At 43.2% G+C, this 121,896-nt stretch overlaps 6 protein-coding genes and 3 long non-coding RNA genes across 18 annotated transcripts; 5 read left to right on the forward strand and 4 right to left on the reverse strand.

The window, feature by feature from the left end:
- The first annotated feature begins 27,967 nt into the window (after nt 1-27,967).
- On the forward strand, nt 27,968-28,685 carry LOC117757453 (leptin-B-like). Its single transcript, XM_034578635.1, is given in 3 exon segments — nt 27,968-28,123; nt 28,366-28,576; nt 28,579-28,685. Coding segments are annotated over 3 exon segments (474 nt in total).
- A 2,080-nt stretch (nt 28,686-30,765) lies between these two features.
- LOC117757458 lies at nt 30,766-33,939 on the reverse strand. Its single transcript, XM_034578646.1, is given in 4 exon segments — nt 30,766-31,112; nt 31,114-31,277; nt 32,011-32,645; nt 33,655-33,939. Coding segments are annotated over 4 exon segments (1,032 nt in total). The 5' UTR covers nt 33,678-33,939; the 3' UTR covers nt 30,766-30,902.
- Nucleotides 33,940-41,794: 7,855 nt separating this feature from the next.
- Nucleotides 41,795-63,678, forward strand: LOC117757454 (proline rich transmembrane protein 4). 2 transcript variants are annotated; one of them, XM_034578636.1, is made up of 4 exons: nt 41,795-41,936; nt 49,323-50,452; nt 55,310-55,453; nt 60,311-63,678. In XM_034578636.1, exons 2-4 carry the CDS (start codon nt 49,417-49,419, stop codon nt 62,380-62,382), a joined length of 3,252 nt encoding a protein of 1,083 aa, XP_034434527.1. In that variant the 5' UTR covers nt 41,795-41,936; nt 49,323-49,416; the 3' UTR covers nt 62,383-63,678. The 2 variants fall into 2 exon arrangements, with proteins under 2 accessions (XP_034434527.1, XP_034434528.1); XM_034578637.1 differs by having other exon boundaries at nt 49,334-50,452.
- A 1,501-nt stretch (nt 63,679-65,179) lies between these two features.
- impdh1b (IMP (inosine 5'-monophosphate) dehydrogenase 1b) lies at nt 65,180-81,749 on the reverse strand. Of its 6 annotated transcripts, none has more exons than XM_034578640.1 (16): nt 81,239-81,749; nt 75,290-75,388; nt 75,037-75,114; nt 71,061-71,109; nt 68,865-68,966; nt 68,685-68,759; nt 68,175-68,381; nt 67,984-68,071; nt 67,689-67,888; nt 67,448-67,538; nt 67,056-67,151; nt 66,459-66,602; nt 66,189-66,333; nt 65,933-66,076; nt 65,760-65,843; nt 65,180-65,277 (listed from the first exon to the last, which is right to left on the reverse strand). In XM_034578640.1, the coding sequence occupies exons 1-16, from the start codon at nt 81,460-81,462 to the stop codon at nt 65,256-65,258; spliced, it is 1,848 nt and encodes a 615-aa protein (XP_034434531.1). In that variant the 5' UTR covers nt 81,463-81,749; the 3' UTR covers nt 65,180-65,255. The 6 variants fall into 6 exon arrangements, with proteins under 6 accessions (XP_034434531.1, XP_034434530.1, XP_034434535.1 ...); XM_034578639.1 differs by having other exon boundaries at nt 75,037-75,117; XM_034578644.1 differs by lacking the exon at nt 81,239-81,749 and adding an exon at nt 77,850-78,002.
- A 6,419-nt stretch (nt 81,750-88,168) lies between these two features.
- On the forward strand, nt 88,169-90,650 carry LOC117757464. The gene is made up of 2 exons (XR_004613123.1): nt 88,169-88,356; nt 89,812-90,650. It is a non-coding gene; the product is annotated as an uncharacterized LOC117757464 (long non-coding RNA).
- A 1,280-nt stretch (nt 90,651-91,930) lies between these two features.
- Nucleotides 91,931-102,625, forward strand: si:dkey-159a18.1 (sortilin). The gene is made up of 21 exons (XM_034578638.1): nt 91,931-92,451; nt 92,837-92,899; nt 93,192-93,268; nt 93,362-93,458; nt 94,004-94,171; nt 94,444-94,517; nt 94,815-94,861; nt 95,204-95,340; nt 95,806-95,889; nt 97,063-97,123; nt 98,357-98,509; nt 98,768-98,865; nt 98,964-99,063; nt 99,510-99,684; nt 99,768-99,961; nt 100,687-100,879; nt 101,147-101,263; nt 101,339-101,483; nt 101,575-101,681; nt 101,771-101,888; nt 101,990-102,625. Exons 1-21 carry the CDS (start codon nt 92,203-92,205, stop codon nt 102,002-102,004), a joined length of 2,472 nt encoding a protein of 823 aa, XP_034434529.1. The 5' UTR covers nt 91,931-92,202; the 3' UTR covers nt 102,005-102,625.
- Nucleotides 95,581-121,130, reverse strand: LOC117757465. Its single transcript, XR_004613124.1, has 4 exons — nt 121,011-121,130; nt 111,986-111,990; nt 95,749-95,756; nt 95,581-95,592 (listed from the first exon to the last, which is right to left on the reverse strand). It is a non-coding gene; the product is annotated as an uncharacterized LOC117757465 (long non-coding RNA).
- fam3c (FAM3 metabolism regulating signaling molecule C) lies at nt 103,024-110,857 on the forward strand. Of its 4 annotated transcripts, none has more exons than XR_004613119.1 (11): nt 103,024-103,191; nt 103,504-103,553; nt 104,732-104,836; nt 105,950-105,976; nt 106,319-106,448; nt 107,384-107,442; nt 107,921-107,971; nt 108,051-108,135; nt 108,238-108,364; nt 110,110-110,268; nt 110,327-110,857. XR_004613119.1 is itself a non-coding variant. In XM_034578648.1 (10 exons), the coding sequence occupies exons 2-10, from the start codon at nt 103,538-103,540 to the stop codon at nt 110,197-110,199; spliced, it is 690 nt and encodes a 229-aa protein (XP_034434539.1). In that variant the 5' UTR covers nt 103,040-103,191; nt 103,499-103,537; the 3' UTR covers nt 110,200-110,857. The 4 variants fall into 4 exon arrangements, 2 of the variants coding, with proteins under 2 accessions (XP_034434539.1, XP_034434540.1); XR_004613120.1 differs by having other exon boundaries at nt 103,039-103,191; nt 103,499-103,553; nt 106,322-106,448; XM_034578648.1 differs by having other exon boundaries at nt 103,040-103,191; nt 103,499-103,553; nt 110,110-110,857.
- On the reverse strand, nt 108,246-110,098 carry LOC117757466. Its single transcript, XR_004613125.1, has 2 exons — nt 108,465-110,098; nt 108,246-108,398 (listed from the first exon to the last, which is right to left on the reverse strand). It is a non-coding gene; the product is annotated as an uncharacterized LOC117757466 (long non-coding RNA).
- Nucleotides 121,131-121,896: the final 766 nt, after the last annotated feature.

Here is a 121,896-nt window from a genome sequence, read left to right on the forward strand (position 1 = left end):
GCTTGACTGCAAGCAAAATCCATACGGGGATCTATGAAAACCGTATTAAATCATGCAATAAAAGCTCCAAATGAACCACTTAGCCTCTTCATTTGTGTTGATTATTCAAGAAATCAAAAAGCTTCGGCTAATGCCGTTTTTGGGGTCGGCCAATCAAGCAAGTAATTGTTCGCTGTACACTGGCCAATGTTATCATCCAAATGTGCAGTAATAACATAATCATTGCACACTGTAACCAAGACTAACTAGAATTAACGCCCTGTGGTTGTTGCGCCTCTGCCAACCGGAGCAGTTTCAGTCTGCATGAGTTTCTATTCCAGGTCGCTGTGACCTTTGAAAGGCAAATAGTCTGTATTTGTACAGAGCTTTATTAGTCTTGACCACGCAAAGTGCTTCACGGTACAGTTTTGGCCGCTCTACCCCCTGAGCCACAGAACCCCTTAGACCACAGAAATCGAATCTGTTCATTTTGGTGTTCAAGTGACATCTGATCCACATTTGAAGGACGTGGGTATCGTGGTCAAGAGGCCACAATGATCTTAACCTTCGACCTTTGACCACCCGAATCCAATCAGTTTAACCGTGAGTCAAAAGTGAACATTTGTGCCAAATTTGAAGGGATTCTCTTGAGGCGTTCTTTGTGAGGTCACAGTGACCTTGACCTTTGACCTTGGACCACCAAACTCTCATCACTTCTTCTTTGAGTCCAAGTGAATGTTTGCACCAAATCTGAAGAAATTCCCTCTGGGCATTCTTGAGATATCGTGCTGACAGGAATGTTACGGACATTCGGACGGACGAAAAGGACAAACCAAAAACACAGTCCTTCTGCCCACTGGCTTTTGTCGACACAAACAATGTTGGAAAGTCAAAAAAAAATACTTCAAATACTCGTCCAAAGCTGCATAAAGTGAAGTCCAACTTCCTTTGTAAAACTGAACTCAGCCATGTTTACCTAAGGTTGTGTTTAAATGAGATCAAGCAGAAGTTGCGCAGTAAACAATCCTGGCACCTAATCTCTCCTCACGCTGAGATGCTACAACTTAAATCCCTCACAGGCTCAGACGTACAATTTATCTTTCTGTTTACTTATGTTTCGGTAATTAAGCCGCACATTACATACTGCATTTTTTATATAGGAACTTATGCATAAATAAAGTAGTACAGTAGATAAACAACTCAAGGGGCTGTGCTCTCCACACACGTGCCCTGACTGCACAGTTTTCCTTTTTTCTTTCTGTCGCACATAGAATATAGTCGATGCTGGAACAGAGAAGTTGTATAAGCAGACATTTTTTTGGGGCTGGTTTTTTTTTCCTCCACTTTCGTTATCTGTCTTTCATTACAGCAGTTAACCGCCGTCTTATGAGCCGAGGTTGACTGACTCTCTCTCTCTCTCTCGCCGCAGTGATTGCAGCAATGCTCGGGTGCCGGGGAAGAGGAGAGGATGTTTCTGGGTCACCAGCTGCCAACGTTTTTCTGCAAACACAGCACTGCCAGAATCTCACCAGCTGTTTTCCCCTCGCCATCTCTATACCCTCCTTTCGAAACTTCCGCTCGTTCGCTCTCCCCGTCTCGTTTTCTTCTTCCCTCTCTCTCGCTCCATGATTCTCCACGCCGCTTCCACATGTTTCGCCTGCAGCTAGAGTGACAATTAAGTGTCTCCTCTCTTACTACGGCCCAACTCCTGCGCTTAATTTTGTTTGCACGATAACAGAGATCTGCTCAAGTCGGAGACATTAGGACGTATGATCATTAACAAAGACAGAGAGAGAGAGGAAGATACAAATGGACTTTTACAAACTCTTTTCTCTCATTTTTGGATATGGTGGAAGTGAGGAAATGTTGATCATACGGCTCAGAGAAAGATGTGATTATTCTCTATCCCCCCGGTTCATTTAATTACCACTCTAACCTTGCAACTGAGGGGGGAGACGGGAGGAAGGCAATGAGAAAAAAAAAGAGGATGGAGAGACCGAGGGAGGGAGAGCAAGAATGCAAATGGAGCCGGGAAAAGAGTAATTGGACAAGAGTGACAATTCTAATCCTACTGCAGTTAAATATGCATAAATGGAATTTAATCCATGGGGCGGCAAATGTGTGGAGCCACGGCGGTAGTAATTGTAAGTGTGTTTTAATGTATGTCTCTGATTATGTATGAGCCATTTAGGCTGCATGCTGCTGTTTGAAATGGTAATGCATAGAGTCAGTGTGTTAGTGTGTATGTGGGGCTGTGGTGTGACAGCATTTTTTATTTTCAGCCTGTGCTCACAGGCCTGACGTTGCAGGGATATGGAGAAACCAGCCAGTGGGACAGAGAGCAGTCGGCTCGTCCAGGGGGCACGTGAAAGAATATACATACTTGTTGTTACGTGTTTCACTGCAGGAAGTTCCACGAGGGGAAAACATGATTTATTTAGGTGTCTGGATTCAAAAGTTTTTTCTTGATTGCTTCGCTGAGCCCTGGGTCAAAATGGCTGCAGAGACTTGCCAATGAGACCTCTGGTGTTTACAGAGAATAAATCCTCACCTTTAATGACGCCGCTTGGTGCAGTTTAACGATCTGCTAATGGCAAATTTTTGATATCCTGCAGTTTATTGATGGCTTCGAGTTCTGACCCGACACGAGCCTCAGAATAAAAGCACCAGTGGTTCTGCTTTGATTCAATTCATTATAAGATAACTTGATTATAAGAGTCTTTTATTTATTTAGCTTATTATACCAGTAGTGTAATAACATTCATTATACCAGCACTTTATTTGATTTGTAAATATTGTATTTAACTTGACTATAAAAGTGCTGTATAGGCTACGGACACACACCTTTCATTGTGGCTTGTCCCGATCATCTCAACAAGCGCACTGTGGTTGTGTAAAACAACAATCGCAGCCATAGCAAGTTGTAATTTCACTTTTCTATGTTTTAATCTGCGATTCGAGCAATAATAGGAGATAGATGACGAGTGATAACAACTAAAATGCCTCCCTGGAAAGTGATGAACCTGCTTAACCAGTTTGCACAGGCCTGCACTTTCTATATAATCATCATCGATATGTTCAGCTAATCTCGGTACCGTTAATTCTTTGTGTTCTGTAGATAAAAGATCAAACACAGTCAAGTAGGGGGGATTTACACATGGAGGTCACATGCTCCCTCGCTCGTGTGCAGACTGACACAAGTCAAGCACACCAATAGATTAATGGCTTACAAACAGTCTACACACACATGAGCAGGATAAAACCGTACAAATGCAAGTAAAGCATCTGCTGCTTTTTTCGCACTGGCACACGTGTGGAGATGAGACAGTGGCGCTGAAAGGCAACGCTGGGGGCAATTTGAATTTTAAAAACAAGAGATCAATCACTTCGGGGCGAAGATTATCATTTCACACGCGAGCTTTGAGGCGAGGACGGGAGAAAATGTTAAGAACTCCGACGGCAGCCGATACGCCCTTGAACACACTTCACACTATGTCACGGTTCAGCAAATCCACTGGGGGAACGGTTACGGCAAGATACTGCTACAGCGCCATCGCATGCCTCGCCTCCTCAATAAAGACGTGAAGAACTTTAACAAGTCAATATCTCTCCCGAGTCCCGACGGTGTCAGAACATGTGTGACCCTGAATGTTTTCTTTTGAAACTCACTCTTTTATTCAGGTGTTTCCACCAAGAAGCCAGAAAACTGCTACTCCCTTTAGTACAGATGGTTTATATACTGTACTGCACTGAGCACAAGGCAGCGCAGCTCCTCTGAATATCATTGAGAGACAGGCAATGACAACCACTACTTTACAAAAGGACTAAACGAGGACCCTGGGTAAAAAGCTGTTGTAGAGTTAAAGCAAAGAAGGACAGAACAAATGAATATGTACATGCGATGACAGCGCGAGGACAGGAAGAGATGACACCAGCTCGGAGATGCAGAAAGGGATGGAACATGAAAGGGGTCGGGGCGTTAACAGCGAGGATGAGGAAAGGTTGGAATTAGAAGAAATACACGGGGGATGAACTGTCAAAAACCACATAAGCCCCGTCACCGTGAAAAAAAACCACACTTTCACTTGCTCACTTTACCGCTTAATCAAAGTCTAGCCTGAGTGATTACATGGCCTCTTTTTTTCCCATAAAAGTGTCACTGTTTAAAAAAAGAAGAAGAAGAAGAAGAAGCTCCTAATACTGCGCTCTAGGAATCATTTCTAATTTATTCTCACCAGTCCTGATCTGCCAACCAAAGCTATTATAGGAAAGTCAGGATGACGTGCTGTCAGACGCCAGAGAAAAAGATGTCATCCGCTGCAATAAGCCAGTAATAACTACCGTCAAATTATTTTCTGCGCCTAAATAACTTTTCCCCTCATCTTCCCCGTTTGGCCTCTGGCGCCTCTTTTGCAGCTTGTAAAATGCTCATTATCATAATTGCATAACTACGCATGTAGCGTTTGAGCTGTCGAACTGAGGCAATATATGCCTCTTCTCGTCATTAACATACAAGGAGATTACTGGGCTCCACTCGTGCACAAGAATCAGCCTCTTAAGTGGACATATTTTCAGTAACAGGAGCGGTTGTGACTAATGCATATGCATACATGTGTTGCTGTGGCATTCACACATGCTCGCACAGACACACAAGTCGGGCCGTTAATTACAATAGAAGAGAGCGAGCTCGGCATTTGTTTGCCCCTTTTCCTCGACAGGATTCAGGTGCGTAAGAGAGGGTGAGAGGACAAGGGAATGAGGAGGAGGAGGAGGAGGAGGGTGCGAAAGAGAAAGAGAAAGAGCACTCGCTTGTGTTTAGGGGGGGGCACACTGTAGTCAAAGTGACAATTTGTGCACTTTCCAAAAGCCCTGTGGGGGTGCAGGGGGCATGCCCAGCCATGCCAGCCCGTTCTACAATCACACTGTACCCAGACACTGAGCACACCAGGCAGGCAGGGCCACGTGCCCAAACACATTATTCTCTCCCCCGATCCAACACTCAAACAAAAACACATTCATGTTATCGTACCTGACATAGACACAATGGCCCCTGATAATCCAAGGTGATGATGTGCCCACATTTACACACACACACACATACACACACACCTTTATCTGCGGCTGCTGCACTGTGAGATCACACAGACGTGTCCCTTTATGCCCTGCAGCCGTCCATCTGGGTACTCAGGAGTTTTTAACTCAATTTGCTCCACGTAGGCTCCACATAATGAAGGCTTGATGCCACGAGCACAGCCAGTACCCCTGTGTTCTGCATTTAGCCCAACGAGGTCCTGGACCCTGATGCGGCTGGTGAATTTAGGCAGGGGCGAGGCGACAGGGAATATGAGCGGCCGAAAAGTGATGTGATTGAGCAGGACAGTGGTTTTTGATGGAGGGGCTGAGCGAGAACATTGTATGTTTTGAACTTTGACACCGCGTTATAGAATCATCACGGGTGGATTTAGAGAGGTTTAAAGGCTTCGAGGTGCTTTCTTTTCCAATGATACACCAGCAGGTTGCTGTATTGACTGAAAAAATAACATCACGGGCTACAAATAAGACAGCCTGAAATCCTGGGACACTGAGGTGGGAGGGGGGGCGTTGACCAGTACGGGGGTCGCTATTACACACTGACCCAAGCACTAATGCAAAAAATGTCAGCACACTGTTGGGGGGGCGGGGGGAAGCTGGCGAGAGAGAGAGAGAAAGAGATGCTGGGTTAACGTGCTAACCGCAAGCCAAAAGTCATAACTCGAGCACACGCTGGGGTTAATGTTACAGCCGCGCTTCAGCGAACTGCCAACAGTGGAAGGGAAACAAACTGTGCACAGCCTCTGACCTAAAAATGTCAGAAATTAATAGTGAGAGAAAAAACGTCTGCTGCTTTGTAGCTGGTACATAAAAGTATTTTTGCTCTATGAGTCAACAAGAGAATACCCAACTTCACAAAGGACTGGGCTATAAGATCGATAGCGACGTAACAAAAGTTCAATATATATCGTTTTATTGCTTAAACGCATTGTGCAAGCATGCTAAGGAGGCATTACACATAATTGCTCCTGGAGTTAGTGCTGCTAACTACATTGCAGGTTATTTTTAAATGCCGAAATCAAACAGCATTGGAAAGACGGCGCTCTTTGCCTCTCCCTCTCTTTCCCACACCGACCATCAGCAACACCGGAAGACATCCCACCCACATTGGTGGTCATTAAAACAACCGTAAAGATTTCGTCTTCTTCGGCGGGAAGGCTGGACTCAGCAGAAACTCGTCAGAAACCGCTTTACAATCCTGTACTGGAAGGTTGACGTCCCCCACACTCCACGCCATATCCCCCAGCCCTAGATCTACCTCAGTTTATAACATGTCGTGGTCATTAAATGTCTAAAAGTATAAAACATGTTCATTGGCAGTCACAGGACTTTAGCCTTTCTGCCGCTCGTGCTGCACTTTAAATGGCTGCGCTGAGCTCGATCATACGACGAAGGCATCAGGTGAACTGTGAAACACGACAAGAAGCCCAGAGGCGGGTTTATCTACAACTACAGGGTGATTTTTCTTTCTAGATAACAGAAGCCACAGGACCTGGTCTGGAGCCCGATGGTGTGTGTGTGTGTGTGTGTGTGTGTGTGTGTGTGTGTGTGTGTGTGTGTGTGTGTGTGTGTGTGTGTGTGTGATCTGTGCTGTCAACAAGAGCTTTTTACCCACAAACTGATGGAATGCACGGACTAGCTCATCAGAAGGCAGATAATGTGCGCGGGTGATTTGTTCTTAAAATGTGATAAATGGGTGATGGTGCCAGTACAAGCGTTTTTTCACATTGGCTTTGCACAAACACAGGATGTAGGAAGGCAACTAATCTAGGGTGAGTCCATTCATCCTTATGAGGCTTTAGGGAGCTAGGGGGGGCTTCTTCCATTCAGCCGGTGGGATCCAAGTTACATTTTGCAGAATGAGAGGTGGGTCAACAGGTGCTAGGGTTTGGGGAGTACAGCTTAACTTGGATTTTCTTTGTAAACCCAAATAGACAGCTGCTTTTAAAGGTGGTTCAACGGCAAGATACTGTAGATTAGAGCCTGATTTCTGGGGGCCGATACCTCTACTGAGGGAGTGGGAGTGGGAGTAATAAAATGTCTGATAAAAATATATATTTGTCAGTATATACATTAAAATAAAGAAAAGAATTGTCAATGAAAAGCAATTGCAAAAACTTTGCCTGACTTCCATCTTCCCACTTCCCAGCTGGCAGGACTGATGTGCCAATGACAGCCCTGTGCTAGGAAGAAAATGATGAATGTGTTTGTCGCACAGCCCAAGAAAACATCCTCGATATCGGTGACCACTGTCTGGCAAGTGGAGCTGTAGGCACCGTGCCCAGTCTGGTCCTGCCTCTCGGAGTTTGGCTCCTCACAAGGATGGAGTGATGGGCTGGGGGGGGGGGATTATCGGTGAATGTGGTGCAGATTATCAAAAAAAGGCACGAGCACAATCTCCGTAAATGGTCCGGGAGAGAATCTGTTCCATCTGATCCTTTCATCCTCATTAGCAGGGTTACTTTTAGTCTTATTATTATTAGAGTCGTGTTAATATTCTGCAGAGACGTGTGTCAGCAATCTGGTTTTCATCATGTGGTGTGGAAACCGTAGCCTGAGGTTGGAGGAGTGTTTTATGGAGGAAGCCCTGCTGCTCGCTTTGATCTTGGCAAACAGTGTGTGATCCGAGCGCCATTTCAGACAACAGCTCTCTGCTCATGACGGGAGAAACAAATCCGTCAAAATCGGCCGTCATGTGTCCGCTCTGGCTCCATGGAGCTGCCAAACTGACACTTCACGATGGTGGTTGGTTTATTTGAGTACATAGTTCTCGTTGCCGTTTGTTTGACCATCAGAAGGATTGCTCAAAAACTAATGAACTGATTTACATGAAAGTGTGTGGAGGGATGCCTCATGACACAGGGAAGACGTTGTTATATTTTGGATAAACGGTCAATTGCAGGATGTTTTGAATGGTGAGTTGGTGTTAGCCTTGGCGAAAGTATTTCTCAGATTTAGGAGCCTTAAGCAAATGAGAAGTCCATCAGCAGCTTTTTTGAATTAGTCTTATCGCAAAAAAGTTACCTTTAAGTAGGATTTTTACCCATCACTGTAATGGATTAAAAAGCTAAAGAAAGCAATAAATCTCTGTCAATAACAATAATAATAATAATTGATATACTACCGACATAAATGGAAGAAATGGCTGTCTAAGAAAAATAAAATTATAATCCTTAGACAATGGGCCGGGTCTGAAATGCAGATTAATGGTAAATTTACCAATAAATACATATTTAACTCTGTATCTGATAAACAGAACATTATTGGGATTACTTGGACTGTAACTAATGTCGTAGAACCTCTATATATTCATATAGTGGACAAATCTTAACACCGGGGCAGAGTTTCCCACAGAACTGGATTCTATTTGTGACGGGTGGAGGTGTAAGGAGTGGGAGACACGAGGAGAGCTCTGTGAATAATGCTCTGCACACAACTCCACAATGAAATAAGATTTTGTAATGAATAAAATAGAAAAAGAAAGAACAGCAATATGTGGCCAGGTCAGCGCCGTGGCAGCTCGCCACAAATAAATCAATGTATGGGGGAAACACTGAAAGTCTAAAAAACGAAATATACATTTTCACTTCATTAGGAAACCGTGGCAGCACAAATTGGACTGTGGCCGACGACCAGGGTCCAGGTAATTAATGGGCAACACTTTTGAAGTACGTAAGAACAGGGCATGAAAAAAAAAAAAAAACTCACACTCAATCACCTCTAGTGTTAACCATTGTAAAAGGACGTTGCTGGGCTATGACCATCTTCTTAATTTAATGGAAATAGTTCTATGGTTCAACAAGCACAATCAACTACGGGGAACTAACAACCTTGCTGACCATGAATGTTCAATTTGTGTCGTCTGCCACTTTGCTCTATACGAGGGGCAGAAGTGTACGTCGGCATACTGCACACACACACACACACACACACACACACACACACACACACACACACACACACACACACACACACACACACACACACACACACACACACACACACACACACACACACACACACGCCCGGGCCTGAGACTCCAGAGACCCACAGCACCCTTTCTCTCCCTCGTTTTCTAATCCTGGCAATTAGCGAGAAATAATTAATGATAAAAAAATGAAAAAGTTGAGGGCAGAAAGCCTTGAAGATAGAGTTCTGCACCGTAAGCATTCAATTCCCCCTCTCAAGGTCCTCAAGGTCCGCTGCTCTCTGGCTCTGATCCTCACGCAGCTACTGAGGGGAGGCTGGAACAAAGGTTGCTTTGATATCTGCCTCCCCTTCCTCATGCGGATCTCGACTCTCTCCCCTCGTCCTACACACTTGTTTTTCTTTTCCTGTTTTCTTTTTGCCGCCAACTTACTTACTCACCTCTAATTTCCCTCCCCCTCCCCATCCCTTTTGATTTCATTCTCCCCACACCAAGGTTGTGGTCTGTCCTGGTAAGGGCCCCGTTTGAAAATATATCGAAGGTTACACTAGACATCTGCTGCACAACGACCCCCCGACAGAGTAAGGCTTTGTTTGATTGCCTCCCTGTGAAATTAATAAGAGTAGCCATTAACAATCTGGTATAAATAGGACGTGGGTAGACGTGGAGCTGTGAAGGGACGCGTGATGCAGCTGGAACCTCCGTAGAGCAGGAGCCGTGAGCGGCGGCGGCGAGGTCGTGACCTTGTGACGTCACTCCGGGGGCCAAACGTAAACATCCCAGAGAAACTGCAATGTCATGCCAGGTTCGGGAGCAACTCAATGGGATGTCTGTGCAGGGATTTATTTAAAATACGTACAACTGTGTGTGTGTGTGTGTGTGTGTGTGTGTGTGTGTGTGTGTGTGTGTGTGTGTGTGTGTGTGTGTGTGTAAGCATCTCCGATCCAACCTCCCCCCACACAGGAAATCAATATTTATATTCATGTGTAATTCAGCGTATGTGTGTGTTTGTATGTCAGCGCGCTTATCAGCACTTCCTATGAGCAGACAGACAAACAGCTAGAGAGACAAAGCCATGAGGGGGGAAGGGGGGGGGTGAAAAAGAAGAAGACAAACACTCCTGAGTACTCCTGCCCCCTGGTGGTGGTTTGCAGCAGCACCTCTGACTGAGGTTTTGTACAGTGGAAGAGGGACTGGTGTGTGTGTGTGTGTGTGTGTGTGTGTGTGTGTGTGTGTGTGTGTGTGTGTGTGTGTGTGTGTGTGTGTGCGTGCGTGCGTGTGTGTGTATAGTCTGGGGGTTTCTGCATATTGCACCACCTCTGCCTCCTGGAGGAAAGCTTTCATCTTTGCATACATTTAAATTCCAAAGAGGCAACACACACACACACACACACACACACACACACACACACACACACACACACACACACACACACACACACACACGCACACAAAAGGAGCTCATTCATTCATAATTGCAGCAAGTTGGATATTTCGATCGTGAATCACAGAGAGAGCAGACATCATTTCTTAATACTCTTGGAGCAAACTGTGGTTAATTTGCTGGATATTTCTCCTGCTTGATGTCAGAGGGATTTATTTGCCTCTAGCTGTGATGATTTTGTACAAATTTGAAGCAAATGTGAAGCATTGCAGACACGCCAGTCCTCGTGCATGTGATTTATCTTGTGCAAAACCACTGGCCTATTTGAAATGTGAGCGCGGAAACTGGGTGCGGGGAGAGTAGAGGAGGAAGAGAAAGGATTATGAGAGGAGAAGAAGAAGTGCTTTGAAAACCTTGAAGAAAGATGTTTGATTTGGGGATGTGGGTGAACACTGGGGCTGCAGTTTGCACCTTTCGCCAGCAGATGGCATCAGCAGTTAGTGCACTGTGTGCTGCAGCTATAATGCAACCCCCCCCAATGTTGTGGTGCCTGTGGTGAAGGTGGAGGGACTGCAGTTTGGTTGTGTGCATGAGGCAAACACCAAGTTTAAGTTCCAGATTTCAGGAAAACAAGTACATGACGATAAAGAATTCATCTCTCAGCATCCATCAGTCTCAGTGTGATACTTCAATCCACTCAGCAGCTAACCCTCCCACACATTTACACTCTCTCTCTCTCACACACACACACACACACACACACACACACACACACACACACACACACACACACACACACACACACACACACACACACACACACACACACACACACACATGCATCTCTGTCAAAGTGTGTCCGACCTAGCAACGCCACTCGCCCGTGTGTGTGCGTGTGCGAGAAAGAGAGGAAGCGAGAGATCATTAATACACATGCTAAGGAGCATGGCAAAACTTGTCTGAAGAATCGATAGAAACATCAGAAGGAGGAAGAGCAAGATTAGATATTGACTGAGGTAATGGGGTGAGGTGAGAGAAAAGATGGCATTTAGCAAACTGCTGTTTTCACCCAGTCGTGGTAATGTGGCTTTTCTAAATGGACGAAGAAGAAGAGGGAGGATTTATGCTCTGAGCTGTAAAGTGCACAGTGGAATAGAAATGGTGAAATAGAGAAAGAAATGTACAGACGTTTTCTGTTAAGGTTTTGTATTGTATTAGTAAGTATTGGGTACTCCTAAACAAAGAGCCATCATCATCCAGTCATCTTCTTCACACTCGTTGCCATCATCATCATCATCATCACTGTCACAAACACTATGCTCCAACTTTGCCATCAGCCACGATTCAGCAATTGAGATTTTAAAAAACAAGGCGGCAGCAGTAAAAAGAAGTAAATAGTGAGGAAAATGCAATTCAGGACATTTTTACACACACACACACACACACACACACACACACACACACACACACACACACACACACTCAAGTTCCAAGGCAGAAAGTTTCCATATTTTCATCATTATTTAGGTTCCTCAATGCAATAAATGCATCGAATGTAACAAACTACAGCATCAGTCATGCATGTTGGAAATTGACAACCGCAGCTTGCACTGCTGCAGCGCTGTTACAATATTTACTTTGCACACGTAAAACTTCAGCCATGATGACCACACACATTAGTTTACACCTTTTACCTCATACTAGGAAAAACTTACTTTAAACACAGTTAATAAAACATATTTATAATGGCTGCAATAAGTGATTATGTTCCCTGATTTCTGTTTTGCTACTGCTAAAAAAACAACCTGTAACGTAATAAACATGTCAACATCATCTACTCACATGAGATGTCCCATGTCTTGGCAGAGCAGGACCTCCATGAACACCCTGCAGGGGGGGGGGGGGGGGGGGGGGGGGGGGGGGGGGGGGGGGGGGGGGGGGGGGGGGGGGGGGGGGGGTTGCGGTGCCTCTTCTGCGGCTGCACATTCTGGACAGAGCCCATCCAGGCAAAATGTGACACAAGCCATCACCTACAATTAACATGCAAATAAAAACATGGTCATAGCCCTGCACTGCTTAAACGTGACGCTTTCATAAATATGTCCACATTTAATTTTATTATTTATTTAATTTTCTTTCTTTTCCTTTTCTTTTAAATGTCATCTTAACACGTTCTTATGTTACTTAAAATCTGTTCTCTTATATGAATTACATTTTAACATGTTTATAAACATGTTTTTAGTTTTATTAACATGTTCTTATTTTTATTTATATTGTATGTAAAGCACTTTGAGCTGCATTTCTTTTATGAAAGGGCTATACAAATAAAGTTTTACCATTATTAATACTATATTATTATTATCCACAAAAAGTTCATTTACATTTACATTTAACAATTAACTGAATTCTAACCTGTGACTGTTATTTGCATTAATCCTAGTGATGTCATGGTTGTTGTTGAGTGTAGTTTTACTCACCTGGACCTCATGGAGTAAGATTCAGGTGAAAGGGATCTACTGGCAGAAATAAAATATCAAATAATCCTTTTCCTAGTGTTCACTAGTGTGTAATTATCTAAATTGTACAAGTTGTTGTTTTCTTTACCCTAAAATGGACCCGTTATATTTAAATACTTTATATTAACATCAGGAGCAGGTCCTCTCTATGGAGGCCGCCATGTTTTTTTACAGTAGCCCAGAGGGGATAAACTAAACACCCTTTGAGTTTTTATGACAACTGAAGCTGCACAGGTTCCTCCTTCCTGTTTGGGAGGGGAGGGTGAGGGGAGGGGTGTTCGGCTGCAACATGCAACTTCACCACTAGATGTCACTAAACTCTACACACTGAACCCTTAATGCCACGAAGCTTTTAATGATCACTTTCATGCTTCGGTCTTTCTCTTTCTTACTACATTGTAATACAATTTTGCGCACGAAGGAACACTTGTATAATGTTAGTGGTTAATATTTGTGTTGTTACTTCTAGGCAATATCCACGAAACTTTATTGAAGGATACGCAAAGAAGCCATTGAATTTAGGCCGATCCAATGACAGACCTCTTGTCTCTGTATCTTTGCCACGTGATACGCTGGCTACCTGTCCAGGTTGAACCCCGCCTCTTGCCCAAAGTAAACTAGGATTGGTCCCTGCCACAGGATAAGCAGTATAGATAATGGTTGGAGTGACGGACAAACCTAAATGCTTGATGATCTTGTTTGATAGAAAGTCTCAGCCTCTATCTTGGCTCCTTGATATGTGTGAGAAAGTCCTTGGTCCTTGTCTCAAGCTGAACCATGTACTAAAATGTCTGGATTAAGTTAAACCCCGTGTACATCCTGATGTCGGTTACCACAATCGGTGTCTGCTCACATCAACACATCCTTACGGCACAGAAGTGGCTTCTGATGTTGAAGCACATGCATCACTGCGTTGATCTCCGTCACGTTGGTGTCACTCAACTCTCACTGGGTCTATTTGCAGCTGTCACCCGTTTTAGTCTTACTGGTTCCTCCTCACCATCAGGGATGAGTTCATGAAAAAACCACCACACGGAAGGAAACCACCCTGGATCAGGATATAAGCCCTTTGGCTGCTGACTGGCCTGGGGTCAGTTCTAGTTCATGGTCAGATGGAGATGACGATAAGGTCATCTTGGTGGCAGAGGGCTCTGCAGGGATTTGAAATGCCACAACAACACATCTGAGGAAAGTGTGAATGGCAACGAAGAAGTCAAGAGAAGCCAACACAGGAAATAAGCTACTATCTGGGACCAGTTAAACAAAGAACAATATAGAGGACGATTTTTGTAGTATTGACTGGTTTTGTAATAAGTTTAGTTTGGAAGTGAGTGTTCTACGGATTTGGTTCACAATAAAAGTGTATACGATTATTTATGTAGGCAAATAATTTCAAAATTACAATTGGCCTGTTGAGTGAAATCACCTCGGCTACATCTGCCATCATCCACCATCATCTCGTGATACTGATGCCTCCACAGTGTTTCCCTTCCCTCTTGATTTCCCTTCTTTTCTTTGAGGCCCCGGTGTTAGTGCAGCAGTATCACCGCTCATGTGCCAGTGCGCGCGCCTCCAGCGTGCACGTGAAGCGCAAGCCCCTGTGTGTGAGTGGAGGTGCACGGTGGCGGGAGGAGGGGAGGGGGGCGCATGTCACTGGATCTCGAGCATCAGAGCATCAGAGCATCAGAGATGAAGCTAAAGTGATTAAGCGGGAGGAGGACTCTGCGTCACGGGAGAAGGTGGCTGCCCTGGATATGTGGAGGGATTAAGAGGAGAAGTACATGAATCAAAGAACAATGAATGAATGCTACAGAAGATGTTGTTGAATTGGCGTATCCCTCTTAAGGTCCCGTCCAAATCTGCATGTGGAGGAAGTTATAGAACTATTGATTTTCTTAGCTACATTCTGCTTTTGTCTGAGTTTGATTGTTTTATTGTGACCATCACCCTGAGGGCAAAGGTCACAGTTTAACCAAATTGCCAAAGGGACAAACATTTCCATCATAGCATCACACGATCACAAAGAAAGAAGAAAAACAAGCTTTTCTACCGGTGTAATGCTGCTTTGTGTTGGGTTATATTTCCATCCATCCACCCATGACAAGTTAGGATCCTATAAGAACCATCAGGGGTTTAGGGAGGTTACCAACTCTCTCCCATCCTGCTAAATTAACTTAAGAGTGTAAACTGACATAGTCGTCACTCTCTCCCTCTCTCGTTCTGAGTCTCTTCTGGTGCTATTACAGAAATGAAAGCATAATATTAAGAACACTACATTATCTTTGTAGGACAGTTTTCACAATCCAATCTTTAAAATTTGAACTTCAATATTTTATAGTTTGGGGAATGACAAACTGGTAAATTAGAGACACAGTTTGTGTTTTGCTTGGTTCTTATAGAAACTATGTAACAGGGGTGCGATGACGCATGTTTTACTGGGAAATTTACAGATTTGAACTTGTTTATTGGTCACATAATGTCTTTTTTATCACAGTACCATTTTTTTATAGTTGCCAGAAAAAAGGGTAATACATGATAAAGGGAACCAGCCATACTCAAAACTAGGTAAACCGGGTTCCATAGATTTAGTTCTGTCAATAGCGTGGGCAATGTTGGCGAGTACCTGAGACTCCAACCTTATTTTATGTCGGTTGGTTTGTGTTAACTTTATCGTAATATTGTTTTTTTATTATCACAAGTCAGGTTCTGCTTTGTTTTCTAATCCGAAGACCTTTCTCTGGAGCAGGGCTATGTGTCAAATTCTAGTTTCACAACTGTTATTATGTCACATGGAGCTGTAGTGTTAAAACATTGCACAGAGGGAGGAAGGGACTTTAATGGGGCCCCCCAAAAAGAGCTTTTTACCATGGAGCCCCTACACAGGTTAATCCTGACAGGACAAACCCAAAAGGTTTCACCTGGAGATCAAGTTTAAACAACAATATTTAAATTTACTACACACGCCTCTATGTACTAGCAAATGTTTGTGAATATAGTAAAATGCTTCCATGAAAACCCAATAATGTCATTTGAAGATCACAAATAGGTGGAAATGACACGATGACGACGATATAACAATCAAATGCAATTCAAAAAAATAAATAAAAAGTCTAATAGTCGACTTTCAAGACAATTCATATTTCTATCTACACTAGAAAGATACATTCAGATATGTCTGTAAAAATAAAGATATAAAATATAAATATAATTACAGCTGGAGATAGATGCATTTCTGTATTTCTGTGAGAGTATCTTCATGACAAAAGATCCAAGAGACGATACAAAGACATATAAGTTAAAAATTAATAAATACAATTATAAATGCCCTATCAAAGAGTTTATATGGAAATATACTTTAATATGTGTGTGTGTGTGTGTGTGTGTGTGTGTGTGTGTGTGTGTGTGTGTGTGTGTGTGTGTGTGTTTGGGAGGGATGGGGGGGCAGTATTGCAGAACATTATGAATTGATTAAAAAAACATATATATAAAATATATTTAAAATATATTTAAATAAACCCCAACTACCCCACTGCCCCTGCCCCAGCCCCCCTCCCCTCTCCCCCTCCCCCCCAGCCCGGGGTTTGAATTAATGTGTTTCTATTTTTGGCCCTCTCGTGTTTCCAGGGGAAACCTAATGACGCAATGACGTCAATGCAGGTCACCAGCAAGAAGCAGACTGGAGGAATTGAGTGGCTTCCATTAGAGGTTTTGCAGCATTTTCCGGAGAGGAGGAGGAGGAGGAGGAGGAGGAGGGAGGAAGAGGAGGAAGAGGAGGAGGACAGAGGGAAATGGATTAAGATTAAAGAGGAAGAAGAAGGAAAAAGAGGCAGAAGAAGAAATAAAATAAATACGGGAGCAAACGAAGGGGGGGAGGCAATGCGACTGACGTCTGGGAAGAGAGAGGATGGAGGGTGGGAGGAGGTGGGGGGGTGAGGAGGGTGGGGGGGGGGCTACTGCTGCATATCAATGGGCGCCGTTCAAATTCCCAGGGATTATTGGAGGGAAAAATGAAGGGGGGGTGGGGGGGGGGTGGAAGAAAAGATGCACGCTTCCTCGGATCCGGGATGACTGGGTGAGCCCATTCTCTTTTTATTGTTTCCTTTATTTTCTAATAGCGAGAGAGAGAGAGAGAGAGAGAGAGAGAGAGAGAGAGAGAGAGAGAGAGTTTAAAAACAACAACAACAAGCTGCCTTTCTTCTGCTCTTCTGCTTTTAGTCAGTGTTGCCATTGAGAAATCTGTCCGCGACTTTTGACGGTGCAGCGTGAGTGCATGGCCGGTGTTGGTCTCCGGAGAGACGTGTCGGTGTGAGCGGAGAAATAACACAAAAAAAAGATAGGCGAACATTACTAAATTCAAAGTGTTGCATCTCTCGCATCGTGCACCGCAGCGGTGGACGTGCTCCGTCTCCAGCTTTGTTATTATTACACCCGATGCAAGACACAAATTCTGCATCCATCGATATTCACTGGCGTTGACAGTGTGTGTGTGTGTGTGTGTGTGTGTGTGTGTGTGTGTGTGTGTGTGTGTGTGTGTGTGTGTGTATGTGTGTGTGTGTGTGTGTGTGTGTGTGTGTGCACGGAGGGGAAATACATTTTAGAATGTGACGACCAGACGTGTATGAGAAACAACATGAGAGGATGAAGCGGTGTCGTCTAATTATCACTCAGTGTCTCTGACAGGATTCTGGATGTAAGATGCAACAATAATTCACATCGAGACATAAATGAAGCCGCTCATCATTTGCCAGGAGGCTACTTTTCAAATGTGTGTGTGTGTGTGTGTGTGTGTGGTTGGGGGGGGGGGGGGGGGGGGGGGGGGGGGGGGGGGCAGTCGTGCGCGTGGTACCTTGAAGAAGAAGAAGAAGAAGTAGCGTTACTTCTCTGAGTGTGTAATATATAGATCAGACCGTTCCAGGCGGGTTGGTGCACGAGCTCGTGCACGTGCGCGCGCGGACGCAGCAGCCACACATGTGTGTACGGGCGCATGCACTCGGCGGCGGGCTCTCAATGCGTTATGGCAACAAGTGCCAATTCATGCACGATCAATGGCATCTCCGCAGCCTGCACGGCGACGGTGGCGCCATGAAACTGAGGCTTTGCGCTCTTTTATTCTTTATACTCAGTCTCTTCAGATTTGTTTGTCACGCTCACGTCCACTGGATCGTTTTCTCTCCTTCGACCAACCAACTCCACCCCACCCCCCCCACCCCCTTTCCCAGCATCGGGGCTCCAGTGCAGGGCGTTCACCATGAGCTGGATTCAGCACCACGGACAGCTCCCTCTGTGTGTGCGTGTGTGTGTGTGTGTACAACTCCAGTGTGTGTGTGTGTTTTAGGACAATGGACAGCTCTCTCTCTCTCTCTGTGTGTTTCAGCATCACACACAGTTTTTAGTGTGTGTGTGTGTGTGTGTGTGTGTGTGTGTGTGTGTGTGTGTTTCAGGACCAGTTAGCTCACGGTGTGTTTCAGCACCAAGGAGAGCGAGACGTTTCTTTCCAACATGTCTCAGATGATCAGGTCCAACAGAAGCGTCTCTGGACTCTGTGCTGATCGTCCTCTCTGCGGTGAACGTGCATGAACCCACCTCAGGAACGTCTCTCAGGACCCGAGACCTTAAAGCGTCCGGGCGCCTGACTCGGAACTGACGTTTGCGGAAAAAAAATTAGATCATTGGAGCTTGTTTTTGTTGTTTCTCTCGACACACCACGTTATTCTTTCAGTTAAATGAATAATAAAACACCATCTCCACCAGTGTATGAATAAGTCAGACGGAATATGGGACAATGTAGAGCACACTTTAGAGGAAGGGCAGTGGAGAATCGGACACTTCCCCCACCCCCCCCCCACCCCCCCCCCCCCCTTTACATATGTACGCATGTGGTGAGGTTAACTGTGGCAGATGGCCTACGTGTGCAGATGGTCCAGTCTGTGAGTCCCCTATCCGCCTTGGGCTTGACGTAACACCCATATACAGGCATAACCCCCCCCCCCCCCCCCCCTCTCTCTCCGTCCACCAGATGTGGTCGTGTGATGTGCACGCCTCCTCAATAGACCCACAAAAGCCCCTGTTTAAAAAAAAGGCTTTTTATGAACTTGTTCTTTACTGGAGCATGAAATCTCCTGATGTAGGCCTGCACATTGAGGTGGATGTACGCTCAGCAGATTATCCGCCGCTCAATCCGATGATGCAGGGTTTTTCAAGATTTGAGTAGAAAGCTCGGCTGGATCTCAGAAATACAGATGTAATTCTTTTTTTTTTTGGTAGTTGTTGTAAGAAGACTGAAAAACACCAAGTCAAGGTTACGTGTGTAATGTGATCCTCTCAGTTGGCGTTAGGGATCAAACTCATGCCTGTTTAGAGTCAATGAATAAATAAAACGGAGCGTATTCTACATTTACGTTTCAGAAATCTGAAAATTTGATTCGTATGGCGATGCCTCGTCCGTGATGTGAACTGAAGATCAATTCGCCCCATAAATGTAGTTTCTGTTTTATTAAATGACAATAAAATAGCACAGATTCATTTGTTTGTATTGTTCGATACAATGGCTGGAATTTATCGTAACGAAATACTTTACAATAAAAGAAAGTCAATTGTAATTCCAGTTATATTGGGCACGCAAAACCTTTAGAAAAGCTGAATAAAAGCAGCAATGGTGAGAAATTCAAATACGTAAACGTGAAACAAGTCAACATATACGGTTAGAAAACATTGTGGAGGATTTAATTGTTTTGTGTAGAGAATGATCCAAACACAAGATGTTAGATGTGAATCACACAGGTTTACATCACGTTACCTGTGGCTTTCGAAGGGGGGGGGGGCGGCTCTACAGGCAATAGGTTCATTATGATGAGGGTGGGGCAACTGGGACGTTTAGAGCAGCTATACGAGATTCATTATATCTGGTGTCTTCTGTGTTCTCTATGGGACACCGGTGGATTCGGGGGCTTTCGTGATGAAGTGATTTGTGTTTCCTGGTTTCTGAACTAAACTGATTGGATGTGGTGTGTTGTTGTAGGCCGAGACTTTTATTTTGATACTTTTACCATGGATTTAGAACTGTTTGAATGATCTTATACTGAAATGTCAGAGATATATTGTTGCTGCTGATGGTGGTGGTGGTGGGTTTGGAAACATATAAAGCTTGTTTTTCCAGGAATCCTGGAATTAGAAATAAAAACAGTTTCCACCCTCTTATTGCACATCACACAGGTAAAGACCAGTGATATCACAACTTCACTAAACTAGAGGTGGGTGAAAAAAGCGTTTCAGACAAGTAGAGGAATTCATTTACACACCATCGCGACAGATAGATAATTTGAGGAAACTGGGATGTTGTATTTAAAAATGAGACAGTTCGTGCTGCAGTGAAATCGTCGGCAAAGGTTGAAGCTCGGGAAACGGTGATGACGAGGGACAATCTGTAAATCGTGCCTTGTGGGATTTACTGCCCAAAGAACAGAGAGCAGCTCCCGGGTTGGGTCCTGGTGGCCTGAGGACGGTGGGGACATCTGTGAGAATGGCATTGTATATTTCAGCCAGCAGGGGACTCCATTGTTGCTCAGACTGTTTTGAAGTGAAGGAGGAAACTACGGAAGGACTCTCTCAAAATATAAAATGGACTAGAACAAGCTCCTTAACTTGTTCTACGTAAGAACCTGACATGGTTTTGACTGGCTGCATATGTAACATCAATATTCTTAACTTTAGATGCTTTATTTGCTCCCACTGGGAAACTGGTTTGAGGCTAATGAGCACTATCACTGGAATACTCAGAAATCATCATTCTCGTACAGAGCAGCGACAGATGTACTCTGACTCGTGCCACCACACCATCTCACGCCAGAGGAGCGCAGCTGAACATCTGTACTAAGATTCACCAGAACGCTGCATTTAAGTCGACAAATTCACTGCAGTTTTCATCCCTTTCATGAGGAAAAGGGCAAATGCCTCAGGTGGGAGTGTGTGTTCTTGAGTGGTGATTCTAAAAGTCGCGCTGTGGCTTCACAGCGATGAAAAACATGTTATTTTGGCAATGCCTATATTTTTAGGGCAAAACTTGATAAATGTTTTCACTGGTTTCAAATTAAACATTAAAGTCTCAGTTTCCCGTCAGACGATATATATGGCTTTCAAATCTCAAACAGCTGAAGTAATAGTGCAAGTGACTCTGCACTTCTTCTGTATTGAAGATCTTCACGACGTCAGCGTGTTGTGTTTCAGTTGTGTTGTTCTGATGTAGCAGCACTGAAGGCGTCTACATGTTTTGCCATTCAGACAAAATTCACCATATTCGATTAGAAGATGTGCAAAACAATACTTCATGAATCTTGCTTTGGGTTGTCACAGGAACAGGTGTAAGAAACAGAAAGATAAATGTTGTGAGTGAGGTCTGTTGGGCACTCCCAGAGGATGACAAGTGGGTGAAATGAGTCAAGAAAACAGGGTTATACTGAGGTGTTGACTCTTTTTGAAGATTATTGTTCTTTTACTGTAGAATTAGGGGTGGACACAAGATTTGTCTATTCCAATGTTGATATTGCCCGTGTTGAGTGGACGGTGTGGTGGTGTGGATCAGTGGCTATTTTCTGGAAATCAATAAAAATTGGTATAAAAGGTGTAACTAAAAAATGTGTGTTCCAATGACAGTAATTGTACTTTTCCCGACTGCGACGAAAACAACGTGGTTTCATGAACTCTTTCCCATGGATCTGATGCACTGACGCCTCTTTCTCTGTCTGCAGGTTCTGAGGGACGTCAGCACTCGGTTGGGACCGTGAACACTTTTGTCCTTTGTGTGGGTCTTTTTGCGGTCTGGGCTTGCTGTTCCTAAAGGCAGTAGCCCAGGAAGCCCTTACCCCCAAAAAGTATCTGCACTGGATTCTGGCATCTGAGGCGAGAAGTCGTTCCTTCTGTCTTCCCTGATGCAGCAGTGAGTCCGTCTCCTCTGGGGGAGTTTCAGAGTGAGGGCCAACCTCACAGTCGTACTTTGAGGTGCGTTAAGATCTAACAGGATGTGAGATTGTACAAGGCGTGGCCAAAGAGATCTTTATTGTCACTGTACAGGTACAATTGTGTGGAGCAAACCTGTCGATGCCTGATTTGAGACTATTTAATAAAAGATGAAGGGTGAAATAGAAGCTATAAATAGGTTTAAATAGGATAAAAACACATACTGTTCATACAGTATAATTTAACACTACATAGGCAGGGAGTGTCATTAAAGAGCAGAATAATATACATGATCTTTATGGTCAAACTGTGATAAGGAGGTGGAGGCAAAGAAATGTAGATTAGTTCCTGGAGCTTTGAGACGGTTCAGAAGTAGATTCTGGAAAAACTAAATCAAAACGACAGTGAGCTCCTCCTTAAATGTGGAACATTTACAGCACATGTCAAATCCTGCTTTCATCACGTCAGGGGAAACCATGTATTTCTTTCTATTTCTGGCTAAAAACCCTCTTTTGCATTCATAATTAATACATAGATTTGTATCATGTTATTTTTTTAATGAAATCAGCCACTTATATGCTGTATTTGTGTGTTTGTGTGGACATTTTCTGTGATTTTACATTATCCCTAATGAGACAGTAAATAAAGTGTGTTGTTGCTTCAATCTATACACTCAAAGTATTTTAGATTACATGCTCCTGTATATAGTATTATATTTATTGACGGTATATTTGTTTAAATTCATGTTTTGTAATGTTATAGGAGTGTCAGTCTCAACAATGGAATCTCATCACCAGGCAAAAAGATGCACACACAGTGACCAAATGAGCCGAGGGACAGGAAACGTGCGTCTTTGAGCCCTTGACGTTCTCTGTGTTACATAAATCAGATTATTTATCCGAACCCCCGAGAGCCTTCACAATGTGGCTTTTGTGCATCAAGACCTGAGGCTTTGCTTCCCGTGCGCTGACGAGGCGTCACTCACACGGAACGCGTGACCAAAATCGCTCAGTGACTGTTTGCACGCGCGTGTGTGCGTACTGTACATATAGTGGGTAAACACAGCGAGGAAGATTAAGCACGTGTGTCGTGTCCCGCCCTCTTCTCTGATGTTGTAATGTCATGCTGCGTAGTTCCACATGTTCAGTTCTGTCTTGTTTTTCCTCTCTTACATGTTTGTTATTGTAATGTTGATGAATAAAGATTAAATTCAATTAAGACCGAGCTGTTTTGTCGTCCATCCAAAACATTACAACCATCATCTGGGATCGGCCGCAATTGTTCCGGCACTTTGTGTATCTACACAACTAAGTGTGTGTTATTATTTACTGTTACTGAATCATAAATGACACTGATACAGACATTGCAATTATAATTTATCACAGATAATTTTTTAATTGTCTCACAATTCAAGTAAAAGTCCATAAACACAGCGACCAAAGCAGCTAATCATAAAATAACCCATTTATTTAGATTTACTTGTTTACATACTGTATATAAAACTAACACAGTACAAACAACAGTGACAACTAATGCCACCTCTGCCTGCCTGGTGAGCGTCTACAGACCAACACGAGCTCCATGTTTTCCAGTAGACCAGGCCCCCCCCTGCATCCGCTAATTGACCAAACAAATCGCCGACTGACCTTCAGCTCCGGAGCTGGAGATTCTCGGCTAAATCACGACCGTGGCCCACAAATTTGTGTCGCACATCGCCCTGGGAAATAGGCCAGCGCCTCATCCGTGTCATCAGATACGGACGTGGGTTGGTGGATGCACTTTTGCTCCTCTGCCACTTACTATGGAGTGAATCAAATTGGTGACCACAGGCAAGAGACACAGAAAGGATATTTTATTTCACTGTAAAATATCTATTTTGAATATCTGTGGCTTCATGTAATTTGGTACAAAATGAAAGGTTTGGACAGAAGAAGTAAATTTATGTTTATTTTTGCTTGGAACATTGTACTTTTTATTCTTTAAAAGAATTTATGTGATACATAATTGGATTCCAGATTTGCCACGAAGATGTAAAACAACACAACATGATTGAACATTTCTTCTATTGTTTCAAAGAATAGAAGAAATGTTCAGTAAAAGGGAATAAAACTATTCTGGAAAAACCACTGACGTAAACAACATGATAAAATCAAAGCCTTTAATATTTTACGAGATTATTCATTTCATATAAAATTCTATATGGTTTGTTTTCCAGTCGGAGAAAATGAATAAAAAGGGGAAGACTGTCAAACGTTGATGAGACGAATTCAAACACAAACTGACAAACTGGGGCTCTGTTGTATCTCTGGGTGGCTGTAGCCCTCCAGAGGATGTTTTGAGAACTGCAACCTAGGACTCACTACAGCTCCATCACAACGCCTGTTCAAAATAAAAGATCCAAGTTGGAGACAGAATGTTTTTTTTATCTGATTAATTTCATAAATTACCAGTTTCATACTGGTAGTCTCCTCCCCATGACGTGTTTACACCAAAGTTACGGTAAAAAGAGTTAAACTTGGACGACGTAATGTCTCATTTGGTTTAACACAAAACAGCGGCTGAGGAGAAGTTTGCTTTTCTTGGCTTTCGGGTTTTTCCAAAGCTCTTGTCTGTGCCTTGATGTTATTGCTGCTTTCATTCACAGTGATTACATGATTCAACTTTATTGACACAAGCCTGCGTCTAAACCTGACTCAACCCGGGATAAAATCCTGTTCCAGTTATTCACGCTGCTGATGGTAGAACTGACAATGCTACTGTTTTCATTCTGGCCACTGGCAATGACACAAAAACAAGAAACAATACAGAAGTTGTGAAAGATTGGTCGTAACTTTCAATAGATGGACAAGCTGCTTCTATTAAAGGCATGGTTAGTGTTGTATAGTCATGAGTATTGTTGTTGTACATGAAAAATGAGGACATTTTATACGATTTTGATTACGTCAGGTAAACAGTGAAAAGAAAACAAAAACCTGTAGAAACATTTATACTGTACGACAGACTGTTGGGGCCATATTAAGAAGAATTTCATAACATTCCATATATTAGGTTTATGAGAAAAAAGTCATAGTTCTAAAAGAATAAAGTTGCAAATTAAAGAAGAAAAGAGTTGTGATTTAATGGAAAATTAAATGTCATTATATTATGCAAATACTGTCATAATTTTACAAGAATGAAGTTGTAATTAACAAGAATAAAGTCGCAATTTTACAAGAATAAAATTGTAATTTAACAAGGAAAAAAATTCATAATCTTATAAGAATAAAGTTGTGATTTTACAAGAATAGAGAAGAAATTTAATGAGAAGAAAGTAATTTTTTTAAGAATAAAGAAAAGATCATTTTTGTGGAGAGTCAGTGCTCGCCTGAGTTTCCCTCCCTCTTGATCCAAAGTCTTAATCATCATGCTTCTCGAGAAACTATGAAACCTCTTATATTATTCAGATAAGCCAATGACAACCTGACAGACCATCACAAAAGAATTTCCTCCAAGTCCGTGGGGTTCTTTCTTCAGATTAGACAGAATTGCACAATCTTTTCAAACTTCTGATACTTATCATCCTATATTAAACAATACAGTCATGTATTCATATACATAATAATTTGCACATACGGTCCCTCTGGATAATTTCAGGACATTTCAGTCATTCATTCATTCATGGAGCCACAGAAGTGTGAGTTTTATCTGACTAAAACCATCTTAGTTTAAAGGAAGAAACTAATTCATGGAGGAGTTTTCTCAAGTAAAGCCTCAAGTCATCCACCAGACGAGACACCATTGCTACAAAATGTGTTATTTAAGAGATTGTGGTTTATTAATGAACTTCAGATGAATCTGTCTGACGTCCGAACCTCCTGGAAGATCCAGGTCTACTGTGCAGTTATTTCATTAGTCATTAAACCGCAGCTGTTTCCTAAGACCAGACTTTGCCTAGACTACTAGTTTCGGGTGATAAATGTTCTTAACAGACGGGGGTTCAGTTGGTGATGAAAGAACATGAGGGAGCGGGGGTGTGAACTGAGGTGAACATATTCCACATGCAGCTTACTGGAATCGAACAAAGCAGATATTCCAATAAATGACTCCGCCCATGTTTGCTTAGATTCTCTAGATTTACGTCAAAGGAAAAGTATTTTCCCTCTGCGCACGGTTCTTCCTGTGGGAAGGTCAAGAAGGGCGATGTGTTCAGCAGCCGATCTGGATGGACAAAACTGTTTTGGTAAGTTGCATTCATTCTTTGATTGAAGTTTCTGGAAGTTTCTGCCACTGGTTGACAGAACCAGGGTCTCAAGAGTTCAAACGGGAGATAGATGCACAACAGAATCAGTTTGTGGGAACAGTTCACCAATCAGCGACTGGTCAATATCATTCATCCACTACCCCGTCAGCAGAGGAATGTTATTAATTTGCCTTAGTATTTTTCATAGGTTACCAGGATGAGTCGTAGGATGAATCATTCAATGAGTCCGATTTCCTCAGAAACAATGTAAAAAGATATTTTTACTGTCTTGAGTTGAACTTAGCCACATGTGTTGCCGTGATCCAGGCTGAGAGTTGCATAACCACAAGGAATATGTCTAAGGAGTCATTTCATCACTTCCTGTCGGATCAGCAACTGAAGAGACAATTGTGCAATATACAATATAATTATTTCTCCTTAAACATTAGAGGGAGATCATTAAAATATCACTTAGTGTTTTGAGGTGTTGGCTCCAACATAATTCAGTCAGTTTCATTCTCTATTCTTTGAACATGAATAGATATCTACACTTTTGAATAGATTTGTCTGAATAGAAAGAAAAATGTATTAATTTTTAAGTGACAACCTGTGATTATTATGATTATTACTACAACTACTAACACATTTATGAACTTCTATCAGTTCTATGACAGTTACAACAGTCTTAACATATTTCGAAAATATTCCAATTATAATATATTTATTGTAGCAAAAGTGTCTTTGTAATAATATTTACATTTATTGATATTTTTGTATATTTTTAATTAGTTATTCTATTTAAGTAAAATAATTAAACAGAATAAATGTAAAGCAAGAAATAAAATAAAAATCAATGAATCAATAATACTAGATTGTTTAAAAGCGCATATTATTTTAGTAATGCCTTTTAAATTGGCTTTTTCTATCTTATCCATGGAGATATGTGGATCTATGTATAATTCAGACTTGATCGAGCCTGATCTGAAGGGTTTGACAGTTTGACTTTGTGTCACCGGTGTTAAAACAGGTTCTGTTGTCGGCCAACGTGTGAACTGCTACAGGGGAAACACTGATTTAAGAAAACAAAATTGCAGCTAAATAGAAGATTTGTAATTTTTCCGTACATACAGTCATCACACACACACACACACACACACACACACACACCACACACACACACACACACACACACACACACACACACACACACCACACACACACACACACACACACACACACACTCAGAAGCTTGGTGGTTGGTTAATCAGGCCTTCTGACAAAACACCTCCGGAAACTACCACCCCAGTTTTTACGAACCTGTGCGCATACCATCATTATGTTTGTCGTCTCTAACAGCGATAATAAAAACAGGCGAGAAACGTATTAGTGGCTTTGCACTGCATGTTTTTGCCAACTCAAGCTACAGCCTACCTACACACGTGCCAGTACTTAAAGGTCACGATTTACATCAGCAGACACACCAGTGATGTAATCTGAGGGGGAAACAAAAGTGGGAAAACAGGATGTGTGCGAGTTCCAGACGGCGGAGTCAGAAAGATGGGAAGTCTTCTATTTTTTTTATTTTTTTTTACGTGTCAATATGCTTCATAATAAATGTAAGTGTGTTGACCAGCGGGAGGAGGAGACGGGAGGGGGGACTTGAGTCACAGAGGAGTATTTAAATGGGGGGAAACCTGCAAACAGCCATGTGTCATCTGTCAGGAGCAACTACAAGGTGAGAATATTCCACCGTATTTTCAATTATAGAGGGTTTTAATATAGAGAGACAAAAATTGTTTTAAAAAAAATGATCAAAAACAAAAACTGTAAATGCAATGTTAAAGTTTTTATATAACTTTGTTTTTTTGTTGTAACCGATTTTCTTTGTGTTTTTTAGGATGCACATCCCTCTGACCCTTCTCTGCGCCGCTCTGATGGCGGCTGCTGGTTCCACAAGTCGCCGCTCGAGGAGAGGCTCCATCAGAAACACCATCTACGACATCAAGAATATGGTTCAAACAACTCAGGTCCACATCAAGTTAGTGAGGAGACAGGTATGCAGTCGGTCCCAGTGCTGTGGAATCTGTGTGTCTTCAGGAAAAGTCTTAGATGTGTATATTTGATGGCCTTTTATTTCCATAAAGGGATAAAAGATTATTGTTTTTGAATTATTGCTAAAAGAAAACTTTATCTTGAAAATATCACGGTGCTTTAATAGTTTAAATAAATATATAAAAAGTAAGGAGGATGTATTAATTAAGGTTTAAAGGTTTAAAGCTCTTCTTCTGTTCCTTAGCTGTCGGTGTTTCCACTGATAGAAGTCAGCACTCCCTCTATCGATGGACTCTCCAGCATCAGCCACGAGCTTGGACTCTTGGACATAGAGCTGCAGAATCCCTTCACCAGGCTCGCCAGCCAGGTCCAGGCTGACGTCTCCAGCTTGGAGGGACGGGTGCGCGCCCTGGCCCAGATCTTGGACTGCCCCGTCCAGTCCAGGCCCAGCGGGGAGCCGCAGACAATCAGTTCCCAGAAAGTCAACTGTACCTGACGCTGACGAAGGTGCAGCTCTACATGGAGATGCTGCTTCTCAAGGAGGATAAGCTCAAGGTCTGCTGAGGATTCACACTCAACATGCAGAGTCTGGCCGTCATGCAGATATACAGAGGCCTGTTTGCACAGATAGCTCAATGTACTCAATATCGCAATTTGTCTTTGCACATAATTCTTTTTAGAATTTTGTAAATACTGTTTTCAGAATAATTCTCAATGTGACGCTGTTCCTCTAGTTGCAAAGGAGCGAGTTCTATGTATAAAATATATATAAATGTAAACATATATAAAATGTTGATGTGTTTATTAGACTTATTTATATAATTCAATGTTTAATTTGAGCATATTTTACTGGCTGCAAAATCTAATAAGTATGGAAATGAACATTGATTTAATTGTTATTTGATCTGAAGTGTTGTTTGTTTTAATATTTTTTCATTAATCTCCTTTTTAGCAGAAATACATTAAACTCTGAAATAAAGATTTTAGTCATTATTTGTTGCTTTTTATTTTACTCCACCAAGGAGGTTATGATTTCACTTTGTCTGTTTGTTATCAAGCAGGATTATGCACACACACACACACACACACACACACACACACAAGCTTTGTTAAATTTACTCACCCGTTAGTCAGCAGAGCTGGTGTCAGTCTGCAGGAAGCTGTCAGCTAAACTACTTCCTGTATTGTCTCACACACACACACACACACACGCACACACCACACCACACACACACATTAGCATTAGCCAATGCTACGCTCACTCGCACTCAGACACCAGAAACGTAAACATCGTAGTTTCAGGGAATGAACCAACTACCTGTCAGGTCCTGGGGTGGAAACAGAAGAGACCAATGAGATTTCAGGGGGGAGTTGACGTTTGTTTTTTTAAATAAATAATGTTGGAGGAGTTGTTGCTTTAAAACGAAATCATATATCATATATATGTAGAACGAAACAAATACATTTAATATTTAAAATATTTATATAATATTGGAAATATGATACTTATCTCATTTTAAACATTTTTCTAAAACGTTTGATAAAAAACTACATATATAGACATTTTATATCATATTTATATATTTCATATTTGATCATGTAATTTCATTTGAAAGAAATTTTAAATAAATATATTTTAATATTATCGGATTATATATTAATACCTATTAAATATATTATTGTATTAAGGGGCTAAATGATGTTCAATATATATAAATATATCAATATATATATAATTTTTTAGTCTGGTAATGATTGGAAAACTATGTCACTTCATTATCTTTTATTAGAAAAAATAGTGCGAACACTGCAAATATATTTCCATGATTACAAAAGCCCAAACAATCACATTAATTTTGTCTGTGCATCACATATCATATTCATTTCTTCATTCATGCTTCTGATATGCATGCAGCAATAAGGGGGGGCGTGTGCCAATAAGTGAGATCAGTGAGTTATCCAGGTTTCTTTGGTCTGACCTCAGATTATCAAGATAGATCAAGAAAAATGTTGTCATAACTCTCATAGAATCCGTACATAGACAGATATTTTACCATAAGACAAATAACAAAGAGTAATAGATATTAAGATACATAAGCCAGTAGAGTAATATTGCTGCCGTCAGGTATTCAGTACTTCTCTCCTTCTCTTTGACTGTAGAAACAGTTTGACATCACTGGATTACATGTAACTTTTTAAATGAATTTTCATAACATTTCCATCATCAGAAAAAAAAAAAAACATATTCAAAGGACCCTTAAAACAATTCCTGCACTTAACTCCAGTTTATATCTTTAGCCTTACTTTAATAATTGTAAAGTATTCCTGGCGTTTCTTGTTCTATTCCAAAGAGTATTCCTATTTGATCATATTGTTAAAAAATAAACAGTTTTGTGATTCCATCAGTCATCCTTGTGTCTACAATGGTGCAAAATGCTCCCGCCAGACTTCTGACTGGTTCAAGGAAGAGGAACCATATTCTAGTCTTCATCTTCATCTTCCCCCAGTTCACCTCAGACTTCAATGAATGCATGGATTACTCCTAATAACACAGATATATTATTATTGTAAAGATTAGCGATTAGCATTCTGATGTTTCATGGTACAGGCTCCAGATTTCTGGTGTCAGCGCTTACACCAACACCTGTTGTGCAAAACAGGCATCACATGACAAAAGCTCCGCAGAAATATATTAAATACTAGACTCAAAAACAACAAAGTCAAACAGCTAAAAAAACTATCTTTGTTCAAGGTGCAAGATACAAATTCATCTATTGGAAATCACAAAGCATCTTCCATTTTTGATTTGAGGGAGAGCGTCGGCAGTGACTTCAAGAATCTCTCCAGCGTCGACAGATAGTCTTGCGGGTGGCATCGCATGTGCGCCGCGTGTGTCGACTCCTTCCACTTCCTGCTCTCCACGGCCATGCCTCTCTTCCTCCAGAGGTCAATAATGTTTTCCATGGCAACCCAGTCGCAAAGGGCGTCGTTTCTCGCTGAAGAAGAACAGGGCTGGCGTGGTTATCGGGCTGTTGCAGAAAACTTGGATACTGTTGTTGTAAAAGTCTGCTGTGTGGGACTTGAAGAGCCAGAAGTAAAACATGGCTGCGTTTTTGACGAAGCCCTCGAAACGTGGCACCAGAGTCTTACCGAGGCCTGAACAGCAACGAGAGAGCATATGATTAAGAGGATGACATTAAAAAGAGACATATTGTGCTCATATTCAGGTTCATACATTTAATTTAGGGTATTACTTGAAAAATGTTTAGGCCAAAAACATGTTTTGTGAGGTCACAGTGACCTTTGACCTTCAAAATTTAATCAGTTCATCTTTGAGTTCAAGTGAATGCCTGGACCAAGTTATAAAACATTCCCTCAAGGCGTATTAGAGATATCGTGTTCACAAGGCAAAAAAGTATATACTTTATGTGCAGATTAGAATTTCAAACATCTTTTATCCTTCTCTCACCTGGTGGACGTTTGTTTACTATTTATAATAAAATAAGAACACAATAGAGATATAGAAAGATACTACACAAAAAAATCTTGAGTTAAAGCCTTAAAAAAGCTAAATGAATATATAAACCTGCATCTTGTTTGGAGCCTGCATTAAGACAGTGGCTGCAAAAAGGATTTTCATTTTATTATTGGTTGATGTTTCTTATCTATTCTATATAATCTATCTCTAAAAATATATTGAGTTACAGCCTGATATAAATGTGAATTGACGTTTGCAGCCACTATCCTGCGGCAGGTTACGTTCCTGCAGCCTGGAGAAACTGGGCCAGTTGGTCGGCTGCCTGATAAATTATTTAAAGATGTGACACTCAACTTCGACAGGACTGTAACCCGAGCCCTGGTGGACATGCGGTGGATCACTCTCACTCACCTATCGCCATGTGCTCCAGGGTGCCGACCACCAAGCTGTCGTAGACGTGCCCTATCACCCTCTGGGTCAGGCCTGCGTGCTGTTTCGGCCCCTGAGTGATTTGGGCGAGTACCTGGGTGAAAGTGTAGCCCCCGATGGAGGCCGAATGGACCAGCACCTCCCTCCCCGAGAACTGAGGCTCCTCCAAAACCTGCAACACCTCCAATCCGTAGTCGAGGCCCCAACGAGGCCACAGGAAGTGCATGACACTGCTCTGCACCACAAGGACGTCAATGCCGCGGGTCAGGTAAAGGTCCCTGTACTTGGCAACCGCCACCGGCCGGGCACCGAGCCACGGGAAGAAAAGAAGAAGCGGACGGGCATGTGATTGGCCGTGGGTGGAGGCGGTCATGTGCGAGGGTGAATCAGAGAGCAACGGAGAGGAGGGAGAGTCTGCAGAGGGGGAGTCGCTGAGGGGCAGAGCTGAGGCTGACAGACCGGGGGGTGTCTGAGAGTCTTCGGTTGGACACAGCGTTACCTGGTTACCTGCCTCTGGAAATGCAGCGTGATAATAAGTGATGTTGTTCCGGATCCTCCGGGTCATGAACTTCCCTCCACTGTTTTGTTCAGGCATCGTGTGATCAGTCCAGAGAAAACTGGAGCAAAAGTCAAAACGACAAAAAGTCAGATTTAGCATGACAGAGAAAACTGAAATGTTTATATGAGATAAGCATGGAAATTGTAACGTAAAAACAAGCCAGTGTGTCTTGGTTGCAAAGACGTATTTAAAGTGTTTAAAAACGACAAACGTCAAGCGTCTTTACAGCTGGAAACCGGATCAGTTGCAGCTACAAACGCACATGGATAAAGTGAACGCTTTCAAGTGGTGTTAACGTGTCCAACAAGCAGCTTTCACAAGACCACATTCTGACCAAACGTTTAGCCGTGAGCAGTTATCAGATAAGAAGATAAAACCTTGTTGCTGCCGTAGAGCTGCTAAAAACCCGACAAAGCTAAGTATGCAAACACAGCATTTTCCGATACTCTGCCAGAACGAAGCCTGACGTGATGCCTGAGCATGTAGGCGTGTTTGGTAAGCTTGCTTCAGGTATTTGGTTTCAGAACATGAAACCTAAATAAAAGGAGCCGAAGAACCACCTGAACCTGTCGAGCCTGACCTACCGGCAGATAGACATTGTTCTAGTTCCTCTGATTGAGTTATATTTAGAAATAGTTGGTTTACGTCCTCAGGATTTTTCTCCGTTATGAAGAGACTCGGCAAGTTGACATTTTGTAAAGACTATTTTTGACTCATCATCATCATCATCATCACTACCATCTGACACCAGATGCTTCGCCAGAGAGAAGCAGTTCCAGCCATTGGTGTGATATATACCCATCCCTCCATTGATCATCTATACTGCTTGTCCTTTGAGGGTATAATACTATGTAGATTAATATTATTATAGTTATAACTGACCAGCAAAGCTCATTCAGGCCTAAACCACAATCACTCCATCATGTGCTCGTGCATGTACGTGCATGTTCGCCCCCACCCCAGACAGCATCTGCCCTCAGCCTGCGTCTTCTCATGTTACGCAGGTTCCGCATTCAGGGCTAAAAGGTGAGCAAATGTCAATAAGAGCAACCGTGTCCTTCACTTACGCTGTCGGCGCTAGATTCCCCATGACGCCGACCAGGCCCCGGCTCGTCCCGGTGCTCCTACCCGCCCGGACACTGCAGACTGTCGGACACTGGGTCGGCTCTGTCCCCGGTGTGTTCTCCTCTCCGCGCCGGAGAAGGACCGTGTGTGTCAGTGCTGTTATTAACAATAAAAGCAGCAGAGGAACCGACGCCTGTGTCTGTGTTTCTGTTCCGACTCTTTACTCACGGTACCGGTTCCTGCAGCAGGACCGTGAACGCGCACTGAGCCGCTGCTGCCGGGCCGCGCTCGCTCCCGTCAGATGAACAGCTGATTTACGGCAGGAAGAAATGTAAACTGATAAATTGTTAAATAAATCATCGTCATCATCATTATACGTATTATAAAACGTGTTTCACATTGTAACAACAACAATAATAATAACATATTTTATAAGTATATAAACAGTATAATAATAGTATCGATGACGATGATGATGATTATTATTATTATCAATTGTTTTTATTAACATTGTCAATATTGCTGAAAACAATTTTGTATGTATCATTTTTCAAAACATTGTTATTACTTTGTTATAATTAATAATAGTTATACTGTTGATAATTCTATTACTACTTATAATATACATCATAATTATAATAATACATACTTTATTTTACATATTTCTTTTCTCAAAAACATTATTATGACTATAAATGTTGATATTAGTATTGTTGTTGTTTAATCTATTAAACATTTTATTCATGATTTTTTAATTGTTGTGTTGCAAGCACAAGGAAACAAAGAGGTAAACAGACCTTATATAACCATAATATGATATATAAATATACATATATTGATGATGCAGATTAAACAGAGGTATTTATAGTATAAATGCCCTTGTGGCTGTCGCTGTCTGTATAAAGTGATGAAATCATAGTTACCCAAGTGTGTTGCCTCTGACTTAGTGAACTGCTGCAAACATAGTTGGAAGGAAGAGTATCGATGAGGAGGATTAAAGATCTAAAGTGCCACGTGAGATGAAGATGATTAAACGACTGAGGGGTCGAACCCATCACCTGTAGCTCTCTCTGCTCCTGTTGGTCAACAAGCTGCTCTATCTAACCACAATGTAATAATCAATCCTTCTGCAGCCAGACAAATACACTGTGTTCTCCACCGCCCATGACTGCAAGACATGCCCGTGCCACAGATGGAGCTAGAGACCCACACAGCTGGTTGTTCTGCAGAAAGAAGAGAACTTAGTTTGTGTGGAGCACTGGGATGAATTCCTGCCTCAACACTGGTAGAACTGGAAGTAGTTGATTGATAGAAGTGGTAGATATTGGCCATGTGAGTGTAAAGTCTGTGCCACTGGTCAACCATTGGTGTTTAACACTGATTATAATGATTAATCTGAATTCTCAAAGGAAGCTCATGTAAAAACCATGAAGGTGTCTCTTCTGACGTCACCAGTCGGTTCATCTCAGTGAAGTTTGCTGTAGGTGTGAGTCGCTGTCGTCATGACGGCGTTGAGTTGTGTGTAGGTGACTCTAAATATGGCCGTCACAGGGGCGATCACATCTTTCCATTCTTTCACATGCACATGCAGCAGAGGCAGTTTTTAGGTCAACAACACACACACACACACACACACACACACACACACACACACACACACACACACACACACACACACACACACACACACACACACGCCCTTCGCTCTGGATCTATTTTCTGCAGTGATTTGCACCTTCCCCCACCACGCACACAGACACACACACACACATGACCTTACACTTTCCTATACTGCTGTTTTTACGTGTGACCTTCTGAGAGCTTTATGTGTCGAATACACTATTATAATATTGCAAACTAGTAGAATATTGGATAAATATTATTTTTGGGGGGTTCGATAGAGTTCCCTGCGTCCATGTTATTGTCACCGTTGACCTGATATTTGAGAACCAAGTCGTGCTGCAATTCTGCAGATATATCATTTTAGTACCACACCACTGCCTGGGTGTAAACATGTTGGGTTTGGTTTGAGAAATCTGAAGCTCTCAACAGGGGGATGTGTTTAAAAAGGTCAAAGACAGGGTACGGGGATTTCATTACCTCGGAGGTTTGTGTTTTCATCTGTGTTTGTTTGTTAGTTGGCAGGATTTACACAAAAACTACCGGACGGATCAGCAGGAAACTTGGTTAAAGGCTGTGGGTCCGGAACAAAGTCATTAAGTTCTGATGCGGATCCGGATCATTGTCTTTCACCATTGCGAGAGGATGTTTTCTAAAAATGTTTGTTGATTTGTCAGGGAATTATTCAGGGGTCTTGATGAGAAAAACATTTTTACTGACAGTCAACTGAGACTGACTCCTTTCATGTTCCAATTTCTCCTTTTTCCCACAAAAATATTGATTAGAGCGGCTTTATTTCCACTGGTTTTCACTTTGATGACAGTTTTTTTTTGTGTGTTCAAACTTTGTGAGTGACAGAGGAAGCCTGAGCTTTTCTCTGCTGGGCTCAGCGTGGTCACTTTCAGGCTCAGTCAGCTAGAAAAATGATTGAGTCCCACAAAAACATGACCCCCCCCAGGCCCCCTACAGGCCATGTTCCTGTGTTACCCTCGATGCCATAGCTACCCCTCTCCTCCCCTTCTCCTCAATCTTATGTCATCCCCTTTAACGTCGCCCCTCATCCCCGCTTCTCTTCTATACATTCCTTCCCCTGCGAAGCTGCAGGACCCTCTCACCCATTTCCCCCCTCTCTGCACCTCAGACCACCCCCTTTATCGCTGCCTCACAAACCCCCGGCCTTTTCCTTTTCACATTGTTTCTCCGCGGACCCTATTGTCCCAGCGAAGAGGGAGAAAGTTGGTTGGGGGGGGGCCGAGAAGAAAAAGAGGAGAAGGAGGCAGAGAATGTGAATTCTCTGTTCTCAGGGCAGGACGGGTCCACCCACATCAGGGTCTGGAAATTCCACTGCAGCTTCCTGCTTCTTCTCCCAGTCTTTCCCCTTTTCACTCATCTCTGTCATATTTGCTCTTGACGTCATGTGCCTCCATAACTTTTCATGCATACGATGATGTTACACCAAACTCTGCAGGGTTTATTTTTGTGTCTGAAGTGCGATGAGGCAAAAATGTAATTTCTGGTTAATGATCAAAACGGATTAAAACACAGATATTGGTGCTTTTTTAAAAAGAAGCAAACTGCAGTGTTAAGTACGTGAGAACTTAACCAGAAACAATTTCAGGAAACATGCGGAAATTTTCAGTTTTACGGTTACTCGTGCTCGGAGAATAGAGTCAATCATGAGCTATTTACGGACATGAACTCCAGAAAATGTCCAGACCTAATTTGAGAGTTGGCCTCTCGCATATAAAGAACTCAGCAGGAGGTTTCTTTGCCTTCATCACACATTGACACAGTGCATCTGTATGGGCAGCACTTTCTCTATGAGAGCTTAGAGCCACATGTCCCCGGCAGATTTATGCCCAATATTGAACATGAAACATTATACAATATTAATTTTAATACTAGGAAGAAGCGTTAAGTGGGACACAACACTGCACACGTTCATTATCTCTCTGCTTCCTCTCCTCATCCATCTTCTTCCGCCCTCCTGCCTTCTTGACGTGATTTACATTCATAACATGCTCAAAGCTCACGTGTGACACCTTGTTGTCTGAGCTTCTCTTCATTCCATCATCCGTGTTAGATTCCCAGCAGGTGCGTCGGAGCTTATGTATTAAACATATGAAGGTTGATTACAGACGACAGACGCACGTCCCGCCCGGACCCAAACATCTGCCCCATAATCCCATCTGAAACCTCCATGTGTCATTTTGTGTTTTAATCAATCTGCTATCTGTTGTAATTTGGCTGTCAGTTACACCAGGGCCACAGAGAATACTGACACTCTCTTGACAGGTATCGGATAAAATATTATAACAGGGGAAATTAAACAGCAGGGAATCGTGTTCATTAATACGTCTGTTCATTTCACAAAGAAACCTTAAAGATATAATATGTAACAATTCTTTGTGTGTTTCTTCCTTCCACCCCTAGAGGCAGAAGTTTCATACTGTACATTTAATGTACATTAGATTTATTTCTACTATGATAAAAAATAGCAGGTTTAACAAATAAATGATGAATAAAGGAGGATAGTGGAAGAGATTTCTTCCTCAGCAGTGTTTTAGCATCTTTGAGATCATTGCTTTGTTTTTACAGGTTTTAAACGTTTGTGGTTTCGGTTCAGTCTCATGATTCTCATCGGGGTTGTTTCCAGAAGCAGCCGGCTGCGGCTTTCTGTGAAAAAAGGCCCTGACTTAATAAAAATAATAAAAACGTATTTATTGTACATAGCTCTAGAATCAGAGGGTGAATGGTGATGAACATACTCAAGCACTTAGCAGCTAAAGAGCCTGATATTTCCATCATGAGCTGATGGCCCAAAAAATAATAAATGTATAATTCGTGTGTTGATGCTGAAAATTAAGTAAGTACACACACACACACACACACACACACACACACACACACACACACACACACACACACACACACACACACACACACACCACACGTTTGATTTGTCCGCCAAGGTCATATCTGATTTATCGGGCCTCATCTGCCGCATCAAATCTGAAGGGAAATCTGTCTGAGAAAACATTTACACACACACACACGGCAACTTACACACACACACTTACAGGACACCAAACACACACACGCTCTTCATTGTACACAAACAAACAGCACTTGACTCTTTCCTGAGACTCCACACACGCACAGGGACGATGTGTTGCGTGTTAAGAGTCTCGTCAGGTGTGTATTTATGTCTTTATGTATTTTTATCTCAAAGGTCATATTTAGACCCTGAACGCTGACGTTCCACGTGTTAAAACGTTGATTAATGACACATCTCACTCTGCTTTTACTTTCATAAACTGCAGCACTCAGTAAAACATGAAACATCATCAATTAAAATACAAAGATGTGAACATACACAGGCAGGAAGGCAAAGACAACTAAAACCATGCTTTACAAAATAAAAGCTGAATATGTTTAAAATGAAAAAAAAGAAAAACCTGTGGTGAAAAGATGAATTGTTTTAGTGGGTGAAGGTTTTGAAAGGTTCGGGGTCTTGACCTTGTCGTCACTATAAAAAGACAGTGAACAGGCTCTGGGTGGGTTCTCCACAGATGCAGAGCCAATAAACTATTGATAGAGTCCATTGTTTTTTTTTTCTCTTTCAGACAAAGAAACTTTCTCTGACCTCTACAGTCGACCATTGTCTGGCACTTTCCATGAGCCGGAGCCAGCGGACTGTACAAGGAGAGGACATCATTATGAAGTCACACACTCACACACACACACACACACACACACACACACACACACACACACACACACACACACACACACACACACACACACACACACACACACACACACACACACACACACACACTGCTCTGTAGGAGACGCCAGTCTGCTTCACAGTGTCCTCAAGTCGCCAGCCACTTCCAAGAAGCACGAGAAGCCCCTTTAACACAGTGAAGTCCACGGCCCTCAGTCACGCTGATAGCACAGGAATATGTGTCAAGGGGCACGATTCGCTCCCCAGAGGTTATCATGAAGTTAAACAGGACACAGGGCTTCTCTGACGAGCTGGAGGAGAAGCTGAAACTTACCACCAGGGGGGGTACGGGGGGGCACAGAGACAGTGGAAGTAAATAATGAATGTTGTCATACAGCAGCAACTAACTATTATTTTATCAATTATAACTATTCTTTACTGCTTTATTCAAAGTTAGAGAGCAGAGCAATTGCAAACTATTTCTCAATGTGACGGTTTCAAACGGACCAGCAGTTTGAAACCAACTGACTAATTGTTTCAGCCATATAATGATGTTTCAGGCTGCACCTATATCAAACTCAATCGCCACCTGGTGGCTGGCTGCTGTATAGGTCCTGAACCCTGCCTCTTCCATGTTAGTGGATGGGACATGGACCAGATTAAAAAGTTTCAAAGTCTCAAAGACAGTTTCAGCTTCTGTCATTTAGGATAGTTCTTATCACACTGATGTTTGTTGAAGTGTTCATTTTTTTTTCGTATCCGGCATATTTAGGCTTAAGTATCCAGTCAATGTTTGAGATCATGACATCTTAGCAACATCGTGTTATTACAAAAAAATCTGTTTTAGGATATGAATAAATCAAATTGGAGCACAGAGAAGACTGAGGAGCTTTATTTAGAACACACATGCCTGTCACACGTCTGTTGTGTCCTCAGGCTCAGTATAAAGATCAGCTCCCCCTCGTCCCAAATCCATAACTTCATCCAGGCTACGGACATATTAAAGGAAAGTGAGGCCTGCAGGCGCGAAATATGTGCTTGTGTCTACAGTTACACAAAAGTGATTCCATTCTTGTACCTTGGAAACCTTGTGCAATATCTCTTAAGTTAAGACTAAGCTTGTTCCTTCTCCAGTTCAGTTCAGACCACACAATATTACCATATGTCCCTTCTGCAAGTTTTGAAGGTCAAGACAAAAGCTTGTATTTCAGGTGGCGAGGAATACTGTGTCTTCTCTAAATCCTTTTATACTGCATAAAGACAATGAAGGAGCCAGTCGACGTGCAGCGAGGACACCAGAGCTTTATCTCACTGGGGTAAAAGTAAAGGTGGTAAGAATAGCAAGGACACTCAAGGTCAAACATGTTATTAGGGCGAGTTCGCCTGCGCCGCCGGCTGTGGGGCGGAGGGGGCTTCATCAGAGGCAGCTCCGCTCGGCCACCGTTCAGGAAATGATGTTTCCTCGGGCTGATTGTTTCTATATTTGGGGAAATCCTGAGGATCATAGAGATCTCTGGGATATTGTGTCAAAGTTACTGGGCAACAGTATCACGCTCCGATTGGACGTCTTCGATGTAAACAGAGATAAGACGGTGACGCCACGAAATAATGTTGTAAACTGTGGCAAAGGTGAGTCGGTTCAACCAATGTGGACTTCGTAGGAGACTGGGGAGGATGTTGTTCTGTGCCTGAGGGATTCAATACAATACAATACAATTCAATACAAGAATAACAATTGAGTGTTACTACCTGGAAGTTACATTCATATTAGACAATTCTGTAACTCCTGTATTCAGTGTTAACCATAGACTGTATATAAAGATGGACGACATGACAGCTATACAAAAGTGAAGCCAAATCATCTGGATCGCCCCCTGGTGGCTGAGTTACTGCATAAACTCTGGCTCCAGATAAAATCATCAGCAGAAGATGGCTTCATTTTTGCATCATGGGAGGAAGTGGAGAGGCGTCTTGCAGAAAGCGAGCATTAATAAAACAATGTTGTCTTTTGAGTGTTTAGAGCAGGATTTTGCAGAATCTAATTCGATTTTATCGCCTGTTAAATTATTATTTGGTTATTTTATCGGTTATGGTAACGGTACACCAGCCACATTTTTTACTGAGCTCTGGGAATGTGAATAAATTGATTTTAAAGAAGACACACAGTCAGACGTGTCAGACACAACTTTGATTAAAATCAGTTTTGTAAAACTAATTAACTAACGGTTGATAAGAAGTTTACACTGTGTTGATTCATTTGGAAGACCTCATGCTGCAGTAAGTCATTTCTTTAATACACACAGTTTGATCCTATCCAATAGAAACGTTGGACAAAACTATGCAAACACAAGTTGTAATAAGTTTTCCACAATCGGACCAAGCGCTTTGATTTCGTGTCGCGGTGGGTGATTTATTTGCAGAGCCGAAAAGTCAACATCAGCATATGAGTTTTATTGGGTCTTTTAAAATAATGCGTTCTTGTGTGTAGATGCAGCTCTGTGTTTAGGTTGTGTATGTTGGATTCAGCATGTGTGTGTGTGTGTGTGTGTGTGTGTGTGTATTCGCATTCTGACGCCGAACCCTGTTTCCCAGTGTCCACAGCATTGGCGGATCTCTGCTAATGAACAATTTGCTCAGTGAGGTGTGACCACAGGCATTGTGATGGAAGCCACAGAGTAGACTCTACTGATGCAGTGAGCGAGAGAGGCTGAGGCGAGTGCAGAGAGAGAGAGAGAGAGAGAGAGAGAGAGAGAGAGAGAGAGAGAGAGAGAGAGAGAGAGGGAGGGAGGGAGGCAGACTGGAACTCAGCTTCACAGCAGCAGACGAACCTACAGGCTCAGAAAGACGGTCTCTCTCCTGCAGCACACACACACACAATCACACACACTCACACCTCTGGCTGTGTGTTCTCCACCTTCTCCCACACATCTGCAGGTAAGCAGCTGTTTTCATCTGCATGTACACACACTTCCTCTATGCGTATGTTAATCAGCCGGTCTGTACATATGGGGTACGTGTGTGTTTTACTCCCATATGCATGCTGTAACACTGTGACACTGTAGCTGCAGCTGTACTATGATTGTGTGTGTGTGTGTGTCGGTGTACTCACACACATACTGTATTTCATTGAACATGTGTACCAGGGCTTGAGGTTGATGTTGTTGCATTGATATTTATTAAAATCAGGATTAAGGAGAGAAGGGGGAATAATTGAATTTAAAGGCAAACAAGCAAACGGGTATGTATGGTATGTGTGTGTGTGTGTGTGTGTGTGTGTGTGTGTGTAAGAGATAGAGAGAGAGAGAGTGTGTGTGTCAGTCAGTGTGTCATCTGGGCACAGGCATATATTAATATGATAATATTCATGGATATCTGGGTTGGGCATCCTTATGTTGTCTAAAATATGTCTACGTGTGTATGTATGTGTGTGTGTTTTGGTGATTGCAAACCATGTGTGTGTGTGTGTTTGCATATGTGTGAGTGTGTGTCTGCCTATTTGCATGTGAGTGCAGCACACACTCCCAGCAAGCGGAACAGCAAAGTCCAAAAGGTGCTCAAATCCCGGCGGATTAGCGAGACGTCTTTGGCTTCAGCTGTCGCCATGGCAAAGGCAGCCGGTGGAACGCCTGCGTCTGAGGGCGTCCTCGTATAATGGACAGGTCCACTGCATTCATCAGCTCAGGGGGCCGAGCGCTGAGCATCAGCCCGGCACGGTTAATGTCATTCTCAAGCACGGGGAGCTTCATGAGAGGGTTCTTTAAAGAGATGGAGTAGAAGAGGCGTGGAGGGACGTTTAATCTGTGCAATCTGAGCAAATCAACAAGTCCTTTTTTCTTCAGATGCAGATGTTATGAGCTGTGTGATCACAGGACAGCATAGAGATTAGGAGAGAGGGGGATTAGCCTTGTTTGTAAATAGCATGAGTGACGATCCAGTTTGGTTGTAAAAGCAGCCGGACATGTACGTAACCTGCTGGAGCGCTGCCTGCGGTGCTGCTAATTCCAGATCTACGGCTGCAGCTTTGGTTATTCTTGGACATGAGAGCAGCTCTCTGTGGTCGATTGTCCAGGGACGGCTGGCTGTAGCTCAGGCTCCATTAGTTAGTCATCAGAAGAAGGAATTACTGAGTTCAACAGGGATTAATGAAATGCACTGGTTAATAATATGTGTATTTTTTGGCAGCGGAGAACTTTCGCCTCCCGTTCACTTCAATTCTGAGCGAAGGGGGCGAATTAAACCTCTGCTTCCATCGGCAAAGCAAATTCCCAACGTTTGTGTGGTCGACCCCACTTGGCCGACATTGGCTGTAGTTATATAAAATCAGCCAAGATGGAGGAGACCCTGATATTAACCAGGTCAAACTAACCGCTACTTTATGATGTCGGAAATGAAAATTATAAACCGCAAACCAAAAACCACTCGTCCGACAACGTCAACAGCAAACGGACAACAGACCACACACCTGATATCTGTGTGCGACACATCCTGCACTGCCCACATCCACCAAGCAATGATACGTAAATTTGCGTAGGTGTGACCGTGCCCTTACACGGGACGGACACATATGTGTTGGAGACTGAAAAGCTGCTTATACACTTTGAACAGGGTGACGTCATGTGTTGCCGAACTGCATTGTGGTTCCATTGCATTACGTTGCAACGTTTTCACGCAGCAAAGGAGGCACCAACCAATCGTATCGTGCGTTGACACAATGCGTACGTGCAACTCCAACATGAGAGTTCTGATCAACGACTACAACCGGCAGCCAGTTAGCATAGCTTAGCATTAAAAGGCTAGTGGAAATAGGGGCCAAACAATTAGCATAGCTCTGTCCATAGATAATGAAATTACAATACTGAACAGATGCGAGAGAGACACTGATCTTCATCCCCTGCAAGAGAGATAACGGATGGATTTCCCAGAATGCAATGAGTGCATGTCACAGTGGGGTGAATCAGTGCAAAAGCAATATATGAGCCTATTATGAAAATATGATCATCTGGAAATGATTCCACTCACCAGCGCAGTGACTGATTCATTTTAAATTCCAATTTGGATACGGCATGATATATTTAATCAATGTTAATGGAGACGCTGAACGCACAATATACAGTGTTCATCCATAATGGTGAAGTGAAGCGACGGTAAAATTAATCTGTAAAAGAAAACAAATAAGGGGAGTTATGATTATTACCATGTGAGAATAATAATCTTAATGTGTGTATGTTCTTAAAATTCCCTCGTGTCAGAATGATTTGCAATGATCACCTGCTGTACATCCATTAACAGATGATATACAGACACTTCCCTGCCACAATAAGCCTTCCAACACTTTACAAAGCCCCTTCCAATGTGCTGCTTTATGCAGAATAAATCCCTGCTGGCTCAAAGCGAACAGTCACATGGAATCTGCGCGGTATTGACAACCCAGCGTCGTGTCAAAGTCACGAGAGGACAACAGGAAAAAAGCCATAGGTTGAGATGGAGCCTCTGATGCTGAAGAGCTGCAATCGAAAAACATGCAGGGGCCCTGGCAGCATGTGGGAGGAACGCTCTGGTAAAAACACACGGATATATACATGTAACAGGTAACCATGGAAATAATACTGGAGTGGAAAAGCAGTGCTTGTAAATATGCACACCCACACAGCGGATTGAGGAAAGACAAAACTCCCACTAACCGTGGCCATTTGCAGGAAGGTGAATTTACTCCGTTATCTCAGACTGTGTCACGGATCCTCGGGCCTCGTCGTGCTCATGGCAGGTTTGTTAAATAGTAATGACGTCAGCTGCAGTCCATTCATCTCTATTTGTGACTCCCCTCAGTGTAGAGTCTGTCTGATTCAATAACTCACTCCTCTAATTCAGTCTACATCCGTACAATTACGATATTCAGTTTTAATCCCAAACGTAGACCGGGTGTGAATGTGCTGGTGTAAACAGGAAGCATTAGGTTGCTAGGATACAAACAAGTATATAAACAAATAATAGCTTGTCTCCGACACATTTAACTAGTTGTTTCATTGTAAAATGCAGAATTTTAATCAGCAAAGATAACGGGCTCGGCCACGCTTGTAATTCATTATCCACTTGTAGCCGAGTATTTTATTTATTTGTTTTATTACGGAAGGTCGCCATGTGATAGGAGCCTGGCGAATCAGCGAATCAGGCTACGTTGTGACTGAAAAGACCCAATCGGCAAGCAGACATCTCAGTTCATACTAAAACGCAGCCCTGGAGCTTTCAAATTAGCATCTTTCTAAACATAGTGAGGATGTAGCCTCACTCGTTTCTCCTTTTATACCTTAACCTCTTCTCTTTTCTTTGCCTCACGTCTTACATTCAGTCCCCGAGTCTGTTCTTCTCCTTTCTTCTTTCTCTCGTTCATTAGCTTTACAACCGCGGCCTTATTACGATCGCACCGGGGCTCCGCTGCCGTCAGATTAATTCAAGAAAAACAGAGGAGTAACATGGTGCAGCAGGTTGAAGCCTGATTAAGATCAAGATGGCTGATGGTCCTGAGAGAAGAGAGAGCAAGGGGGGGGGGCTTCTCATGCACAGAACACACTAACACATGCACACACACACTAGACTAAATTGAAAGACAGGAGTCTGTTTACAGAGTTAATAAAAGAGGCTCTGGCAACAAACTAACGAAGCATCAGGGCGGCTGCTGCAGGGTTTACTCTCCCGGATGAAGAATGCCACAACTGAATGTCAATATGTTCTCTGTCTCTTTCTCTCCTGCCCTTGTCTTTTGCTCTCTGCCCTTCTCCCTCTGTTTCTCTCTATCTCTGCTCCATTGAACACACTACAGTGGCAGAACCCCCCCCCCGACTCGTCTTTGTCAGGAGGAGTGAGACAAAAAAAACGCAAGTGAAGCAATGGCAGGGACTTGTAAATTCTCCCCACAGACACTTTTTTTTTTATAGCTCCTTTCCACTCACTGTGCTGCCTGTCAAACCAGACAAAGCCTTCACTAACGGGCGGGTTTCTGATGTGGTGACGAGCGGTGACAAGAGAAGTCAAAGGGCCGAGTAGGAACGACTGTAAAACACAAGCTGTGGAGTGGGTTTAGATCCATTAGTGGACAGTTATTAGAAGTTAGATTAAATTGCGGAAGAAATGACTGTTTTGCTTCCATGACAAAGCTGCTATTATCAATATTTTATACTGACAATGGATCATTTGAATATATGTATGCGAAAGTGGTTTCTCACAGTATTTAAACCCACAGAAGATTATCTCCCAACTCTGCAAACAAAGATAAACATCTCCACTTCCTCCCGCGGAACAAAAGTGATGCCAAAATACACAAGATATGGGTACGGCCATCTTGTGCTCTTCGCGTGATTTGGCTCGGCAGTCATCGTGGTTTGGAGCTGCACTAATACACGCTCTGTCGAAGCTGTTAACATAACGTGTCACCCGTGTTTTCATAGCATCAAATAACTAACTAAAACCAAACCTATCAGAAAAATGAACAAACAAAACGTCGTTATGATAAGAGTTACCTAAAATGACAGGAACCATCCCTGAGAGAAATGTATTTAACTTTTTTGTCTGGTCCATGTCCCATCCACTAACAAGGAGGAGGCAGGGTTTACGACATATACTGCAGCCGGCCACCAGGGGGCGATGAAGATGATTTTGGATTCACTATTAAGCAACAAACGAAAAGTGACAAATGTAAATGAATGCTAATGACGTGTATTTGCTAACGTCAATCAATTTGAAGGGTTATAATACGGTTGTGATGATTCCACTGATCGCCCATGTTTAACTGTATTAGGAGATGTAGTAGAAGTATCTGGAAACTTAGCTTGTCCTCCTTGAAGCATATACGTCTATGTTTCAAACAATATACGTCTATATTGCCAAGAATAAACATCTATATTTCCATGATTAATCCTTTAAAAGATAATTGTGATCTCCTGATCATATCCGAGTTGCAGTGAGCTCTAACTTTGTGGAGGTGGAAGATTAAAAACTTGAACGTCTGCCATGACAGGATGAGTCAGCCATGAACAAACCACCATCTGCTCTGCTGCTGGAGTCAAATCAGACAAATGGAAAGTCGTCTACTTGCCTCGGTGATTGGAAAGAATTGGAAAAGCGTGCGCTGGATTCTGCCCCAAACTGAAACATAAGGAGACGACCAAAGTTATTTTAACTGAGAGATTATATAATCAAGCACTGTTTGTAAAATCAGATCAAAGACTGTGAAGTGAAGTAAGAATTTTCCTTTTCACCAAACTGTTTGATACTGAACTAATTTGATACTGTGGTGAAATGTGAGAACGTTAACCAAAATGAATTATACATGTTCCCTGTTGTCTAAATAATTGATCAACAAAATGGTCTTCGGGGATGAGAGATAATTTGCTCGGAGCTTCACAACTTATTTAAATGTACAAAAAACAGACTCATTAATAATATGACTCATCTCCTGCATTTAAAGTTGCATTCAATAGATTATTGGACTTTCTGGAACGTCTTGAAGATACAAAGCAAAGTTGGTGTGGGTGTGTGTGCAGAACAGTACACGTGGGCGAGCAAGTGCACAACTGCACGATCATGCATCTACAATCACATCGATGAAATGTGACCATGTGGGGGCTGCATGGTGCAGGCTGGAACACACAGGTATCTAAAAAAAAAAAACACCTCACCCCATCAAACATGATTTTCATGCTGTTCAGTCAAGATGCTAAAACTGGGGAGTGTGTGGGAAGCCCCCCCCCCCCCAATATCCGACTGTGCATCCAGGCTGGTTTCATCCCTCCAGGTGGGAGGATGGAAGGTCGAGTCCCTGCTTTTCACATCAGTGACAACAAAACCCAAGACGCTCGTTGATCTTGTACGAGCACTAGAAATAGAAATAGCAAGAACATAAGGGAGCAGAGTGAACTGACGTGGATTATGGACGGAAAGTGAGTCGTTAAAAAAGTTTGTCGGAGAGAAGAAAAGATGATGACAGTGATGATAACGTGTGAGAAATGATTCATCAAGACAATAAGAGCATTTTAGTGCAATTAATTCATGAATCGGCACAATCACACGCTGTCAAACACATTTTTATATCCTCAGAAATACTCTTATAGTGTTTAGATAGATCTAGAGAGAGAGATAGATAGATAGATCTAGAGAGATAGATAGATAGATAGATAGATAGATAGATAGATAGATAGATAGATAGATAGATAGATAGATAGATAGATAGATAGATCTAGAGAGATAGATAGATAGATAGATAGATAGATAGATAGATAGATAGATAGATAGATAGATAGATAGATAGATAGATAGATAGATAGATAGATAGATAGATAGATAGATAGACGGACATGGTCTTAACTTTAACTTTAAACTAAACCCTGATAGACACATTCAGAAGTACAATAATCTATGTTCATCCATATATACACATAGGATACATGTGCAGAGAAGCATTACTACTTATCTACTCTCACTCTATATATGGATGAAGTGAAAGTAAATGTGAAGTCAATGATCGGATGGTTCTCTGTGAATATTGATGTCTTTTTTTCTCCTCTCCCACACAACTAGATCTTTCTCCGTCCGCTTTAAAGAACAAATAAATCTGAGATTGAAAGAGAGCTGGGGGGAGTCAGGGGGGGGTTGAGGGAGTCAAAGGGGGAGTTAAGTGCAGCTAAAGCATACAGGTTGTTGTTCTCGCCGGGGAAATTCCTCCGGTGCTCCAGTCTTTTCACTGAGGCAACAGGCTAGTGACTTTGAACCACTCGGCGGGCCACAAAAGAAAAAGAGGTCCCTCTATTCTTACGTTGGCAACCCGGACCCCTAATTCCCCCCCCCCCCGCGCCCCTAAAACCCAACCCTCACACATTACGTCTCGACCACTCCTCACTGAGCAGGATACATATGGACGGAAGTTCCTTCATTAATCGGTCAGTCCGTGTGGCCGCCCAACCGCTGCGACACAGCATGACATAAATACTGACCACCGCATCCAACAGGACACCACTAATTGCAGGGTGTCCGTAATACTTAAGTTCTTGTTCTGATTTGTGGCGGGGGACGTTTTTTTTTTAGCCTGCTAACTTGGGCAGCAGCTTGTAATGGGTGGCACAGTTTCTACACTTGATTTACTGTCTGGTCTGGAAAAATACAGCTGAAAAGCAGGTCACGCTCCGAGGACCTGGGGTTCAGTTGTCCAAATCATGTTCAGCGAAAGGAAAAATCAACAGACGCAAGGGTCTGTCGAATCAAATTTAGCTGCACAAAGAGGCGGATGAGAAGCGTGTCACTCAGTGTCCTGTTTCTGCTTGTGTCTTTCAGGCCGTTCTGCTGCGGAGTTCGGGCCAAACCCTGCTTCAGGGAGCAGGAGGATGGAGAACAACATGTGAGCGGCCCGTGTGCCCCCGTCGACAGCATGCTTCGTCTCCACCGGACCTTGGTGCTCTGCTGCTTCTGGTGTTTTCTGCTACTTCACGGACAGGCTGACGAAGAGGCCCTCTGGGGACCGACACCACCGAAAGAAAAGCCACCGGAGAATAAAGGAGGCTGGTTTTCCTACATTCCCTACTTTTCCTCCCTGCCAAAATTAAAAATCCCCTTCATCGGGAGTTCGGACAAAAACAACGAGGCCGCCGCGTTGACCACAATCGCTAGGGGGTTGAAAGACACGTTTGAAATCTCGCAGAACTCGGGTTCAGGGGAAGGGAGCGAGTCTGAGGCATCTGAAACACCCACCACTTCGGGGCTCCCAATCAGCGTGACAAAGATAAGAACTGAGTCACTTCCCACAGGAACATCAGATTCTCCACACAGCAGCATAGCGCAGAGCGACAATGATGCTCTTGTCTCAGACTCCCACTCTCCCACAAGCAGCTCTATCAGCAGCAGTAACAGTCCGGCCGCAAGCAAAAACGCTCCTGAACAAAACGCAACACATACCCACCCTCCACAGGGCATCACACTGGCAGCCGGACCCAGCATGGGAGCCACAGCACGACACCTCCAAGAGCAACGCACTGATAAGGAGGTGGCTGAAGATTTTACAGGGAAGATCTCGTCGACGATAGCACCAGAAACCACAGTTCCCACCGCCTTGACATGGGCTGCTACCCAAACCTCCACAACAAAGCCAGGACTGGTCGAAACCACACTGACCACACGCAGACACTCTCTGAGGCCCGATACCCCCCCTACGACCTCAGAGACAACGTTTGTCAGAAAACCACAAGAGTCGACTGTTGGTTTTACCCTCCACGCTGGAGAGGCCACAGTGGCAGAAACTCACTCCACTCAGAATGAGGCTGAGCCGGGCGTCTCCAAGGCCGGGTCTGGGCCCGGGGGGGAACAGCCGGGGGTAATCACCACTGCCATGGGGATCGATCGCAAACTAGTCCAGGAATCCATAACGAGCACAACTCCGAGCCTAAAGGTTAACTTCCCAATAGCAGGAGGTAAGCAAAGTTACACAGATCAATAGCTCCCTGCTTCCACTCAATAGATGTGATCAATCATGTGCAGGCAGCGTCTTAAATGTCCAATAGCCGGCTGTCAAAAGGTTACAGACAGTTTGGCTGTCGGTGAACATGTCTGACATGGTAAGTAGTCAAAGGTGTGGAGATTAGCATAAATCCAGATGTTGTGGGATGCCTGTCAACACTCACAGAGTCGGGAATCAGCATTAACGTGACTGGACTGATGAGTTACGGGTTGGAATTCATGTTTGTTAAGCTCAAAGAGAGAATCTTAAAGGGACAGTAATGATTTTTTTGACATATATGTTTTTTCTCACCGGTGCCTTCAATGCAAGCGAACGCGACTTCAGAATAAAAACAAACCTCTGGAACGAGTAAATCAAAGCTAAAGCTGTAATGGAAGTTGTTTCACAATACAGTAAAAAAAAGGTCTGATTCATCTTCCAACTTCGTCTTTGCTGCTTTTCTAAACTTTTATTCTCCAAAGCGTCAGAATCTGATTTGCAATCTGTTGTGGACGGTTAAAAAGTTCTTCTGAGTGTTGTTTCCTGACCTCATCTACAGCTGTGGCTAACTCTGCTTTTCACAATCGCTTCCAGTGAATAATTGGCACCGACCTACTTCGATTCTCAGTGGCCCATCCCCCAACCGCCGGTGTCAGTCTGGTGTCTGTATGTTTAATGAGTCTTCCGGTCGTGGGTCGTCCACCAAGGACAGACACATTCATCATGCAGGGTCAAAGGTTGGGCCAGAAGATGATGAGTCGATTATTCTCAGCCGTGGCGAGTCTCTAATATTAAAGTAGCATCGGATGATAGTACTAGAGGTGGCGTTGGCTACACCTGTCCTGGGTTTTAGCCTATGGGATTTCTTTTTGTAGATTTTTAGTGTTTAAGTGCATCAGTTTGTTTGATCTGAAAAGCTGGTGCACGCATGTGTTTCAGTTTCAGAATAAGATGTGATATTTATCCCATATAACCCCGTCCTCTTGCTCAATGTCAGCCGGGCTCCACCCTCAGAGGGTAAAGCCGTATAGATAACGGATGGATGGATTAGTGATAGGGCTGCTTGCGCATATTGATTAGCTTCCATATTTTATAGCTGTCGTCCCATCAAATGTCCATAAATAACCAAACATCACAGTTATGCTTTTGCGAAATTTGAAATTTAAATAGATTTTAGTCCAAACAAACCATTCGGCAAAGCAACAACACAATTAATCTCAATGAAATAAGCGTATATTATACTTATACTTATATACTTATATTTGGTGCTAAAAAATGTAATGCTTCCTCACACATTTCTTTCACCCCTGTTCCTTAATAGTTGTTGTATAAACATGCAATTTCCTTTTTGTTTCATCATTGCTTTTAATATTTTAAGCAACAATTGGCATAAAAGCCATTCAAGCAGGAGCTGCTCTGGAGATTTCCACCATATCACATGGTCATCATTAGAAATAAGAGGTTTCCCACTCTTCCTATTTTTCAGATTAAAGACGTTTCTCTCGTATGCCATGAAATCACAAGCTGTAGAACAGCCTCTACGCTTCTGTGTCCAAGGTCAAGTAATGGACCTGTCATGTTTTCTGCAAAGCGTCAAAATGTTAATTAGCAGCTTCCCAGCATTGGAATGCAACCGCTCCAGATCTTATATCTCCCACGCTGCTTTGGCCACTTGCATTTTGTTTAGTCTGTGGCATCCAGTGTTGTGTCTGCACTTGTTTTCAGTTGAGGCGTACAGGGGAAAGATATGGAGGGTGGCTTCGCCTGCCCCGGGTGGGGAGGGAGGGCTGCTGTGGCCCTGTATCAGTATTCCGAGCGCACGCTCAGTGAAAACCACCGCCTCTCCCGTGGGACCATCCGCTCGCCAGTCGCTGCTCATGGATGCTGAACATGCTTCTTGCCATTTAGTCTCCTCTATCCCTCCCTCGCTTCCTGTTCCCCGTGCTCGTTTTGTTTGCCTCTGTGCAAACACAAATCCCTGTCGCTTCCAGATTCCATGTCGAGGGCAGATGCTTAATTGGATGAAAATGTCCAAGAGGAATGAAAAACCAGAGGAATATGTAGCTCTTAGTGTCCTTGTTGTGGTGTTACTCTGGAATCTTGCATTGCTTTCAAACGACTGCACCTTTCCAAAGGACACAGGGGGAGAGGGAAATGAAAATGAAAGCACGGCCACCTTTCATTATCATATATTATCCCAGTGTGAACAAATCTGCACAGGGTGAATCATTTACCAGCTGGAGGAGTTGAGCATCACCGTCATAAGGGTGTGTTTCCATTGATCTAGGGAGGGTTGGCTGTGTGGCGTTGCCCTTGAGGAGGCTGTCAGGTATAAAAACAGCGATGCTCGGCTTCCGTGTCAAATCCTCCACTGAGGGACACGCCAACACCCGATAGCAAGGGCAGAGCACACGAGGAGGGGAAAGAGGGAGCGGAGGGACGAGGCTGAGGAGATGTGGGTTTTTCTAAAGCATCTCAGTTTGCCACGATCTTCTTCTCTTCATCCTGCTCCCTCTCTCCCCTCCTCCACTAAACAGCAGCGAGGCTCGACCCAGAACACTCTCCATTAAAACCGGCACGGACGGGTCGTCTCTGTGAAGGGTGTGTACGAAACAGCCTTAATGCGGCCGTTTACTGATGAATTGATTATGGAAATGGTTTTACACACAACGATGTGCCCTGAATATCGGATGCCCTTGTGCAGGATTTAAATGGGAAAACTGCTTGACTACAAAGAGATAAATTAACCACGAGTTACAAAAAAGCTGTTTGTTTTTAAGATTTGACTGAACTGGCCGATGCGGGATGATTCCTCACCTCTATTCAGACTGAGTTCAAAGCAGTTTAAAGAGTACCACAGTTATGAAACCCCATGGCTTACTTAGCTACTGAAAATGAGCCAAATTAGAAGCAACGTGATGCAATTCTGTGCAAGTACATTAAGAGAAAAATCCAAATGAGCTAACTTTGTTATAATATCTAGTTTTTATGCATCTGATTACGGGCGTTCGATTCCCCCGCGGCGCAGCTATCAGCCCCTTCCTATTATTTCTTATCTCTCTAAGCTCAGAGTGTTTGTTACCACAATCCATGCGTGATTCTTTCAAACAGGAAAAATCCACTCAGCGCTGACTGAAGCAGATTCAGCTTTTGTGTTGTTTTCATTATTTCAGGAAGCTGAAGATAATAATGAGTCCCTGCAACACAATGTGAAGAACTGTAGCACCATGCTCACATCCTGTAGTACTGATGACTGTGATTCAATTCGGTCCAGATCTCAGGATGAAACCGGAATTGTTATTGTTTGTGCACAAGAAGAAATAAAGTCCTACAGATTCCTCACCCAAGGAGAAGAAGACACACACAGATTCTTCTTCACGTGGGAAACAAAGGATCGACAGACAGCACCTACTGTACAGACTTGCCTGTGGCGTTAACTTAATTTGCTCCATCTAACAAGATCAGCCACAGATGTGATGCGGGGACAGTAAACAGCCGCTCGTGTACGAACAGAGGAACTCATCTCTTTAGCAGAATCACTGACGGGTAGCTATTTACAGACGACTGCTGACGGAGCAAAATAAACAGCAAAGAGGGATCAGAGAGGGAGGCAGGAGCTTAGTGGATCACTCAACCTTCCACATTAGTGCTGAATTTATCACTTTTTTCTGCAGTTTTACATACGTTATTTCCATTTGTCTACAGAGTCTCACTCCAAACATTTAGCAAACAACTAGAATGGCTCTTTGTAAAGCTCATACCTCTGCTTAGATATCAGTTCCCTATAAATTCATCAAGATCCATGACGTATTCCCTGAAAGAAAGATTGAGACAAAAAGTGAAATATTTCAGTTGTAAGTTCAGTGGAATTCAGGAAAATGGCCTCTCATCTGGGAATTTTGCTTTTGAAGATGGATGACAACTCAGACTAGACGCCAGCTGTGCTGTGTGTGCAGGTGTTTACATGTGCAGTGTGTTCTTTTACATGTGATTAACTCAAGCCTCGTGCGCATGACCTAGATCAGGAGATGATATCATTATTCTCCCCGCACTCCTTACATCCTGGCATCTTTTATTAATGTTGAATCTAAAGTTATAAACCAACACTTTTTCCTTTTGCGTCATCGCTGTCAGTTCATCAGGTTCCTCCTCCCGACAGTTCTGCTCCATCACTCTTTTAAAACTGCTGCTCTGGGAAAAAAACACACACACAAGCCCGGAGCCCAGAGGCCTGACTGTGAAAACATTCGAGCACCGGAGGGAGAAAGAGGACGATTCTGCTCGGCCTCGTCGTCATTACTTCCTCTCTCTCTCTCTCTCTCTCTCTCTCTCTCTCTCTCTCTCTCTCTCTCTCTCTCTCTCTCTCTCTCTCCTTCGCTTGTGTTCCGGCTCGTACTTTTTTCTCTCCGTGTGTGCTCTTTATGAAACGCTGCTCCTCGTTGCCCCCTTCAAGTTAAAGCTCGAAGACAGATGATTGAACGAGGAGTGGGGAGGAGGAAACTGGTGCTGGAGCAGGCCGGACACACCCACCCACCCGCACACACACATTAGGATGTCAACGTAATTAGACTACAGAGGGCCAGACTACCGTGCGATGGATGACTGGCTACAACTAAGTGGATGATGGGCAGATCCATTTGACAGAACTGGGTTAGGAAATGTAGTCCTGCCATTTTCCGCAGAGCGAGGCCACAGATTTGCTCTCAGAGGAGAGAGGTTACACTTTTCGTTTTGCGAGCTCCAGATGCAGTTGTTCTCTCTTCAATCTGCATGGTTGTGCGTTTTGAAAATTGCTCATCACTCAGAGGTTAAACTGCACTTGTCTCCCCAGAGCTGCCAGGCCAGGAGGATAAGGAGGATGAGGAGGCTGAGGAAGGTGCGGTGCCTTCAGCTGCTGCAGATGACGACAGGAGGTCGGGAGACATTTCCACGCCGCCCGCAGAGCTGCTGACAACATCCCTGGCTCAGAGCACCGGTGAGCAAATGCATCCTTGGACATGTTAAACAAATACTGTGACTTTCGTCCCTTTTAAGCATGTGTTTGAGGAGGATGGATAAAAGAGCCGCATGCTGGTTTGTCCTGTGGTTGTTTCAATATCTGTAAATCTGTCAGGCGACTGGGAGAAACAATTACCCGGCATCCTCGGCCTGGAGCTACTAATTGCTTCCAAAGGGAGAAAACTGCTGAAACTGTGAGTCAGAGAAGTCCTGAGAGCTGAAGAGAGACGAAACACTGCCCACCTGACAAACAAACATCTATATGTTCTCTCAGATAAATAATCATAGATCTGACGATGATAGGTTCCTTTAAAAACAGGGGAAAAAAACACTCATTTTGATTAAAGATATTCTATTTAACAATTGTTCATTCAAATGTCTGAAAACGACCAGACCTACGTTGTTTATTTTGACTATTTGGGAATTTACATTATCCAAAATGTTAAAATACATACTAGATGGTGAATATCCCTTTACATCTGTCCATCATCATGAAGCCCATTTCATTAAAAGATCCACTTCCGACCCAGTTCACAGGTGCAGATGTAGCCCACATTCCCTCGCCCGGAATAGCAGATGTTGACTAAAATAGACTTGTCAAATGTGCCACTCGCTGATGATGGAGCGCCACTGGGCCTCTCTAGTTCGCTGCATCGAGAGCAATCGAACGAGTGTAACCCTAACGTGACGAGTGTGTGTCTCTGCCCTTTTGACAGTGTCCACCCCGAGAGCATAAATCGTTTGCGGCACATAAACAAATTTGCAGTCATCATACAAACTCTCCAATTTGCTTTCGTTGAACCGCAGCAGTGCTTTTATATTATGTCCAGCTGATTTAGAAGAAGATGAAACGGGCCCCAAGTTCCCCCCGACACGGCTCCTCCTGAATATGCAGCGTCTAACTGCCCCGCCAGCTCCTGCTAAATTGCTTTTTCTGCGTTGAGCCAAATTGAAGACGGAGGCAATCAGATGAAAGGTACACAGAGCTTTTCAGTATCATGATCAACACGCAGCCCATTAAAGACCGTGAGTGAGGGGCTCAGTGAAACATCAGAAGACTCTCTTCACCTTTATGACCTTGGATTACGGCTCCTTAGGGGAGACCCGTCAACCTTTACAGGCAAAACCCCGCTGACATGAAGACATAAATATCGCCCGTGTGTTTCCACTGAGACGTAATGAAACTACACCTCAGAAGAAATCATCTGTCAAGACGCGAAGTCTCGTTCAATATATTGGGACTTTGCTTGTGTGTCAACTGTCCCTGGCACGAGACGCTTGTTCCCACAGGAATGTGTCAGATGGCCGAGCAGCGGAACGTAACGCTGTGATCCATCCCCGCACTGCAGCCGCCGCCACATACCAAACCCCCGTGCAGGGGCCGGCTCAGGCCAGTCCCCTGTCAGCTCAGACGTGACATTCATCAACATGAGCAAGGCAGCAAAACATGGCACCGATTCAACGGCCGTCACGTTTTTTCCACACGGGACCCGACTCAGTGGAACAGTCCTGCCCTGGAAAGCAAACAAATGGACAGACAGGCGTAGGTGGGATGACACGGTGCTGAACCTCACCTACTTTTATCAGTGGCTCCCACAGTTTGTTTTCCACTCCAACGTTTCCTGTTTTGTTAGGACGACGTCATCAGTGCAGGTTCATTAGAGCACTGACATATTTAAGGCCTTCATTTCACTTTAGCAACACAACACCTGCGTCTCATTGAGATGGCTGCCGCGCTAATTCAATATTGAACCAACAATTCAATGTTATTCCAGCGTAGCGCTGCAAGTAGCGATTATGGTTGTCATTGATTCATGTTGATCATTATCAATGCCAGAGGCCCTGAGGACAGTAATGTCGGTCAGTCGGTCGGCCTCTGGACCAGAGAGATACATCGTCATATAGGGCGATGAATCTTCCTGACAGAAGGGATCCATTGGCTTTTCTGGTGCTGGCCTGGTGTTGACTTTTGTGGTCATGAAATCTTTATTGTCTATGACCAAATACCTGCTAAAGTAATTAGCCACAGTTAGTGCTATTTAGCAGTAAGATGATAACAATTACGTGCTATAGCTGCAGACTTGTTTTAAAGTTTTAAAATGTCCATCAGAAGTTCTCTGACCCTGAGAGCATCCTCCACTTGCTCGTTTTCTCAGATTGGCCCTTCACAACTCTCAGATAATGAAGGTACCGATGAGCTAGGAGCAAGTTTTAAATGTTCCAATATCAAGAAGCGACTAATTTCTTAGTTCATAACTGACTTCACTGATTAATTTGCTGTCATTCCTCTGATTTATTATCAAATATAATTTCAGCAGTAAAGTATTATGTGCCTGCAGACACCTAAGGACACCGCTGTCACTGTAAATCAACCACTGTGTCGTTCAGTCCTTGCTGGCAAATTAAACCACAGTGTATGGAACGGGATGTTTAGTCCTTTTGCTCCACTGACTCTGTGGCAGCACAGCTTGTCCTTGCACTTTCCTGACAGAGCACAAACATGGCGTCGCACATCTGAACGAAGTGACTGATGCTCACACATCTGTCCGGGGCGTTGCTGAAGGATGATTATGAAAAAGATGCATAAGGGAGCCAACTTGACAGCCTCTCACTTTGTCTTATTAAAGCCTAATCAGGACTTGATTAAAAAACATCAGCATCAGCGCAAAAAAACAAACCTCTTGACGACTCACTCGTTTTTTTTCCCTCTTGTTGAGGAAATCATGAAGCTTCAAAAGACGAGATGTGTGAAATAAATCTGCTGCATCACGCTACAGCATAAGATGCACTGGCTTCGGGTCATGTTTCTCCCGGAGCTCGAAGTTTTGAACATGAATCAGAGACAAACAAGGAACATTTAAAAAAGAGCCTCAACAACAGGCAGGGAAGTGCTGAGGCTTATGTCAAAGCACTTGAGAAAATCCTCTGCCACTCATGGGGATCTGCAGAGAGAGAGAGCATGGCTTCTTTCACAAGGGGCACTCGAGTACAGCGAGCGTCAACACACACAAGCACATGACCATTTCACTGCAGAACCACAAAACACAGTGGAAGCAGCAGCCACCATATACATTCTATCTATAACATTTGTAAAGAAGGCACAGAGCAGCAGAAGCCGAAAACATCAAGCAGGAGGGGAGGAAAATCCAGGACAGTCGAAGAGAATAGTGGCTTTTCCTACACAAACTATCCCAGTTTAAAAATAACAAACCCACCTATGGGAGTTTCCCTCTTTCTGAAGGCGGGGGCCGAAGGGAAATCATAAACAAAAGGGAGAATCGGGGAAACCAGGACAGGGTGGGATGGGAAACCCGAAAATAAAAAACCTATAAAAGTGCATTAAAAAGACCAATGAGAAAGACTTGAAACAAAAAAGGCTCGACCGCACGAATTCCCCTTTTAGCTTTAGTCAGGAAACAAATTAGACATCTTCAATCTATATGCAAAGATGTAGGGTACACTGCGGTGGTGAGGTCAGCACATTTAAGATCTCTAGCTGGCACATAACATGACCACCAGATATAATGGACTCCCCAGACATCGCTAGACGCACTTAAACCCACGTTTTCTTTGCAGTTTTAGACGAGTTACTACAAAAATAAGTCTTGAATCTCTCTCTCCAAAGTTATTGCACGTTTAATCCTTCCTTCCTGCTGTGTGATTTACTGTCGGTTTAGCCTGTTCATTTGCCCTGACTCTGCGCTCCGTTACACCACCTGGCTCTTCATGGAGGAGCGACTGTCTCTGATAAGCCTGCAGCAAAATGACTGATGAGAGTGTGTCTGCAAATAACAAGAGACGCAATTAGAAGCTGCTTCTCTTTTAATGTGACACAGTTTTAAGCCGCTATTACAACATTTCAACGTGTCCTCTGTAGCGGAACGACCGCATGCATGTGGTGCTGGTTACGCTTTTGTGGAAAAAGAAGAAGCTCCGGGGATGTGAGGCTAATTGACGTGGACACTAGGAGACTAAATACTGTTTGTCTTTTGGCCCATCTGTGAGACATTATGCAGCGTGAAGTGAATTACGTTGCATTCGAGTCATGCCCCAGTTAATTGAACAGCGAAAACTTGTTCGCCCGCAGATTAGCTTCGCAGGCGTCTCCGTAATGTCCAGGCAAACACATGTATACAGAGCTGAACCACTTAGAAACAGCCATTTCCTTCACAAAGCTAAAATGTCTAACACAATCATAATTAATGTTGCTTGCATGGAAACTCCAGATGGCTTATGTAATGCAAGGGAAACCGGCTCTGTGGTTTTGAGTGGGCTGGTCTCTCTCTCACACACACACACACACAGACACACACAGCCTTGTACTTTTGTAACTCTATCTTAGTGAGGACATTCATTGGTATAATTCTGACCCTAACCCTCTATTTTTAATCCTAGTAACCGGAACCTAATTCTAACCTTGAACCTTAAAGCAAATCTTAACCCTCAAACACCCCATCTAAACACGAGGACCAGCCGAAATGTCCTACTTTTCCCAAAATGTCCTCAATCAGTAAGGTCCTAACTCAAAATGGTCCTCACAAAGATATAACACACCCACCCACACACCCACACTTCTTTCCTTTTAATGCCCTGCTCGGTTTGAAGTTGCCTTCTTACAAGCTTTAAACGGGATTAGCACATGAGGAGGAAAAACAGTCTTTCAACATCTTGGACCAGATCTCATTTGTATTCTGGCTCAGATAGTTTAAACTTTGATTAAATGCTTCTCTGTACTCTCACGAGGGGGGAAATTAATGTGCTTTTATCTCATGTGAAAGTAGATGTTTAAAGCTATTGCAAATTCGATCATGCTGACATTCTACTTTCTTTCCAGGCACTACTTTGGAAACTCCACTTATTCCCCTCGACACTGAAGACTGGACGTTCGACCCGGTGGACAGCAGCGTCACGTATCTCCCAGACTGCAATAAAGAACGTTCCGGGATCTGCAACCTCTCAGACACGTGGGACTCCATCACCACCGCCCCCAGCTTGGACACCAGACCCACGCAAAACACCACTGCCGCAAACCAATCAATCAACCCTTTTCTAATCCCGGCTCCACCCATGTTGGTGCCCCTGTACTCTGACTGGAACAGTGCCATGGCAGCTTGGGGCCTGGCTTGGGAGGCACACGTTTATGGCGCTGGTTGTGTCTTCGCGATGCTAACGCTAGCCTCAGCGCTCAATCTGCTCTGCTTGCCACTGCGATGCCCGTCTGGGTGTGGCTACTTCGCTCTAGTCAGCCTGTTCCTACTGGCCGCAGGTTGTACCAGATCGTTCTCGCTCCTGTACGACGCCTACGGCCACCAGGATCGCCTGCCCTTCACAGAGGCCTCGCTGATGCTCTACGAGGCGCCCTTTCCCTGCCTGACAGCAGCTTTCGGCCTTGTTTTCCTTCTCCTCTCCATGCGTTCGAGAATGCAGCTCTCCTACTCAGCCTTCCAGAGACCCTGTTTCCTGGCCTGCCTGGTTGTCCTGCACTTTGCCACTGCATTCGGCCCAGTGACATTACTGAAGTTCTACCAGCAGAAGCCTCCCCTTTGCCTCTTTCTCTCACTCATCTCCCGTGGAGCCTTTGTAGTGCTGGCCACTTTTCTGTCTGCTGCCTACTTTGTGTTCTACATCTACGTGCGGGCGGACTCGAAGCACATCTACCACCTGAACAACACCTCTCCCACACCCGCTGAGCGCTACAACCGCTGCCCCTTTGCTGAGAGCCGAGATTGGGACCGTGCAGCCATAACTGTCTGTCTCTCAGCATTGTTTTCTTTAGCATGTGCAGGACTGCAGTTATTTGCAATACTCAATGCTATGGGTGTTGCCGGTGGAGAGGAGGTGTTCCACCCCTGGCCCTGGTGGGCTTTTCAGTTTAGCTGCAGACTATGTGAGCTCGGGGTCTGCCTCACCTTAGCCTTGGTGGTCGCACAACCTGTCTACTGTTCTGACCACCTTCCATCTGCAGGAAGCTGCTGGACTGAACTGCTGGCCTCCAAATCGACCATTCTGCCTGGGAGCTACCAGTGGAACCTGAGCCAGCAGGAGAAACTCGCCATTGTTGATACAGTAGGGCTTGGAGAGTCCGAGAGCCTTCCTCTTTACACCCTGATGGATGAGAGGCTCGGTAATAGTCTGAACGGCCTGGACCTCCTCTACCACAGCAACCGGGGCTTAGCATACCGAGACCTGGACCTGGATATGGACTGTCAGGGGTCAGGAAAAGCTGAGGATGGAGGAGGCCGAGAACCGTCAGGATCCTCATTCACCAGTGACTCCACCACAGACCTGCGGCCACCTTCGCCCATCAACCTGCGTCGCAGCATAGATGAGGCCCTCTTCAGTGAAGCCCTCTTTCCCATGAGCCTCTTCAGCCCTTCTATGCCTATTCGCCTCAGTGACATATCCATAAACCACCACAGGGTACCTCCCATCAACAGCCTGTGTGATCCTCTCACAGCTGACTCCAGCCTTTATCGGACTTCTTCCTGCATGGAGATGGCCTGTCAACCCCAGCCCCCCATCACCAAACCTCAAGGAGAAACCGTCACAGGCGCTCAACCGTCTCCCTCCCTCTCCTCCTCCTCCTCCTCCAGCTGCTCATCTCCTGAACGTTGGAGGGGCAGCTCTTCCTCGTGTTCTTTCTACAGAGCGTCTCTCGGGGGCTCCTCGCTTGTCCTCTGCCCGAGCCCAGAGAGACAGGCTCAGCAACCTGCCCATCGAGGGGACACAGGCCACCAGGCCCACGCTGACCCTCAGAGGCACTATCATACGCTGGGCGCAGCCTCACAGGAGAGCCTGGACCTGGACATGTCGTCTGAGGCAGACCGATCGGTGCAGGAGGAGTTCATCAGTGTTTGCAGACAAATCGATGCTTTGAGCATCTGCAGTGAGACGATTGATTTATAAAAGGACAGACTGGTCAAACGAGGGTGACACCAAGGTCTTAGTAAGAAGGTTTCGTGCAGCAAAAATACTGTCATGGTTTTTATAGCCTATTTGGTAGTGCATGGTAGCTTTTGCGTAAAAAACCCAGAGCTGCCAAAATGTTTTTTGGTGGTTGATAAGCTTTCTTATGTGGTCATTAGTGAATGTCTGAGAGGGTCAAAGTGCCAAGAATGTCAAAAGCCAAAAGGTCATTTGTAACTTTTTACATGTTTGATAAAGGAAGGTGAAGTTTGATACCGAAAAAAAAAAAACATTTTACTGAGTGGAGATAACAGGATTTTATTTGTACAATGTTTTTATTGCTTTCTGACATTCCAATAGATAGTACTGTGACTGAATTAAGCACTTATTAAATACTACTGAAGTAATACACTTTCACGTTCAGCAGAATATAACTGTCGTTCAATGTCATGTGGAAATACTGGGATTAATATTGAGTTTGCCGAACCATGAACTCATCATACCAATATGCTACATTGAGTTATGGTGCAGCGGCACCCTCTACTGGCAGAACATCATGCTACCTTTTCCCTTTGACTTCTATCACCAGTGGACTGAGCTTCTACATCTGACAGCCTCCTCCATGACTCGCTTACTAATTTATTTATGCTCAAATATAACTTTTGCTCAACACATTGTTTAATAAAAGTTTTGTTTTTATAACATCTGCCTCATTTGACTTCATATCCTGGAACGGGACATGACAGCTGGCGTTAAATAAGACAGTAATACGAACACAAGTTTTATTTATTTATTCTTAAACATATTGAACAGCAAAAAGCAACCTTCCTCTTCTCGAGTGTTATTACTGTAAACATGTTCTGAAGTGATACTCCTCAAAAAAACTCAAGAACTTTATTTATTGACGACTGAGTCTTTTCTGTCCATCTAAAAAGCCCTTGTTTTCGGGTTTTGGCTGTAGGTTGCAGAGGCTACCACTATGGCAACTTTAACACTAACATCTTACTTTATCAGTTTGGGCTTTTTAAATGGACGAGCAGGACTCAGATCTTGACAAATAAGACATTTTTAAAAGAACCTGAATTATGTCTTTAGGTGGGAGACTGAGAACAAGCAGCAGTCATTTAACTGAATATAGATGTATATATATATTTTTTCATATATTTCCATGTACACTTTCTCGCAGTTCATTCCAACGGCAAGACCTCTGTTTGTCGAGTGAACCCTGTGCAGGGTTACGTACATTAGCGAAAGCAACTGAACTCTAACACTGGGAGATTGTATAAAAAAAAAAAAGAAAAGAAAACAATACAGCTGGCAAAAAGGACAACCAGTATGAAAATGTTAGAAAAGCCTACTCCTACATCAGCTGAATGAAAACAACACACAGCGATAACTGTTACAAAGTAAGAAAAGGAGGCGAGGGTGTGTAGCATTATGCATTTTCACCGAGCTGTCATCTGCAGCCTGTATCCATCCCTGTTTCAAGGCATATCTCTGGTAAAAACTAAACAAAAAAATAAGCCCGTCACACAGAACCTACTGAGAGAGAGAGCGCAGGAATGAACGAGTGACAACGAAAAAACAAGCGACATCTTGTGCAGATTTTGGTTTTGAAGTTACAAAAGAAGAGTGTCAGAAGGAAGTGTCAAAACACTTGGCAGTATGTATGCAATTACAATTAGGCAGAATACAAATACAGCCATGTCTGGCTTTTCGTGAAAAAAACGAACATGCATATCAAAAACCCTTCATGCTCAATTCAAGGCCCCCGGAGACTTATCAGGTTAAACAGAAAGTCTGATCTAAAAGTTTTCAAATAAAGAGCAGAGAAACGATCATTGTCTTCGTTATTTACTAGTTTTGATTGATACACTTTAGGTTGTCTTCTTTTAAACATACCTGATCCTCAGCTTTTTGGTCCCTTCCGTGCTCAACATATGAACACAACACACTGAGATAGGACGCTGATTATTTGGCTCGACATGTCTTTGAGGGGAGAATGAAATGTCCACAGTGCTAAAGACTGTGGGTTGGAGATCGATCGACCGTGTTCAGGTGACGGTGGAGGAAATGACATCGCCAACATGACTGCCATCGGCCAAATGTCTCGTACCTCGCGATCCACAATACACAAAGTAAACAATATGCACTGAAATAGAAGCAGCTACCGTTGATTAAGTAGCTTAAATCTGTGATGACGTATAAACGCAACAAAAAAAAAAAAAGGAGAAAAGAAAGGGAGGATTGCCATGATTCACATACACACAAGTGCTTCATCTCGTCTTCTGCACAACCACGAGTGTGTTTAAGAAGTAGGATGCATGAGGCTTCCGACAGGGAGCTCTGCTGGTCAGCGTGGAAGCCGGAAATAAAAATAAATGCTGATGGAAACTGCACCATGGCTGTTTTAGACTCAATAATAATAATAATAATGATAATAATAATAATAATAATAAGGGGACAAAAAGAGGACACAAACTATATCTCTCACACGCACACTCCTCACACTTCATTCAGACAGTCAGTATTTCACACCCACAAACACAATTGGGATCAGGCTGCATACTCAAGATACAGGTGTGCATGTCATTCTGAAAACCCTGATGCGCCGCTTCTTGAGTGCAAAATCCCAGGTGTTCAGACAGTCGGTGTCAGGTTCTCACTTCGCTACCGTGCGTCTTTCTTTCCCGAAACCAAGCAGCTCGGTTGGGATCGGAGAGAGAGCAGCAGTGGATACAACACGGAGGAGCAGGGCCAGAGGGGGTGCAGTGGGTGGGAACCGGATTTCTTTTGTTTAACGTGTGGGACATTGTTAGATCGTGTGTGCTCACGTGCACCGCCGATGTTCACTCCAGCCACCTCACCCCCGTTCAGTAGAGCCGCTTCTCGTAACTGTGGAAGAGAAGAAACATGGAAGAAAGATCAGCATTTGCTCGAATATATAAAAACCAGGTTGACAACCTGCATCACATTTCCAAGCAGAAAATAATAATGACAATAAGCTATTTCTAGAAACTAGTGGCTTTCAAAACTGGAGTTACAAGGTGCTTCACAAGATAAAATATAGGTGCAACGTTATAGAAAAGCCAGATTATAATCAGTAATGCATTAAATCAACACAGATTAAAAAGTATAAAACAAAATTAAATCATTAAAGCAAATACTGGCACTAAAAACATCAATAGTTTTTTGTTGCTTTGTTTGTTTTCTCAAGCAACTTTCTTGCAACTATAGAGAAACTTTACTTTCACTTCCAGCAATTTGCTAACATCAATCATCTATCAGGCTCTGGAGCAAAGCTGTTTATTAGCAGCAAGAATAAATGTTTGATGGAAAGCACCAAATGTGTAGTTGTGAGTGTTTGTGTTACTTACGAGTGGAGTCCGTGGACGCCTCCCTCCACCTGTGCAGACGTGGTTCGCTTCTCAAACTTCAGCTCCCCGGAGTACATCATGGAACTGAGCAAAATACAAATAGTCTTCAATATAATAAGAAAAGCTGACATTTGTATTGTAACCATTAATCCCCAAAAGGATAAACTACTCACCGGAGGACAGAGAGACTCTTTGCCCCGATGTCCTGGCAGCCATGTTGGATCCCAGCTATCAGGTACGGTACAAACTTGTGGATGGACCCCTTGTCCTGCACCGAGCCCGACACGCCCTGGGCTACCTTCACCTTGTCGCCCTCGCTGTGGAAAAGACATCACACAGTTAAACACTCTCCCCAAGTGGTCACAGACTGTAAATTCAGCCAATGATGCCACAATTTGGCTTTTCATGACTCGTGACCTCTTAATGTACCTAAAATAGCGTTTCTGGCTGCTGGTGCTCTTCTCCATGGCGTCCAGGGAGCCCATACCGCGATACTTTTTCAGCCGCACGCCGTCTGAGAAGAAGTACTCTCCCGGAGCTTCAGTGGTTGCCGCTAGCAATGAGCCCATCATAACTGGCGTGGGAGACGGGAGAGAGTCATGCCTGCGTTCTTGTATTAGCCAACCTGACCTCCTCACTGCAGATATGAACCACTTTGTTGACAGGAAGATGTTACGACAGTGTGTGTCACAAGCTCACCAGTCGACGCTCCGAGTGAAAGAGCCTTCACCACATGACCCACGGTCTGAATGCCACCATCAGCAATGACTGGCACACCGAAGCGCCTGGCGTACTCCGCTACCTTGTACACGGAGGTCCCCTGGGGCCGCCCACACGCCATGACTGGAAGGGAGATAAACAATCATTTAACACGATCGCCATGGAGACAAATCACACAGCGTGCTGGGGTGATGCAGGAGTTGGGACGAGCAGAACGCAGCGTCCATTTTACTGAGATACTTCAGGTTCATGTCCTTTTTGCTGAAACGTGTCTCTTCTGTTCTCGCTGATGAACGTGACCTAGTCTGAGCACGAGAGGCCGGTCCCCATGGCAACCCAGATCGGGGCCTTGGTAGATCACCATGACAACTAGGAGTGGTCTCAGGGTATTTGTTACTGCTGGCGACTGATCGCCTTTCCTTCTTCTTGTGCCGATATAGAATCATACATCAACTTCCTAATATTCTTATTCCTATATCTAAATGTGCAGCTGCTTAATTGGTACCAGGACTTCAGACGATGAGAAAGATAAAACAAGCTGTGATTAGGAGACGACACAGTAAAACGGATCAGTACCTTCCTGTGTGATGCAGATGGAGCCACAGCCCATTCCCACTCTTAACGCATCCACACCAGCATCGATCAGATTCTTGGCCTGGGCTGCTGTGACCACTGCAGGTGGAGAAACAGAAAAGAGAAGTATTAGATTTTGGGGACATTATAAAAACGATTACAAAATGAATGTCCTTTGACTAATGCTTTATTCCACCCATAAGCACATGATTATCTCCGCCAAGGAATTTATGTTTTCACCCTTGTGCTTCCATTTGTCAGCAGGATTATGCAAAGACTACAGCTTGTTTGAATTTAAGGCAAATCTTGGTCCAGGCGGAGATTCGCGCTCTACTGAGAGAAATTCTAGTTTATAATGGAACAGAAACTTTTGTTTCTTTTGTCAACAAACTCACCGTTTCCTCCGGCCACCTGCAACTCTGGATGCTTCTGTTTAATATAATTTATCATGTTGATTTGATACACCGAGTTGCCTTGTGAGGAGTCCTAGAAATGCAAAAACAATTTTGGTTAAAGTAAATTCAGTGTGTTATTTATAAAGACAAGAAACATTAATTAAGGAGGCAACATTTTAGGGCTTTAGGATCATTTTCAAATATTTAAAAACTCTATTCTTAAACGTCTAAAAACACGCACCAGTACAACAACATCCACTCCAGCCTGCACCAACATGTCCAGTCTGTACTTGTCGTCCTCCCTGGTGCCGATGGCGGCGCCACATAGCAGCTGTTTGCGTGAGTCTTTGGAGGCCAGTGGGTAATCCCTGTTCTTCTTCAGATCCGTCCTGGCAATAATGGCCACCAGCTCGTCGTTATCGTTCACAATGGGAAGTTTGCCTGGTCACAGAGAGAATGAATGACAGGATGATTAATTAAATTTGAAATACTTACACTATAAACGTGCTTTATTTTATGCACAAACTTCTATTCACCTTTTTTACTGCGCTGCAGAATATCATTAGCTTCTTTCAGCATTACACCGGCTGGAGCCACAACCAACTCCTCCCTCTTAGTCATGGCCTAGAAGATCATCGGCCCAGATGAATGTAAGAATTACTAGGGATGCCAATAAAAACAAATTTCAAGTGATGTATATAGGAAACAAGAAAGGAAAGATACACACCTCCCCCAGAGGTTTGCTGTGGTCTTTCTCAGAAAGAAAGTCGATATCTCTGGAGGTGACGATGCCGACCAGTTTGCTGCCCATTTTGCCTGTCTCTGTGACAGGAATACCAGAGAAGCCGTGTCTAACTTTGGCCTCAAACACATCCCCCACCGTGTGGCGCGGACTCATCACAACTGGGTCTGTGATAAAACCCTGCTCAAACCTCTGGAAGCCAAAACCAAACATAAGTATTTTAATTATTGTGTTCGTTTCCCCATTGATTTATGCAGACAAGCAAGAGCAGCGTAAAGCCAAAGAACACACACACACAATGATTATTGAACAGTGTTATACAAACACAAGAATACAACAGGATAAGTACACACACAGACACACACACACCCTAAAAAGAAGACATTTACCATAAACTCAAGAAACACTACAACTATATGACAACACGTAATGAGTGAACAACATAAAATAGATATTTAAAGTAGTTATCTGCTATGAGGGATAATCTTCGTTTACCTTGACCTTGCGGACCTCGTTGGCTTGAAACTCTGGCGTGCAGTTGTGGTGAATGATGCCGATGCCTCCCATTAGCTGCCCGATTCAAAATTCAAAAAAGGAAGGATAAGTAGATTATAGGATGATCAAATTAAGGAATTATCTTTCCACAATAGCAGCTTTGGGGAAGCGTCATCTTACCGCCATAGCGATGGCCATGGCCGACTCTGTGACGGTGTCCATGGGGGAGGAGATGAGAGGGGTCTTCAGGGTGATCTTCCTGGTCAGTGCAGATGTCAGGTCCTGGAGACAAAAACAAGACAGTAATGCACATTGGAGTGCGTTTGACATTTTGTGTATAATCCACTAGGGGGCAGAATGAACTAGACAGATATACAGGACTCTACTGTTGTTTCAAAGTGTTAAATGTCTTAAAATCTATTTCAGTGACACAAAACCCTCAATTAACAAGAGGCCAGTAAGTTCATTGTAAGCAGACTTATGAGACAGACTCATTTTAACTAATACATATTGGCTTTGGTGTGTCTTTAAGGTTTTATCACCTCTATTAGAGGTTGTACTTTCACCTGTGTCTGTTTGTTTGTTCACGGGATTATGCAAAGACTACAAAACCAGTTTCCAGACTCAGTGGAGGGAGGAGGCCTGATTTGAATCCACACCAATATTTGATTGATTCTTCTGTGGGTCATGTCCCATCCCTCCACAAAATTTCATGTAAACCAGTTGGGTAGTTAATGCGACAAAAACAACTTCCTTGGCAGAGGTAAACAATCATTTGGGTTATCAGACCACTTCCTTTACTCTTTTATAATTCAATTATAAGAAAGTAGACAATCATGTGGAGGAGATTCTGCTCCAGTGAGTCCATCATTCTAGTTTGTGATATGAGATGTCTACAGAAAATTAAACTTCAGAGTCAATCTCAGGGACCTAAACCTGAAAATGAGCCCTGCTACAGCCTCTCCCACAGCCTCTCCCACAGCCAGGTTTAATTTTCTCTTCTCACCGATTCCCATAACAGTGACAGTTTTTTGTTATCTTCAGCTGGAGGGAGTGAAAATAATGACATTCCTTGCACATGGGAAAAAAAACCCAGCATACGAGACCTAAAATGTCTGAGTTTTTACTCCTTATCTGTGTCAGACATAAACTATGGAGGCTGTGAGCCTCTTTTCTCACAGGTTCATGGTGAAGGCAAGAGAAAACCACCTGAGAGCACTTTCTCCATTTAGAGAGCACAACTGCACTAACCCGCTACATTCAGCCGGGAGTTAGGAAAACATGTCCAGAACATCACGGCCCCAGGGAATTTCCCACAACAGCTCCTCTCACACGTGGCGTTTTTTTTCACAGAGTGAACGCAAACCAAACTGCTGTGTGTGGAAATTATTTCACTTCTCAACTCAAAGTTGGGACCGAGGCCAAATCTGGAAGCATTTGTTTTATTTAAGCTTCAATAGGTCGACCATCCAGTGAAAAACTAGGCCGCGCTGAGACTCTAACCCATGACAACGCATTGAGGCAGACGGGCAGCTCGCACAGTTAACGCAAAGGAGCTGGAGAACAGCGGGAGATTAGAGATATCAATTAAATTAAAAACCCTCTAGAATTGACAAAGCAGAAGAGGGGGGGATTTCATCTACAGCCCGGGAGATTAACTCGGCCGTCATCTGCCGAGAGAGACGTGGATGAGCAGCCGACCAGACACAGATGTAAACCTGAGGGTGAGGGAGCAGCCAGTGGGTGACCACAGCGAGCTGAAATAGCAGGGCAGCGAGGAGAAGAGAGAGTGACAGTTTTACTCAAAAACAAAGCTATTTTTGTAAGAGCTGCAGTTACCAAAATAATCCTGAGGTCTTAGGGAGAGGTTTGTTTGAAAGGAAGAAATTAAAAAGACTCAACTGTAATAAGGCTGATGGTTTAGACAGTGGCTCTGCCAGGAATGGGCTGTCTGCTGACACTGCTCCACTTCATCATGAGGGGTGTGGAGCGAAACTGAAGAAACGATTGGCTTTTTCAAAAACACCCATTAAATCTCGACTCAGATGTACTTACAACAATTTTCTAGAATAATAACAGACCTCATAGAACCGACAGAGGTGAACCTGGTGCTAGGGCTGGTTTTCGGAGTTGAGAGTTAAAAGAATGGTGGTTGCATAATGTTTTGGTCGGTCGTGATAATCCTGTCCCCAGGCCCTGACCTAAGAGATTCTTTCTTCTACACCAGCGCAGAGTTGGAACCAGTTTTTTGTCCAGGAACCAGTCCTTTGGCTGTGGAACTGGTTCGAGATCAGGTACTGGCTTCAAACTGGCCCGCCTCAGTGGGAAAGAGGTATCATCATACTCTCGGATAACTGCATTCGGTGGTGTACTCACCACTTCATCTGATGTAAAGTCGATGAAGCCGGGTAAGATCAAGAAGTCACTGAAAGACAAAAGAAAATGCAAAGTCATGTGGTAATGCTCACAACTTGGGACTGAAAGGTCTGAAAAAACATCAACGCTGCCCTAAAATGATCAGAAACTAAAAGAGATCAGAGTTTAAACCAAGAAATTGTATGAAATATATCAAAGAGAAACAGGAAACAGTTTCCAACATTATAAAGAGGGTGAATTCACAGGGTTGAACTGAAAAGTGGACAAATGTGAGCGCAACTGAAAACCACACAGATGTTAATGTGACGGAAACAACAAAACCATGACTCAAAACAGACTAACTTCTCACAGTGATCATGAGCTGGCCTCAGGCAGGGGTGGGATGTAACCAAGTACATTTACTATGTTACTGCACGTTTTTTGCAGTTGGCACAGTTGCTGATGTAGTAGACCGTTGCTTAGGGAACAGGCTACGCACAGCAAGTATATTTAAAAGCAGTACTTCATTTTTACTCAAGTAGAAAAGCTAATGTGGTACTGTTACTTTAGTAAAATGTTTAAGTTCTTCTTCTACTACTGTCATCAGGGTGTAATTGAACATTTCTTTCTAGTTGATGACTTCAGGATTTCCGGTGCTGCACATGCACTTTCGTAAAGATAGTATTTTACTCACATGTGGCCTTAACTTATGTAGAACCAAAATGAGAGGTGGAGCGAGATGACTGGATGAGCAGGAGTTGGACACAGGTATGGTGTGTTGTTTTTCAACCAAACTATGCAACTATGCATTTGTGGTTTTAGTAGACGGGTGCGAGTTCAGGATGGGGACAGATGGAGGAATGAGGGCAGCTTTGCACGTCAGAAATCAGATGAGGAAACTTCAAGGAGAGAATTAGGTAAATGGTGAACAGGGCGGGTGTATGCGAGAGTGGGAGGGGGAGAAATAGACATTTTCACGACAGTCATTTTGACATATGAGAAATATTCTGCTGACAGCCTCATCTTCTCTGCTCTTGCGTGGTGGGTGTGGAGGGGAAAAAGTCTGAAATATCCACACTTGATGGGACACTGCGAGGGAGGAGTCCTGTTTGTTGTCCCCTCGTTTTTACAACCCAAACGAAACGTAAAGGTCGAGTAGGAGGCCCAGCACACATCTGCTAGCATTTAGCAGCTGCCGCAAACCATAGCTGCAGCACACAGGCCGTGTCTACTGACTCTGGGTCAGTGCTGCACAAGAGCTCAATCAGTCGGCTTTGTTAATGTTAAGGAAACACAGGCTTGGAGATTATTATATAGTGTTGTAGGATTGTTCAAATGATGCCAAACAGGACTGATCATGGCCACAACCGGTCTTACCTGCTTCTACAGTATTGTATGTCCACTCCCACAAAAAGCATTTGGAAGTTTTTTTTTTAAGTGCAGATAATCCATACCATACACCACATCTCAAAATATCACAGAAAGTTTTTTTTAGGAAAAGCTACGAACTAAGAGACAAACAAACAAAAGCATAAACTCCTTAGTGGAGGGTCAATGATTAACATTTGTCTGACTTCCACCACTCTATTTGGTTTGTGTGTCAAAACAAAAGCAGACAGACTAGCTACAGTTGGCAGAAGGAGTATAACTGCCACTGTTTGCTCTGTTCCACGAGTGAAAAAAATAATTAATCATATATCTGTGCTTGTAACACACCAACTAGGTTTACACTACTCTATTATCAAGGTTTAATTGGAGCACTTTGCCAGGGAACTTAACCGTAAGGATTAAAAAATGTGAGATAGGCCAACTACAGTATGGACAGCTCGTAACCATGTGGTCCTATGTGTGTGTGTTTAGTTATAAAAGAATATGGGTTAGCTGAAACCCACTGAGTTGTGTGAATGGTAAAGACAAGAGTATGTACCTATAAACTAACCTATACCTAAAAATGATGCATGAAAATTATATTACAGGGATGTTTTGTAGATGTGTTTTACAGCGTCGACACATTAAATACAGTTTGTCAGACTGTCTATGTTCAGGGGAAAGCCCCGGGGTGTCTGCAAGGCTTTTTAAATAGTGAGGACAGAAATAGAGTTTGTTCACAGTGACACCAGGACATGATTTTAATTTAAGGTCGATCAAGGACCAAAATCTTGGTGGAGATAATTAAAAACATTAGACTTTTGTGCCAGTAAAACACTTTCATATTCGACTGTTTCGCCGTTATCTGAAATCTTATTTGTGGCACTTGTGTTATAAAACGGTTGAAACACAGGACCAGCGGCTTGTACGGCCTCTTTCATCCTGAGACTAAACCCACTCACCCCAATTCCTCCTGCACTTCACATGATGTCAATTCAGGGCATCATGTGCGCAGCATTTCCTTTGGTCGTGATACGCTTGATTAAAGTGTGGCGGCTGTTATTCAATCACACGTGGACACACTGAGACGTTGTTACGTTTTCCATTCAATTAGCTGCTACGGAGCAGGAGTAGCATTGCTTAGAGGGAAAGATTTAGAAGACTATGCTTGAATTACTTTTAAAATGTAGATTTGTTGGCTTAAAACAACTAATGGAAAAAGTACAAACTTTCACAACAGCAATGTTTAAAAAAACATGACGAATGTCCTTCTGGCTGTGTGCCTGTCCGGTCACGGCCAGGGAGAATGAAACATGGTTAGACGTCATCGCTGACAAGCATAGTGGCAACCGGCAAGAAAAGTAGATGTGGAACATCACGCTTTCCAAGAAAAATTTACAAACAATTATGAGTGTGCTCGCAGTCAAACTGATGAAAAAGTCTTGAATGTCATTACAGCTGGAGAAATGCAGCCAAACTGGATACGGTGAACTTGGAGATTAAGCCTCTCCAGTAAAGTCTGGCAGCTTTCACAACACCACATACTGACAGAGACATTTGTGGTGAGTGAGCAGACGGCTTAGGATCTGAAGGAGAGTTTGTGAAGGTGCCTCTTGCGGCTGCTAAAAATGGGCAAAGTAAAATAAAGATACGTACATTGTGTGCAAACGCTCAGCATTTTCCAACTCAGCAAGAATAAAAGGCTTCTGAGTACACCGGTGAGTTTGCAGAACTTGTTCACACGTTTGGTTTCAGGAGAGTGTTGAGCTGTTTTACTTGGAACAAGCTGATGTGCCTGACAACAAGCTTGACCCTCGTACTGTTTGCATGTCCTGAGGAGTTTTTCCAACCAACATTTACATGGTGTTTACATGAGCCTTGCTCGAACACTGACTGACCCAAACTTGGACAACTCATATTAGAGAGAAAGTTTTAGTGCAATGTATGAATTTCCCAGTTTAGTTTGGCTCTTGAAGGATGTTAAGAAAACTGAAATGGCCCCCGATTGGAAAAAGGTTCCCCACCCCTGTCGTGGCAGCACCTGTGGCAAAACATATTCAGGAGTTAAGCACAGTCATGACGTTTGGAGAAAGTTTTAGTTCAGCAAAAGCAAAAAGGTAAGAAGTAGAGGCATGCTTCATGCTTATGTGTCCAACAGCCACTACATCCGAGACGGACAATTTGCTTGTCATTAATTATTAAGAAAATCAAAAAATTATGGATTTGTTCAGAAAAATTATCTTAGGCAGAAGGTGTGATGATTTTTAAAGCATGTGTCACCAGAAAGTGAGCAATCAGCGCTTAAATAGCACCTTTAATAATGCATAGTGTCACCAAGAAAGTGCACAAGCTGTTCCATCATGCACACAGGACAGGTCGTGCACTGTGATGTTAGTTGAAGCTAATAAAGCAGTAACGTCTACTGGAAGCAAATTTCAGCCCTATGACCAAGTTCAGGTCGAGCGATCCAACGAGCACTCTGTTTATCTTCTGATTTTGATATTGGTTTGTCTCAAAGTAGAGTTAGGACAGTCATTTGCTTCCCCCTTTTGAATTCACCATTCGGAGACACAAAGGCTTTTCAATGGCACAGTTTCAAAATAGTTGGAAGATGACTTGTTTTACTCACTTGTAAGTCAACCCATCTCCTTTAGAGCATAGCTCTTCAGCCGTTTGACCGTCGGAGACAACGCCCTGTTGGTCAGATCTGCTGGTTCAAAATGCGTTGGCCATTACAAAGCACTGTGCGAACACTTCACCCACCGGTGCGCGGAGGTGAGGTTTTAAAAAATCAGGAGACCTCACTATGAATTGATTTGATTACTGAACTGAGATTTTTAAAAAAGGAAAAAAGTTCCAAATCTGTGAAGAAGGAAACTTACTTGTATGTGAGGCCATCTCCGATCGAGAAGAGCTGCTGAGCCGAGAGTCCGTCTTCAGGTACGTAGCCCGTGCCGCCGCTGATTAGGTAATCCGCCATGCTGCCAAATAACAAGGAGAGGCAACTTCAATCAACTGTACAGCTCGGAAATCACATAGCAGATGCTCATCTTACAGACAGTGCGAGGATTGCGCCGCCAGAACACTAGACGTCCCCTTTGCAGGCAGAGCTTTAATGACCTTCTCACAGGAAGACATAACCATGGCAACAGCAGCATCCCTCAAGCAACATCAGGTCAGAGCGCCTGTGCCTGAGCAGGTGCCAGATGCTTCCTCTTCTTATGAAAGCATTAACAGTCCTGTGATAATCTTGTGCTGACAAAAGGCCTCTTCAGGGCGCAGGAGAGAACAAAGACGATGCCGGAGAATTGTCAGCATCCCCTTCGTCCTCTCGTCTGTCACTAAGTGAAAGGTGTGATGAGTTCCCTGTCTGACACCCTCAAGGACAGTGCATCCCCTTCACACAGCTTCCTGTGTGTCGCCAGGGAGCATGTTGTGACAACGAGCTAAACCAAAAGACATGGACTCTTATTGCTTGTGTCCTTAAACTGTCTTAAGCTGCTTTCACAACTCCTGACATTCTCCAGAGGGGCTGCATGTTAGAGTCTGAGCGCAGAATCGCCTGCTAAAAATCTGGAGAAAGTCCAGACTCAATTGTGCCAAGCTGACATGAACTCTACTTTACTGTTAACGCTGTAATTGTCTTATAAAAGAGTTTATTGTTTTTCAGTTCTACATTCTTGACCCCTTCTCTTCTTATGATTCATACATATATGAAGTATTTAACAGTCGCATTTCAGGATTCACGGCTTAAAACTTTTGGGGGTTTTCGTGCACACACTTGTGTATAATTTCAAACCTAAAACTAACAACCCCTGCTGTGCACAAAACAAAACAATAAAGATAAATCACAAATATCTCTGCATCAGATTAAAACCATTGTTTGTTTACAGATCATAAATCTGTCGCATTGGGAAACAGCGTGATTTCAACAAACGCAGCAGGAGTCCCCACACGACCGCGTGTCCCGGTGAAATGTGTCCGTGTGACCCACTGACTTTTACCCGGACCACTGAGGCCGGTGGCGCATGGTTTATAAATAAACTTGAGGCTGATTAATAATATAAAATGAATCAAATACATTATTCATCACATCGCTGGAGTGAATTGTCTGTTTACATTACTTTATCAGAAGCTAGCAAAACATTAGCTACACACACACACACACACACTTGACCCACCTTTGTTTTTACAGTGACACACAACAACAATGATAACAACAACAATGCTACAGTTGATAATCCGTGTTGGCATCTGTCACATTTCAGTCGCATCACATCATCACAACAGCGTTAGCATTTAAGCTAACGTTAGCCTCAATGCATTTTAACTACAGCAGCTAAAAGTGGAAATTCAACAGCACTTCATTGTGTTTTTAGTCTTAAACACGAGCCGAATTGAAGAGAGGCTCCCGTCACACGCTGAACAACCAATGATATGTTACTAATGGGATTAAGTTAGTCGTGAGGACGGAGAGAAGAAACAATTAGCCGGAACTCTGAAGGGAGTTCGGTGCCGCGTTCGAGGCTGCGCGTGGGGCTTCCGTTCCAGCTGCATGTGCTGGATGCAGGTTGATGCTGAATGATGACGAATCGATCTGACATGTTCAGGACGGCAAAGCGGGTGGTGGTACTTTATTATCTATAACATTAGAGGCGAGGGAAGTTAAATAAATGGATAGAAAACCAACCCACAGGAAGCTCTATATAATAACAGCTGTTTTTAAGTGAATACGACAGTACTATTAAAAATACCAGTTAAGCTAACCGCGTTTCATCAGCCAGCTGCTCACGTGGCTGGAGTTGCATTCAGCCACGTGAATTATACATTTAAAAAAGGCAATTTAGCAAATAAATGCTGGATATAAATAATAATAACCCTTTTAATGCTGAAACAGTCACTTTACTCTGCAGCTACATCTGGTGTGGCTACAGCCGCGATGCTAGCTCGTTGGGTATTTAAAATCAATATCGCATAAAGCTGACACATCTGGTGCAGATGTGCGAGAAGAAGAAGAAGAAGAAAAACCGCACACACACACACACACGTGAAGTTTTGGGGCAGAGCTGCGTGCAGACATGTGGGAGGGGGAGAGCGTTAGCATTTAGCATTAGCAGTGGTTATTTTAGCCTCGCAGCAGGAAGAAACTAAAAAATGGGAACAACTTCAGACTTCGCAGCTTTTCTCCTCTCGAGATAAGAAACGCGTATAAAATCACTGCAGCTGCGTCGCTAACGTAGCCGGCGACGTCTGGTCTTTCTCCCCCCCCCCCCACCACCCCGGGACCGGGTAACGTTAGCTTGTAGCAGCGAGGAGAACGATGCCCACGTTGACGGGAGGACGGAGGCAACTTTCCCCGGTGTGAACTCGGGCTGGAGGACGAGGACCGAGGAAGAGGAAGAGGAGGTGGAGGTGGAAGAGGAGGAGGATTTTTTGTTTTACCTGGAAGGACAAAGTGGATGAAAAACACCTCGTGGCCCCGAGACGTGAAAGTGCAGGTCTGCATGAAAAGTGGAGAGAGGAGAGTGTGTGTGTGTGAGCGTGTGCCGACAGTGTGTGTTGGTGTTATGTACGAGCAGCAGCAGCGTCACATCCCCTGTCTCCAGTCAGAGGCGTGTTTAACCATCTGCATCCTGGTGTGTGTTTAGTTAGGATCTAACTGTTTACACTGTCCTCATGTAGGTCTTTACTCCACATATCTGTATTTCATCTTATTCTTATATCTCCTTACATTATAAACATCGCACGCTACTGATTATTACTTTACTGATGTTCATCCCTGACTGATTATCTTATCTTTAGAATCAAGTTCCTATAAATACCTTCCATTTTCTATTAATAAATAGAATGACTAATTAAGCTGAAGACATGTTTTAAGGTCAGGTTAAAGTAGAGTATAGGTTAAGGCAAGTAGTAACTATGATTTAGCTTGGGTCTAGGTTAAGGTAAGGTCTAGGTATAGATTTAGGTGAGGGTAAGGCAATTACCAAAGTTAATCTATGTTAAGGTTAGGTTCTGGTTTAGGCAAGTAGTAGCTATGGTTTAGGTTGGGTCTAGGTTAAGGTTAGGACTAGATAGGTATAGATTTAGGTGAAGGTAAGGCAAGTACTAGGCTTACACTAGGTTAAGGTTAGGTTTAGGGTTAGGCAAGTACTAACTATGGATTTGGAAATCGTAAGTCAGTGTAATGTCCTCTGAAGTCATGAAGACTGTGTGTCTGTGCTGGACTTCGACTATATTACTCAGGTACTTTATTTGATTGCCTCCATTATTTATCTCTATTCATCCACTAAATTCAAAAGGTAAATTTTGCACATGCCCATGTAGTATTTTCACATGAAGATTCAGATTGATCGAAATTTGTCTCACCCAAACATAGTCAAGAAAACAACCACACACACTCAAAATATATGAAACACGTGAGTAAAATCTGATCCCTTAAAAAGAAAAGAATAATACATCCTAAAAGCCGCGTTCAACCAATAAAACCAAAGCTGAAATAAATAAAACCTCAACATATAAAATGTATGGACACTAGCACCTGTAGGTCGATAATCAGCAGCAGCGAACCACCAGATAAAGTACTTAAGTGCATTATAAAAACAGGACATGTGCTTTATTGCCCTTTATTAAAAGCGTTCCGCGTGGCCTGCAGTGCTGGATTACGAGTATTCAGGAGTCTTTTGGTTCTACTGAGTACTATTCTGGAGTCTGTTGTTTAACCCTTTTCAGTCTCGAGTGAGAAGGGAGAGAATTAAAAAGGCAGTTAGGTCGGTGGTGTCCTTTAAGATTTCACATTTAAACCTCATATTTCTGTCTATTAAGTACTTGTACGGTTGATATTTTTGTGTTTATTCCGTTGATACTACCTCGACCTTTATTTGTGATGAAGTACTTTTACTCCAAAGATAACCAGTCTGATTATTTCCTCAAATTTATCTCTGATGGTTTCAGTTTTTCATTAATCTTTTTGGGGAAAAATATAGATCACTTGATAAATAAATTATTTAATTTGTGTTTATTATAAATAAATCCTCATTTTGTTTGCTGGACGTATCTGACGACTTTAAAAAGGAGGAATTCAAGTGTCTGAGTCATTCCCCTGATCTGTAGAAAAAATTAGAACAAGGACGTATTGATTTCCTTCCTCAAAGTGGAAAAAAAACCCTCCATGCTTATTTTAACTTAGTGAAACGTTACGTTGAATTCAAGAGGTGCTGCTGCGAATTTTGGTCACAAGTCAAATCATCTAAACTGGATTAAGCACAGTGAAAGGTCAGAGCCGAGCACATTTTATTCACATGATAACAGTTGTAGTGAGCGTGCCGGGGGGGTGTCCACGTGAGACAGAGCGTAGCTGAGGCTGCGGCTTTGCTGTCTGAAGGAAGAAGACTCGCGTTTAATTCTATATTTCTTCAATGTTTTGTCAGGGAATGTAAAATACAGGTGTTTACAGATATTTAGGGCAGGAAATTAAGGGAATTAAAACCATGAAGACAATATTGGTAATTAGCTTAGGAAGGACATTAAGGAAAGAGGAAGTAAATAAGTCGTCTTTTAAAAATGGAGTAAATAAGCAAAACACCTCATCATGCTTAAGACAATAGGTTGTAAATCTCTTGACTTAAGGCAAACAACATAAAACCTTCCCAGAATGCAGTGCACACACACATGCCCGCTCACATTGCTTGACAGTCCTGTCAGCGCGCTGCTCTGGTTATCAAGCTGTCGGCAGCACAAATGGCTGGCATGAGTTACTGACAAAAGAAATTCAGTGCTGCTCTCTAACTGACTAAAAATACGCCTGTCAGTGTCTGTTATCGCCTCGTCTACAGCCTCACGCAGCAGAATAAAAGGTTTTACAACCAAATTGTCAGGGAAAAGAGGGACATCGGCTTCTTGTTTTATACTTTAGCAACACCAAGAATGTGTTTTTAGCAAGTCTCCTCAATATATGGCTGATATTCCATGCAGTATCACCAAAATAAAGAGCTAACATCATATTATATAATGTGTAGTATAATGAGGTTGCTAATTATGGCATAGTGAACTGCTGATCCTTCCTGTCAGAAGTTAGGGATTAGGACTCAGAGGTGGGATTAAGCGTTTCCCTGTAACCCAACACATTCTCCCTGGTCCTCCCTTGTTCCAATAATCTGAGGTGAGGGTCCCTGGATGTGTCTGCCGAGGTGACGAAGGTGGATCCGTTTCCCCGGCCCTGTGTCTGTGTCAAATTAAATGTCGGTCATTGCATATATCGGTCACTGGTTCCTTTTATGCACTGTTGCTATTCTGAGCGGCCGATTCAGCCTTGTTCATCCGCCCTGCAGCACGCCGCTCGCTCACTCTCTCCTCCCTTGATGATGATGATGCATTGTGGAATTGTGTGTGTGTGCAGGGGGGGGCAGGGGAGCAACGATAAAAATAGGACCTGGCAACTTAACATCTCTGCTTTGTTGTTTTTCCTTTTTTACATTGGCATCTGCTCACAGGACTAGAGTGCTCTCTCCGAGGCCGTCACACAAAGCAGGGGACTTAACAACATGAGGGCATTTGCAAGCTGATCTGAATGCAAGTGTGAGTGGACGTGTAAACCGACCCAGTGGCATGAAGTTGATTACATGTGCAGCGTCATGAAGGTGCAGCCAATCAGAGAAACTGACCAAGCATCATCATCTTTTGCAGAGATCTAAAGACATTAACGCTACTAATATGTATAGCAAACTGCTGGGAAACTCGTTTGTGACACATTAATGAAACAAATAACGTACACAAAGTGTGAGTTACACCTGAAAGTGGCAAATTCTCCCTCGTGTTTTCCAGTAACTCACCTCTCTGGGCCAAAGCCGGCCTGGATGCGCGTGGCGCTGTATCTCTGGGCTGCAGTCTCGTGTCCATGGCCATGCGAGGTCTGCCGGAGGTACTGTTCACCTTCCCGGGATCCAACGTTCGCACGTGGCAGCTGGGTGTCCCCCACAATTCTCCGATAATCCGCTTCCTGGCTCTCCCTCTCTCCTTCTGCAATAAAGTGCTCATAACCATACCCCTCCATCATCGGTCCAAGGTCAGTCTCTGAGTCCAGTGGCCCTTTTTGCTTTGTTTTGCAGCCTTTCGCCAGTTTTTCTTGTCTTCAAACAGACAAGGTTTCCACCAGCTGAAGGTCACGTTTCGGTCCCAACAGCAGAAAGTTGAAATCCCTGTTATTATATGAGCTTCACAACCAACGTTTAGCAAGTTTGGAAGTTACATTTTGCGGGAAGAAAAAAAAAGTAAACTCCCCATTTGTGTCTAATCTTCTTATCTGAATTCCTTTGCCTGCTCTGTTTACTCTGCTGCTAACTTCCAGACTAGATACACAGGTGTTCCCACAGAGACAGAGAGAAAAGCAGGAAAAAAAGACCAACCAGTGGCAGGCGACTCCTTCTGCTCCTGCAACGGATGCACCTGCCTACAAAAAGGCAACCAGCTACCTCTAGGCGTGTCAATAGAGGGCGTCCACCTAGGAGATTCTCCCACTGAGAGGGTGTTGCTGTGGTAATGATGCCAGCAGCAGCAGAGCGTTGTTGTTGTGGAGAGGGGCGGCTGTGCCGATGTCTTTGAAATAGTGGAGGAGATGGTGGAGGGAAATGGAAGGGCGCAGGACACGGCACTGTACTTACATGTGGGATAAAGCCGTCGTGGCCCCCGAGCAATCCTCCACAAGTTGAATGGAGCGAGCGGCAGTGTCCCGCTGAGTGCTCCATGCACGAGGCTCCCTCCATGTCTCCCCCCCCCCCCCCTCCACGCATCAGTTAATCCTGCTTTCTATCTATCGCCGGCACCATGTCACTTTCACAAAGAGGATTTTTTTTTTTTTTTTGCATTAGAATGAACAGGATCTGGCCACGTGGTGCAAAGAGAGCAGCACAGTTTCCTACAGCTCAGGCAGCAAGATGGTGGTGGTGTTACTTTTTATTTGTCTCCAAAACCGAACCGGGAACGTGTAAATTTAGCTCCTCTTACCACAGGCATGACTTGTTTGGCTTCTCATGGTTTGTGCAGGCCTCGTAGAAGAAACATGTCACTTCCTGAAAAGCCAGAGGCCCGAGGTCAGACTTATATGATCCAACACAACACATACTTGACACTGCCGAGTGAAGCTTGCACCAGTGTTTCAGCGTTACATAATAACGTCAAATGGTTTCAAAAGCACCTCAAGAGACTGTGGCACCAACGATTTCACATGTCAAACTATAGTGAGCTGTAAACACACTATAAATGGGATGATTGTGTTGAACTGTTCTATTTTGGGAAACTGTTGTTCTCGATTAAGGATCCTCATCTAAAGAGGTCCCCCCACACACACACACACACACACACACATACACACACACACCCCACCCCCCCCCCCCCCCCCCCCCCACACACACACACACACACACACACACACACTTGGGGCCCTCACTCTTCTCAAAGGGATCACCTCCAGGTGACTGAATGTTTGTGACAGCTGCTGGGACGTTAAGATGGAAAATCCTCTTAGCCTGTCCTCCGAGGCTCCAGTAAGTTCCCCACTTACAACCCACTGCCTTCCCCGACACGTGTTAACGGAAACCCCTCACCCACACAGTGCACATAACAAATCCTTTAAATCAAGGCTTTTAATATTGAAAAAAAAAAAGAAATCTTCATGTTTATGTGTAATCTGAACAGATGAATGTGGTGATGCTGCTGTCGTATCTGAGTTTAGCTCCTCGCTGCTGTCGCACCTTGAACCCGCGTCATCTGTGGCATTAAAGGGTTTGTGTCACATGCAGGAGCGACGGGAGGAGCACACTCTGAGTTTCACATGTGCGTGTCCTCAGACTCACTTAATCACTTAATCATAATGACTGTCATGTGCACAGTGTCGGCAGTCATTGACGGGCTGAGACAAATCAGAGTCATAAGATTTAACACAAGGGTAACCATTCCCAACAAAAGAGCAATCAGTGTGTGTGTGTGTGATGAAACATCTCTAAGATGATCTAGTTCTCTCTGATACAGCACAGGACTTGTTTGAATCAATAGTACCACAGATACAAGGTTCTCTAAATTATTTTATTTTGCACCACTGTGTTTTACAATTTCACCTTATTAGGTATAATTTAATTTGCGATTAGCTGAGTTTTATTTTGTGGTGTCTTAATATGTCGAAAGTTTGATAATCTGAATTTTCGGCCTAAAGAGTCTTAAACATGTTAAAATATTAAGGATTATGTCAAAGTCCTTAATATTTGACACAGTTTGAAATTAGTTGTTGATTATTTTTGTTGTTTAGTTAGTTTATGTTTTAGTTCCTTCTATACGATAATAATAATGATACTTTTTGTATAGAGCTTATTAAGGAACTCAAAGACACTTTACATATAATTTAAAAGAGAGACACTAAAAATAAAAACATAGAAACATGAAAACGATCATAGAAAGCAATACAGATTTAAGTTTTTTTTTTTTTTTTATTATTCTATGTTAGCACACTGTAATAAAACAGCAAAGAAGACCAAAGTGGAACTGATAACTGAGTCTACAAACACCCAGGTGAGAATTAATGTCACTCATGTGAAAGCATATCTTATGCGTTTGTGTGACATAACTCGGTATCTTCAATTAAGTAAAAGTAATTCTTGGACTCTGATATTCCTTTGTATCTGTCGTACTTGACTTAGGTCTTCAACTTTAATCATTAGAGTCATTAAAATGTAACTTGTTGAAACCTGCAGAAAGCCTGAGTTCAACACGGCCTGTGAGAACAATTGCATCTTGTTTTCTGTGGCTCTGGTGAAAAGCTCTCTCAAGACAGAGTCAGTAAAACACAGTCTGAGTTACCGAGGCTAAAAAATGTGCCGTTGGGCGACCGCCACCTACTTTTCTCTGTGCGCAGTGTCTCATATACATTCACCATAAAGCACACTAAGCAAACCTAAGATAACACAGCTCAGGGGTGAACTAAAGTTGGTTGTAAAATTTTATAAAATGTCACTAACTGAAAGTGAATGTAGAATAAATAACAACATTTAAGAGAAAGTGAAGCTGACACCGAATATTTTCGACTGCTGGTGGGAATGTGGGACTGAAGACACACTGAACAAAATAAATAGAAACATTTATGGAACACACCACCTTTTAAGGTTATTAACTATACTTCACATGGAGGATCTGTCACAGTGCAAAAAGCACTTGAGTGATGTTGTGTGTTCTATTTAGCTGCTTCACTTTTATGGACTTGTCCAAACAGGAGAAGTAAATGAAATACAGTTATTCTGTGCAGTTATTCCTGTTGTGACGTGCTGTCAGTTCAGCGTCACACTCGAGCTGTGACTCATATCAGATAGTTCAGTGAGGACACTCTTGGAGCACGGAGAATCCTCATAGGTTTGAAGAGTGAATTCCAAACACGGCGATTGTGAAACGACACTCGTAACATGTGACCAAGATCGTCGCCTGCCAGAATATCTGTTGTGCTCACTTAACTTAAAATGTTTAAGTTTTAATTTCTGGTGTGGCCCCCACGTGTCAGGAGTCATGGAAATGACATGAACTTGAACTCATCTGCACCAAAGACGTGCTTCGCCTTTCCCAGCAGCCGTTCTCACGAATTAGAAAACCATTGACCATTGTACGCAAATGTTTTTTTTTCACTCAATTAATTAAACACATTAATAGAAACAGTACAAATCACAGACTATGTATAAAGATGGTCCACATGACAGCTCCCCAGAAGGGAAGCCAAATTGTCTTGATCACCCCCTGGTGGCTGGCTGCAGTATAGGTAAAAAAACCTAGTGTTTTTTATAGTAAGTTTGGTTTAAATGAGTTATTTGATGCATTTAAAACGGGCTGACACTGGGACTGACTCCCAATTGGTCGAGACCATGTATCTGCAGGACCTCGAAACCACGGCACCCCAACATGATCACTACTGTGCAGACTCTGGCTCTAAATTACATCAAAAGTAATTGTCTATGGTACAGACACACAACATTATCCCAATAGTTACAGACTACAGAGGGAGAAAACGTAAAAACAATATTTAAAAGCACTACCTTGAATCAAATATGCTCTAAAATCAGTCTGGTGAGTAAAAAAAAGGTTGTTTGTCGCTTTAGAGTCATTTGTGTATTTCCACATATTCACTGATCTATTATTACCTCTACTATTCTCACTCAGATGTAGGAACATCACTCCAGACCCGCAGCACATGAGACTTTATTTGCTCTCCACAACTGTCAAACACTTCCATCTAGTGGACGCACTGATTTATTGCTGCAAACTCCATAAGAGTCAGGGATTTCCCCCAAGAGCAGATTTCTGTTTTTCAAAGAGGAAATAAATCAGTTTCTAGTCCACATATTGCATCTGTTAAATACTATTATGCATTAAAACGTGTTCATTATTTGTATATTCTGAGTCAGTCAGGTAATCAATATAATGTGCTAATTAATACCATTTATGATCTTAACTTTGTGGATTAATGCGTCAAATAACCAGAGCTTCCAGAGTCTTTTGTCATCTTTTCAGTGTATGTAGCCAACAGCATATACACACTATAGAAAACTTATAATTTGTTGTACTTGAGTGTCATCTATTCTAAGTCCTGGAAGAGAAATGTTAAACAAAAGGATTTGATGTGTCTGTGTGTGTCTGTGTGTCTGTAATCGGAACTATTGGCTGCCGTTCAGTTGCTGCTGGGAAAGTAGACATTTTTGGCCGTTTGCGAAAAAAAAAGTGAGTCAGAGCAAAGACCTCATGTTCGAGGCTTTGGTCTAGAGGCTGCTTACACAACTCTCTGCTTTGGTTTTATCAAGAAATCACAAGACCGGATTCTCTGAAACTGAAGCGCTCCAAGGTATCAATTCTTCCCCACATAGAAGAAATCATTTGAATTCCATGCAAGTTGTGAGTCAGCTGTGACTGTCTGAGTTGACACGTTGCAGTATCCTCAACTTTGTTGACTCATAACTCACAGTAGTGTTGCTGTGAGAGTTGTCGTGATGACAAATCTGATTGACGAAAATTAAAACAACACAAATGGGTGGGGTTCACCTGCAGGGAAATTTATTGTCAGGAATCTGCAGAATGACTTTCGGTTACATTCAGCTGAAAAAAACAAAACGAGCCTGTCTGTGCAGTTACCACTCGCAAAGGGTTTATAGCAGAAAGCCTGGAAGGCAAACGTCTCCCATCTGCTGAGTAGTGCTATTATCCCTCCAGTGAACTGTGTCAGTGGTTCTCGGGAGGGTGACGGAGTTTCCTCAGAAACTGTTCCAAGACGCAGAGGAAGTGAAGTCAAATAAGACGGACCAGTAGAGTTAATAAGCTGTGCTCATTCTCTGGATTGTGGAATTTCCCACACCAAAAGATTGGAATCTCCACTTTTGCATATGACTAAATTACATATCACTTAATGATAAATAGGAACAGGTCTGAGCAAGCACATCAAGCTGTGTGTGTGTGTATGTGGTTAATGTGCTGCCGAACAATTAGTTTTATTGCTAAATGACTTTCACTCACTCTTGTCTTCACGGATCCTTAACAAGAGGGTGAAAACACAAGGTAATGTCTGGCTCTTAAACCTCCTCTTATCCTGTGGGAGATACAAAATTACTTTACTTTTACTATAAGTGATTGGTATTGTATTTTCTTCATCAGATACCATGTTCAAAGTCTCAAAAAGAAGTGCAACAAATAAATAAAATAAAAGAGTACGAGCTAAATTACAGGAGCACAATCTTGTAGTTTGGCCACAATTCTTCTTTTTCCCATATACATTCATTGTATCAAGAAAATGAACATACAGACTTTGAGCATCCTCTAACTTTCCCTCTAGCACCACAATGAGGTTGACATTTGTGGTTTTAGGTGAATTGTCTCAACAACTTCTGTAGTGATGGTCAGATTGTTGTGAAATTCAGACATTCATGCTCGCTTTAGGATTAATTAGCACTTTTGGTTTCTTAAATGAGTGATTTAACTTGTATCGTCTTTTTCATTCACTGCCTTGAGTCTCGACAACACAGGGTGGATACCCAACCCAAGCCTGATGGGTCCCGACGGGTCTGGACGAGTTCGGACCAAAATCTTAAATCGATATTCGATATTCTTTCTTTTTCACTGCATGTGCTTAAAAAACATCGGGCTCAGCGCAGGTTCAGACACCAAAAAGAGAATTCCTGACCGATTTGGATCAGTTTCCTCACTGTTGCTCACACTTGTGTTATTCAGTCCCAGCTAACGCTGACTCACGGACATTTTGAAACTTCCCCCAGCCCCCTCTGGTGCCACAAAACCCTCAGAGCAGTTCCTCTTCAACTTTCATACCGTGGTGTCACAAGGTCAACATGAAAATCTGACATAGAATTGATTTAATCTGCGACTAAATACTTGACATTCAGTCTCAGATGAATAGTGGACTGGTATCAAACGATGTGTCGTATCTCGTGTCTTTGATTCCCAAGAAACTTAAATATAGTCTTTCGGCAAATGTTGGCAACAGTAAAGCTACGACAACTGTGCAGGAGATAGACTCGAATCCAATGCACCAGAACCACATAAAAATCAAATAAATTGTTGTTTAATATGTCTGAATCTTAAAAATCAACATTAAGTGAAAACAGATTCAAATCTAAGCTGTGTTCAGAGTTAAAAAAAACAACACAAGTGAGTGGAAAGTTCTGAACTTCCCTGGGGGGCGGGGGTTTGTAGAAGCCGGAAGCTGCTGCTGCTGCCGTGTCTCAGGTGATGTCACTGTTGCGCACAGGCGCTGTTAAAGGAGCTCGACGGCTCGTACTGAGGCAGATAAGATGAGGATCGTCGTCGTTCAACAGCAGGAATCGAACGTGTGACAAAAAAACTACTCGGTGCAACACCAGCGGGTTTCTGTGAGGTTGACGCGTTCTGAAGGATAAACAGAGGATCAGCTGAGTGCGTGGTGAGTTTGTGACTCCACGTGTTTTTACCATTTACTTTCACAAGAATTCACGTTCACTTTCGTTGTGTTGGCATGTTGGCATGTTGTGTGTAAGTGTTTCTTGAATCCATGTTCTATGTCCTGGTTTCACTGTCTCTTTAAGTTCCTGTTTTTTGACAGAATACACAAACAAGTGGGGGAAAAAAACTGAAAAAAGTTTTATTTACAAACTGATGAGGAGAAAAATATCATTAAACGCTTTATGGTTTTATCAAAGTATTCGAAAAGGAGTTAGAAGAAGTACAAACTTGTTTAATCTCACCCCCTTCTCCATAAATCATTAATTACTAATTCTTTATCTGTAAATATGTTTTTTTTACCCGTGCTCCTTACTGTTTAAAATGTACAAAGAAATCTATGTTCACGCTGTTTTATGTGGAATTTATCGACACAATAACCTGGTGAGGCAATTCATGCCTCAGCTGTGGTGTTCGGTGGCTGTTTTATACGAAGATGAAGAGCAGCTTCCTTTTATACATTTCTGCTAAATTAGAATAGATGTCAGGCACGTAACAATATATGCAAGATGTCAAAATATTAGGGTTAAAACCATACAAAATATAACATTGAAAATATTCAACACGTAAATAATAAGAATATAAAAAGTGTATATAAGAATATATATAGGTTACATAGAGACAGAAGGAAAGACAGGGAGATATATAATGCCACTCAAACATTTTCAGCCAAATTAGGTGCATCGTTTACTGTAAATTCGTTGTTTTTTTTTCTGCAGTCTTTAAATACATCACAAGCCTTTTAAGGACAATGTACATGTTGTCAAGTGCATTAGAGGGCGACATCACAGTCAGTGACTAGACATACAGTATATAAAGAACCAGAGAGTACACACACACACACACACACACTTAGTTGTGTCTCCATGACCTCAGAGGACATTACATTGATTTCCAAGAGACACTCTCTAACGTTCCCTATAATTACAAACCCTTATCTTAACCTGAATCTAACTTAAACCTAACCTAAGGTTAAACTTTGCCTTAACCTTAACATACACCTAAACCTGAACCTAAACTAATCCTAATCCTAACATTAGCCCTTGTCGACCGGTTTGGTCGACAAGCACAAACAAACTCACTTAATCCTCCTAAATATTCCTGTTATTCCTGTATCCACATCCGCATGTTATCAGAGTTCGTAGACAAAAACCACAGAAGCTGAGATGATAGCCCAAAGCTTGCAAGCCCATAAAATTCCAGTCCGAGGAGTTGTCAGTGCCTGTCCATGTGTTTGAGGGCGTAGCTTTGAAGAGAGAGTTGGCAGGGGGTGATAGCTGCAGATTTTTTAAGTACGTCTTGCTATCTTGTCCAGGAATTACCAAGCCCAGTTTTAGGATAACATCTCCAGAAGTCTGCAATAATTAACTGACCTTTTCTTTTCTTCTCTTCCCCGCAGCCAATTGTCCTCTCCCACTGGAGCCATGGCGGCAGCAGTCCTGAAGATGTACTTTATTGGAACCGCGCTGACCGTCTTTGCGGTCCTTTACGGAATAGTGGACTCCTTCGGCGGCCTGATGTACGTCCAGGACCAAAACTACACACTGGAGCTGGACCAGCAGACGCACAGACAGATCTCGTCAAGGACCCACCACAGAGGATCGTGTGTGGCGAAAGGAATCGGCTCGTAGTGGAAACATCTCGACGTGCGACAATGTCTGCTGGATGGACATGTTGGACACCGGCAATGGGTCAAGAGACAGTAACTACAGGAGATAATAACTACTGATTTCATCGCTGACAATACACGTCATCATGTCTGACTTGTTGGACATGTTGTGCACCGGACAGTTTTTCTTGAGGTGGATGGATGTCTGCTATTCCTACTTTGCACCATCTGCTGTAAAACACCGCTGTGTTTAATCACCTGGCAGTCTGATGACGAATGTAACGGCACTACTGAACTCTGATATGCACTAAATATTACAATGTTGTTGTCTTTTGGAAATATTCTTTCAGGTCAATGTGCTTTGTTTTTTTTCTAAATAAAATGAATCGAATCAAAGTGAAGTGTTGTAATGAGTAGTTTTCCACAGCGTTTTCCAGGAAACTGAAATAAGTCCAACAAATGTTCAGCGGAGAATTTGTGGAACTAAAGGTTTAAGAGTTTGGCTCCAAATATTGGACCCGCGAGGACTTTTGACTTTAAACCAAAGACTCAGACAAGAAGGAACGTGTCTTATTCAGTCTGAGGTTGAATGGAGACATAATGCCAATTTTGCTCTAGTGTACCATTTACACAAAGAGTCCTTTCAACATTTTAATGGGATTCAGCAGCCTGTGCCTACATGGGCAGGATCTCAAGAGGTCAAAGAAAAAGACGGTATTGTATTTAATGCAGGAGAGACCAGTTCCTTAGAATCCTCACGTCTCTGGACTTTGAGTATTTGTTAACAGTGACTCAAATGTGGAAACAGTTGCTGAAGGAGATGAAGATGCTCCGTGCAGCCTCTACACCACTGTCTTGGGTTTTATTGCCCAATGTCTACGTGATTCAGGGTCATTTCAGATATTTTCCGTCACAAGCTGGAGGAGAGAGGACGAGAAATCACTCCTCTCTCGCTCCTCCGGAGGTTTCTTGCTTTTTTTTTTATACTTGTATGCATTTTTTAAGGGGTGGGGATTGGTTCTTTTTATCTCCTTGTCTGATTTGATGATCTTTGTACCGAGGGTGTTGTGATAGTGGGCTGTATAAAATAACACACAACGAAAACAATAAAATGAAACGTGAATGTTGCCGGTGTTGACTGGACAGTTCTATGTTCTATTGGAATCATTACTTTGCATTTACTTTGTGACTGAGAAAACCAGAAGGTCACCTGGTATAGAGCGTCAACCTCAACAAGCCCCTTTATGAAACCACATTTAAATTCTCTAGGTGAAGATTTTTATTTGGATCTGCACCAAATTACACACACTCGTTAATATCAGTCCCCCGAAATATGTATTTTTCATCGAGATCCATGAATTATTCTCTGAGAAATCAAGAAAAAATGCCTCTTTGTTGGATCCACATTAAAATTGACCACCAGATCCTTTTACTAAGTTTAGTGTTGAGTAGTCTTTGCACAATCCTGCTAACAAACAAACAAACAAACGTGTAGGTAAAAATATATCATAAAACTCCTAACTGGTATTTGATACACACAAAAACATCAAGGTTTTTCAAAGTAAAGTTATAAATTGTGTTCATGTAAGTGAAGTTACCAATTGAAGTCACTTTTCTAAGTTGATTGACAATTTTGTTGCTATAGATGGTGAAGCTTCGACTTGTACTTTACTGTTGCATTATGGGGAGTGTAGGCCCTATATAGGCATTTATGGAGCCTGTCCTATAGATGGCAGCCCACTTTAAAGGGCTTTGGGCTTGAGGAGTAATTTCTCTTGCGTCAGAGCGCAGAACGCATCCTGTGGCACTTTGGCACCATGACGCCCAACGTGTTAAAATTCGTCCTTGACAGCTGTTTTAAACAACCACAAACTTCTCTAACTATTATTCATGTCAGTGCTTATTTACTGTATTAGTACACGTTGCCACAAGGTGCGTTTTTTCCACCACATGTCCTCTTTGTAAATCCTCCCTGCGGCTCAGGTCACCTGGATCCGGGCAGAAACACCTGCTGGCTGAGGACGCACCAACTCACTCAGCACTTTTTATGTTAATGACCCGTGCAGGCACTTCCCACCTTCACTTGCCTTTAGAGCGCACGGTCACCAACCTGTGCCACAAGCGCCAAACATCTCACTGGTTTTATTTATTAACTTAAATTGGCGAGGTGTCACATCGGATATGCTCTGGAGCCTGGTGGTCCTCGGCGGGGTGTGCGTCTGTCTTGTGGCGGCTGAGGGCAGTAGCCGCGGGGGAAGGACGGGGACTCTGCCCCGGCCTCAGCTGGATGGGAGCCGGGGACAAGTGCGCGCACGCCCCAGGAGAGAGAGCAGCGGCGCTTCCAAGCTTTCTCACGGTCCTGTCTTCACCTCCTGCCGGCTCCCCCTCACCCCGGACGAACACACAGTTCTGGATGACAACACTCACGACGTAAGGATGATGTGTTTTAAGTGTGTGTTGGCACCAAGGGAAGGGTTTTAGTGAATGGGGCAGATTCATTGTCCAACAAAGTCATAGTTTTAACTTAACTTCCAACACAGACAAACCTGTTTCAGGAGAAAATGCATTTTTCTCTGCAGCTGTTTTTGTTGTTGTTGTTGATTGAGAACATTCATGAGAAACTAATTCCAAGGGAAATTAGGAAATTAAACAGATTCCACGACGTTTGTTCAAACCTCTGATCTAGTTCCCAACCACTTAACATTCTTTGAGACAATTTTTCAAGATGTGTGAATAAATCTGGATTGACGTATCTCTTTGTTTCTTAAAGGTTTTATTATAGATAACGTCTGTCTCCTCTCTCGTTCTCCTATAGACTGGGTTTAATGGTGATGATGGCTCCTATGTGATTCTCACATGGGTGGGCGATGGTACAGGAGTGAGTATCTTTGTACTACAAGCATCACATCATCCTCCTAAAACAGAAACAATTTTCGTGTTTACACAGTCTGACTCAAACATGTGGGAATATTCAGACTTTATAACTGCAGCAGTGTGTGGTTATTTTAGCATTCTCACATATTATCTGTTTTTTTTTTTAATCATTTCTATTTTCCTGAGGCTGCCACTATATTTAGGAATGATAACTTTCTCATTCCTGGACTTGAAATCTATTTCATTCAGATATTTGTATAGTTGATAAGTTTTAACTGCACTGCTATATGTCCTAGGTGGTCCTGGTGCTGTCTACGATCAGCGTTCCCATCAACACTTATCTAGACGGAGGCTCGTCACGACTTTACAGAAGGTGAGTAAGCGTCTGAAATGACCAGGAAAACATCCATCCCATGTGTGTAGAGCTCATACGGGCAGAACTTCACCTGATTCGCTCTCTCATCAGTACGGATTATGGAAAGTCCTTCCACGACATTTCCCATCGCATCAACAACACGTTCATAAAGGAGGAGTTCGGAGTCAGCGTTGGACCAGGAAGCTCCGTAAGTCACCATGAGTCTCCTCCGATAAGTTCTGACACCCGGCCTTCCTTTTGTGTGTCTGTGTGTAGCTGTTCAGAGTTTCACACCGAGGGAAGTGTGTGTGTGTGTGTTGTTGCCTCAGAAAAAGTGTGAGGACATCTCACATTTTGCCGTCCGCTCAGCTTGTGCCACCTTTTAACTTTCAAACCAGTTCTGCTCGTGTGCTGTTGTGGTGGCTGACACGTTCAAAAACAGTACAACCACAGAAATGCCTTGACAAGCAAACACTTTGGCGACAGTAACAGCAGCAGGAAGGGGCCAGTTGTACGTTTTCGCTATCGCTTCAAGCATCATAGCATCAACACATCAACGCTGTGTGTAAATGGACGTAGACTCCGGGTTTGGAAAGTGAAGCCAATGCCAAAGTGTCTGAAACATGTTATTCTAAAATGACCATTAGAGGGGGACTCCACTGGTTTAAAAAAACAGAAAATTAGTTTCTATAGTCAGCTTTTAATTCTAATTTAGTTTGATTTAATTATATTTTCTCTGCTTCGGGATTTCAGGTGATTTTGACCGCAGACACGCCGGTGGTGGACCACCCAGGAGGGATCATCTTCACCTCCACAGATGCCGGAGCGACCTTCAAGTTCATCCAACTGCCCTTCCACTTGGCTGAGCCAATCACGTACCACTTCCTCAACCCTGACTACCTCGTGGCCCTCAGCATCGACGTGAGTCAAGCAGCCGACTTCTTTGTCCTTTTTCTGTTCTGTCATTTATCCGTGGCCATTTTGCTCACAAATAATCAGATTGTCACTGTGGTTTCCTTCCCTCTGCATGACCTACAAACCTTGTGCTCACAAGAATCAGCACGTTAATACATGTGTCGCATTAAGTCCCCCCACCCCCACACACACACACAAATACACAAACACACACTCACACATCAAGCACACACCTTAAATAAAAAGTAAACACTCCTCTGTTCCCTCCTGACACGCAGGGCGGATTGTGGCTCTCGCTCGACTTTGGTGCCAAGTGGAAAAAAGTTCATGATGGAGTGCATTCTTTCTCATGGTGAGAATAAACAAGAAATAAATCCCTGTGTGTCTGAAGAAAGATGTTCGGTGAAGCATGTACTATTTATGCCTATGCATACATCTGCAGCAATACTGAATACTGCATATTCATCATGCTGTATTTATTGTACATAGCGATTTAGTGTGTGTATAATGTGTACTTTTAGCATTAATTGTTCTTATACCCATGCTGCATATTTACACTTATACTTGCACATGATGCATTGAACTGATGCGATATTTGAAATGTGAAACCTTCTGTGTTTCTGAAAGATTTTTGACTTCTTTCCTTCAGGGGAGCTGGTGTCAACTTGTTCTTCAGCTGCACTCGAGTCGACACGGGTAAGAAACCGTGCACTTTAAAAGTGTTTTGTTTTATCCAAAACAGTGTTTATCATGTGTTTAACAGTGTTTATCACATGATAATATAATAATAAAAATAATCGCCCTTTAATGACTGTTATCAGTTGTGATTAACTTTAATAGTCCCCATTAAAGGGAAATTATTTTTTGTGGCAAGGAACCATAAAACAATAAAAACACAGTAGACCAATAAAAGACACTAGCAATTGTAATACACACAATAAAGAGAGTGAAGACAATAAATAAGAATAAGCATAATATAACTCGAGCAGAGACGTGACGTCACGTACTCGTTACTAAGTTTTCTTCTTGTCGCTGTAGTTGAGGCAGACGAGCGGGGAGACTTAGTGCTGAAGAGGACGAAGGATCTGGGGGAGACCTTCACCACCATCCACGAGGACATCTTCAGTTTTGGCTACATCGGAGCTTTTCTCTTCTTCTCTGTGATGGAGGATGCGGTAAGAGACGATAAAAACACACATTTATTTCCATAACGACATGCAAATGAGCCCTCTTAAGGCACAGACTATACACTGCATATAAAGTTGGACAACATTACAATAGTGAAGCATCTCGATCACACCCTGGTGGCTATAGGTCATAAACCTCACCTCCTCCATGTTAAGAATGGGACATGGACCAACCAAAAAAACCAAAAGGTTGGTTTCTGTCATTTTAGGTAGTTCTCATCACATCATCATCTCCACATTCTCTGTATGTTGGAGTGTTCACTTTTCCGCTGAGGTCGGTTTCAACTAGTTAGACGTGGAGACGCATCGTGCATCTTCATTCTCTGGCACTGACGAAGACACCACTGACATTACACTTCCAAATTAGAATTGCAACTTGAAGCAATGACAGCACACTCGTCCCTCTGCTCTTTAAGCCAGTGAATTCACAGTGATGTATTATTCTGCTCGCAGAGGTCCCCCCGTGTCATGTACTTCTCATCAGACCAAGGAGATACCTTCAGTCGAGCACTTCTGCCTTCTGCTTCCACTGAGCAGGTGAGAAATAAAATATTATATTTGTTATAGTATATTTTTTGACTATTTTATTCAAAGTTCCTGCACAGCTACTTGTGTTTAGACAAAACATTTAACCTTTAACAAAGACTAAAACTCATGTATTCTAGTATGAAAGAAATTCCTACCACAGGAAATACACAGATGTTGGAATATAATTACTTCCATTGTCACATGTCTCACTCTTGTTTTGAGTTCGACTTGATGTTTGGAAACTTTGAAACTGTCCTTGTAACAGACATGTGCTTTGAGTGGTTGAACGCTGTGGAATTTATTTTACCTATAGAAGAAACATTTCCTGTTGCAACACCAAAGAAAACAGATGTGCTCTGGTGAAACCCTCCCACAGTAACACATAGTAATACACAGTAACACACCCACCACATCTTGTTGACAGCACAAACACACACTCTCTCTCTCTCACGATGATTAGACACGGTTTATGGAGACGAGTAAATTATTCATCACAAAATTTGTTTCCGTAATCGCAAATCCGAGTTCTCTCCCCCGCATGTGCTTCGTGTCCCTCATTATGATATAGCCTGTGTGTGTGTATGTGGGTGGTCAAGGTATTACTCATGTTGTGGGGACCTTAATGTGTTTACAGTCACATTATGGGGACTTTTCTTCCTTATGGGCAAGAAAACCAGGTCCCTGCAACGTTAATCATTAAATTTCAAGTCTAGGTTTAGGTTTAGGTTTAGGTAAAGGTTTAGGTTAAAGTTAAGTTTACGTTCAAGTTAGGGTTAGGGCTAGGGTTAGGTTCAGGTTTAGGTTTAGGTTCAGTTTAGCTTGAAGTTAGGTTTAGGTTTGAATTAAAGTTAATGTGAAGGTTATGGTTAGGTTTAGGTTTAGGTTTAGGTTTAGGTTTGGGTGAAATTTAGGTTGGATTAGGTTTAGGCTAATGTTAGGATTAGTTTAGGTTCAGGTTTAGGTGTATGTTAAGGTTAAGGCAAAGTTTAACCTTAGGTTAGGTTTAAGTTAGATTCAGGTTAAGATAAGGGTTTGTAATTATAGGGAACGTTAGAGAATGTCTCTTGGAAATCAATGTAATGTCCTCTGAGGTCATGGAGACACAACTAAGTGTGTGAGTGTGTGTTTCTGCGTTTCTGTGTGTGTGTGTGTGCGTGTGTGTGTGTGCGTGCGTGTTTGCAGTTCTACTCGATCCTGGACGGAGATGTGGATATGCTCTTCATGCATGTGGACAACCCAGGAGGTAACGGAGAAAACACACACACACACACATTTAATCCCCTTTGTCAAACGCCTACCTTAAAAACGCCACCCCCCACCCCCCCTCAAAGACTCGCCTCACACATGCTCGTAAACCACGCCAAGAGCCCGGCCCGACAGGAGTTACAGCCCTCTCAGCCCCTTTTGTTGTAATGGAAAAGCTCAACGGTAAAGACGGGACTGGTTTCACAAGTTCCTTGTATTGCTGACACATCATTCCATCATACTGAGTGTGTTTGTGCATGTGAGTCCAGCCGCCCGGCCTTTTGTTCCTCTCTCTCCTTCCCCCTCTCCTGCTCTCTTTCTCATTCAGTCCCTCTTCTCTCATTCATTTCCATTATTATTATTATTTTTATTATTTTAATTAGTGCTCCAGTTTGTGGGCTGGGGTGACAGGGACTTTTTTCCAGCTGAGATAAATAGGGGAGATATGGGAGCAGATCTTCTGTTTATATCTTTCGTCGGCTGCAGATTTAGGTTACACCACAAAAGCTGACAAACATATCTTGGGATCAGGGTGTAACACAAGCGCACATACACATGCACGTGCACGTGCATGTGCACATGCATGTGTATGTGTAGCACACAAACACGCTCACACTAGAAAAAGTAAACCACGTCCATCACCCTCCTCGGCTGAGCTTGTCCTCCCCCCAGTTAGAATATGATTGATGGTGACACGTTGCTGTTGTGAAATTTGGTGTCAGCGCGGCGTCTGCTGACACCAAGTGCTGCGCATGGAGGTTTAGCATAATTTTGATTATCACTGCATTCACATTGAGACAACGCTGCCAGCAAAGCACCATTATTTATTTAGAAGCTGCACCACCTCCAGCTTTTATCGTCATTACATCTGGTGTCAGCGTGTTGGTTTATTCTGGGATAGAAATCTGCCGGAATGTGAATAAAACCTTTGTGGAGGATGTAAAGGTCAAAGGAAACTTTTAGTTTGTCTATTAATAACAAAGAAGATTAACCACATCCTGTTTCCACAAGTACAACATGTGGTTTGTCAGAAATGTCTTGGAGGTCAGGTGGATTACAAACCATTTCATTTTTTACTAATATAATTATGAAATTCCAAACACTCTTTTCTTCATTTATGATTTGTTGCCCTTTACATGGGTACTTAAGCAATTTAGTATTTAGTATACATGAAAATGACAAATAAAAATCTCTTTATTTACAGTCAGTCTTCCGTCTGTTTTCGCTCTAGACACCTTCTTTGGGACCATGTACACGTCGGACGACCGCGGCATCTTGTTCTCCAAGTCGCTGGAGCGCCACCTGTTTGACGGGCACAGGAAGAGCGACTTCACCAACATCACCTCCCTGAGAGGAGTGTATCTCACCAATAAACTAGACGAGGGTAGGCCCTCTTTCTGTCATCTGGATTTACTATGCTGGGTTTCGGTATGGAAGAGTTAAGCAGAAGTTTAAAGTAAAGTTTAGTATCTGAGCCATACGCTGATATAATGGCCTTTCCTCACACTCTTCTGTCTGTGGAGCTTTGCATTGACTGTAACAGGCGAAGAAAGCTGATCTATTAATCCGGGTTTTAACTACTTTACTCACCCCAGGAGGAGAGAAATCACACAATGCATTCCCCCACTGTGTTGTGTTGCAGATGGCCGTATACGATCCGTCATTTCCTTCAACAGAGGAGGGACCTGGCGACAACTCAACAAACCGGGGAACGTGAACTGTAGCGAGCAAACTAAGAAAGTACGTTACATGCAGTGCGTTGACTTTAAATTAGTTTAAGTTAATAATCGCTGACTGTAAACATTTGTATACGTATGTGTGTGTGTGTGTGTCATCAGTGCAACCTGCATATTCACGGAGAACACAGTCGGAACAACCAGATAGTTCCCATGCTCGCTCTGTCGGAGCCCACGGCCATCGGTCTGGTCATCGCTCATGGTAATTTAACTGCAACTTACCCAACTCTTATTACCCAGTCAAAATTTAGACTTCCAGTTCAAATTTTTCAGCTTTAAAGCAACACTATGCAGCTTTTTTATCCTTAAAACAGCAGCTTCTTAAATTAGTTTGTAGGTTCACTGAGTTGGAATATGAAGAATTCTAAACAGAGTTTGGTGGATTTGTTACAGCAGCAGCTCTTCTGGTTCAGAAAGCAGGGAATCATGGGTAATATCCATTGTTCAGTTGTGAGTCAAGAGATAGATAAGCTTTGTTTTTCCTCGACCTGGAAACCACCTAATCGCCCGGACATATTAGTCCCCACATGTGGCTGCAGAGGGCTGTTGCTCAGTAAAAGTTACATAGTGTTGCTTTAAACGTCTCAATGATGAGTTGTAAGTCTGACGTGACAATGATTAAAAGATGAACTCTCCTCTCGTCTTCAGGCACAGTGGGTGATTCTCTGTCATCGTCCCAGCATCCAGATGTGTTTGTTTCCTCAGACGGGGGCTACAACTGGAGGGGGACACTGAGGGGCCCTCACCACTACAGCATACTGGACTCTGGGGGTCTCATTGTGGCCGTGGAGGCCCAGCGCAAGGGACAAGTCAAGACGATCAAGTACTGAGCGTTTTTTAACGTCATGCATTACTTGTCAATGAGGAGGCAGAGAGAGATGGAGTTATATTATCCGTGGTCTCCAGGTTCTCCACGGACGAGGGCCAGTGCTGGAAGTCGTACAACTTCACGGATCAGCCCTTCTTCTTCGCAGGCCTGGCGTCCGAGCCGGGCACCAAGGCCATGAATGTCAGCGTGTGGGGTTTCCGGCCCGAGGACGACGGCCAACCCATGTGGGTGGCCGTCACCATTGATTTCCAGAGTGTCATTACCAGAGCGTGTGAGTCAAGCTGCTTTAATTCTATCGGCCTGGTGGAGGGAGGTGGAGGGAGGTGGAGTCTGGCCGCAGATAATCTCTCTTACACAAACAAGGGACTTTCCAAAACCTGAATGTCTTAAACGCTGACTTCCTCTTTTTTTTTTCTATTGCATCTCTCAAACCAACATGCTGTAAAAAACAACACATGACAAACCACTTCTTATTTCACAGTTTACTATTCTGCTTATGCTGCGTTTCCATATTTCTCTGTAATTGTTTTTCTTTCATTTTGTATATACTTATTTTCTCAATCAGCTTCCTCCACGAAACTTGGTTAAAGGAAGGAACATGAGCCGAGACAGAACCTCACGGGATAGTTCAGTTTATTTAGACAATCATGTTTGTTTCTTTTTTATGCCGTTTTCAACAACTTCACAGGGAATAACTCATGGATGTTGAAAAATAAAATCACATGCAATTTGGTGCAGATCAAAATAAAAATCTGGATCTAGCAGACTTAAATGTAGTTTGTAGTTTTTTTATCAGCTTTATGGTATCAAATAGGGTTAGAAACCTCTAACTACCACCACTGTGTATCTGACATAATGTAATAAGAGTAGATAATGAGTGAATTTTCATTTTTTCAGTGAACTATCCCTTTAACACCGGCTTTATCTTTCCACTATTTGAAATAATTGCAGCCGACAGTCGGTTTATTGTTAATTGGTCGTCGTCTGTTTCCTCAGGTAACAATCACGACTATGAAGAGTGGCTTGCTCATTCTGCAGGGGGCGGGGCCTCGGAGAGAAGCGCCTGCGTCCTGGGGGTCAAGGAGACGTACCGAAGGCTAAAGAAACAATCTGTGTGCCGAAACGGGAAAAGCTTTGTAGTGAGCAAGAAGCAGAGCCCCTGTCTGTGCACCAGACACGATTACTTATGGTAAGACATGTTCTCAGTGATCAGAGGAAGAAATATACATTTATCATGTCCACAGATTGTAATATCCATCAAACAAACTTGTCTGGAGACGTGTTTTGGGGGCAGTAACTAAAGCTGTTTTCAGACATGAACTCCAGATGAATGTCAGCGGGAGATTCTCCGCATGCAGCCCCTCCTGAGAATGTCCGGAGGTTCTCTGGAGTTCAGTGCATTTCTGAAAGCAGCTTAAGACAGCATGGCGAATATCTCACCCTCTTTCCGTTACAGTGACTACGGCTACTATCGTCACCCGAAGACTTCGGAGTGTTTGCGACAACCCGACGCTGCGAATAAAACTTTGGAGATGTGTCTGAACGGAGAGGAGGATGAGCTGCTGACGGCCGGGTAATAATATTCTCTCCTTTTATCGAATGATCACACACTCGTCCTCTACACATGCTCACACGCTTCTGTTCGCAGGTATCGCAAGGTCCCGAGCAACAAGTGTGAGGGTGGCTTCACGCCTCATCTCGCCGTGCAAACACTCATCAGACCCTGCGGCGTTAAACCCAGCCCCGGCCCGCCCGCCGTGTCAGTGCCTCCAGGGCCAGTCTTCGACACACCGGTGTGTACATCTGTTGTGCAGTTTGTGTACTCTCGGATGCTTCTGTTCAGTTATTTTATGAATCTAACATGTGTCGCATGTTTTTTCGCAGCGAGAGAAGATGGTGTTGATCCTGGTGTGTGTAGGGGCAGGGGTCATCGTCCTGGTGGCTGTCGCTTCCGCTCTACTTGCTGTCAAGCGAGTGGTTTATAGGACAAGGTGAGTCACACACACACACTCACTCACACATACACACACTTGTACTCCACTAACACTTCTTTGTTGTGGTTCCCTGTCTCCCTCTGCAGGACACCTGTGTATCGCTTCTCCAACCTCCAGCTGCAGGACGATGAGATCTGCGTCACGCCTGATCTTGAAAGCGCCACCAGCAGCAACGGCACCGTCTGCCATCATGACTCAGACGACGTAAGCGTCATTATTACTTCGATGTTTCCAGCTCAAAATCCATTTTAGAGTGTGTGATTTTCTCAAAAACAATCTGATACCGGTGTTTCTTATCATGACAGGATCTTATCCAATGACACATCTTAACGGACAGATCCACTTTGGAAACCAGCTGTGCTGAAAAAGACTGTCGACTGCATTGTGTTGGATTAACGCCTCATGTTTGGACGGGAGCGACCTTTGTGCCAAGCTCTGGGGATTTTTAATGACAAGCATGACATTGTTAAATGTATTAATTTATTGATATTGAGCTCACTTCATTTCATTGCTTTACTTTGCTTATCTTATAATGTAAAGTATTTTTTTTATGTTACTCTGTTTTGCACCACCTTTTTATGTCTGTCAAAATGTGAAAACAAAAACATGGCAATTCATATCATTTGTATTTGTGAAAAATAAATTATTGCACGTTATTAAGTGTTTGTCTTCAGTTTAAAATGTTTGCTTCAGAGCTGTGTGTCCAGTAGGTGGCGCTGGTGAAGCAGGAACCTGTCCCGTCTGTACAAAAATGGAGCAGAGAAAAAGAAAGACCAGGAAGTTGGCGAGACGGAAACAAAGATAGATGGTAACATGATAACTCAGTCGTGCGATAGCTGCCACTACTTTTTTTGTGTGGAGGTAAAATTACAAAGACATAAATTACATGCTGTTTTATTAGATGGCAAAATAGTACAAATAAATATATAAATGCGGACATGAATAATTATTTACAAATATGTTTGATAAATAAAACCACAGCAAAACATTTTTTAAATAAATTTAATTTTTTATTGTATTTATTTTAACGAGTGTAATATTGATTCAGTATTTTAATGCACTTATTTAAAAATTAAATATTAAAGTAAACATTGCTTGGAAAATATATCAAAAGATAAAGAAATAATTTAGTTAATTCTTTTATTTGATTATTTTATATCTACGAAGATGTTACTATATATATATATTTTTGTAAGTTATATCTTTATTTCAACTTTAACTATATTTCATTATATTATTTGTACATTTTAATGAAAAATGAAAGTAAACATTACTTCAAACGATTAAATGGATTTCATTCCAAACCGGAAGCTACGTTTCTCAGTCAGAGGGGAGCGTCCCGTCCTCTTGGCGGTCTCCGGCTTCTCGGTCAGAGCGGAGCATCTCTGACCGCAGCTCCTCTCTGCAGCTCAGCTGTCAGCAGTCGGTGTGGGACCGGACACGGTGCGCGAGCCGCTCGTGGAGCCGTGGTTACCGGGGCGATACAGCGGGTGAGCTTTGAGTCAAAGTAAGTCAAATGACGTTGTTGTCACATGCGGAAGTAGAGTTTTGTCCCCCCCCCGGTGTCAGTCAGCGCGTCCGAGTGCGACGAGGAAGCTACGAGGAAGCCTTTTGAAAGTTAGCATCCAAGCTAACACCCTGTCAACTGACTCCTGCTGGTTAGCTACGTGCGTCGCTGCGACCCGTCTGTTGCTGCGTCGTATAACTTTGTTTTTTTTTAAAGTTTGAATCTATTTACTCCAATGATCGCCACGGTATGAGCGTCTTATTCCTGCCGCTCAACACCGACACCGATCAACCGACTGTTTCCTCTCCGCAGGTTGTTGTGTAGCTGTCGCTGGACACGAGTGAAGATGGTCCGGGCAGGAGGTGAGTGGGTCCCCCCCGAATACAACAACACTTTCACTTTCTGTTTGGGGGGGGGTTTATTCAGGGCAAACTAAGAGGGGGATAGTTCACCCCAAAATGAGAATTCACTCATTATCTACTCACTTCCGTGTCGATGGATGGTGGGGGGGCGGGGGTTGACAAGTGTTTGAGTCCATGAAACACTTTTGGAGTTTCAGGGGTGAAAACAGCGTTACAATTGAAGTAACTGGGGATCGGTTCTTCAAACGTATTAAAAAACCCACTGTGGTGTTTTCTGTGATCCACGAGAGAACGGACGATATCACGCTATTTACCCCTGAAACTCCTTGTTTCTGTGTGGACTCAAACACGTCACCCACCCCTCCATCGTCACAACGGGGAGTAGATAACGAATGGATTCCCATTTTTGGGTGAACTATCCCTTTAATTGAAGTTTTTTTAACTTCCACAGGGAGTGGGGTTACTTCTCATGGAGTATTTAGCCCATTCATTCTAGTATATTTGTACACTGGTCAATCAGTCACTAGGGTAGGGACACACATACTAGGAATCTGCGGTGGTGAGTGAGCATAGATATAAAAAACATAAAAATATAATAGATGTTATAAACTAGAAAGTAAAGATATGTGCAGTATGAATCTGTACATTTTTTACCATTAAAAAGTACAACAGTCACAGGTGGGGGGACATTCTTTTAGTTTCAGGACCGGGAACAATCGGGAAAAACTTGTTTTTGCTGTTTGTCCTGATGGCTCGCAGCCTCGGGTCCTGAAGGGGGGGGCAGGTTGCAGTTGATGAGACCATCATAGGCTTTGGCAGGTTGAACTTTTTCAGCCGCCGCAGGGGATACAACCTCATCCTGGGTGATGATGGTGTCCACTATCTGTGGACATTATACTCGGGGGCCAAGCAGAGATAGTGCGCAGAAACTCTGGACATTTGCATTCACACACACACACACACACACACACACCTCTGGAGAAACTGTGGATCCAGACTTTAGTGGATGTCTGAAAGCAGCTTTAGTTTTAAGGAAAAGGTCAGTTTTTCCATACGGTGAATTTCGTACAGTTGCGATCCAGTCGTAGTTGAAGTGAGCCTCTGTGTGGTGTTTGAAATATCCCCATCAGCGTTGATTCACAGCTGATCCTTCCTCTCTGTGCCTCTTTCTCCTGCAGGTATTCTGAAGCTAGCAGCGCTGGTCTCGGCCTTCCTCTTCGCTGTCTTCCTCACTTTTCAGCTGCTGGAGACGAACATGGAGTTTGATCTGAGCAGCATAATATGTGAGTTTCACTTCTCGCTAATTGAAACTTACAGAACACGGGAAGTCGCGATGTTCTCAATCGTGAATGAAGCGTGACACTTTCTTATTGTTGTACTGTGGTGGGTATTTTTATCTATAAAACAAGATAAGACATTCCTTTATTTGGCCACAATAGTTAACATAAGAAACACGTATAAGAAGTTTAGATCGTTCAGGAAAATGAGTATTCAGCAGTTAAAGGAAGTGAAAGGTTGACCTGATATGAACATCTGTCCTGAGTGATCAGATCACAAGGGGTCAGCTCTCAGGACAGATGTGAAGGCGCCCAGGATGCACTGAGGTGGTCTGAGACACATGTGGCCACATTCTTTTAGCTGAGTGAACGCAGTGCTCCACGTTAGAGCTGACTTCCTCTCACCTGCTGCAGTTTCTAAACGAACCAAAAGTCGTTTTGCATTTTTCTGTTTCACACAAGTTCATTTGTTTGTGACCATCTGCCACAATATCTACTGACTTATTTCCTGTTTCATATTAATGCTGCATGCAGGACATAGCATCCGGACTGCACATACACACAAACACACCCACACTGCCAATATACACATCTATAGAATCAGACTAGTTCAGTTTGTCTTTCCAAACAGAAATTACGTACGTGTGCTGTTTGCTTTCTTAACCAAAGCAGAATTGTCTTATTTGCTTAGAGAAGGAACGTCTCCCTCAGAGCTGCGTGCAAAGACACATTTCTGAAAATCTTCTTAAAGGTCCAGTGTCTAAGATTTAGGTGAAAGGGATCTACTGGCAGAAAGTGAATGTAAAATAATTCGAGTGATGTTTTCACTTGTGTGTTTCATCTAAATTGTACGAATTGTTTTCTTCACCCTAGAATGAGCCCATTATATTTAAATACTTTATATTTTCATCAGGAGTGGGTCCTCTCTACGGAGGCTGCCGTGTTTTTTACTGAACATCTTTTGAGTTTTTAATGACAACTGAAGGTTTCCGCATGTTCTCTTTCATGTGTGGAAGGGGAGGGTCAGGTCAGGGGTATTCAGCTGCAACGTGCAACTTCACCAATGTCACTAAATTCTACACACTGAACCTTTAAACATGTGTCATTTTTGCTTTTCAGCAAGATCTCAGCCAGTGAATGATGTCTGTAAGTACACTCAAATTATTATGAATATTTTCAGACCTCTTCTTTTTTTTCACAGTAACTGATCTCCTTTAATCAATGTTCCTCCTTTTTGTTTTTGTATTTTGAAATCTCTGAATGGTAATAGAGAGCACACAGGTAAAGTCGCTACACAGGTGAAGGTGTGTGTTCAGTTTAGCTCTCTGCATTTAGACTGTAAATAGATCTCTTTGAGTAGAGTCAAGCTGTGCCAGCGTCCTTTGTTCTGTGTTCTCAGCGACCAGGCTCATGTGATTACCTGACTGCATGTTACCTGATATTGTGCGACCGCTTAGGTGATGTGTAAATGGAGTTTTCTGTCCACAGCAACAAAGCCAGGTGTAGTCAGACACAAGTGCGGCCTCTCCAAGTTGTGTCCACCCAACCACTTTGCCTTCAAGATGGCGAGCGGAGCGGCCAGCGTGGTCGGGCCCAAAATGTGCCTGGAGGACAAAATGTGAGTGAAGTGAGATTTGAAACCTGCAGACACACAAAAGACCTTTTTCTTTTTTCCTTCTTTCCTTCTTACGCTGTTTCGACTTGTGGGGATACAGGAATGGGGAAAGCCAGAGTGTTGCTACACAAACATGTTTGTACTGTCTATTGAGGTGTGGGGATAATTAGTTGAAGACTGACTGGTGCTTAGTTCAACTTGAACGCCTCAGAAACTAAACTCAGAAACACTTTAGGTTCTTTTAAATGCATGAATTCCATAATAATTATTGGAGAGAGAATATTAGATTATTAAAGCCAGAGATGGTTCTTTTCTCAGCTTTATTCCTTGGCAGAAAGATTTGTGATACTGCAGCTGCTCAACCATAAAGAAGCTTTGTGACGGAAAAGTACTAACTGATGTGTTGAAAAAGACTTCACAGACAATTAGTTTGCTATTTCAATAATTTACCAATCATTAATCGAGGCAAAATGTCAGATATTAACCGTCCACAGCTGAAAATGTAAGAACTACCCTCTGCACCACACCACCCAGAAAACAAAACAAAAACATGAATTGATAATGACAATAGCTGCTCTCATAGCTGATGCTTTATGACACGTTTCAACACTTCTCAGTGGTCTCATCCGAAAGACGTCCCGTAATGTTTCATAAAGGTGAAATGATTCACATGAAGTCTCAGAGCTGCTGCCGGATGAAACAAATCACCACTGTAATACTTTACCTTGAGTCCTTATGTCAGCACTTAAAAGAAGAAGGCAAACATTTATGTCACACTCTAATGTAGTTTACTGCTGCTATTTTTAAGCTTAAAAATATTGTATCTGTATGACTCCTACAAACATATATTATAAAGAAAGTATTTATATCACAACTGTGTTTTACTATGTTGTATTTCATTTTCTCTGCTCTTACTCTCCTTCTGCTCCTTGTTGCAGACTGATGAGCGGCGTGAAGAACAATGTGGGGAGAGGAATCAACATCGCCCTTGTTGACGGTAACCTTATCAGTTCCACACCCTCACAGTCATTAAGCTTCACAGATACAGCAGTGACTGGCAGTGATGTAATACTACCCAATGTGTATGGGGATGTTCATCTTGAGGTTTTAAAGCTGCAGCTGCTTTCAGACTTGGACTGAAGTCAGAGTAAAATGTCCATGAATCTGGAAGAATGTAAATATCTCAGAGGTGTCATACGTGTAGAAAACGGGGTTTGAAGATGTCGACTTGGAAAGGCATGAGATTCAAGAGCTTTCAGCAATAAGCTCAAAATATAAACACTGAATTTCCACAGCAGAATTTATACGTCATGTCCTGCTTACTGCATCCTCTGCCTAGATATCAACCCTTGCCTGAATGTGCCGGACATTTTCCTGTTATTGTGAACCTGATATTCTCCGGAGTTCATGTCTGAAACTGCTCTTGTTTCATGAACATGAGATTTAAAGTCAAATGGAATATTCTTACTTCACAGCGAAAACGGGGGAGGGAACCAGAACAGCGAATTTTGATTTGTGGGCAGGAGGTGAGTAGAATTCCGAGAGTTTAGATTTTTTTTGCCATTTAAAAACATTGTTGTGTTAACTGTGTGTAACCTTGTGTAGATGTGGCTCCCTTCATCAAATTCCTGAATGAAATTGAAGATGGGACAATCGTGATGATGGCTTCATTTGATGACTCCTCAACAAAGTAAGGACCATTTAGGTTCACGTGATCAATTTGAAATTGCTTAAGTCATCTCTTGATATCGATTGTGTGGCTGTGAAGTAATTGTCTTCTTTTGTTGTGTAGACTTACTGTTGAAGCCAGGAAACTAGTAGCTGATCTGGGCAGCTCGGAAATTGATAACTTGGGCTTCCGCGATAACTGGATCTTTGTAGGAGGGAAAGGCATCAAAACCAAGAGTCCGTTTGAGCAGGTAACACCACCCACACAAAGGGACTCGAATGATACTCAGCAGAGTGTCCCCTGCAAAGCCTCGAGTCTCCACCTTAATCAAATTGTTCAAACAAGTGAACCTTAGTCATTCTGTAGTTTTTGCGTAATCCTCCATACAAACAGACCCACAGCAATGAAAACATAACATCCTTTGTGGAGGTAACAACAGTTTCTTTGTTTTCCTCTGAATTGAAGGGAACAAGTCGTTCAGCCTCACATGAGATATAATTCTTAAGCTTATCTACCTCAAAACTTCCTGAAGTATTTGTTGTTCTTTAACGCTCTGACCTGTTTGTTTAGCTCAGGGGAACTTTGTGTGTTTGCTGTGAGGCGCGGTCAGAAAAGAGGACATTGAACTCGGCACAAGATTATGAAATAATAGATATTTGACTCTATCTTTCATCTGCGGATCCTGATGATTATTTTATCCCCGTCAGTATGCTTTAATGTAAAGAGGGTGTCATACTTGGATGTGTAATTTGTTAGTTCCTCGCTAACTGCGAGTACAACATTGTCCTTTTATGAGATCGTAAAACACGACACATTAACTCTGTCATGCTTTTAGGGGCAGTGTGTGCACCTTGACTTTGTGTCAGTCTCTTGAATACACATTAACAATGCTCTGGGTGTGTTTTTGTGAACACAATATGAACTAGAGGGTGGGATGTTCGCCTCTTTGTCTCTTTTACTCTGCACTTCCTCGTTTAACTATGGCGACATTAAATACACGCTGAGCAGGCAACAAAAACACAACACTCATTCTTTAAATGCATTGTTCTTTCTGTAATTACTAATTATTGTTAATGTGAGCTCACAGGCTTTTTTTATAATCTCTTCAAGCCACACACCATTAATGATTCATGACTTTTAGTTGCCTATTAGGTTTATCAGAACCAATAATTAACTAGAGGCTCTCTCAGTAAAGCACATACCTCTGCCAAGGCCCAACAGTCCCCTTATTAAACCACATTTATAATCACAAGATCTGGATTTATCATTAATATCAGTCCCTTAAACATGTCACCTTTTTTTTTTTTCAGGATCAGGATCCATGAATTATTCTGAAAAACCAAGTATAATGTTGAAAACACACGATCTCGCAATGTTAAATAAAGACACAAAATCATAACCTCCTTGGCAGAAGTGATAAATAAAGGTGGATGACTTGAAGGCTCCAGAAAATGAAGCCAAATTATCTCTATTGCCCCCTGGTGGCTGGCTGCAGTATAGGTCATAAACCCCGCCTCCTCCATTTTTAATGGACGGGACATGGACCAAACTAAAAAGTCAAAGTTCACGTACAATAAGTATTTCTTTAAGAAGGTGGAGTAGTTCTTAACACACCGATGTTTGTCCAAGTAGGTTTGAAGAATGTGTTTGATGCCATAAAAATGAGTTGATTCAAAGCTGAGACTGACTCACGATTCCACGATCAAAGCTTCACATGACGTCCGAAAGGTGATATGGCCACACCCGTATTTAGCTTCATTTATGTACAATGGGAGGAACCGGAGACTTGTCGTCCATCTTTGTTTACAGTCTATTATCAGAACATTACACTGTACTCTTTCTTTTAAAACCTGTCCGAACGCCACACCCTGTCCGGGGGGGGGGGGGGGGGGTTGTGTGACCAGGACATCCTATCCGTTGATTATAAAGACAATGCAGGTTCATCTGGTGTCCAACAAAAACAAGTGTGTGTGTGTGTTGTGTTTCCCTCCTCAGCATATAAAGAACAATGCAGGGACCAACAAATTTGATGGCTGGCCCGAGGTGCTGGAGATGGAAGGCTGCATACCACAGAGACTAGACTGACGAACCAGCGCATTTACTGTTGCCCTCTGTCCGACACCCTCTCCAGACATTGCTGTCCTCACCAGACTGTTTTTACTGCTGACACGTCTCAGGGGCTGAGAGCTAATTTTTCCACCTCTCGCCCCCTGAAAACTTTTTATTCCCCCTCGCAGATTAACATCCCTCCGGAAGAGCTGCCTTGAAACTTCAGTCTGTCCTGACCTCTGACCTTCTTGCACTTCTCCTTATGCTTGGAAACCGTAACATAAACGCCTGTGGGGGGGGGGCCTGTAATTGCAGCGTTATTAGGTAGAGAGCACTGATTAGACAGACTTTTGATTATTTGCATTCAGTCACACTCTGTATTTATAACGTCCACAGACCGAGCGTCATAGCATGTTGCATAATTGAACTGCTGTTAATCGCACCGGATGTGTTAGCCCGTTATTATTATATATATTCGTTCTTTGTGTGGGAGGGGGGGTGTAGTGTTGAGTAGGGGAGGCGGCCTCGTTATGATATAATTACCAAATGCACCAAATTCACTGTGAAATTTGTAAATATGTCTTTAGAGGAGGAACCAGATTTGACAGATCCTCATTTAACGAACATTGTAATAATAATATAATTTCTTTAAATAAATGACATTGTTAATAATATACGTGTGTGTTTGTTACAAGTGTTACAAAGGGATTCTTTTGTGATTTATTTCTCATCATTTGAGCTGATCTGTAGGTTTTATGTGATCATCTGCTGCAGAGCTCAACTCCCATCGCTCAACCGCTGTGTCCATATATATATATATATATATATATATGGACAGACAACAACTGGCTTCAGTTTGGGGTCATAAACACCCTCCTCCATGTTAGTGGATGGGATGTGAACCATACTAAGTACACTTTAAATAAATGTTGTACATCAGCCTTAAATTAAGTTTGTGTGCAGCTTTTGTTTTGTTTTTGTGATCCAGTGATTTCAACACTTTTCAGTCACTCGTATGTCTCCTGTCATATATAGATATCAGATCGGAAATATAGATTTTCTGTGCTATACAAGTTTTATTTAAACTACTAAAAGGGAATCGCAGATGGTGTGTTTTCTTATTGAACTGAGCTGGAAGATAACAACTGATGTCTTTAAATTGAGAGACAGGGGGCGCCATTGCCACATTTATTCCAGCCTGTGTGGCCTGAGGTTTTCAATCAGTCCATGTTGTGCCTCAGTTATAACAAACATTTAATATAAACCAGGAGCGTGTTTCCTTATCAATGTGTTTTTTTTTATTATTATGAATTCATCAGCAGAATAAAACATCAGCCCACGGATGAAAGAATCAGCACAAGTCTGAGGCCTGTTTTATAAAAGGAATCCGGTTCAATCGAAGAGATCCTTTGATGTCAGACTACTGTATAATTCATACGTCGGATAAGAGCATAATGATCATGGACACATGCTGTGAACATCATGACGGGCAGTGTTGGTGTTTGAAATTTCTTTGTTCCCTTTAATCTGTGTTTGTATTTGTGTGTTTGTTGTTTGTGTGTTTGTTGTTTGTGTGTCTTTTTTAGTATAAGGACAACATACAGCCCCACGACTTCCATGTTGTGTAGGGGGCGCTCTCGAGGGAGTCCAGAATGAATGGTGGCCTATGGAGCTCCAAATATGTTGTGTTTTTGATTCAAGGTGTGGAACCAAAAGATATAGTTATTTTAGATTATATATTTGCACCTTTTCAATCGTGGTGCACTATCTGTTTGTTGGTATTTGTGATGTATAGTTATAAATACATAAATCCTTCAATGACCAATCCTGATATATAATCAATACTATGTTTATCGAGCTCGCTGCTGCCCTCCAGGGGAATTTCAACCCTTGCATAATGTTATGGGAAAGTTTTTCCAACCTCCTACTCAAAATATATTGACACCTCAGTCTCAAGGCACCGTACAGTAATCCCAACATGTCTGATATGTACTTTCACTATCACCTGTGTATTTCTACTCACTTAGAAACACACACACGCTCATGTCAACACACACGGGCCTCACAGGGAACTGCTGGTAGCACATGACCCCTCGTGGTTTGTCCCTCTGCCAGTGGAGGGGCCTTTAGAGTTCCCCTCGCCGCAGAGCTCTTCCCTATTCCCCGCAATTACCAAAAAAAAAGCAACGCTGCGGTGCTCCCCCCTCCGATCTCATCTGATCTGCACATGCGACGTCCCTCTGACTGTCCCTGTGTGCGTTTATATAAGGAAGAGCATGTGTTCGGCAGCTGCTGCAGCGTCCTGTCTGTTAGAGATGTATATGTGCTTGTGTGTGTGCGTTGATGTTTCGTGTAGGCCGAGCCTCCTCTGAGCTCTGTGCGCTGCTGAAGACGGGGGTGTAGGAGTGAACCGTCTCCAGCTCGTCTTATATAAGACACGCTATATGATGCATTATGTATCAGCGGAGAATATTTCCCATCGCTTAACCCTCTGATGATGAGACATCTTGTGGGAGCCCGCGGCCTCGGGACTGTGAGGATAACACGCTCTCACGAAACCGAAGAAGGAGGGTGATGTTTTTGTTGTGGATGAAAAAAAAAAGCAAGCGGAGTTTCGTTCTTTCTCTCCCTTCTGCCTGCTTCCCAAAATAAATCTGTCCTCCTAAACAAAGCGACTCACCTCTCAAAGAAACTCCGAGCAGCTCAGCTCGCCTGTTCCCAGTTGCCTGAGTGTGTGGCCTTTGACCTCTGACCTTTCACCCTCCTCGAACAAGTTGCTTTTGTCTGCTGCAAAACAAGCAACAGCTCAACTCCTCCGATTATTCCGAAAACCTCGCTAAAGAAAATTTGAAGTCCTTTATCTGCAGTATAACTCAATTATTCAAGCGTAAAGGGTTTTTAAAAGGAAGCTAGTTCCATGTTCTCACAGCTGTTAATTGTCTTTCAGCCTTCATGAAGATTGTTTGCAGCTTTTATTTTTTTTGGTGATTTGTGATTCAGTTCCTTTTTTTAAATTTACATTATCCGGATAAATTTAATTAAGGTAACGTGTCATATCTGCTTTTCTCTTTGTCTCTGCTACAACCTTCGTGGCATTGACGTATGATGAAAGAAAAACACACTGTTGGCCAGTGGGCTGTATCACAATTATTCATTGACGTTTGCTGCATAACTTGAATAAAACTTTAGTACATTACCTCATCTGTTGAGAGATTTTCATTGGCAATGGTTCTGAAGAACGACTTTATCTAACTAGGTCTTGTGTTGTTGTTTTGATTGAGAGCCCCCAAGTGGCCAAAGTTACATAATGTATGTTTAAAAGATCTGGGTTCCTAAATGAATGAGGAACTTCTTCAATTGACATGAAGTTTTTCTTGGTCTCACACACACGTACACCATGTGACCAAAGCTTCTTTATGGTGTATTTATTTGCTTTCAACATACAATCTGCAGGCCTTTGTTACGTGTTCTGACATTACTTTGCTCATTTATCTTGACCTATATTACAGTGTGACATGCAAAGAAACTATAATATTGTCATCACACAGTCTAAACTCTGCCGTCTTTTCCATGAGTTTGTATTTTCAACATTCCCCCTTTAAAGGCTTTTTAACGTTTAATTAAAACCTTCACGTTCCCTCCAGGCCTTAAGATATAGTATGAAGCTCCTGGATTAGGGTGCAGCCTCCGCTGTTATTTGTTTGGTGAGACCACTCCCCCCACTCCCCCACTCCCCCAGTCTGTGTCTTATCTGATACTGGACCCCAAACAGGCCCAGGCCTCCATCTCCCTCTTTTCCCCCTCCACAACAGTTTCTTTCAGGTTCCTCAACCCCCACACTTGACCCCCTCAATCCCCCCCTTGTCAATTTAAGCAGTGACCTCAGTGCCCTTGCTTTTCGCTTCACCTCCAATCCACACACACACACACAGACACACACAGCTGTGTTTATACTCAGCGGGCCTGTGGGAACTTCCTGCTGACCTCAGCAGAGACAGACAAACGAAGCGCCGGCCGCAGACACTCGGCCGGATCGATTGCTGATGCCGATCGATGCATAAACGAACACAAACAATGGCCAGACGCACGTAGACACTCAGGACAGACCAGGCTCGATAGAACGATCTGCACAAAGAATCAGGCCTTGTCTAAACTGCTGCATATATATTTAACCCTTCTGTTTTAAAAACAAGCTCCGTCCACGCAGCCTTCGTTTTCCAAAATATCTCTTTCCAGACGAGAACACGGAAATTACTACAAACACTCATTTATACATGCACCAGTTTGTGGCGATTACGTGCACATCAACAAGCCGTCAAACACCAGAGAGGAATGTTGTGGTCCAAATAATATTGGGCGAGGCAGAGGCCTGTGAATGTCGGTGATGTGACGTGTAGCGACGCTAAATTTAGCTGCAAACCTGTAATTAGACCGAGCAGTGCTAACCACACATAGAGAAAACGTCATATAGCCGCCATTGTTGTTGTTGTTGTTTCTGGTGCATGTTCATCACACAAAGCAACAGTCAAACATGCTCAAAATGCTCAAGGGAGAGTTTTTTCACTGTAAACCTGAAAAAGCTGTAACATTAATAACACGCTAAGCACTGAGGCGGCACTGACCTTTTCACCCTGGCTAATGGATAACACGGCTCACACACAGCTACACACATGGTCCCTCTGGTTCCGTCGCTAAAACAAAGGCCCCATTCACAGTCGTCACTCTGACTTTCTGTCGCTCGGGGTCGGGAAGTCGAGGTGGGATCCGTCCGCTGCAGCTGGAAAACAGACACATCTCGTTTTATGCACACTCCCAACTGGACTGGTGTAAAAACAATGAACCAGTTTGAATGTGTATGACTTCCCCAGTGCGTATTAACACAAAACCACGCTCTTCTTGTTTTTAGTTCAGACTGAGTCGTACCACTTCCTCAAACTGGGGTATTTTCCAACACTAGTTTATGGAATCGTATATTTCTACAGGTACAATTCTGTGTTGTTCATAGTGTCGGGTGGTGTGACCACTTTTTCTTTCACATTTGGATCTTTGCCTTTTTAGTTTCGCTCAGTCTGACTCAGTTTCCAACTTTTCATCCACCTCAGTTTACACGAGAGTCCATGCAGACGTTACAGCACATTAAAGCCGCCCGGAAGAACATTGATGTCTGCTTCATTCATTATGAAACCGTCTAGACAACACTCTCTCCATTACTTTCCTCCAGTTGCGCTCCATCGCTGCTGAAGCTGGGATTCCTCTCCACGCTGATGCAGCAGCTCGCATGACGCTCAGGTTACCTCCTCGTTTGCATCACCGGTATTAAGTGGCTGAGCCCGTTCATTTAGACCTTCTTATTCTGGAGCCTATAAAGCAGGTGGGACATTAACTCTGTGAAACCTGCATCTATCGCCCGGACGACGCTCTCGTCCGACATCGACCACGTTCCGGGCGACAGATGCAGCCACGTGAGAAAGTTTCTCTCCCAACAAAATCAATGCCTTTGACAAGAGTTATTGCACCGTTATATAAAATGCATGTGGCATAACAAGTATCAGCATGATGACATGCTCACTCGTGGAGCCATAACTAGATGCTACTGAGAGAGTAGTGAGGGCAGAAAATTGTGCGCTCTATTTTTCTGGTAAGCCTGTGCAGCCTTTTTCCCATAAATACAGCCACCTCGTAAATTCCACTGCATCAATTTGCATCCTGCGTGCCCTTCGCTCCACAACACATACTGAAGATTATTAACAACACTGCTCTCAGTTGTTTGAATGCAAGTATCACAGCGTGTGTTTAGAGCTAAGATATTGATCTTTTGCACAGAGGCAGGGCTGACTGGGGTTGTTTGAGGGAGCAAGCGGTCAGAGTTTCATTATCGTGACCCAGTGCTGTGTAAAATACAGAAGTTGCAGCCTATGCTAGATTCTTGTAGGCTGTTGCAATGCTTATTCTTGCATGGTTCATTAGGATAAACAAAACCCAGCACATGAATACAATAGAAAATATAAACAATGACCTTTAATTATCCATAGCCCCCAAAGATCCTCTCCTGTGTTGTCCTACTGGAGTTTGTTGAGCTGGATATGGTTGAACTTTACACAGTTTTTCTGCACAAGCAGCCTTGAACGTTAACTCAGAAACAGACTCAGAAACGCGGCCTTGTTGTCTACGGAAAAACAACTTTTGCAGGGGAGCCTCCAGACGAGGGTGCGGCCTGACACCACGTCCTGGATCTGCAGCGGGTTGAGGCTCAGCAGCGACGTGTTGGATGATGTCCAGTAGATCAGAGTCAGGTACTGAGCAGGCACACAGTTCGCTGCACTAATACAAAGCATGTGGAAGTTGTGCAATCTCACTTCACTGCAATGTTTTCCCACACAGTGTTCTTTTAAATCCTGGAAATAGAAGCGTAACAAATGGATCCGAGTGACCATCTTTATCAGTTCAGCATCTGAGGTCGAACCTGAAACTGTTTGGAATCCACACAATGTGCGTTTAACTCCGAGATGGAGGAAGCAGGGAATCAGAGCGTCGAGTCAAGGGAACGTGATTCAAGCTGATCAGTATGCCGTGAGGATTTCCTCCACTGGTATCACTGCCTGTCTTCCCGGAATGAAAGAGGCTGTTATTGTCTTCTAATCCTTTATTATGTTTCGTATGGGTGGAGGTACAAGATCAAATTATCACATGCGGTGCTGAGAGTGACAGCGTGTGGCTATTTGAGAAGAGGCTTTGATTCTCCCCCTGAATGCTCTCATGTGTTGAAAGATATACTGTGATACTGTGATATGCTTCACTGTGGTATATAATGTGTGCCGTGTTGTATTATATACGGCCTATTTAATGCGGCGTTACCTCCGCGATGCTTTTACTTTGTGAAAAACAACGTTAGATGGATTCCTCAGAGGGACCACGCCGACGGGAAAGGCCTCAGAGTTAAGGACAGACAAAACAAACAGGGGTCCATTAATGGCCGTCGTGTTGCTTTACCATTTGTGCGTGTGTACCTTTGAGAACCCGCCGAGCTGACTGTATACATCTTAAGTGACGGTGTTTCACAGTTTCCACAAACGCAGGACTGTCTGCGGTGTGTTTTCACTGCCGTAAAAAGGACGCAGGTGTCTCGTAGGTTTAACCTGCACCCAGCTCATGGCATGTCCCAGCACACACACACACACACTTACATATATAAACACACACACACCCTATGAGAGTTGTGTTGCCTCACATTCCCCATGTGGATCTTTGTAAAAATAGCTCAAACCCCTAGGGGCCCTCGAGTGTCAACAGAGCCTCACACCCCCCCAGTTTGTTGTTTGACTATACGTCCACACTTCTACGTTTTCATTTCACGTCTTACAGCGGCTACCAGAGTACTAAAACCTAAAAAAAACACAACCATTCACTTTCACTGAGCATGTGCGTGTCGGTGTAAACAGGAAGCAGATTGTTTACTCTGCAGTTGGTTGCTTGGTTACAGAAAATACTGCAAACGATGAAAAGTTTTCTTAGACCTGCGACGTAGTGGAACTGTCGCATTTGACTCCGCTAGTTGAGTCGTGCCTCTAAAACTGGACCAACAACTTAGTGGTGTGGACGTAACCGTAGCAACGGTGAGGCATGTTAAAACAAGAACTTCGTAATGTGGATGTCGCCTAAAAGACGCAGAACAGAAGAACAGCAAGTTGCAGAGTCTGCAGCAGTCGACCTACATTGTGTTCGTATATTGATGCTTTCATGCACATATCTGCTTGTGTGTTTCAGCTGAACATCACTGAAAAGAAACACACAGTGTGAAATACTGCAGCCGACTTCCCTCTGAGTCACTCACTCATCAGATGTCGATGCTCCACAGTGACTCGGGGAGTGAAGGTCGCCGAACCCTCGGAGGGTGTTGCAATCTCGCTGCGCAGGTGACCAATGAGAATCTAGAAATACCTGGCGATAGGAGAGCTCCGGCTGCTCTGGCAAAACAACATCTGTGTGTGTGCGTGTGTGTGTGTGTGTGTGTGTGTGTGTGTGTGTGTGTGTGTGGTGTGTGTGTGTGTGTGTGTGTGTGTGTGTGTGTGTGTGTGTGTGTGTGTGTGTGTGTGGGTGTGTGTGTGTGTGTGTGTGTGGGTGTGTGTGTGTGTGTGTGTGTGGGTGTGTGTGTGTGTGTGTGTGTGTGTGGGTGTGTGTGGGTGTGTGAAAGAGAGAATGTGTGCCAGAGGGTGTGGTGGTTAACAGGATGGATAGAGGTGATTGAGAAAAACACGGCGTAAAGGTGATTGGACAGATGGTCGGAGGCGTGTGTGTCTCGTCAGACCGGTTCCAAATATATTTTGAGTTCTCGCATGAGCCATGTACGACTGTGTGTCTGTGTGTTTATGTTCTCGGGCCTGTATGTGTGAGTCTATGTTTGGGTTTCATTGTCTGCCTGATTGCACACGAATCCACCACCGCAGCGACATGTGTGTTTCATTTCACCCCCCCCCCCCCCCTTCTGCCTCTTAGATCGTTTTTCATAACATCTCTGATCTCTGCCCCTCGCGGCAAACGGCGTCCCGCGTTATACGAGCCGTGTGGAAACGCAACACCATTTGGCCCAAAGCTGTCCAAATATGGCCCGCGGCCCATTTGGTCACGCCCGCCCAACGCCTCGAAGGCCCGGCACGAGAAAACCGTCCGTCATGTTCCCCTAATCCGATCAGCGGCACTTTCATTACCGGAGAACGACAGAGACAGATAACTGCGGATCTCGTTTTTTCTCTTTCCTCCGCTACCGTCTTTTTCAAAACATTCCAGTGGTTTTCAAATGGTGAAGAAAATAATTACCAGCAGCGCATCTTGTGCAAAATGCTAATAACATGCCAAGGACAAAAACCTCTTCTGTCTCTTTTGGCTGTAGGCGCAGGGGGGGTGTTTTGTGAGTAACAGAATCAACTCATTTAGTCTCTGTTTGCCTTCATGATGTGACCTCGATGTCAAGACTATCAGTTTTGTCTGCCAGTGTTTGAAAACCATCGCTGCCATTTCTCCCTCTCTCCCTCTCTCCTCCGGTAATCTGCCTTCAGTTTGGTGACAATTAGAGCTTTACTGGAAGAGATGTGGCTGTGGGCTCGGCAGGAAAAACAAGGAGACTTCCAGTACTCCTCTCTCCTGCGGGAGGGGGGGGGACAGGATTCAGGGCTGTGTGAAAGACGTTTTGGGGGTGAAAGAGGTTCACTGGTGCTTTTCTCTCCCTCTTGTGTTGAGCTGTTTTTAGACATGGAATCGGGAGTTTCCCTTTCACGCATGTAGACCGCAGCAGGAGATCGGGTCAGACGTGTTCACAACAACATTCAGGAGAGGGATGGAGTCTATGGAGCATGAAGGAGGCCGCACGTGATGTTTAAATTCTGCTGTGGAAATCGTGTTTTTGTTTACAGCACATCAACACCGGCGGCGGCCCTGTTCGCCAGCAGCACTCACATCTCATCGTCTTTCCAAGTTGACATCTTCATCATCTTCTACATGAATGGCTCCTCTTTATCACCCTGAGATGTTTACATGCTCCAGTTTTACATCAGTCAGGTGTTCTTCAGCGTTGCAGCCTCAATCTCGTAAAGCGGACTGACGTCAGACTGTGTCGCTATTAAAACCTCATTTCCATTTTCCTCTTCAAGCAAGTAAGAATATACGAGGGTTGAACAAGAGCACTAGTTAAATAATAAAAAATGATTTAAGTACATCTTCTGCTTGACTTATTTTTTAAGTTACTGAGTTAAAATATTCGTGGTTCAACATCAACACGCCTGATTTACTCAAATATTCTGAATTCTTTCCTGCTGGATCCTCACATCTTCAACGCCGGCAGGAAAAGTTCAAGAAATTGTCAGGAGCAACTGATTTGTACAAGTGTGCTCTCACATCCAAGAGACAAGAAGAAAGTGTCTGACGGCAGCGTCGGTTTAACTTCCTGCCAAATAGTGGGCAGCCATACAAACCATGTGTTCATATACAACATAACTAAAGGCCCACTTAAGTGCTGGGAAGGAAACAGTGGTTATAGCTTGATACTGAGCAGACGTGTGTGTGTGTGTGTGTGTGTGTGTGTGTGTGTGTGTGTGTGTGTGTGTGTGTGTGTGTGTGTGTGTGTGTGTGTGTGTGTGTGTGTGTGTGTGTGTGTGTATGTGTTAGTGTGTGTGTATGTGTTAGTGTGTGTGTGTGTGTGTGTGTGTGTGAGTGTGTGTGTGAGGCTCTCAATGGTCTGATCCTGTTACACTAATGGCTGCAGCCTTGCCATCTTTTTTAATGGCACACAGAGTTCACGAGGGAGGGATGGATGACACAGGGAAGATGGAGACACTCACACGCACATTTGCGAGCCAGCATGTCACAGTTTGCACACGAGGCACAAAGGAACACATCTCCATTACGGGGGGGGGGGGGGAGTGTTTCATGGGATATTTAATCATACAGACAACATGTCTTTCACCTAACAAGCTCTGGCAGTTTAAAATCCCATACAGCCCAACCTCCTCCTCCTCATATCTGCCTCTCGTCTTACACGAAGCACTTTATCAACGTGGATTTATACACAAAGAATCTCCACTAACAAAGAACATATGCACATTTTTAATTCTATATAAATATCCTCTTCTTTCTCTTTCAAAATAGTTTGAAACGTATGATCTCTAATTAGAATTCAACCAACTTCAGTCGTGAAAGGATTATGCAAATGAATAAGTTCCCTTTCTTCATATAGGAGAGTTTTCCTGATTCCCCCCCCCCCCCCCGCCATATATTCCTATTTATGACTTTGTAGCTGCTTCTTCCTCAGAGGAAGAGAAGAACATTGTTGTTGTTTGTTTGCAGAAAACGCTCACATATACAGTATCTTCTGTCAAACAGGAGCTGTGGTAGCCTTGAGGTGAAGGAAGCAGGTTTATGGTCGGAGGAAATAAATCTCGCTGGTGTCTCAGGACGAGCTGGTGTGTAGTTCTGTTGTTCTATTGAAAATGATTTTGTATTAGTATCGTGCACAATGCACCACGACCAAGACAGTGAGGTGAGAGAGAACTAGAAACATAGACTGTGATTGTAGTTGGTAGCATTACTGGAAAAAACACGGGAATTAATACACGGGAATTAATTTATTCCATCCCAGTACATTTTGTGAATCGATGCCTTGCTGTTGAGTACATTGATATTCATGCAGGTGTAACTAGAGTAGCACCCAGTACAGTAGAGTAGATACCAACACAAGGCCCAACAGTTCCCTTATAATCACAGATTTCAGTTCCCTAGATTTTCACCAAGATCCATGAACTATTGCCTGGAAAATCAATGAAAATGTAAAAAAAAAAATCTGCACCAAGAACTCCTCCCTTGGTGACACGGTTGACTTCTGTTTTGCAAATGTTGACATAGTGACAACAGTTTTAACACGAGAACCTGCCGAGAGAGTAAAAGCTTCACTGTGGCCATAAAACTGAAACTGGGCTTTCCAGCACTCTGGATAATAACCGTTGGTATTCGGTTGTGGTTTTGTGTGTTTCTGTCTCTACACGCAGGAGCCGTTTCTCCATGTAGTTAAAGCAGAAGCACATTAATGCGTACATCCAGCTCCAGCCTCGTTACGGTGTCCAGCGTTCGGCCTCCTGAGGAGTGGAGTTTATCAGGTGGTTGCAGGTCGTATTAAAAAAAGCCCCGGCTCGGCTTCCTCAGCAGGAGCTCGTTGTTTCTACGCTCAGATCCTGGCATCGCAGCATC

Source organism: Hippoglossus hippoglossus, chromosome 23 (genome assembly GCF_009819705.1).
Source record: "Hippoglossus hippoglossus isolate fHipHip1 chromosome 23, fHipHip1.pri, whole genome shotgun sequence".
NCBI lineage: Eukaryota > Metazoa > Chordata > Actinopteri > Pleuronectiformes > Pleuronectidae > Hippoglossus > Hippoglossus hippoglossus.

Excerpts from the sequence above, each read along its gene's own strand:
- fam3c (XM_034578648.1), top strand. Across the intron at positions 104,837-105,949 it reads TGATCTGAGCAGCATAATAT|CAAGATCTCAGCCAGTGAAT; the intron begins GTGAGTTTCACT and ends TTTGCTTTTCAG. Across the intron at positions 106,449-107,383 it reads ATGTGCCTGGAGGACAAAAT|ACTGATGAGCGGCGTGAAGA; the intron begins GTGAGTGAAGTG and ends TCCTTGTTGCAG.
- impdh1b (XM_034578639.1), bottom strand. The coding sequence starts at position 81,462 with ATGATGGAGGGGTATGGTTATGAGCACTTTATTGCAGAAGGAGAGAGG. Across the intron at positions 67,889-67,983 it reads TCTGCAGCGCAGTAAAAAAG|GCAAACTTCCCATTGTGAAC; the intron begins GTGAATAGAAGT and ends CTCTGTGACCAG. Across the intron at positions 67,152-67,447 it reads GCAGGTGGCCGGAGGAAACG|TGGTCACAGCAGCCCAGGCC; the intron begins GTGAGTTTGTTG and ends CTCCACCTGCAG.
- si:dkey-159a18.1 (XM_034578638.1), top strand. The coding sequence starts at position 92,203 with ATGCTCTGGAGCCTGGTGGTCCTCGGCGGGGTGTGCGTCTGTCTTGTG. Across the intron at positions 92,452-92,836 it reads TGGATGACAACACTCACGAC|ACTGGGTTTAATGGTGATGA; the intron begins GTAAGGATGATG and ends GTTCTCCTATAG. Across the intron at positions 93,269-93,361 it reads TCGTCACGACTTTACAGAAG|TACGGATTATGGAAAGTCCT; the intron begins GTGAGTAAGCGT and ends CTCTCTCATCAG.
- LOC117757454 (XM_034578636.1), top strand. The coding sequence starts at position 49,417 with ATGCTTCGTCTCCACCGGACCTTGGTGCTCTGCTGCTTCTGGTGTTTT. Across the intron at positions 50,453-55,309 it reads TAACTTCCCAATAGCAGGAG|AGCTGCCAGGCCAGGAGGAT; the intron begins GTAAGCAAAGTT and ends TTGTCTCCCCAG. Across the intron at positions 55,454-60,310 it reads ATCCCTGGCTCAGAGCACCG|GCACTACTTTGGAAACTCCA; the intron begins GTGAGCAAATGC and ends CTTTCTTTCCAG.